We start from the raw sequence: 144,179 nt of genomic DNA, 5'->3' as shown, positions 1-144,179 counted from the left end.
GAGTAGGCTGGCCATTCAGCACATCCTGCGTCATTCATTGGAATCGATACACGATGAGCCTCTGATGAGCAGCCCTTGCAGCTGCAACAGTGTTGGACTGCCTCCTCCTTGGCTGCAGCTCCTCGTCTTCCTCCTCATCGTCCTCCTGAGGTGCAGCTGCCATCCCTGCTGGTAATGGCTGGCCCCTCATGATGGCCATGTTGTGCTGCATGCAGCACACAATGGTGAAGATGGACACTCTATCAGGTGAGTACTGAAATACCCGTCCAGAGCGGTCAAGGCAGCGGAAACGCTGCTTCAGAAACCCGGTAGTTTGTTCTATAATGGTCCTGATTGTGATATGGCTGCTGTTCTAGCGCTGCTCGGCAGGGGTGGTAGGATTGCAGAGGGGTATCAGCTCGGTGACGAGATCATATCCTTTGTCACCGATGAGCCAGCCATGTTTCATGCAGTGGTTAGAACAGCCATGGCACACTGCTCTCCCGCAGGATGAAGGCATCGTGTCAGCTGCCAGGATAGCGTGCATTGACAGCGAGAATCATCTGCCTGTGATCGCAGACCAGCTGACTGTTGAGGGAGTGGTAGCCCTTTTGATTGTGGAACACCTCTCCATTGTGAGGTGGGGCCCGCAATGCCACATGCGTACAATCAATGGCCCCCTGAACCATGGGGATGCCTGCTATCCTGGCGAAGCCACGGGAGCACTCATCCTGGTTTTCCCTTGCCATGCTGAACTTTATATAGTCCATGCATCGGCTGCAGAGAGCGTCGGTTACCTGGCGATGCAGCAAACTGCAAGATATTGCATATATTGTCTACAGGAAGGAGCCAATAGCATAGAAGTTGAGGGCAATTGTGGCTTTCATTGCCACTGATAGCGAAGTCCTGGTGCCACTGTCAGCTGGTCTGTCTGCAGGCGGTCGCAGAGCTTGGTGACCACCTCCTTGCGGAACCGCAGTCTTCATATGCACTGTTTCTTGGACATATCAAGGTAAGAATAAAGCGAATGGCAAACCCTCCATCTGTATGGCCTCCTGCCCCAAGGTCTGGGGCCTCTCCTCTGGTGTGCACCCACATTGACCTGAAGCCGTCTCTGTAGCCATTGCCTTTCAAGTCTTCATCGCAGGATAACATGGTGTGCCATCACTGCCCCCATTAAGTTGCAGAAGGTAGCCGCGATATGCTAGTCGCCAATGTATCTGATCTGAAAGCCACCAATGTTTGCGAAATACTAGTTGTGAAGCTAAGTAGTCGCAGCACGCCGATAGCTATGCACTCTGCGAGGAGAGAATGCAGCACTGACTGCGACCTCTGTGGCCCGGCTGCAACTGCCTTTAATTCTTTACTATGACTTGTGAACGGCAACTTTTTGTGGTGGGTTCCCTGCCAGCCAGTAAGTGAGGTATCAAAAGTGAATTTGGCAAGACCGGCATCAATGAGGCGTTGCACGTGTACTGACGTCAGGATTTCCATGGAGTAGTTGGCAGGGTGGCAAATCTTTACGCCCTTAAAAAAGGACAATTGAATTTCCCATCAGGCGACACCCCCGCCTAACGCCGCCGGCCAGCCCTTCTTGCCCCGTTGCCGCCTCACTCAGGTGGTATCAGCTGCCGATAGCAATCAAATTTCGGCCCCTCAATGCTTACAACCTGTGGCTTTCTTTTAAAACTTATGTGAATTCACTTTGTTTTAACATACACTGGTGAAGAAATTTGGTCCCGCCTCTCTTGCGGCGTTAATCCCGGTGGAACGGTACTTTTAGCGCCTTGAAAAGGTTTGCGTTTCCCGCTCAAAAATTCATCAGAATCGGTCGAAGTTGTGATGGAGATGTGGCATTATCGTGGCAGAATGCACAGTCATTATTAGCTGCATCCCTCAGCTACCTCCATTTAAGCGAAACGCTCCCTTATGAGTCGCTGCCGAATAGCCATCGCGCCGCCAACACTGGCATGCTACCTCTGCTGTGGCTGCTGCTGGTCCTCGTCATGTTGCTGGACATTCGGGGCATCACCAGGCTCCTGTTCCTCTTCCTCCTCCTCCCCCTCCCGAGGTGTGCCTGTGATTTCCACAGGCAAGGCCTGGGCCCTCATGGTGCCCAAGTTGTGCAGCATGCAGCACACCACAATAAATAGTGAGACTTGGTGAGAGGGGTATTGAAGGCTGCCTCCAGAGCAGTCCAGGCATCGGAGTCGCTGCTTCACCAGCCCTGTTGTCTGCTCTATGATGTTGTGGGTGGCAGCATTGTAGCGTTCCTCCGGCTCTGAGGTGGGGTTGTGGAGGGGGGTCAATAGCCAGGTGTCCAGGCCGTGTCCTTTGTCCCCGAGCAGCCAGCCTCGGCCTTGCAGAGTGGTTGAAACAATCGAGGCACAGTGCTCTCCCACACGATAAAGGCATCATGTGCACTTCCAGGATAGTGAGCTTTGACTGCGAGGATGCGCTGCATGTAGTCGCACACCAGCTGCACATTTAGGCAGTGGTATCCCTTTCTGTTTCTGAAAACCTCTGCATTCTGGAATGGTGCTCGCAAGACCACGTGTGTGCAGTCAATTGCTCCTTGCACCTTAGCGAAGCCCGCTATACTAGCAAACCCACATGCACACTCATCCTCTTTCTCCCTGGTCATCAGGAAGGAAATGAAAGCCATTCTGCGTGTATAGAGTGCCTATGTAACGTCGCAGATGGAGCGATGTGCTGCGAATTGTCAGGCACTGCATATGTCCCCTGATGCAGCCTGGAAGGAGCCGGTTTTGATGTGAAGCTGCAGATCTGCCTGCAGGAGATGGCATATTTCTGTAACTACCTCCTTTCAGAAGCGCAGCATTCGGACACACTGCTCTTCGGACAGGTCTAGGTATGAGCGTTGCCACCGGTGAAGCCGTGAGTGATATGGCCTCCTGCACCAACTTCTAAGGGCTGTCCTCCTTCAGCTGCCAACATGGCCAACAGCCCTTCTCTGTTGATGCCAGCTTGCTAAAGCATGTACAATGCGACATTGGCGGCATGGTAATGCACCCATCAAATTTTAGCAAATTACTTTTTCCAACGCTGAACTGTTTCGTGTGTCTGCCGTTGCAAACTCGGAGGCTCACGCACCGTGCTCTGTGTAAACGTTGCACTGACTGTGGCCTCTGAGGGAAGCGCTTCCTCATCCCTTTAAGTAGCCACCAGTTAATGACTCTGCAAGCCAGACATTGTTATTGTCGGGTGCTCAATGAGGCGCATGCACCGAATTTAGCGATCGGGCGCAAGCGTGCGTGTTGATCGGAGTGATTGTCAGCAGCCAGACGCTAATGGTTTGCGCCCCTGGTGAATCAGAAATGAAGTTTCCATCAGGGGCTAAAAGCTAAGCTCCAATGCTCGCATTAACGTCCCCGATGGCTGCTAACTGAGGCTATAGATAACAGAAAATTCAGCCCAAAGAAACTAAAATCAACATGAAGTTCAATAATTTCAGAGCATTACCTCTGGCCACCTTTGGCTCCCTTTCCCTCCCTCCCTCCCCCCACACCCCCCGACCCCCCGCCACCCCCCATCTTATGTTTTTTTTCTTCTTACTGCTCTCTCTTTTTTTCTCTTTGTCTATAATGGCAGCTGGTCATTGCTACGCCATTCACACCCTATCCAGATTAACCTTTTTCTGACTTCTGTCATTACCATTTCAATTCGGCCATCATCCCTTTTGTCTCTCTAATCTCTTCTGCCTTCCACCCTATCACTTTTGTTCCTTCTTCCCCTCCCCCTTTCAGTGCTTAAGAATGTGCTCTTTTCGAACATTCAGCAGTTCTGACGAAGAGTCGCCGACCCGAAACGTTAACTCTGTTTTTCTTTTCACAGATGCTGCCTGACCCGCTGAGATTTCCAGCTTTCTCTGTTTTTATTTCAGATTCCACCATCTGCAGTATTTTACTTTTGTTTAAACTAAAATCCTCTCTGGGAAGAAAAAAATGATCAAAAATCCTGAAACTTAACAGTTCCATAAGCAGACTATGTGGAACTAAATATATTGCAATAGATATTTCTCTAGGTAGCCTCATTTCTGAAAAATAGCTTTCACGACTGAGGTCCATTAAAGTTCATATAAAAAAATTGGAAAGATTTCCCAACATGTAAAAAATGGAAAGTAAAGGAAAATCTTAAAGTTGCCAAAAACTTTACAATCATAAATAATGTTCGTGCAACGATATACTAATTATTTTTATGGAAGATGGGAAGAAATGTATAACACTGAAAAATATCTTCATTTTATGTACATAGCAATAAATTCAATTAGTAAATCTATAAGAACATAAGAAATAGGAGCAGGAGTAGGCCACACAGCCCCTCGGGCCTGCTCCACCATTCAATAAGATCATGGTTGATCATTGACCTCAACTCCATTTTCCCGCCCTATCGCTATATCCCTTGATTCCCCTAGAGTCCAAAAATCTATCTATCTCAGCCTTGAATATACTCAATGACTGAGCATCCACAGCCCTCTGGGGCAGAGAATTCCAAAGATTCACAACCCTCTGTGAAGAAATTCCTCCTCATCTTGGTCTTAAATGGCCTATCCCTTATTCTGAGACTATGCCACCTAGTTCTAGATACTCCAGCCAGAGAAAACAACCTCTCAGCATCTATCCTGTCAATCCTCTTCAAAATCTTGTATGTTTCAATGAAATCATCTCACATTCTTCTAAACTCCAGAGAGTATAGGCCCATTCTACACAATCCCTCATCATAGGACAGCCCTCTCATCCCAGGAATCAATCTAGTGAACCTTGGTTGCACCATCTCCAAGGCAAGTATATCCTTCCTTAGATAAGAAGCCCAAAACTGTGCATAGTACTCCAGGTATGGTCTCACCAAGGCCCTGTACAATTGTAGCAAGACTTCCTTACTCTTACACTCCATCCCATTTCAATAATGGCCAACATGCCATTTGCCTTCCTTATTGCTTGCTGAACCTGCATGCTAATTTTTTGTGTTAATTGCATGAGAACACCCAAATCTCTCTGAACACCAGCATTTAAAAGTTTTTCATAACTTTAAAAATATTCTGTTTTTCTATTCTTCTTACCAAAGTGAATAACCTCACATTTCCCTACATTATACACCATCTGCCACCTTACTGCCCATTCACTTAATCTGTCCATATCCCTTTGCAGACTCTTTGTGTTCTCCTCACAGCTTACTGTCCCACCTAACTTTGTATTATCAGCCTTGGAAACATTACATTCAGTCCCTTCATCTAGGTCATTTATATAGATTGTAAATAGCTGAGGCCCTGGCACTGATCCTTGAGGCACCATACTAGTTACAGCCAGCCAACCGTTTATTCCAACTCTCTGTTTTCTGTCCATTAAGCAATCCTCTATCCATGCTACTATATTACCTCCAACCCCATGAGCCCTTATCTTGTGGCACCTTGTATATGGCACCTTATTGAATGCCTTTTGGAAATCCAAATATATTACATCCACTGGTTCCCCTTTACCTACCCTGCTAGTTACATCCTCAAAAAACTCTAATAAATTTGTCAAACATGATTTCCCTTTCATAAAACTATGTTGACTCCCAATCATGTTATGATTTTCTAAGCGCCTTGATACCACTTCCTTAACAATGAATTCCAACTGACAACTGACGTCAGGCTAAATGCTCTGTAGTTCCCCGTTTTCTCTCTCCCTCCTTTCTTGAATAGTGGTGTTACATCTGCTACCTTCCAATCTGCTGGGACCAATGCCAATGCCTCCACTATCTCTGCAGCCATCTCTTTTAAAACCCTAGGATGTAGGCCGTCAGGTCCAGGGGATTTGTTGACTTTTAGTCCGATTGGTTTCTCTAGTACTTTTTCTCTACTTATATTAATTACGTTAAGTTTCTCACTGCCATTAGACCCTTGATTCCCCACCATTTTTGGTACACTTTTTGTGTCTTTTAGTGTGAAGACAGATATAAAATATTTGTTTAACGTTTCTGCCATTTCCTTATTCACCCTATTAATTTCTCCTGTCTTAGCCTCTAAGGAACCGATGTTTAGTTTTGCTACGCTCTTCCTTTTTCCATACTTGTAGAATTCTGCTCTTACAATCTGTTTTTATGTTTCTTGCTAGTTTTCTCTCATATTCTATTTTTTTCTTTTTTTATCAATTTTTTTGGTCATCCTTTGCTGGTTTCTGAAACTCTCCCAATCCTCAGGCTTACTACTATTCTTCGCAACATTATAAACTTCTTTGATCAATCTAATGCTATCCTTAACTTCTTGAGTTAGCTACAGATCACTTTTCCCGTGGAGTTTTTGAGAGCAAAATTGCCTATTGCCCCATTTGGGGGCAGTAACCTTGGCAAGGTGGGACTTTCTGCGAGGAAGTCCCACCCTGTGACCTAAATTTGGCTTACTGTCCCCAGGAGCAAGTGCAACGCAATGTTGGGTGCGGGTCTGGGGCGCTAACCTCGGGTGTGTTGGAGCGCTACGCGGCCTTTCCGCATAACGCTGATGCGATCGCAGGTCCCTCCCCCTTCGTTAAAGGGGAGGGCACGCTGCGAGTTCTGCAGTGGTTTTGAGGGACCTCCACTTAACCACCGGGGATGCGGAGTGCCGTGGCCACAAATATTACGGAAGACCGGACCAGTAAGTCAGCTGAAAAATCAAAATGGTGAGTTTCACCCATTAGAGGAGTGTGGCCCGGTTCGTGACCCGCAAGGCTGGTGCTGACATCGCCTGTGGTGGCCTCATGGGGCGCTGGCCAATTTTTGCCACAGGGCTCTAACGGAAGTTGGAAACCATGCAAATTTCTGCCCCTTTGGTTAGAATGTATTTTTGTTGAGAATTATAAAATATTTCTTTAAATTCTAGCCACTGCTTATCTACTGCCATGCCTTTTAATATATTTTTCCAATCTACTCTAGCCAACTCACCTCTCATATCTATATCAGGCAGTGGGTCAGCTCTGTTAATAAGGGATGAGATCAGTGCAGTAGTGAGAAATAGTGAGAAGTAGTGAGAAGTCAAGATGTAGAATCAGTTTTGGTGGAGATAAAAAATAATAAGGGAAAGAAGTCACTGGTGGGAGTGGTTTACAGACCCCTAAACAGTAGCCACACTGTAGGATGGAGTATAAATCAAGAAATAATGGAGGCTTGTAAGAAAGGTACGGCAATAACCATGGGCGATTTTAATCTTCATATTGATTGGACAAATCAAATTGGCAAAGGTAGCCTTGAGGAAGAGTTCATAGAGTATATGCAGGATGGTTTCTTTGAACAATATGTTGTGGAAACAACCAGGGGGCAGACTATTTTAGATCTATGTGTAATCAGTCTAGATTAATTAGTGATCTTGAAGTGAAGGATCCTCTTGGGAAGAGTGATCATAGCATGGTAGAATTTCAAATTTAGTTTGAGGGTGGGAAAGCTAGGTCTCAAACTAGTGTCCCGGGATGGCAGGACTGACATATGAGGAGAGACTGGATCGACTGGGCCTGTATTCACTGGAGTTTAGAAGGATGAAAGGGGATCTCATAGAAACATATAAAATTCTGACAGGACTGGACAGGTTAGATGCAAGAAGAATGTTCCCAATGTAGGGGAAGTCCAGAACTAGGGGACACAGTCTAAGGATAAGGGGTAAGCCATTTAGGACTGAGATGAGGAGAAACTTCTTCACTCAGAGAGTTGTTATCCTGTGGAATTCTCTACCACAGAGAGTTGTTGATGCCAGCTCATTGGATACATTCAAGACGGAGTTAGATATGGCCATTACGGCTAAAGGGATCAAGAGGTATGGAGAGAAAGCAGGAAAGGGGTATTGAGGTGAATGATCAGCCATGATCTTATTGAATGGTGGTGCAGGCTCGAAGGGCCGAATGGCCTACTCCTGCACCTATTTTCTATGTTCCTATGTCCTGAACTTAAATAAAGGTAATTACAATGGTATGAAGGCAAAGTTGGTTAAAGTGGACTGGGAAAATATATTAATGGATAAGACTGTAGAAAAGCATTGGCAAATATTTAAGGAGATATTTCATAACACCCAGCAAATATATATTCCAGTGAGAAAGAAAGAAAGAAAGACTCTATGAGAAGGATGAACCATGCATAGCTAACTAAGGAAGTAAAGGATGGTATCAAATTGAAAAAAAAGGCATATAATGTTGTGAAGTGCAGTGGAAGGCCAAAGGATTGGGAATTTTTTAGAAACCAGCAAAGAACGACTAAAAAATGATAAAGGGAGAGAAGGTAGCTTATGAGAATAGACTAGCAAGAAATATAAAAACAGACAGTAAGAGCTTCTACAGGTATATAAAAAGGAAGAGAGTAGCTAAAGTAAACATTGGTCCCTTAGAGGAAGAGATTGGGGAAATAATAATGGGAAACGGAAATGGCGGAGACTTTGAACAAATATTTTGTATCAGTCTTCACGGTAGAAGACACTAAAAGCTTCCCAATAATTGGTAATCAAGGGGCTATTACCAATTAATGATTTAGACGAGGGGATTAAATGTAGTATATCCAAATTTGTGGATGACACTAAGTTGGGTGGCAGTGTGAGCTGCGAGGAGGATGCTATGAGGCTGCAGAGTGACTTGGATAGATTAGGTGAGTGGGCAAATGCATGGCAGATGAAGTATAATGTGGATAAATGTGAGGTTATCCACTTTGGTGGTAAAAACAGAGAGACAGACTATTATCTGAATGGTGACAGATTAGGAAAAGGGGAGGTGCAACGAGACCTGGTTGTCATGGTACATCAGTCATTGAAGGTTGGCATGCAGGTACAGCAGGCGGTTAAGAAAGCAAATGGCATGTTGGCCTTCATATCGAGGAGATTTGAGTACAGGGGCAGAGAGGTGTTACTACAGTTGTACAAGGCCTTGGTGAGGCCACACCTGGAGTATTGTGTACAGTTTTGGTCTCCTAACTTGAGGAAGGACATTCTTGCTATTGAGGGAGTGCAGCGAAGGTTCACCAGACTGATTCCCGGGATGGCAGGACTGACATATCAAGAAAGACTGGATCAACTGGGCTTGTATTCACTGGAGTTCAGAAGAATGAGAGGGGATCTCATAGAAACGTTTAAAATTCTGACGGGCTTAGACAGGTTAGATGCAGGAAGAATGTTCCCAATGTTGGGGAAGTCCAGAACCAGGGGGTCACAGTCTAAGGATAAGAGGTAAGCCATTTAGGACCGAGATGAGGAGAAACTTCTTCACCCAGAGAGTGGTGAATCTGTGGAATTCTCTCCCACAGAAAGTTGTTGAGGCCAATTCACTAAATATATTCAAAAAGGAGTTAGATGTAGTCCTTACTACTAGAGGGATCAAGGGGTATGGCGAGAAAGCAGGAATGGGGTACTGAAGTTGCATGTTCAGCCATGAACTCATTGAATGGCGGTGCAGGCTCGAAGGGCTGAATGGCCTACTCTTGCACCTATTTTCTATGTTTCTATGTTTCTATTGGTGGGGGGAGGGAGGAATTAAAACAATCACTATCTCTAGAGAAAAAGTACTTGGCAAACAAATGGACCTGATGGCCTGCACCCTTGGGTCTTAAAAGAGGTGGCTGCAGAGATAGGGATGCATTGTTTGTAATCTACCAAAATTCCCTGGATTCTGGAGAGTTCCCAGCGGACTGGAAAACCGCAAAAATAATGGCCCTATTTAACATAAGAACATAAGAAATAGGAGCAGGAGTCGGCCATACAGCCCCTCGAGCCTGCTCCACCATTTAATGCGAACATGGCTGATCCGATCATGGACTCAGGTCCACTTCCCTGCCTGATCCCCATAACCCCTTATTCCCATTATTTAAGAAAGGAGGGAGAGAGAAAGCAGAAAACTATAGAGCAGTTAGCCTAACACCTGTCATTGGGAAAATGCTGGAGACCATCATTAAGGAAGTAGTAGCAGGACATTTAGAAAATCATAATGCAGTCAAGCAGAGTCAGCATGGTTTTATGAAAGGGAAATCATGTTTGACAAATTTACTGGAGTTCTTTGATGATATAACAAGCAGGGTGGATAAAGGGGAGCTAGTAGATGTCGTGTATTTGGATTTTCAGAAGGCATTCGATAAGGTGCCACATAAAATGTTACTGCACAAGATAAGAGCTCACGGGGTTGGGGGTAATACATTAGAGTGGATAGAGGATTGGCTAACTAACAGAAAACAGAGAGTCGGGATAAATGGGTTATTTTCAGGTTGGCAAACTGTAACTAGTGGGGTGCCACAGGGATCAGTGCTGGGGCCTCAACTATTTACAATCTATATTAATGACTTGGATGAAGGGACTAAGTGTAATGTAACTAAATTTGCTGATGATACAAAGATAGGTGGGAAAGCAAGTTGTGAGCAGGACGCAAGGAATCTAGAAAGGGATATAGATAGGCTAAGTGAGTCGGCAAAAATTTGGTAGATGGAGTATAATGTGTTATGGGGAGCAGGTGGGGTAGTGGAGTGGAGGTCAGGATCAGATCAGCTGTGATCGTATTGAATGGCGGAGCAGGCTCAAGGGGTTTATTGGCCTACTTCTGCTCCTATTTCTTATGTTATGTTCATTGGCTTTATTTAAGTTTAAGACTCTTGATTTGGACTTATTAAGTTTGAGAGTGACATGCCTGTGAAATTCTATTATGATCACTCTGACCCAGAGGATCCTTTACTATGATATTGCTAATTAACCCTGTCGCATTACACAATACTAGATCTAAAATAGCCTGTGTCCTGGTTGGTTCCATGACATACTGTTCTCGGAAACTGTCCCAAATGCATTCCATGAACTTGTCCTCCAGACGACCTTTGCTAATTTGATTTGTCCAGTCTATATGAAGATTAAAGTCCCCCATGATTATTGCATTACCTTTGTTACAAGCTCCTACTATTTCTTGGTTAATATTCTGTCCAACAGTATAGCTACTGTTAGGGGGCCTATATACTATTCCCTCTAGTGTTTTCTGCCCCAACTATTTACAATCTATATTAATGACTTGGAAGAGGGGACTGAGTGCAATGTAGCCAAGTTTGCTGACGATACAAAGATGAGAGGAAAGATAACGTGTGAAGACGACATAAAAAGGCTGCTGGAGGACATAAACAGTCTAAGTGTGTGGGCATGAATTTGGTAGATGGAGTATAATGTTGGAAAATGTGAGGTCATGCACTTTGGCAGAAAAAAAAATCCAAGAGCAAATTATTATTTAAATGGAGAAAGACTGCAAAATTCTGCAGTACAGTGGGACCTGGGGATACTGGTGCATGAAACATAAGAGGATAGTATGCAGGTACAGCAAGTGATCAGGAAGGCCAATGGTATCTTGGCCTTTATTGCAAAGGGGATGGAGTATAAAAGCAGGGAAGTTTTGCTACAGCTATTCAGGGTATTGGTGAAGCCACACACCTGGAATACTGCGTGCAATTTTGGTTTCCATATTTATGAAAGGATATACTTGGCTTTGGAGGCAGTTCAGAGAAGGTTCACTAAGTTGATTCCGGGGATGAGGGGGTTGACTTACGAGGAAAGGTCGAGTAGGTTGGGCCTCTACTCGTTGGAATTCAGAAGAATGAGAGGTGATCTTATCGAAACGTATAAGATTATGAGGGGGCTTGACAAGTGGATGCAGAGAGGATTTTTCCACTGATGGGTGAGACTAGAACTAGGGGGCATGATCTTAGAATAAGGGGCCGCCCATTTAGAACTGAGATGAGGAGAAATCTCTTCTCTCATAGGGTTGTGAATCTGTGGAATTAGCTGCCTCAGAGAGCTGTGGAAGCTGGGACATTAAATACATTGGAAGACAGAAACAGACAGTTTCTTAAATGATAAGGGGAACAGGGATTATGGGGAGCGGGCAGGGAAGTGGACCTGAGTCCATGATCTTATTGAATGGCAGATCAGGCTCAAGGGGCCTTATGGCCTACTCCTGTCCCTATTTCTTATGTTCTTCTGTTATTCCTTATCTCCATCCCTACTGATTCAACTTCCTGATCTTCCGAGCTGAGATCCTTTCTCTCTACTATTCTTATGTAATCTTTTATTATCAGGGCTACCCCGCCCTTCTTCCTTTTCCATTCGGCCAGTCGTTTCGAAACATCAAGTACCCTGGAACATTTAGTTCCCAACCTTTGTCACCTTGCAATGGCTATTAGATCAAACCTACTTATCTCTATTTGTGCCACTACTTCGTCTATCTTGTTATGAATGCTTCGTGCATTCTGATGAGCCTTTAATTTAAAATTTTTACCATTATTTTCTGCTTTGACCTTATTCTCAGCTGCACTGCTACTGTTAAACTCTCTGTCCCTTCCTGTCACACTCTGCTTATTTTCACCCAAATCGCTACACTGCTCTATTGCCTTGACCTTTCTCTTTAGATATCTAAATTTCCCCTCAGCTGACCCTTTCCCCCCCTTTTTAGTTTAAAGCCCCATCGACAGCCCTAGTTATTCGATTTGCCAGGATGATGGTCGCAGCCGGTTTAAGTGGAGCTGTCGCAATGGTACAGCTCCCTCTTTCCCCAGTACTTGTGCCAGTGCCCCATGAATTGAAACGCCTTCTTCCCACACCACTCTTTGAGCCACACATTTAACTCTCTGATCTGCTTGACTCTGCCAATTTGCGTGTGGCTCAGTAGTAATCCAGAGATTATTACCCTTGAGGATCTGCTTATTAATTTACATCACAGCTCCTCAAACTCCCTCAACAGAACCTCATTCTTAATTCTTCCTATATGGCCCACGACAACTGGATCCTCCCCCTCCCACTCCAAATTCTTCTCCAGACGTGAGGAGATATCCTTAACCCTGGCAGGCAACACAGCCTTCGGGTATCTCTTTCGCGGCTGCAGGGAACAGTATCTATCTCCCCGACTATACTGTCCCCTACACTACCACATTCCTTACTTCTCTCCCCACTTGGATGGCCCCCTATACCAGGGTGCCGTGGTCAGTTTGCCTATCCTCCCTCCTTTTCCTCATACAGATAGCAAGTATCTCGTACCTGTTGCACAAGGTCAAGGGCTGAGGCTCCTCCATCACTATATCCTGAGACCCCATACCTTCCTGACTCGCAGTCATACCCTCCTGACCCTGACCATTGACTAACTCTAAAATACTACCTAACCTAAAGGATGTGACTGCTTTCTGGAACAAAGTATCCAGGTAACTCTTCCCCTCCTTGATGCATCGCATTGTCCAGAGCTCGTACTCCAGCTCAACAACTCTGAACCGAAGTTTCTCGGGTTGCAGGTACTTACTGCAGATGTGGTTGCTCGGGATCGCGATGCTCTCCACAAACTCCCACATGCTACAGTTACGACACACTACCTGCCCTGCCATCTCTAACCTGGTTTTATTTATTAATTACTTTGTTAAAGCTTTTATTCAATCGATATTCTGATTTTGTTTGATTATTTTATCTAGTTTAAGTTATTTAATAAGAACTAGCAAGTTAATTTCTCAGCTCTTTAACACCCTTCCGTAACTTAGCGAGCACAAAAAAGCTGTAATACTCACCAACCAATCATCTACCTGCTCTCCTGTGACATCACTTAGATTTTTTGTTGTGATTTTTGAATTGGAGCCTCGCAGCTGCCGCTGCTTTCATTCAGGTACACTCTCGGGCCGCTCTTTATCCTCTCCCTGCTGCCGCTGCTTCTGCTGGTGTGTGACATAAGTTCTTGTTTTTTGGAAATTATCGAAGATTCCGTCACCGCTGATAGCGCCTCCAATTAGGTCCTTCCCGCTCTTCTCCAAATTCCCACTTGTTCCAAATCCCTAGGTAAAACACTCTGTTCAAGTGTTTAATCATGCTCTGTGCAGATCGCTCTATCTAAAATATCATGAAAACTTTGCAGGGATGCAGACATTTTGGGGGCGAAATTCGGTACCGCCCCAACAGCTGCGAGGCAGGGGCCCCCGGGGGTGTTAACGGGAGACACAAACACCCCAAATTTTTCCCCCTTTCTGTACATCACACTTCAAGCATCACATACTGTCTAATGCAAATGTCTTGTCACTTTTTGTTTTAAGTATAGAGAAGTAAAGGCAATCATTTGTAATGTACTAAAAATTTTCTCCAAGAACATAAAATTGTGAAGCCACAATGTCCGCAGGCTTTTAATTGATTGTCCCGCAAACAAAGCTAGGGTCCTGATCTCCAGCCTGAATAGTAATTTAATTATCATCACTTAGACTTTGTAACTTCACAGGAATATAAGAACACAGGAACAGGAGTAGGCCATTGAGCCCCTCATGCCTGTTCTGCCATTCAATGAGACCATGGCTGACCTGCGACATAACTCGAAATACCCACTTTTGCTCCATATATCTTATATCTTAGGTTAACAACAATCTATCAATCACAAATTTAAAATTAACAATTAATCTAGCATCAATTGCCATTTGCAGAAGAGAGTTCCAAACTTCTACCAGCCTTTGTGCGTAGAAATATTTCCTAATTTCACTCCTGAAAGGTCTGGCTCTAGTTTTTAGACTATGCCTTCTAGTCCTAGACTCACCAACCAGTGGAAATAGTTTTTCTGTATCTACCCTATCTGTTTCCCTTAATATCTTGAAACTTTGATCAAATCACCCTTTAGCCTTCAAAATTCCATGGACTACAACCCTAGTTTGCGTAATCTCTCCTCGTAATTTAACCCTTGGAGTCCAGGTATCATTCTGGAAAACCTACGCTGCACTCCCTCCAAGGTCAATTTATCCTTCCGAAGGTGTGGTGCCCAGAATTGCTCAAAGTGCTACAGGTGTGATCTAACTAGGGCTTTGTATAGCTGAAGAATGAATTCTACCCCTTTGTATTCTAGTCCTCTAGATATAAAGGCCAGCATTCCATTAGCCTTTTTGATTATATTCTGTACCTGCTCATAATCTATAAACCTGGATTCCCAAGTCTCTTTAGACCTCCACTGTTTTTAGGTTTTCACCATTGAGAAAGTACCCTATTATATCTTTTTTAGGTCCAAAGTGGATGCGACAATTTGCCAAACGACAAATATAGGCAACTCTCGATTATCCGGGTCCCTCGGGGATTGGGCTCTTCTGGGTAAACGATTTTTCCAGGGTGAGTTTAAATTTTAAAGTTAAAACTTGAATGAATAAATACAATCGTTAGGGCGAGTTTACAATTTATAAGTTAAAACTTTAATGAATCAATACAATCAGCTACAAACAGGAACAAAAGATGGACATTACCAGCATGCATGTACAGGTTCTGTGCCTGGAACCCGGTGCCGGCACTGCCCCCGTTCCCAACGTCAGCGGCAGCCGCAAGAGACAGCAGCTGCAGCAGCGCGCACACACATACCAGCAAAGCAAGGGCAGAGGAGGGTGATTTTTACGGTGAGTGAGAGAGTGTGTGAGAGAGAGAATGTGAGAGAGAGAAAATGAGCACAGTGTTTGGAAGGCGATTTTTCTAAATTATTTGGAGCTGTCTTTTCACTTGTTAGCAACAGAATTTTAAATCCCGTTACAGCGGTTTCCCGTTGGATCCGTGTGCGGATCATCGAGAGTTGGCTGTACCTACAATTTAGCAGCAGAATAATGCACTGGCATCTAATTTCCTGGGTTGGGGGGAGGGAGTCAGTAATTACACCTTTGAGGGGGTCAATGTACATCTGGGTTCTGCTTTAAAATGCAAAATCTGACTGAGATTTGCAAAAGTAGGCTGGGAGAGTAGGAAGTAAGAAGGAAAATGTTTGGGTTGACTCTCCGGTAACTGCATTGGATGGTTCATCTGTGATTTTGTTTTGCTTTTTGGATATGTCTTCCACTGGAGGAACTAGCACAGACTGCTAAAGAATGGACAAATATTATACAAGGACGAACAGAAGGAGAGCTCACAATTCCAGTGAGACCAATCTCCAAACCCTCCTTGGGGAAATCGAGATTGCGGAGTATCCATGTGAGGAAATAAATTGCATTTATATTGCACTTTTCACATCCTCAGACCATCCCAAGCACTCACAGTCAATTAAGTACTTTTGAAGTGTAATCATCACTGTTGTAATGTAGCAACATGTGCCAGCCAAATATTATGTAGGAAGGTCTCACAAACAGAAATGAGATAAATGACCAGGCCAGGTAATCTGGTTTTGTGGTGTTGGTTCAAGGATAAATGTTGACCAGGACACCAGGAGGACTGCTCAAAGATGGGATGGAAACCTAGCAGAAACAAGTTCCACAATTTACAACCCTACATTTGGTCCACTGCCACAATTGCAATTTTGTGATAAAAAATGAGGACGTTCGGAACCATGGTCTTCAAAGTTCTATAGACTGATGCGAAATAGGATGTTGATGGGTGTAATCTTCGACTGTATAATTTCACTGAACTCTTTCTCTAATGGTTAGATTTGAAGACTCCCTCCTAATTTCAAATAGGTAAGAGAAATATCAGGGCTCAGCCGCATTGTTATGTTTTTTGAATTTTTATACTTGTATTCTCTGCTACTGGCCATTCCTATAAGTGGATGCAGCATCCCCTACAAACCTGTGTCTTCCTTTATTTATCAATTTTTAAGAAAATATACTGAAAGGTAGGAGTCGAACCAGGATTCTTTGTTATTGTGGGAATATATCACATAGTATCACACGATGTTGTCATTTTACAGGAGAACAAAAATAATTGAAAACCACATTTCTCTTTGGTCAGCGAGATTGGCTTGACCCCTCCCTGGGGAATACACCAAACACTTTGAAGGATCTGTGACCTGTGTCCCCCACCAAAGGACCATGGCAGCAAACAACTTGCATCAGTGCCTTTGGCATACCAGGTCATAATTTATATTCGCTAAGGCTTGCAGAAAGTTAGTAGTGTGTTGTGACCAGCAAGAAAGAATCAAAAAATAATCCAACATAGACAAAAATGCTTTATTTTGTAACAAACACACTACAACTTCAAAGGGACTCACTTTCATGAGAGAAACACACAAGAAGGTACTTCATTCCTCTCTAATACCTCTGTGTTTATTCATGAATAATACGACAGGATATCAACTAAATTATTTTTTTAAATTGCCTCCGAGGAAGAATCAGGGCATGTTAAAATTAATAAAAAGAAAACTACAATTTGTTATTTAAGGGACTAAACAGAAGGTCTGCAAGTTGGATTTATTTATTTTGTAATTAAAACAATAGACTTATTGGGGTTCATACTGACAGGAAAATTCCTTTACGAATTCTGAATTACGAATACACACAACTATTTGGATGACAGCTGCAACAATAATAAATTTTCAAGTACAAGTATCTTTAAACATTAATATAAAATTTTAATAAGTCAACAGACAGAATTTGAGCATAGGTGCTCATTTATTTGAATTGAAATGTATATTTACCGTGCTATTTTTTTCTATGAATTATATTAGAGTGGGAATGTGTGCAGGAACAGTTCCTAATAACTGAAAGAAAATACCTATTTACATTTTTGAAGGTCTAAATTATAAAGAAAGGAATTATAATTAAAACATTCAATCCTCTCCAACCTGTACTTCACAGCTCTAGAAACTAGATTTAACATTACCATCTTAACTTGGCATAAGTATTTAATTAAATATAATTCAATAGTCCTGTCCTTACATATATCTATCAAGGTGAAACAAATTGGATGGGAAACAAAACCCTGTCACCCAATGTCAGCATCGAACATTATCAGGCCATGTGTAGCAGAGTTAAATGCAGAGTGAAGGTATCTCTGTTCTATCTCAACATCAGGAGAGCAATCCTATATACCAATGTATATTTTCTGATTTCTGACATCAGCCTCTCTTGAGTGACATTGTCAACTTATGTTGAATAAAAAGCATTTTTCTCCATGGAGCTCATGTCTCACTAAGAACTAGAGTGGGACCGCCCAAGTAATTTTTACAAACCAGTGAAATATAAAAACATGTTTTATAAACTTCATTTTATTTTTATGTTAAGGTCAATGCATGTCCCATTCAGCATTAAAAAAATAACATCTCTTTAGTATCTTTATATCATGATATTTTAAATTTTACTAGACCATAGCTTTCATTGATCGGTTCAAGTTACAGTGGTCAACCTTTGTTAATAACCAATAGTGTGAGAAAACTATATAAAATATGCATACTGCATTGATAAACAAATTAGATGTTACTTGAGTACAATGTACACAATTTGAAATAACCTCCCAAACGCACGACCCTTGCCACCTAGAAGGACAAGGGCAGCTGACGCACAGGTGCACCATGGCTGCAGTGTGTACCATCTACAAGATGCACTGCAGCAACTCGCTAAGGCTTCTTCGGCGGCACCTCCCAAACCTGCGACCTCTACCACCACGAAGGACAAGGTCAGCAGGTGCATGGGAGCACCATCACCTGCAAGTTCCCCTCCAAGTTACACACCATCCTGACTTGGAAATATATCGCCGTTGCTTCATCGTTGCTGGGTCAAAATCCTGGAACTCCCTCCCTCACTGCACTGTGAGAGTTCCTTCACCACAAGTTCTTCGGCGGTCCAAGCAGGCGGCTCACCACCACCTTCTCGAGGGCATTTAGGGGTGGGCAATAAATGTTGGCCTTGCCCACATCCAGGAACGAATAAAAAAAACATATTTCCAAGTCAGAATGATGTGTGACTTGGAGGGGAGTATGGAGGTGATGGTGTTGAAAGTGATGGAAGGGGTGCCAATCAAACGGACTTCTTTGTCCTGGATGGTGTTGAGCTTCATGAGTGTTGTTAGAGCTGCACTCATCCAGGAAAGTGGAGAGTATTCCATCACACTCCTGACTTGTGCCTTGTTGATGGTGGAAAGGCTATAGGGAGTCTGAAGGCATGACACTCAGCGCAGAATACACAGTCTCTGACCTGCTCTTGTTGCCACATTGTTTATGTGGATGGTCCAGTTAAGTTTCTGATCAATGGAAACCTGCAGGATGTTAATGGTGGGGCATTCGGCGATAATGCCATTGAATATCAAGGGGAGATGGTCATTTCCTGGCACTTATGGCGCGAATGTTATTTGCCACTTATCAGCCCAAGCTTGAATATTGTGGTGCAGAAGGGAAGGATTCAAATTCCTGGGACATTGGAACCGGTTCTGGGGGAGGTGGGACCAGTACAAACTGGATGGTCTGCACCTGGGCAGGACCGGAACCAATGTCCTAGGGGGAGTGTTTGCTAGTGCTGTTGGGGAGGGGTTAAACTAGTATGGCAGGGGGATGGGAACCTATGCAGGGAGACAGAGGGAAGTAGAATGGAGGCAGAAGCAAAAGATAGAAAGAAGAAAAGTAAAAGTGAAGGGCAGAGAAACCCAAGGCAAAAAGTAAAAGGGGCCACATTACAGCAAAATTCTAAAGGGGCAAAGTGTGTTAAAAAGACAAGCCTGAAGGCGCTGTGCCTCAATGCGAGGAGTATTCGGAATACGGTGGACAAATTAACTGGGCAGATAGCAGTTAACGGATATGATGTAATTGGCATCACGGAGACATGGCTCCAGGGTGACCAAGGCTGGGAGCTCAACATCCAGGGGTATTCAACATTCAGGAAGGATAGACAGAAAGGAAAAGGAGGTGGGATAGCGTTGCTGGTTAAAGAGGAAATTAATGCAATAGTAAGGAAGGACATTAGCTTGAATGATGTGGAATCATTATGGGTGGAGCTATGGAATACCAAAGGGCAGAAAATGCTAATGGGAGTTGTGTACAGACCACCAAACAGTAGTAGTGAGATTGGGGGTTGGGGACAGCATCAAACTAGAAATTAGGGATGCGTGCAATAAAGGTACAGCAGTTATCATGGGCGACTTTAATCTACATTTTGATTGGGCTAACCAAACTGGTAGCAATGTGGTAGCGGAGGATTTCCTGGAGTGTAGTAGGAATGGTTTTCTAGACCAATATTTTGAGGAACCAACTAGAGGGCTGGCCAGCCTAGACTGGGTGATGTGTAATGAGAAAGGACTAATTAGCAATCTTGTTGTGCGAAGCCCCCTTGGGGAAGAGTGATCATAATATGGTAGAATTCTTTATTAAGATGGAGAGTGACACAGTTAATTCAGAGTCCTGAATGTAAGGAAAGGTAACTTCGATGGTATGAGATGCGAATTGGCTGGAATAGACTGGCGAGTGATACTTAATGGGTTGACAGTGGATAGGTAATGGCAAACATTTGAAGATCACATGGATGAACTTCAGCAATTGTACATCCCTGTCTGGCGTAAAAATAAAATGGGGAAGGTGGCTCAACCGTGGCTAACAAGGGAAATTAAGGATAGTGTTAAATCCAAGGAAGAGGCATATAAATTGGCCAGAAAAAGCAGCAAACCTGAGGACTGGGAGAATTTTATAATACAGCAGAGGAGGACAAAGGGTTTAATGAGGAGGGGGAAATAGAGTATGAGAGGAAGCTTGTGGGAACATAAAATCTGACTGCAAAAGCTTCTATAGATATGTGAAGAGAAAAAGATTAGTGAAGACAAATGTAGGTCCCTTGCAGTCAGATTCAGGTGAATTTATAATGGGGAACAAAGAAATGGTGGACCAGTTAAACAAATACTTTGGTTCTGTCTTCATGAAAGAAGACACAAATAACCTTCCAGAAATACTAGGGGACCGAGGATCTAGTGAGAAGGAGGAACTGAAGGAAATCCTTATTAGGCGGGAAATTGTGTTAGAGAAATTGATGGGATTGAAGGCCGATAAATCCCCGGGGCCTGATAGTCTGCATCCTAGAGTAGTTAAGAAAGTAGCCCTAGAGATAGTGGATGCATTGGTGATCATTTTCCAACAATTCTGGATCAATTCCAATGGACTGGAGGGTAGCTAATGTAACACCACTTTTTAAAAAAGGAGGGAGAGAGAAAACGAATAATTATAGACCAGTCAGCCTGACATCAGTAGTGGGGAAAATGTTGGAATCAATTATTAAAGATGAAATAGCAGCGCATTTGGAAAGCAGTGACAGGATCGGTCCAAGTCGGATTTATGAAAGGGAAATCATGCTTGACAAATCTTCTAGAATTTTTTGAGGATGTAACTGGTAGAGTGGACAAGGGAGAACCAGTGGATGTGGACTTTCATAAGGCTTCTGACAAGGTCCCACACAAGAGATTGGTGTGCAAAATTAAAGCACATGGTATTGGGGGTAATGTACTGACGTGTATAGAGAACTGGTTGGCAGGCAGGAAGCAGTGAGTCGGGATAAATGGGTCCTTTTCAGAATGGCAGGCAGTGACTAGTGTGGTACCACAGGGCTCATTGCTGGGACCCCAGCTATTTACAATATACATTAATGATTTAGATGAAGGAATTGAGTGTAATATCTCCAAGTTTGCAGTTGACACTAAGCTGGGTGGTGGTGTGAGCTGTGAGGAGGATGCAGGGTGACTTGGACAGGTTAGGTGAGTGGGCAAACACATGGCAGATGCGATGACACATACAAAAAATGTGGATAAATGTGAGGTTATCCACTTTGGTGGCAAAAACACGAAGGCAGAATATTATCTGAATGGCGCAGATTAGGAGAAGGGGAGGTGCAACGAGACCTGGGTGTCATGGTACATCAGTCATTGAAAGTTGGCATGCAGGTACAGCAGGCGGTGAAGGCAGCAAATGGTATGTTGGCCTTCATAGCTAGGGGATTTGAGTACAGGAGCAGGGAGGTCTTACTGCAGTTGTACAGGGCCTTAATGAGATCTCACCTGGATTATTGTGTTCAGTTTTGGTCTCCTAATCTGAGGAAGGGCGATCTTGCTATTGAGGGAGTGCAGCGAAGATTCACCAGATTGATTCCCGGGATGACAGGACTGACATATGAGGAGAGGCTGGATCGACTGGGCCTGTATTCGCTGGCGTTTAGAACGATGAGAGGGGATCTCATAGAAACATATAAAATTCTGACGGGACTGGACAGGTTAGATGCAGAAGAATGTTCCCGATGTTGGGGAAGTCCAGAACCAGGGGACATAGTCTAAGAATAAGGGGTAAGCCATTTAGGACTGAGACGAGGAGAAACTTCTTCACTCAGAACCTGTGGAGTTCCCTACCACAAAGAGTTGTTGATGCCAGTTCATTGGAGATATTCAAGAGGGAGTTAGATATGGCCTTTACGGCTAAAGGGATCAAGGGGTATGGAGAGAAAGTAAGAAAGGGGTACTGAGGTGAATGATCAGCCATGATCTTATTGAATGGTGGTGCAGGCTCGAGGGGCCGAATAGCCTACTCCTGCACCTATTTTCTATGTTTTCTATATCCAGGTCTTGTTGCATGCTGGCATGGACTGCTTCATTTTCTGCGAAGTTGCAAATGAAAGTGAACACTGTGCAGTCATCTGTGAACATCGCCACTTCGGACCTGATGATGGAGGGAAGATCATTGATGAAGCAGCTGAAGATGGTTGGGCCTAGGACACTGCCCTGAGAAACTTCTGCAGTGATGTCCTGGGGCTGGGTTGATTGACCTCCAACAACCACAGCCGTCTTCCTTTGTGTTAGGTATGACCCCAGCCAGTGGAGAGTTTACCCCCTAATTCACATTGACTTCAATTTTACTAGGGCTCCTGCATGCCACACCTCGTCAAATGCTGCTTGATGTCAAGGCAGTCACTCTCACCTCACCTCTGGAATTCAGCTCTTTTGTCCATGTTTGGACCAAGGCTATAATGAGGTCTGGAGCCATGTGGTTCTGGCAGAACCCAAACTGAGCATCGGTGAGCAGGTTATTGGCAAGTGCCGCTTGATAGCACTGTTGATGATACGTTCCATTACTTTGCTGATGATGAAGAGTAGACTGATGGGGCGATAATTGACCAGATTGAAATTGTCCTGCTATTTGAGGACAGGACATACCTGAGCAGTTTTCCAGATTGTCACGTACAGCATTGTAGCTGTATTGGAATAGCTTGCCTAGAGGCGCGCCAGTTCTGGAGCACAAGTCTTCAACACGACAGCCGGGTTGTTGTCAGGGCCCATAGCCTTTGCTGTATCCAGTCCACTCAGCCGCTTCTTGGTATCATGTGGAGTGAATTGAATTGGCTGAAGACTGGCTTCAGTAATGGTGGGGACCTCAGGAGGAGGCCAATATGTATCATCCACTTCTGGCTGAAGATGGTTGCAAACGCTTCAGCCTTGTCTTTTGCACATGCGTGCTGGGCTCCGCCATCACTGAGGATGGGGATATTCATGGTGCCTCCTCCTCCTGTTAGTTATTTAATTGTCCACCACCATTCACGACTGGATGTGGCTAGACTGCAGAGCTTTGATCTGATCCGTTAATTGTGGGATCGTCTAGCTCTGTTCATGGCATGCTGATTCCGCTGTTTAGTATGCATGTAGTAATGTATTGCAGTTTCCCCAGGTTGGTACCTCATTCTTAGGTATGCCCGATTCTGCTCCTGGCATGCTCTCCTCATTGAACGAGGGTTAATCCCCTGGCTTGATGGTAATTCTGAAGTGAGGAATGTGCTGGGCCATGAGGGTACAGATTGTGGTGGAATACAATTCTGCTGCTGCAGATGGCCCACGGAGCCTCATGGATGCCCAGTTTTGAGTTGCTAGATCGGTTCTAAATCGATCCCATTTAGCATGATGGTAGTGCCACAGAATACAATGAAGATTCAGTGTGAAGATGGGACTTCGTCTCCACAATGACTGTGTGGTGATCACTGCTACCAATGCTAGCATGGATAGGTGCATCATCGACAGATTAGTGAGGACGAGGTCAAGTAGGTTTTTCCCTCGTATTGGTTCTCTCACCACCTGCTGCTAGCTCAGTCTGGCAGATATGTCCTTCAGGACTCGGCCAGATCGGTCAGTAGTGGTACTACCGAGCCACTCTTGGTGATGGACATTGAAGTCCCCACCCAGAGTCCATTCTGTGCCCTTGCTACCCTCAGTGCTTCTTCCAAGTGGTGTGCAACATGGAAGAGTACTGATTCATCAGCTGAGCGAGGGCGATAGGTGGTAATCAGCAGTAGGTTTCCTTCCACATGCTTGACCTGAAGCCATGAGACTTTATGAGGTCCGGAGTCAATGTTGAGGACTCCCAGGGCCACTCCCTCCCGACAGTATACCACTGTGCCGCCACCTCGGGTGGGTCTGTCCTGCCGGTGGGACAGGACATATCCAGGCATGATGATGGAGTAGTATTGCCATTCCTTCATCATTGCTGGAAATCCTGGAACTCCCTCCCTAACAGCACAACAACAACTTGTATTTATATAGCGTCTTCAACGTGGTAAAACGTCCCAAGGTGCTTCACAGGAGTGTTTTAAGACAAAACAAATAAATTTCATACCGTACCACATTACAGCAGACATGGTCAACGAGGCAGGTTTTAAGGAGCGTCTTAAAGGAGGAAGAGAGGTACAGAGATTTAGGGAAGGAGCTATAGAGCTTGGGGCCTAGGCAGCTGAAGGCACAGCCAGCAATGGTTGAGCAGTTATAATCAGGGATTATCAAGAGGGCAGAATTTGAGGAGTGCAGACATCTCTGGTGGGGCGGGGCAGCGGGGGGGGGGGTTGTGAGGCTGAAGGAGATTACAGAGATAGGGAGCGGTGATGGAGGAATTTGGAAACAAGGATGAGAAATTGAGACGTTGCTTAACCAGGAGCCAATGTAGCACAGGGGTGATGGGTGAGCGGGACTTGGTGCGAGTTAGGACACGCACAACTTTGGCACATTTACAAAATAAATATTGTGCAATTTTTGAAACTTTTAAATACAATACCCCGAAACGATGCACTTAATGCACGTAACATGGGCCTTAAAAAAAAAAACATGCTTTTTTTTGGTGTACAATGTCATCAATCATTTAAAATTCTGTAAAAATAAAATCCCTCTTACTTTGAGCAATACAATACAAAACAAGCTTTTTTTGATCACAAATAGACAAGCACCATGTCTGGCTTTGTGTTTAGAATGGCCAGGCCACAGCCGAGTTTTAGATGGCCTCAAGTATACATAGGGTTGAATGTGGGAGGCCAGCCAGGAGAGCATTGGAATAGTCAAGTCTAGAGGTAACAAAGACATGGATGAGGGTTTCAACAGCAGATGAGCTGAGGCAGGGGGGGGTGGAGGGGGAGACGGGCAATGTTACAGGAGCTGGAAATAGGCGGTTTTAGTTATGCCGTGGTTAAGTGGCTGGAAGCAAATTTCAGGGTCAAATATGACACCTCGGTGGCTAGGGAATGCAGTCCGTGGTGGGGACCAAAGACAATGGCTTCAGTCTTCCCAATATTTAATTGGTCAAAATTTCTACTCATCCAGTATAGAAAGTCGGACAAGTAGTTTGACAATTTAGAGACTGGAGGTGTCGAGAGAAATGTTGGTGAGGTAGAGCTGGGTGTCATCAGTGTATATGTGGAAACTGACGCCGTGTTTTCGGATGATGTCGCCAAGGGGCAGCATATAGATAATAGGAGGGGGCCAAGGATAGGTCCATGGGGGACACCAGAGGTACCGATGTAGGAGTAGGAATAGAGGCCATTGCAGGTGATTTTCTGACTACGATTAGATAGATAAGAATGTAACCACTGAGTGCAGTCCCACCCAGCTGGATGACAGTGGAGTGGCATTGGAGGAGGATGGAGTGGTCAACCATGTCAAAGGCTGCAGACAGGTCGAGAAGGACGAGAAGAGATAGTTTACCTGTATCACAGTCGCAAAGGATGTCATTGGAGACTGATGAGAGCCGTTTTGCTACTGTGGCAGGGGTGGAAACCAGATTGAAGGGATTCAAACATGGAGTTCCTGGAAAGATGGGCACGGATTTGGGAGGTGACAACACGTTCAAGAACTTTGGAGAGGAAAGGGAGGTTGGAGATGGGAGATGGGACAGTAGCTTGCAAGCACAGTGGGGTCAAGGGTTGTTTTTTTGAGATGGGTGATGATGGCAGATTTGAAGGAGAGGGGGACAGTGCCCGAGGAGAGAAGACCATTAACAATACCAGCTAACATGGGAGCCAGAAAAGGAAGTTGAGTGGTCAGCAGTTTAGTGGGAATAGGGTCAAGGGAGCAGGAAATGGGTCTCATGGACAAGATGAGCATGGAGAAGTGAAGAGGGGACATCAGAGAGAAACTGGAGAGAGGTCTGAGTTCAGGGCTAGGGCAGGGAGGAATCTCAGAGGAAGTTTGGCCTGGTGGGCTAGGGGAAGGAAGGGAACTCGCAGAGGCAGCTGACTGGATGGTCTCAATCTTTGAGAGAAGGAAGTCCATGAGCTCCTCGTACTTGTTGTTGGAGGTGTGTGGTGGAGACAGGGGAGAGGGGTTTAAGAAGACGGTTAAGAGTAGAGAATAGTCGCCGGGGGTTATTTTTGCATTCCAGAACAATCCTGGAATAGTGAGTAGTTTTGGCGGACAAGAGTAGGACCTAATAATGCTTTATGTTGTCCAGCCAGATCTGGCGGTGAATGGCTAAACCATTCCAAGTCTGCGTTCCTTGCACTTGAGGGAGCGATGATGAGGACCGTACCAGGGGGAACGGCCTGGGTGAGAGAGAGTAATGGTTTTAATAGGGACTAGGGCATCAAAGATGGTGCTGAGGGTGTGGTTGAGCAGATCGGTGGCTGCAGAAACGTCATGGTGAATGGAGGGCCGAAGATTGGACAGATTGGAGTTGATAAGTGCCGTTGTAGGAGAGTCGGGAGAGAGTTTTTTCCAGGGGTGGACACCGAAGGAATTAGGGTTGGGTGGGGGAATGGGGATGTGGGTGGAGAGTGCTACAAGGAAATGGTCAGAAATGGCCATACCTGCAATTGACACTGTAGGAATAGCGAGGCCACGAGAGATGGCAAGGTCAAGGGGGTGGCCATGAATTTGGGTTGGAGAGTTCACATGGAGGGAGAGATTAAGGGAGGATAATAGGGTAGTGAACTCAGGAGAGAGAACATGATGAATTGAGATGAAGGTTGAAATCACTGAGGATGAGAAGTCACTTGGTGCAGAGGCTGAGGGAGGAAAACAGTGAAAATATCTCGGTGATAAAAATGTTGTGGTATTTGGGTGGGCGGTAGAGAACAAGAATTTTAAATGAGAGGTGAGAGGGGTGGAATAAGGTGAGATGTTCGAAGGAGAAGAAAGTGCCGGAGGATTAGGGGGACAGACCAAGGTATGATTTGGTGATGAGAGCCACACCGCCACCATGGCTGTCTGGGAGGGGCAAGTGATGGAAGGTATAGCTAGGCGGGGAGGCTTCATTTAAAATTAAGGTGTCATCACCCCTTGGCCAAGTTTCCATCAGGGCCATGATGTCAATGCAATCACCCACGATAAGCCCATGGATGGCAAAGGCCTTGTTTGCAAGTGAACAGATGCAAGCACTATGGGAGTACCTTCACTTCGCAGACTGCAGCAGATCAAGAAGGCAGCTCACCACCACCTTCTCAAGAACAATTAAGGATGGGCAATAAATGCTGGCCGATGCCCACATCCCATGAACGAATTAAAAAAAATATGAAAACTATCTTAAAAGTAAACTACATTCTACTGAATTGCTGCATAATCCCAAACTTAATAACATGAAAAACCTGCACACTTATCAGCTTCTATTAATCACCTCTTGTTGCCCTATACATTGATTCACAAATGCAATTTTGATACCAGCTGAAACAAATGTTCTCTGCAGCTTTAAGTTTATTTCATAGTCAAATAGTCAAATAGTTCATAGTCAAATAAATAGAGGCATGGCAGGGCAGCTCAGTCCCATGGAGTGCCGTTTGGGAAGTCCTGGATGCTTTGCGTAGCCTGGATGACCCCATATGTGCAGGAAGTGTTACCAGCTATAGCAACTCGAGCTCCCGGTTTCGGAGCTTGAGCAGCGGCCGGAGTAACTACGGTGCATCCGTGAGGCTGAGAACTTCGTGGATAGCACATTTCTGGAGGTGGCCACAATGCAACTTAAGAGTGTGCAGGCAGAGAGGAAGTGGGTGACCACCAGACAGAAGAGGAGGACCAGGCATGTAGTGCAGGAGTCCCCTGAGTGCATCTTGCTCCCCAACCAGTATTCTGTTCTGAGTATTTGGTGGGGGCGATGGTTCCTCTGGGGAGTGCAGCCAGAGTCAAATCCACGGCACCACGGGTGGCTAAGCTGCAGGGGGGTGGGGGGTGAGGGGTGGGGGGTGGGGAGGGCAGGAAGAAAAGTGGAAGAGAAATAGTGGTAGGGGATTTGATAGTTAGGGGAGCAGAAGGGCGTTTCTGTGGCTGCAGACATGACTCCAGGATGGTATGTTGCCTCCCTGATGCCAGGATCAAGGATGTCACCGAGCGGCTGCAGGACATTCAGCAGGGGGGTGGTGGGGGAAGAGGGTGAACAGCCAGAGGTTGTGGTCCATATCGTTATCAATGACATAGGTAGAAAGATGGATCAGGTCCTGCAGACAGATTTTAGGGAGCTAGGAGAGAGACTAAAATGCAGGATCTCAAAGATCTTACTCCCGCTGCCACATGCTAGTGAATACAGCAATAGGACGATAAGACAGATGAATGCGTGGCTGGAAGGATGGTGCAGAAGGGAGGGCTTTAGATTCCTGAGGCATTGGGACATTTTCTGGGGGGAGGTGGGAACTGTACAAGCCGGATGGGTTGCATCTCAACAGAGCTGGGACCAATATCGTTTGTAGGGGGGGGGTGTGGGGGGTTGCTGGTGCTGTTGGGGAGGGGTTTATATTAGCTTGGCAAGGAGAGAGGCAAAGCTGGAATTGGATAGCAAAAAAGTAGAAAGTGAATTTGGAAAAGAGGAAAGGAGGGCTAGAAAATAGACAGTGCTAAATGGTATATACTTCAATGCAAGGAGTATAGGGAATAAGGCAGATGAGCTGAGAGCATAGATAGATACGTGGGAGTATGATATTATAGCTATTACTGAGACATAGCTGAAAGAAGGGCAGGTATGGCAGCTCAACATTCCTGGTTACAGGGTTTTCAGACGGGATAGAGAAGGGGGTAAAAAAGGAGTGGGGGGAGGGTGTCAGTATTGATTAAAGAAACAATTACAGCTGAGAGGAGGGATGATATGTTGGAAGGATCATCAAATGAGGCCATATGGATTGAATTGAAGATCAAAAAAGGGGTGATCACACTACTGGGAGTGTACTACAGACCCCCAAACAGAAGAGCAAATATGCAGGCAAATTTCTGAGAACTCCAAAAACTATAGGGCAGTAATAGTAGGGGATTTCAATTTCCCTAGTATTAACTGGGATAAAATTAGGCTGAAAGGTATAGAGGGTGCGGAATTCCTAAAATGCATTCAGAACATTTTTAGCCAGTATATAGCAAGTCAAACAGGGGAGGGTGCGGTTCTGGACTTAGTTTTAGGGAATGAAGTTGGGCAGGTGGAAAGGGTATCAGTGGGAGAGCATTTTGGTGCTACAGATCATAATTCAATTAGATTTACAGTAGTTATGGAAAAGGACAAAGATAGCCAATTGTGATAAGCTGAGAGGTGATTTAGCCAAAGCGGACTGGAAACAGCTACTTGAAGGTAAATCAGTGTCAGAGCAGTGGGAGGCATTCAAGGAGGAGATCCGAAGGGTTCAGAGCAAGTATGTTCCCTTAAAGAAAAAGGGTGGGACTGAAAAATCTAGAGCACACTGGGGCTCAAGGGACATACAAGGTATGATAAAGAAAAAAAAGGCTTATGACAGATACCAAGGACTCAATACTGCAGAAACTCTAGAGAAGTATAGAAAGCGCAGGGGTGAAATTAAAAAGGAAATTAGGAAAGCAAAGAGAAAGCATGAAAAAATGTTGGCAAATAAAATCAGGGAAAGCCCAAAGATGTTTTATAAATACATTAAGAGCAAGAAAGAATATGGCCTACTAGAGACCATAAAGGTATTGTGTGTGTAGAGGCGCAAGATATGGGTATAAATTCTTAATGAATACTTTACGTCTGTTTTCACAAAAGAAAGGAGTGATGCAGATACTGCAATCGGGGAGGAGGAGTGTGAAATATTAGATGAAATAAACATAGAAACATAGAAAATAGGTGGAGTAGGCTAATCGGCCTTTCGAGCCTGCACCACCATTCAATATGATCATGGCTGATCATGCAACTTTAGTACCCCACTCCTGCTTTCTCTCCATACCCCTTGATCCCTTTAGCCGTAAGGGCCACATCTAACTCCCTTTTGAATATATCTAACTGGCCCCAACAACTTTCTGTAGTTGGGAATTCCACAGGTTCACAATTCTCTGAGTGAAGAAGTTTCTCCTCATCTCGGTCCTAAATGGCTTACCATTTACCCTTAGATTGTGATCCCTGGTTCTGGACTTCCCCAACATCGGGAACATTCTTCCTGCATCGGACCTGTCCAATCCCGTCAGAATTTTATATGTTTCTATGAGATCCCCTCTCATTCTTCTAAATTCCAGTGAATATAAGCCTAGTCGATCCAGTCTTTCTTCATATGTCAGTCCTGCCATCCCAGGAATCAGTCTGGTGAACCTTCGCTGCACTCCCTCAATAGCAAGAATGTCCTTCCTCAGATTAGGAGACCAAAACTGTACACAATATTCAAGGTGTGGCCTTACCAAGCCCCTGTACAACTGCAGTAAGACCTCCCTGCTCCTATACTCAACTCCTCTCGCTATGAAGGCCAACATGCCATTTGCCTTCTTCACCGCCTGCTAAACCTGCATGCCAACTTTCAATGACTGATGTACCATGACATCCAGGTCTCGTTGCACCTCCCCTTTTCCTAATCTGTCACCATTCAGGTAATATTCTGCCTTTATGTTTTTGCCACCAAAGTGGATAAACTCACATTTATCTATGTTATTCTTCATCTGCCATGCATTTGCCCACTCACCTAACCTGTCCACGTCACCCTGCAGCCTCCTCACAGCTCACACTGCCACCCAGGTTAGTGTCATCTGCAAACTTTGAGATATTACATTCAATTCTATTGTCTAAATCATTAATGTATGTTGTAAATAGCTGGGGTCCCAGCACCGAACCTTGTGGTACCCCGCTAGTCACTGCCTGCCATTCTGAAAAGGACACGTTTATTACTACTCTTTGCTTCCTGTCTGCCAACCAGTTCTCTATCCTTGTCAATACATTATCCCCAATACCATGTGCTTTAATTTTGCACACTAATCTCTTGTGTGGGACCTTGTCAAAAGCCTTTTGAAAGTCCAAATACACCACATCCACTGGTTCTCCCTTGTCCACTCTACTAGTTACATCCTCAAAAAATTCTAGAAGATTTGTCAAGCATGATTTCCCTTTCATAAATCCATGCTGACTTGGACTGATCCTGTCACTGCTTTCCAAATATGCTGCTATTACATCTTTACTAATTAATTCTGGCATTTTCCCCACTGTCGATGTCAGGCTAACCGTTCTATAATTCCTGTTTTCTCTCTCCCTCCTTTTTTAAAAAGTGGGGTTACATTAGCTACCCTCCAGTCCATAGGAACTGATCCAGAGTCCATGGAATATTGGAAAATGATCGATAATGCATCTACTATTTCTAGGGCCACTTCCTTAAGTACTCTGAGATGCAGTCTATCAGGTCCATGGGATTTATCGGCCTTCAATCCCATCAATTTCCCTAACACAATTTCCTGACGAATAAGGATTTCCTTCAGTTCCTCCTTCTCGCTAGACCCTCGGTCCCCTAGCATTTTCTGGAGGTTATTTGTGTCTTCCTTAGTGAAGACAGAACCAAAGTATTTTGTTCAATTGGTCTACCATTCCTTCTGTCACTTCTGTCCAAATTACATCTTTACATCTTTAATAATGGATTCTGGCATTTTCCCCACTGTTGATGTCAGGCTAACCGTTCTATAATTCCTGTTTTCTCTCTCGCTCCTTTTTTAAAAAGTGGGGTTACATTAGCTACCCTCCAATCCATAGGAACTGATCCAGAGTCTATAGAATGTTGGAAAATGACCACCAATTAATGCATTCACGATTTCTAGGGCCACTTACTTAAGTACTCTGGGATGCAGACTCTCAGGCCCTGAGATTTATCAGCCTTCAGGCGCTGGGATTTATCAGCCTTCAGTCCCATCAATTTCCCGAGCACAATTTCCTGACCAATAAGGATTTCCTTTATTTCCTCCTTCTCGCTAGACCATCGATCACCTAGTATTTCCGGAGGATTATTTGTGTCTTCCTTAGTGAAGACAGAACCGAAATATTTGTTAAATTGGTCTGCCGTTTCTTTGTTCCCCATTATAAATTCACATGATTCTGACTGCAAGGGACCGACATTTGTCTTCATTAATCTTTTTCTCTTCACATATCTATAGAAGCTTTTGCAGTCAGTTTTAATGATGCAGCAAGCTTCCTCTCATACTCTATTTTTCCCCTCCTAATTAAACCCTTTGTCCTCCTCTGCTGAATTCTAAATTTCTCCCAGTCCTCAGGTTTGCTGCTTTTTCTGGCCAATTTATATGCCTCTTCCATGGTTTTAAAACTGTCCCTAATTTCCCTTGTTAGCCACGGTTGAACCACCTTCCCGTTTTATTTTTACGCCAGACAGGAATGTACAATTGTTGAAGTTCAGCCATGTGATCTTTAAATGTCTGCCATTGTCTATCCACCGTCAATCCTTTAAGTATCATTCGCCAGTCTATCCTAGCGAATTCACGTCTCATACCATCGAAGTTACCTTTCTTTAAGTTCAGGACCCTAATCTCTGAATTAATATGTCACTCTCCATCTTAATGAAGAATTCTACCGTATTATGGTCACTCTTCCCCAAGGGGCCTCGCACAACAAGATTGCTAATTAGTCCTTTCTCATTACACATCACCCAGTCTAGGATGGCCAGCTCCCTAGTTGGTTCCTCGACATATTGGTCTGGAAACTATCCCTTATACACTCCAGGAAATCCTCCTCCACCATATTGCTACCAGTTTTGTTAGCCCAATCTATGTGTAGATTAAAGTCACCTATGATAACTGCTGTACCGTTATTGCACGCTTCCCTAATTTCCTGTTGGATGCTGTCCCCAATCTCACTACTACTGTTTGGTGGTCTGTACACAACTCCCACTAGCATTTTCTGCCCTTTGGTATTCCGTAGCTCCACCCACAACGATTCCACATCATCCAAGCTAATGTCCTTCCTTACTATTGCGTTAATTTCCTCTTTAACCAGCAACGCCATCCCACCTCCTTTTCCTTTCTGTCTATCCTTCCTGAATGTTGAATACCCCTGGATGTTGAGCTCCCAGCCTTGGTCACCCTGGAGCCATGTCTCCGTGATGCCAATTACATCATATCCGTTAACTGCTATCTGCCCAGTTAATTCGTCCACCTTATTCCGAATACTCCTCGCATTGAGGCACAGAGTCTTCAGGCTTGTCTTTTTAACACACTTTGCCCCTTTAGAATTTTGCTGTAATGTAGCCCTTTTTACTTTTTGCCTTGGGTTTCTCTGTCCTCCACTTTTACTTTTCTTCTATCTTTTGCTTCTGCCTCCATTCTACTTCCCTCTGTCTCCCTACATAGGTTCCCATCCTCCTGCTATATTAGTTTAACCCCTCCCCAACAGCACTAGCAAACACTCCCCCTAGGACATTGATTCCGGTCCTGCCCAGGTGCAGACCGTCCGGTTTGTACTAGTCCCACTTCCGCCAGAACCGGTTCCAATGTCCCAGGAATTTGAATCCTTCCCTTCTGCACCACGATATTCAAGCTTGGGCTGATAAGTGACAAATAACATTCGCGCCACAAGTGCCAGGAAATTACCATCTCCAACAAGTGAGAGTCTAACCACCTCCCCTTGATATTCAATGACATTATCGCCGAATGCCCCACCATCAACATCCTGCAGGTTTCCATTGATCAGAAACTTAGCTGGACCTGCCACATAAATAGTGTGGCAACAAGAGCAGGTCAGAGGCTGTGTATTCTGCGCTGAGTGTCATACCTTCAGACTCCCTAAAGCCTTTCCACCATCTACAAGGCACAAGTCAGGAGTGTGATGGAATACTCTCCACTTGTCTGGATGAGTGTAGCTCCAACAACACTCGTGAAGCTCGACACCATCCAGGACAAAGAAGTCCGCTTGATTGGCACCCCTTCCACCACTTTCAACATTCACTCCCTCCACCACAGGTGCACCATGGCTGCAGTGTACCATCTACAAGATGCACTGCAGCAACTCGCTAAGGCTTCTTCGGCAGCACCTCCCAAACCCGTGACCTCTACCACCTAGAAGGACAAGGTCAACAGGTGCATGGGAGCACCATCACCTGCAATTCTCCAAGTTACACACCATCCTGACTTGGAAATATATCGCCGTTGCTTCATCGTTGCTGGGTCAAAATTCTGGAACTCCCTCCCTCACTGCACTGTGAGAGTTCCTTCACCACAAGTTCTTCGGCGGTTCAAGAAGGTGACTCACCACCACCTTCTCAAGGGCATTTAGGGGTGGGCAATAAATGTTGGCCTTGCCCACATCCAGGAACGAATAAAAAAAACATATTTCCAAGTCAGAATGGTGTGTGACTTGGAAGGGAGTATGGAGGTGATGGTGTTCCTGTGCATCAGCTGCCCTTGTCCTTCTAGGTGGCAAGGGTCGTGCGTTTGGGAGGTTATTTCAAATTGTGTACATTGTATTCAAGTAACATCTAATTTGTTTATCAATGCAGTATGAATATTTTATATATTATTCTCACACTATTGGTTATTAACAAAGGTTGATCACTGTAACTTGAACCGATCAATGAAAGCTATGGTCTAGTAAAATTAAAAATATCATGATATAAAGATACTAAAGAGATGTTATTTTTTTTAATGCTGAATGGGAAATGCATTGACCTTAACATAAAAATAAAATGAAGTTTATAAAACATGTTTTTATATTTCACTGGTTTGTAAAAATTACTTGGGCGGTCCCACTCTAGTTCTTAGTGAGACATGAGCTCCATGGAGAAAAATGCTTTTTATTCAACATAAGTTGACAATGTCACTCAAGAGAGGCTGATGTCAGAAATCAGAAAATATACATTGGTATATAGGATTGCTCTCCTGATGTTGAGATAGAACAGAGATACCTTCACTCTGCATTTAACTCTGCTACACATGGCCTGATAATGTTCGATGCTGACATTGGATGACAGGGTTTTGTTTCCCATCCAATTTGTTTCACCTTGATAGATATATGTAAGGACAGGACTATTGAATTATATTTAATTAAATACTTATGCCAAGTTAAGATGGTAATGTTAAATCTAGTTTCTAGAGCTGTGAAGTACAGGTTGGAGAGGATTGAATTTTTTAATTATAATTCCTTTCTTTATAGTTTAGACCTTCCAAAATGTAAATAGGTATTTTCTTTCATTTATTAGGAACTGTTCCTGCACACATTCCCACTCTAATATAATTCATAGAAAAAAATAGCACGGTAAATATACATTTCAATTCAAATAAATGAGCACCTATGCTCAAGTTCTGTCTGTTGACTTATTAAAATTTTATATTAATGATTAAAGATACTTGTACTTGAAAATTTATTATTGTTGCAGCTGTCATCCAAATAGTTGTGTGTACACAGAATTCGTAAAGGAATTTTCCTGTCAGTATGAGCCCCAATAAGTCTTTTGTTTTAATTACAAAATAAATAAATCCAACTTGCAGACCTTCTGTTTAGTCCCTTAAATAGCAAATTGTAGTTTTTCTTTTTATTAATTTTAACATGCCCTGATTCTTCCTATAGGGTAATTAAAAAAAATAATTTAGTTGATATCCTGTTGTATTATTCATGGATAAACACAGAGGTATTAGAGAGGAATGAAGTACCTTCTTGTGTGTTTCTCTCATGAAAGTGAGTCTCTTCGAAGTTGTAGTGTTACAAAATAAAGCATTTTTGTCTATGTTGGATTATTTTTTGATTCTTTCTTGCTGGTCACAAACACTACTAACTTTCTGCAAGCCTTAGCGAATATAAATTATGACCTGGTATGCCAAAGGCACTGATGCAAGTTGTTTGCTACCATGGTTCTTTGGTGGGGGACACAGGTCACAGATCCTTCAAAGTGTTTGGTGTATTTCCCAGGGAGGGGTCAAGCCAATCTCGCCGACCAAAGAGAAATGTAGTTTTCAATTATTTTTGTTCTCCTGTAAAATAACATCATCGTGTGATAGAAACATAGAAACCATGTGATATATTCCCACAATAACAAAGAATCCCGGTTCGACTCCTACCTTTCAGTATATTTTCTTAAATATTGATAAATAAAGGAAGACACAGGTTTGTAGGGGATGCTGCATCCACTTATAGGAATGGCCAGTAGCAGAGAATACAAGTATAAAAATTCAAAAAACATAACAATGCGGCTGAGCCCTGATATTTCTCTTACCTATTTGAAATTAGGAGGAGTCTTAAAATCTAACCATTAGAGAAAGAGTTCAGTGAAATTATACAGTCGAAGATTACACCCATCAACATCCTATTTTGCATAAGTCTATAGAACTTTGAAGACCATGGTTCCGAATGTCCTCATTTTTTAAACACAAAATTGCAATTGTGGCAGTGGACCAAATGTAGGGTTGTAAATTGTGGAACTTGTTTCTGCTAGGTTTCCATCCCATCTTTGAGCAGTCCTCCTGGTGTCCTGGTCAACATTTATCCTTGAACCAACACCACAAAACCAGATTATCTGGCCTGGTCATTTATCTCATTTCTGTTTGTGAGACCTTCCTACATAATATTTGGCTGGCACATGTTGCTACATTACAACAGTGATTACACTTCAAATGTACTTAATTGACTGTGAGTGCTTGGGATGGCCTGAGGATGTGAAAAGTGCAATATAAATGCAATTTCTTTCCTCACATGGATACTCCGCAATCTCTCTACTTCTCAATTTCCCCAAGGAGGGTTTGGAGATTGGTCTCACTGGAATTGTGAGCTCTTCTTCTGTTCGTCCTTCTATAGTATTTGTCCATTCTTTAGCGGTCTGTGCTAGTTCCTCCAGTGGAAGACGTATCCAAAAAGCAAAACAAAATCACAGATGAACCATCCAATGCAGTTACCGGAGTCAATCCAAACATTTTCCTTCTTACTTCCTACTCTCCCAGCCTACTTTTGTAAATCTCAGTCAGATTTTGCATTTTAAAGCAGAACCCATTTGTACATTGACCCCTCAAAGGTGTAATTACTGACTCCCTCCCCCCAACCCAGGAAATTAGATGCCAGTGCATTATTCTGCTGCTAAATTGTAGGTACAGGCAACTCTCGACTATCTGTACATGGGTCCAATGGGAAACCGCTGTAACGGGATTTAAAATTCTGTTGCTAACATGTGAAAAGACAGCTCCAAATAATTTGGAAAAATCGCCTTCCAAACACTGTGCTTATTTGTATTTTGCTCATTCTCTCTCTCACACATTCTCTCTCTCTCACTCACCATAAAAATCACCCTCCTCTGCCCTTGCTTTGCTGGTGTGTGTGCGCGCTGCTGCAGCCGCTGGCTCTCACGGCCGCTGCTGACGTTGGGAACGGGGGCAGTGCCGGCACCGGGTTCCAGGCACAGAACCTGTACATGCATGCTGGTAATGTCCATCTTTTGTTACTGTTTGTAGCTGATTGTATTGATTCATTAAAGTTTTAACTTATAAATGTAAACTCACCCTAACGGAAAAATCGTTTACCCGGAATAGCCCAATCCCCAAGGGACCCGGATAATCGAGAGTTGCCTGTATTTGTCTATGGCAAATTGCCTTATCCACTTTGGACCTAAAAAAAATATAACAGGGTACTTTCTCAATGGTGCAAACCTAAAAACAGTGGAGGTCTAAAGAGGCTTGGGCGTACAGGTATATAGATTATAGATTATGAGCAGGTACAGAAAATAATCAAAAAGGCTAATGGAATGCTGGCCTTTATATCTAGAGGACTAGAATACAAGGAGATAGAAGTCATTCTTCAGCTATACAAAGCCCTGGTTAGATCACACCTGGAGTACTTTGAGCAGTTCTGGGCACCACACCTTAGGAAGGATATATTGACCTTGGAGGGAGTGCAGCGTAGGTTTTCCAGAATGATACCTGGACTCCAAGGGTTAAATTACGAGGAGAGATTACACAAACTAGAGTTGTAGTTCTTGGAATTTACTATTAAGGTAAACAGATAGGGTAGATACATAAAAACTATTTCCACTGGTTGGTGAGTCTAGGACTAGAAGGCATAGTCTAAAAATTAGAGCCAGACCTTTCAGGAGTGAAATTAGGAAATATTTCTACGCACAAAGGCTGGTAGAAGTTTGGAACTCTCTTCCGCAAATGGCAATTGATGCTAGATTAATTGTTAAATTTAAATTTGTGATTGATAGATTGTTGTTAACCAAAGGTATGAGAGATATGGAGCAAAAGTGGGTATATAGAGTTACGTCGCAGATTAGCCATGATCTCATTGAATGGCAGAACAAGCTTGAGGGGCTCAATGGTCTACTCCTGTTTCTGTGTTCTTATATTCCTGTAAAGTTACAAAGTCTAAATGATGATAATTAAATTACTATTCAGGCTGGAAATCAGGACCCTAGCTTTGTTTGTGGGACAATCAATTAAAAGCCTGCAGATATTGTGGCTTCATAATTTTATGTTCTTGGAGAAAATGTTTAGTACATTGCAAATAATTGCCTTTACTTCTCTATACTTAAAACAAAAAGTGACAAGACATTTGAATTAGACAGTATGTGATGCTTGAAGTGTGATGTACAGAAAGGGGGAAAAATTTTGGGTGTTTCCGTCTCCCATTAACAACCCCGGGGGCCCCTGCCTCGCAGCTGTTGGGGCGGTACCGAATTTCGCCCCCAAAATGTCTGCATTCCTGCAAAGTTTTCGTGATATTTTAGATAGAGCGATCTGCACAGAGCATGATTAAACACTTGAACAAAGTGTTTTACTTAGGGATTTGGAACAAGTGGGAATTTGGAGAAGAGCGGGAAGGACCTAATTGGAGGCGCTATCAGCGGTGGCGGAATCTTCGATAATTTCCAAAAAACAAGAACTTATGTCACACACCAGCTAGAAGCAGCGGCAGCAGGGAGAGGATAAAGAGCGGCCCGAGAGTGTACCTGAATGAAAGCAGCGGCAGCTGCGAGGCTCCAATTCAAAAATCACAACAAAAAAAATCTAAGTGATGTCACAGGAGAGCAGGTAGATGATTGGTTGGTGAGTATTACAGCTTTTTTGTGCTCGCTAAGTTACGGAAGGGTGTTAAAGAGCTGAGAAATTAACTTGCTAGTACTTATTAAATAACTTAAAACTCGATAAAATAATCAAACAAAATCAGAATATCGATTAACCAGCAACGCTACCCCACCTTCTTTTCCTTTTTGTCTATCCTTCCTGAATATTGACTACCCCTGGATGTTGAGTTCCCAGCCTTGGTCACCCTGGAGCCATGTCTCCGTAATCCCAATTACATCATATCTGTTAACAGCTATCTGCGCAGTTAATTCATCCACTTTATTCTGAATGCTCACATTGAGAAACAGAGCCTTCAGGCTTGTTTTTTTTAAACACTATTTGTCCTTTTAGAATTATGTTGTAAAGTGGCCCTTTTTGATTTTTGCCTTTGATTTCTCTGCCCTCCACTTTTCCTTATCTCCTTTCTACCTTTTGCTTCTGTCTCCCTGCATAGATTCCCATCCCCCTGCCATATTAAACCCTCCCCAACAGCAGTAGCAAACACTCCCCCGAGGACATTGGTTCCGGTCCTGCCCAAGTGCAGACCGTCTGATTTGTACTGGTCCCACCTCCCCAAGAATCGGTTCCAATGTCCCAGGAATTTGAATCCGTCCCTCTTGCACCATTCCTCAAGTCACATATTCATCTTAACTATCCTGCTATTTCTACTCTGACTAGCACGTGGCACTGGTAGCAATTCTGAAATTACTACCTTTGAGGTCCTACTTTTTAATTTAATTCCTAGCTCCCTAAATTCAGCTTGTAGGACCTCATCCCATTTTTTTTAACCTATATTGTTGGTACCTATATGCACCACAACAACTGGCAGTTCACCCTCCCCCTCCAGCCGCTCCGAGACATCCTTGACCCTTGTATCAGGGAGACAACATATCATCCTGGAGTCTCAATTGTGGCCGCAGAAACGCCTATCTATTCCCCTTACAATAGAATCCCTTACCACTATAGCTCTCCCACTCTTTTTCCTGCCCTCCTGTGCAGTGGAGCCACCCATGGTGCCATGAACTTGGCTGCTGCTGCCTTCCCCTGCTGAGTCATCTCCCCCAACAGTACCCAAAATGGTATATCTGTTTTGGAGGGAGATGACCGCAGGGGACCCCTGCATTACCTTCCTTCTACTGCTCTGCCTGATGGTCACCCATTCCCTATCTGCCTGTGTAACCTTTACCTGCGATGTGACCAACTCACTAAACGTGCTATTCACGACATCCTCAGCATCTTGGATGGTCCAGAGTGAATCCATGCGCAGTTCCAGTGCCGCAATGTGGTCTGTGAGGAGCTGCAGCTGGACCTACTTCCTGCACACATAGTAGTCAGGGACACTGGAAGCGTTCCTGACTTCCCACATAGCACAGGAGGAGCATGACACGGGTTTGGGCTCTCCTGCCATGACTTAACCCTTAAATTAACTTAATTTGGCAACAATGCCAAAGGTTACCTACTGATAAGAAAAGAAAAAGAAAACGAAAAAGATTAAATACTCACCCATCCACTTACCCGCTGTGATGTCACACTTCGATTTCTTATTACTTCTTTGTTTACTTTTGTCCCTCCACTGACTGCCACTGCTCCTGGCCTTTTATAGGTCTCGATCCTTGATCTCCCACTCCCGATTGCTGCTGCTCCTGGCCTTTTATAGGCCTCGATCCTCCACCTCCCGCTCCCGACTGCAGCTGCTCCTGGCCTTTTATAGACCTCGATCCTCGACCTCCCGCTCCCGACTGCCGCTCCTGACTGCCGCTGCTCCTGGCCTTTTATAGACCTTGATTCTCGACCTCCCGCTCCTGACTGCCGAGTGAGAGGGAGGGGAAGTATTAAGGTGTTTAGCAGCTTTGAAAGTTGATAAATCCCCAGGTCCAGATGAAATATATCCCAGGCTGTTAAGAGAAACAAAAGAAGAAATAGCAGAGGCTCTAACCATCATTTTCCAATCCTCTCTGGCTACAGGTGTGGTGCCGGAGGACTGCTAACTTGGTACCTTTGTTTAAAAAGGGAGAATGGGATAGACTGAATAATTACAGGCCAGTCAGCCTAATCTCAGTGGTGGGAAAATTATTGGAAAAAATTCTGAGGGACAGGATAATCTTCATTTAGAAAGACACAGATTAATCAAGTACAGTCAGCATGGATTTGTTAAGGGAAGGTCGTGTCTGACAAACTTGATAGAATTTTTTGAGGAGTAAACAAGAAGGGTCGATGAGGATAGTGCATTTGATGTAGCGTGTTTGATGTAGTGTATATGGACTTTAGCAAGGCTTTTGATAACGTCCCACATGATAGATTGGTCACGAAAATAAAAGCCCATAGGATCCAAGGCAAAGTGGTAAGTTGGATCCAAAATTGGCTCAGTGGCAGGAAGCAAAAGATAATGGTTGATGGGTGTTTTTATCACCGGAAGGATGTTTCCGCAGGGCTCAGTACTAGGTCCCTTACTTTTTGTGGTTATATCAATGATTAAGACTTGAATGTAGGGGGTATGATTAAGAAGTTTGCAAAGGATACTAAAATCGGCTGTGTGGTTGATAATGAAGAAGAAAGCTGTAGACTGCAGGAAGATATCAACGAACTGGTCAGGTGGGCAGAACAGTGGCAAATGGAAGTCAATCCGGAGAAGTGTGAGGTAATGCATTTAGGGAGGGCTAACAAGGCAAGTTAATACATATTAAATGGTAGGACACTGAGAAGTGTAGAGGAACAAAGGGACCTTGGAGTGCATGTCCACAGATCCCTGAAGGTAGCAGGCGAGGTAGATAAGGTGGTTAAGAAGATATATGGAATACTTGCCTTTATTAGCCGAAGCATAGAATACAAGAGCAGGGAGGTTATGCTTGAACTGTATAAAACACTAGTTAGGGCACAGCTAGAGTACTACGTGCAGTTCTGGTCACCACATTACAGGAAAGATGTGATTGCACGAGAGAGGGTACAGAGGAGATTTATGAGGATGTTGCCTGGACTGGAGGATTTTAGCTATGAGGAAAGATTGGATAGGCCAACTTTGTTTTCTTTGGAACAGAGGAGACTGAGGGGAGATCTTTTGAGGTGTATAAAATTATGAGGGGCCTAGATAGAGTAGATAGGACGGACCTATTTCCCTTAGCAGAGGGGTCAACAATCAGGGGCCATAGATTTAAAGTAATTGGTAGAAGGTTTAGAGGGGATTTGAGGGGAAGTTTCTTCACCCAGAGGGTGGTGAGGGTCTGGAACGCACTGCCTGAAAGGGTGGTAGAGATAGAAACGCCCACAACATTTAAATAGTATTTGGATGTACACTTGAAGTGCCGTAATCTACAGAGCTACGGACCAAGAGCTGGAAAGTGGGATTAGGCTGGATAGCTCTTTGTTGGCCAGCGTGGACACGATGGGCCGAAATGGCCTCCTTCCATGCTTTAAATTTCTATAATTTTATGAACTACCCGTCCTGCGACATAATCAGTTTCTACCATCTGATATCATGAATGGGGAAAATCTCCCCACACTCCACTGCCTTATAGAATCATAGACTAGTACAGCACAGAAGGAGGCCATTTGGCCCATCTAGTCTGCACGGGCTCTTTCGAAGAGCAATCCAGTGCAATCCTCATGTCACCTCTGGCTCTTTTGCCAATCGTCTTTATTCTGTGCCCTCTGATTATCAACCGTTCAGCTGTTGGAAACAGTTTTTCTTTATTTTCTTTATCTGAACCTTTATGATTTTAAACACCTCGAACAAATCTCCTCTTAGGCTTCTCTGATCTAAGGAGAATAACCCCAGCTTCTCTAGTCTATCCATATAACTGTAATCCCTCATCCCTGGAACCATTCTAGTAAATTTTTTCTGTACCCTCTCCAAAGCCTTCACGTCCTTCCTAATGTGTGGTGCCCAGAATTGGACACAATACTCCAGCTGAGGTCAAACTAATGTTTATGTTGTCAAAGAAGAGGTCTACACAGCATTTACTCCCAAGATGCCTTAAACGAGCAGTTATGAAGCAAAAAACAGAGCAGAGAAAAGGACTAAGGGGTGCCAATTATTGTACGAATATCTCCCTTCACTGAATTTAGGAATATGGGGCACTTCAATAGAATGCACTCCCTTTTCAAGGAACAAGAATACAAAAACTGGATCAATCGTGATTATTTTTTAAATATTAGCTCTTCTTTGCATTGTATCTACATTCAAATACTTGTTTGACTTACTTTACTATAAAGTATTTGAAGTTAGATCTAATTGGTATACCAATATACTGCATCACAGAGTAGGACACTCAGGTTTGCATCTGAGGCGTAATATGCAAGCTCCTGATTTCAGAACGGCTACATGGAACATGGTTAGAGACAGTGAATAACTCTCACACTCCTCTTCGCAGCTGATTATAGAGAAACAGTCGTGGCAAAGTTCAAGAAAAAAAAAAACTCCCTTTTCCTACAGTTAGAGAACTGTGCAAGACTCCGGAAGATGTGAGAGGTACTTTTTGTGATGCAGCAGTTGGAGACAATACCTAAAGCAAAACAACTGGATTGATACTCATTTACACAAGCACAAAGTTATGTATACTATCTTAACAACTGTTGTAGAATATATACTAGATCTTAGAAATGCTGCACTAAATATTGCACAGTGCAGAGGAAGCATAGATTTTTTTTCAGGAAAAATGCCCCAAAAGCTTCTGATGAAAACTTTGTTAAAGTCAATAACCAACTCAGTGACAGGAACAGGTTAAGATCACAAGGATGTAGAATTCTGTTATGATCCATGACTGTTAGATGTGTAATCACAGTGAATTACAAGCATGACAAATTAACACCATCATCAAAAGCTGTTTCTGGATCTTTACTTAACGCAGATCCATTCTGAGCATCTTCAAGTTCACAGTACTCCTTAACATCAACAGTATTAAGAGACACTGCAAGATTATCAATCTCTGTCAGTTCTGCTGTACCATCAAAATCAGTACCATAGTCTGTGGAATGGCCTGAATGGTCCACAGCCTGTAAACTTCCATGGTTTTCCTCACCGTTTGCAAACAGACGATGATCTTGTTCCAAGTCCTGAACCTCCTGGATTTGTTCTCCACAAATGTCATGAGGACATTTGTTTCCGGTAACATTCTGGTTGTCACAGATATCTGCACTAAAATTTCCATGTAGTCTATGATCCCATGATTTATCTTTTTCATTGTCAATTGAAATGTTGGCAGTCCTACCGGTATCTTCCCTCCAATCATGTGCAAACCTGGGATTTTCCAAAGAATCATGAGAACATTTGTTTTCGGTAACATTCTGGTTGTAACAGATATCTGTGTTAAAATTTCCATGTAGTCTATGATCCCATGATTTATCTTTTTCATTGTCAATTGAAATGTTGGCAGTCCTACTGGTATCTTCCCTCCAATCATGTGCAAACCTGGGATTTTCCAAAAAATTATTTAATTCTCCCATTTCAGTTCCTTCCAATACAGTTTCACAACCACTGATCCTCCAGTTTTTTTCTGGTTTACAGCCCAAATCTTCTTTTAGCTCATCCAGCATATGACGTAATTTCTGCTGCAAAATTAACACAAGGAGTAGATTATCAGTTTTAGTATTGAAAGAAAAAGCTGATGAGAAACCTTATGATCCCAGAAATTAGTTGGAAATATTAGCAGAGAATACTTAATGACATTCCTTTGTCCATTATGTTAGCAGAAATGTTACCCATGTAAAATAAATACGTTAATGCCTACATTGAAACAGCAGATAAAAGAATGCAAATGAACATAATAAGTGTTCGTCTACTAATGACAGCAACTGTAATTTCTAGGTTGTGGCAACAAGTTAAACTGTAAGGTGCTATTGCTTACAACAAAACATTGTAATAATTTAATTTTGCAATTATGCCTTTAAGATCATTTTAGGTAGTATTAAAAAGTGCTGTAAATAAATATCTCATTAACATCTTTAAGAAAATTCAGGTATGGAAGTTTTTCAATTTTTAGTGCAAACCATTCTGAAGCCATAAAGATTCATTCAAAGATACAGAAAATACATTGTAGGTCTGAACGTGGAAACATAGAAAATAGGTGCAGAAGTAGGCCATTCGTCCCTACGAGCCTGCACCACCATTCAATATGATCATAGCTGATCATGCATCTTCAGTACCCCATTCCTGCTTTCTCTCCATACCCCTTGATCCCTTTAGCCGGAAGGGCCACATCTAACTCCCTTTAGAATATATCGAACGAACTGGCCTCAACAACTTTCTGTGGTAGAGAATTCCACAGGTTCACAATTCTCTGAGTGAAGAAGTTTCTCCTCATTTCGGTCTTAAATAGCTTACCCCTTATCCTTGGGCTGTGTTCCCTGGTTCTGGACTTCCCCAACATCGGGAACATTCTTCCTGCATCTAACCTGAGCAATCCCGTGGAGAATTCAAGAAAATCACCATAAAACATCAGAAATGCGACTTTGAGTCCTGTTGCACCTAAAGTTTTAGGCGTAAGTTTACAGCGCATTCAAAAATGGCATAAATTCAGGAAATTTGTGTAGGCTGCAGTTTTGCATGGGGACAGGGTTACATTAATGAGTGGCAGAGCTTCAGCAGAGGTTTCACGGAATCAATATGAAACATTGAGCAAATTTGGGCATAGGCTAAAAATCTTCAATTTTCTCAATCTTTTCAACCGAAAATCAGCATAATGCCATATTTACACCATTCTTTTAGTGCAAATATTTTGGAAATTACGGGCCAATGCACTATGTGGCCAGGACTGAAGTATATTGTGCATTGTGAAAAAAGCCCTGACCTTCCTTTGTGCAATCATTTGATATAAAACTAGCAGTAGACATTAATCTTTTTCCTTTACTAGTTTTCATTTTTTTACAGAACACTCTTTTGTCTTGCTGTCTTGGCAATGATACATCAATCAATGTAGTTATTACTTCACTCTGATCTAGTGCTACTTTCAATTAGGCATGCTTCAGCCAGTGAAAAGAAAAATCCTATCTCCAAACTGCTGAAGTACAGATGATGAAGTAATGGGATAGAAATTGGTATCCCTTGCACCTATTTTTGAGCATAAAATGGGCGCAAAGCAGACCAATTAAGCAGTGGGGTTGCTTGCCTATTTTTGAGGTGTTCCGTGTGGACTTCTAAAACAGGCATTAAGCCCTCATTAACATATTCAAGGGGCCCAACGCCTTTTGAAGGACCCCCTTTAAAAATTAGCTTCCAATCAGTGGGAGGCGTTTTGGGCCTCAGGATTCTTCAGTGGCCGCCAACAAAAGACAAGTCTGATAATTTCATTGTTTAAAAAAAACCTTCCTGTAGAGCCAAGGGGAGTGGGAATGCTCCCCTGACTCCACAGGTGCCGTGATTGACTACCTCCACCCGCCCCCCCCGATAGTACACTCCAACCCACGCCGTCCCAGGACCTATTTGAGAGACGCTGCTGGTGAGGCAGGCAGCCGAACATTGTTGTTCCCTGTCGGGTGAGTTGCCTATAGTGGTGTGACCACTGCCAGCATCTTACCCTAATTATTCAGATGAGGCCCGAGGATCAATTTCTATCGATATTTGCGCCTCTTGGTTCGGGCGCATGCTGCCTCTGTAGCGCCGAGTCTGGGCCAAAAATGGGCTGAAACAAATTTCTACCCAATGTGTTTTATCTGGGCCACTCCTATTATCTGGCCAGTTTACGGCTGATTCTGCCATGTTGCATATGTGGTGCCTACTCAAATTGGCCTGCAGCCAGTTCTCAGTCACTACATTTCCCACTTACAAAAGTAGGCCATACGAGATTTGGTAATGTGTAACAAACCAGAATTAGTTAATAATCTGATGGTAAGGAAACATCTTAGGAATAGTAACCATGTTATGATTAAATTTGATATTAGGTTTGAGAGGATGAAGGGAGAATCACAAAGCAGGGCTTGAAATTTAAGGAAGGCAAATTTCGAAGGGATGAGAAATGAACTGACCACATTAAATAGGGCTCAACTGTTAATTGGTAAACCTATAGACAAACATTGGGAAGTATTCAAAATAGTTTTAGGTATAATACAAAACAAGTACATACACCTAAAAGGCAAAGGGGTCACTTGTGTAGTTAAGCAACTGTTACACTTATAATAAATGGTCAGACTGAGTACTGTGTGTAATGAGCAAGTGTGACCTTTGCTCCTTTATTAAGGTTCCGAGTTTAGGTGCCTGCTTATATACTGTGCTCCCAAGGGATGTTGGGATCCCTTGGGACTCCAACTGGTAAGCCCTCTGGTGGTCAGGTGTGATGCAGGTTACAAGGGGTTAAATGCATAACATCACTCCCGCGTGAAGTCAACAGTACACTTATTTACAAGGTGAGATGATCTGGGGCCTTGCGCTCCCTTGTCGATCGTCTCGGTACAAATGCTGGTGTGGGTGGGTCGCTTCATTGGGCTGTTGGGCAGCCGACCTTGCCGGGCTGCTGGGGATGATGAGTTCGGTTTTGTGGTCAACTGTGATGTTAGTCACTTGTGTGTGTGTGTGTGTTGGAAGGTCAAAGTTGGTCGTGTCCTCTTCAAGTTGTTCGTAGCTATTGGTGAACCGCAATTTGATTTGGTCCAAGTGTTTTCTGTGTGTTTGTCCATTGATCAGTTTGACCTAAAATACCCTACTCCCCTCTTTGGCTGTGACTGTGCCAGCGAACCTTTTGGGACCATGTCCATAATTGAGAGCACAAACACAGAATCATTGATCTCAATATCGCGTGACAAATTTGCACGGTCATGGTACACACTTTGTTGATGCCACTTGTCCTCCACGTAATCATGTAGATCCGGGTGGACAAGAGAGAGCCTTGTTTAAAGCGCCCTTTTCATGAGCACCTCAGCTGGGGGAATCCGGTGAGTGAGTGGGGTCTGGTGCGGTAGCTGAGCAGTACCCGGGACAACCGGGTCTGCAGGGAGCCTTCTGACACGCGTTTCAAGCTTTGCTTGATGGTCTGAACTGTCCATTCTGTCTGGCCGTTGGATGTGGGCTTGAATGGGGCAGGATGTGACATGTTTGATCCCGTTGCGGGTCATGAATTCTTTGAATTCAGCACTGGTGAAGCAAGGCCAATTGTCTCTGACTAGGACATCAGGCAAGCCGTGCGTAGCAAACAGAGCTCGTAGACTTTCAATGGTGGCCGTGGATGTGCTTACAGACATTATTGCACATTCAATCCACTTTGAATAAGCGTCCACGACAACCAAAAACATTTTGCCTAGAAATGGGCTCGCATAGTCTACATGGATCCTCGACCACGGTTTGGATGGCCAGGACCACAATCTTAGCGGTGCCTCTCTGGGTGCATTGCTCAACTGAGAGCAAGTGTTGCACTGGTGCACACATGACTCTAAATCTGAGTCGATGCCAGGCCACCACACGTGGGATCTGGCTATGGCTTTCATCATTACGATGTCTGGGTGGGTGTTGTGCAGTTTGCAAATGAATGTGTCCCTGCCTTTGGGAAAGACTACGCGATCGCCCCACAAAAGACAGTCCGCCTGCAGGGACAGCTCATCTTTGTGTCTGAGGAACGGCTTCATTGCTTCCTGCATCTCTACTGGGACACTGGACCAGCTCCCATGGAGGACACAGGTTTTTTTTTAAACCAGGGACAGTAAAAGATCCTGGCTGGTCCAGGTCCTGATCTGGCAGGCCGTAACGGGGATTTCTCGTTCTCAAATTGCCTCCATGACCATGAGCAAGTCCGCTGGCTGTGCCATTTCCACCCCGGTGATGGGCAATGGTAGCCGACTGAGAGCATCTGTGCAGTTCTCTGTGCCCAGTCTGTGGCGGATTACATAGATGTATGCCGACAGCGTGAGCACCCATCTTTGGATGAGGGCAGAGGCATTGGTATTAATCCCTTTGCTTTCCGAGAATAGCGATATGGGTGGCTTGTGGTCAGTTTCAAGCTCGAACTTGAGGCCAAATAAGTACTGGTGGATTTTTTTTACCCCGTAAACGCATGCCAGAGCCTCTTTTTCAATCATGCTGTAGACCCTTTCGGCCTTGGACAAACTCCTGGATGCATATGCAACTGGTTGCAAAATTCCCGATTCATTAGCCTTTTGTAACACACACCCGACCCTGTATGACGATGCATCGCAAGCTAACACCAATCGTTTACATGGGTTATACAGGACAAGCAGTTTGTTAGAACACAGTAAGTTTCTGGCTTTCTTAAAGGCAACCTCTTGTGAATTCCCCCATACCCAGTCGTCTCCCGCATATAGGGGTTCTAGCAAGGTGCTTAACCCAGGCAGGTAATTACCGAAGTAGTTAAGGAGTCCCAGGAACGACCGCAGCACCGTCACGTTCTGTGGTCGTGGCACATTCTTGATGGCCTCCGCCTTGGCATCAGTGGGTCTGATGCCGTCTGCTGCAATTCTCCTTCCTAAGAATTCGACGTCCTGTGCCAGGAAAACACACTTGGAGCGTTTCAACCTGAGCCCCATGCGATCCAACCGACTGAGAACCTCCTCCGGGTTCTTTAAGTGCTTCATGGTATCCTGACCTGTAACCAATATGTCGTCCTGGAAGACCACTGTGCAAGGAACCGACTTTAGCCGGCTCTCCATGTTCCGCTGGAAGATTGCTGCGGCCGACCGAATCCCGAACGGGCACCGGTTGTAGATAAACAGACCTTTGTGCGTGTTGGTGCAGGTGAGGCCTTTCGAAGACTCCTCCAGCTCCTGCGTCATGTAGGCCGAGGTCAGGTCCAGCTTGGTGAACGTCTTCCCTCCAGCCAGGGTCACGAATAGGTCGTCTGCCTTGGGTAGCGGGCACTGGTCCTGCAGCGAAAAACGGTTAATCGTTACTTTATAGTCCCCGCAAATTCTAAGCGTACTGTCCTCCTTGAGTACCGGAACAATCAGACTGGCCCAGTCATTGAATTCCACCGGCTCAATGATGCCTTCGCATTGCAGCCTGTCCAGCTCAACTTTTTCACGCATCATGTACGGTACCGCCCGAGCCTTGTGGTGGATGGGTCGCGTACCGGGAACCAACTGGATCTGCACTTTCGCCCCCGAGAAGCTTCCAATGCCTGGCTCAAATAACGATGGGAACTGGTTTAGAACCTAGGTACATGCGGTGTCGTCGACGGACGAAAGCTCTCGGATGTCGTCCCAGTTCCAGCGGATTTTCCCCAGCCAGCTTCCGCCAAACAACGTGGGGCTATCCCCTGGCACAATCCACAGCGGGAGTTTGTGTACTGCTCCATCATAGGCGACTTTGACTTAGCACTGCCAATTACAGGGATTAGTTCCTTTGTATAAGTCCTTAGTTTGGTGTGAATGGGGCTGAGCTTGGGCCTGTGTGCCTTCTTTCCCTACAGCCTGTCGAAGGCCGTTTTACTCATTATAGACTGACTTGCCCTCATGTCCAGCTCCATAGAATGCTGTTCAGTTCAACTTTCAACATTATTGGTGGGCATTTTGTCGTGAATGTGTGTACCCCGTATACCTCTGCCTCCTCCGTACGAGTTTCCAATTCCGTCTGATCCACTGTGGATCGATCTTCCTCTGCAACATGGTGGTATGCATGTTTTGCAGCTCGCCTGCATATTCGTTGGAGGTGTCCCACTGATCTGCAGCCATTGCACGCATAGTGCTTAAAGCGGCATTGATGGGGCCGATGATACCTTCGCAGCGCCAACAGGGTGTTAACTGCCTCACATTAACAGATGATGATGGATTCTGGGTCAATTGAGGTCGGGCCACAGCAGCTGGCGTGTATGTTCTGCCCTGTACATTTCTGCTCAAAACCGACATTATTTTATGCAAAGTACTGGCCAAAACTTCTTTGTTCTGCAAAATCTGCTTGGTGTTGTCGCTGGTGGACATAAATGCCTGGGCTATCATTATGGCTTTACTCAGATTCGGAGTTTCTACAGTCAACAGTTTGCGAAGGATTGTCTTATGTCCGATGCCCAGTACAAAAAAATCTCTGAGCATTTGTTCTAGGAATCGCTCAAACTCACAATGTCCTGCAAGGCGCCTTAGTTCGGCGACGTAGCTCGCCACTTCCTGGCCCTCCATTCGTTGACACGTGTCGAACCGATATCTCGCCATCAAGAGTCTTTCCTTAGGATTTAGGTGCTCCCGGACCAGCGTACACAGTTCTTCGTAAGATTTCTCTGTTGGTTTTGCCAGGGCCAGGAGATTCTTCATGAGGCCATAGGTTGTTGCCCTACAGACAGTTAGGAGGATCTCCCTTCGTTTGGTCGCGTTCTCGTCCCCTTCCAGCTCATTGGCCATGAAGTATTGGTCGAGTCTCTCCACGAAGACCTCCCAATCATCCCCCTCTGAGAACTTCTCCAGGATATCGACTGTTCTTTGCATTTTCACGTGGTTGTTCGTTACCTCGTCGCCAATTGTTACACTTATAATAAATGGTCAGACTGAGTACGGTGTGTAATGAGCAAGTGTGACCTTTGCTCCTTTATTAAGGTTCCAGAGTGCAGGTACCTCGTGGGTGGCCTGCTTATATACTGTGCTCCCAAGGGATGCTGGGATCCCTTGGGACTCCAACTGGTAGGCCCTCTGGTGGTCAGGTGTGATGCAGGTTACAAGGGGTTAAATACATAACAGCAACCATTGTCAATGAATGAGATAAGAGACAGTATCAAGCTTAAAAAGAAAGGCTTGTACAAATGTAAGGAAAAGTGGAAATCCAGCCTACTGGGAGAGCTATAAAAAGCAACAAAGGGATAGAAAGAAAGTAGTAAGAGGTGCAAAAAAATATATGAAAAACCACACTCAGTTAGAACTCCCTATGTTAACCTTTCCAAGCAGAGTTGCCCCCCCCCCCCCCCCACTCTGGTGCTGGGGCTTCGGTTGTGCTCTGTTTCCAGCGCTAGCAATCGCCAAATTATCTTGATTCCCTATATTTCCTGGAAAGTGTCAATACTCTTATTGCCATTTTACCCCAAGAATAATTTAGGCTCCGGACTATCCCATTCCTTCATAGCCTTGCCCAGTCAGAGTCCTAACAATGCCCCGGAGATTTACGGGACTCCATAATTCAGAATGACATTGTTAGTAGCAGGCCACATAACAGAAACCTATTCCTTTCTAAGTAACTTTTTCTGTAAACAGGAAATCACATGTTAATGCACATCTCTGCATAGAAATGTTTCTCTGCAAGTCCCAGTGTTCATTTCTGTTAAACATAGGGAACAAAGCACCAACTTAAAAAAAGGTTGTTGGCCTATGGTGTAGGAAATTATAAAGTAAAGATGCTTTGCAATGTGATTACTTTTAAAAAAGGTTTGAGCAAAAGTTTTTAAAGTAACATACGAGTAAACAATTAGTTATTATGCATCATCAGTTTATTGAAGTTTAAAGAATGAAAAATATGCATCTGTAGCCAGGCCTGTGGAAAATTTATATCTGATTGGAATTTAATGAGCTACATCTGCTCAGCCATCTGACACAATTACTATGGTAACCAGCATTTTCAACAGTCCCAAATTGCCTTTATTGTCTGTTCTAAACATGTTGTGCTAGTTCAGTAGTGATATATTGCTACACCATGAATATACGGCAATACAGAAGCTCACGAGATAAAGGCCAACAGCTGATGTGGCAGCTATGCAGTTAGACAATGGGTCAAAATAAATTACATAATGGCTGATTGCATACCATTGCACTCCCACTAGGGCTCACAGGGACTGAATGGTGGAAATTGATTTTTTAAAGGTTGGAACAAAGTAGTAAAAGTCTATTCCAGAGAAAGGAGAAGCAAAGCCAAGGAGAGATTTCAGTTTGAGGATTTTAATGTTGATGAGCTGAGGAAAGGATAGCTAATGGAGGCCAGCAAGGGGATTATGGAAATGAACAATTTAGTATAAGGTAGGATACAAGCAGTAGAGTCCCGGAGGAGTTTGAGTTTATGTAATATTGAGCTTGGAAGGTCGGCAAAGAAAAAGATGGAAGAAATCAAACCTAAAAATGACAAAGTCTGATAGCTATCCAGCAATCCATGCTGGAGGTGTTTGTGTGTGAGTATCAGTGTGAACAGATGGGCTTTGTTGTGATTCTCACAGCAGTTGAATAGCCTGCTGACACATCGTCAAGGATCACAAGTGATTAATGCCTACTTGGTCGAAATACGGAGGGTGATCAACGCCAGTGGAACTACACCCTTGGAAGGACTCAATCCCTACAGGTATAGTGGAGGAAGAAAAAACCTCCCATTTGAAAACTACAGATTTTTTTCCCATTTGATAAAACATATATGCATTTTTTGAAAATATTGAACCCTGAGATATATACTCACTTCATCTAATCGATGCTTGCTTTCTTCTATTCGACGTTCAAATATTCTTTCCAAAACCCTGAATAAAAGATTAAAATATATTTTTTTATTATTAATGCAGAACTGTATTATCACCTTCATAATTCAGTTTGAACTTCGTTTCCATAATTTTAGGTTAAAAGGTTAGAACGAGTGATTTCACAGTGATATTTTGGATTAAAAATACTAAACCAGTAACTAAGTCAGGGTGGGGAGAAACCCTCGTCATCATCCGAATTATTTTAATATTAATGTTGAATTGAATTATATTTGGAAATCTTACCAAATTTAAACCAGGAAAGAAAAAGTTTAAGGAAAGCTATTGAAACAAAGCTGCCTGTTATCAGAATTATTGTTCATGTATCAAGAGTACAATACTTGGGGCCCAAGTTTCCACATGATTTGCGCCTGATTTTTAGGAGCAACTGGTGGAGAACGGACTATCTTAGAAATTGCAATTCTCTACATTTTTTTTTCTGCAGTTCTAGTCAGGTAGAACAGTTCTACTTTGGAACAGAATTTTTTCTTCAAAAGGGGGCGTGTCCGGCCACTGACGCCTGATTTCAAAGTTTCCACAGTGAAAACGTACTCCAAACTAACTTAGAATGGAGCAAGTGAAGATTTTTGTAGAACTAAAAAAAACCTGTTCTACACATTAAAAAATCAGGCGCAGGTTACAAATTAGGCGTCCAGAAAGAGGTGGGGGGGGGGGGAAGGGAAGTCATTAAATTCTACAATAAATCCTTATTTATACTTATACAAATAAATCCAACCTGAATAAACATTTATAAGCAAAGAAAAGATTAAATAAACCATCTTCCTACCTGTGTGAAAGTGCTTCATGCAGGCCTTTCGGGACCGGGGAGGCGGAGCGGGAGCGGGAGTCGGGTCCAGTCGGGGAGGGGGAGCGGGAGCAGGAGCGCCAGTCAGGTCGGGTCCAGTCTGGGGGGGGGCGGAGCGGGAGCAGGAGCGGGAGCGGGGGTCGGGTCCAGTTGGGGGGGGTCGGGTCGGGGGGCGGGAGTCGGGTCGGGTCTGGTCGGGGGGGGGGGGGGGGGGGGGGGGAAGAAGCAGGAGCTGGCCGTGGGAGGAGCCTTATGCACGTAGCCCCAGTGAGGCCATTTGGCCAGGGCTAGGGGCTGCGTGCTTCGGGCCCCTCCCACAGTTTCGGGCGCCTGGAGCTACTGCACTTGCGTGCCCACTGTAGCGCATGTGCAGAGGTCCCGGCACTGTTTTCAGCGCAGGGACCTGGCTCCACCCCCCCACAGCTCCTACTGCGCTGCGCCGAGGGCCAGAGGACCTGCAGGGAGGTGGAGAATACCGAGGATTTTTTTAGGCGCGCTTTGTGGCGCGAAAAACGGGCGTCCAGGTCGGGACTGCACCGTTCTAGGCGCGTGTGGAAACTTGGGCCCTTGGTAACTTTCACTTGGGATGGTTGCCAGAAACATTGAATCCACCTGTATGTGCCTATCCCTCTGGGATCACCAGGAAATTGGATGACGGATCTGCACAGTATATTGCATTGTGAGACAGCCAGGTCAAAATGGTTGACGATCATGATCAAAGTGATAGTCAATCTAACACAAATTTTAAAATATTTGCAAGATGAGCCAAATTACCTTAAAATCATCTTGTATTTTTTGAAAAATATTACAAAATGCGAAAATTAGGAAGGGATGATCTCCAAATTTACCAGCACTGAGGTAAGCCATTCATCATAATCATAAATGCAAATGTATTACGCTGTATTCATAAATAAACATTCAAAACTTCCCCTAATCTAAAGAGGGGGGCATCGATTTTCACAGCCTTTGCCAGGCGTTAACAGGGCTGTAACGGCCTCAAAATGAGGTTGGTAGCCTTATCGCCCAGTTAACACCAGCGATGCAGCTGGCTCCAATTTAAAAGGGGCCTACCATCGGGTGTCCAAAGCGTCCGCCCGATTCAGGCTATAGGTCCCTTTTGATATGTAAGTCATGGAACCAGTGGATGTGGTGTATTTGGACTTCCAGAAGACATTTAACAAGGTGCCACATAAAAGGTTACTGCACAAGATAAAAGTTCACGGGGTTGGGGGTAATATATTAGCATGGATAGAGGATTGGCTAATGAACAGAAAACAGAGAGTAGGGATAAATGGTTCATTCTCAGGTTGGCAATCAGTAACCAGTGGGGTGCCGCAGGAATCAGTGCTGGGCCCCCAACTATTTGCAATCTATATCAACGACTTGGAAGAAGGGACTGAGTGTAATGTAGCCAAGCTTGCCGACGATACAAAGATGGGAGGGAAAGCAATGTGCGAGGAGGACACACAAAATCTGCAAAAGGACAGAGACAGGCTAAGTGAGTGGGCAAAAATTTGGCAGATGGAGTATAATGTTGGAAAGTGTGAGGTTGTGCACTTTGACAGAAAAAAAATCAAACAGCAAGTTATTATTTAAATGGAGGACGATTGCAAAGTGCTGCAGTACAGCGGGACTTGGGGGTATTTGTGCATGAAACACAAAAGGTACAGCAAGTGATCAGGAAGGCCAATGGAATCTTGGCCTTTATTGCAAAGCGGATGGAATATAAAAGCAGGGAAGTCTTGCTACAATTGTACAGGGTATTGGTGGGGCCACACCTGGAACACTGCGTGCAGTTTTGGTTTCCATATTTACGAAAGGGTATACTTGCTTTGGAGATAGTTCAGAGAAGGATCACAAGGTTGATTCCAGAGATGAGGGGGTTGACTTATGAGGAAATGTTGGGTAGTTTGGGCCTCTACTCATTGGAATTCAGAAGAATGAGAGGTGATCTTATCGAAACGTACAAGATTATTATTGTGTATCTGTAAAGCATGCATTCCCATGTTCCGCCACCAGGGAGCGCATCCCCTGAAGTCCCAAGGGATCCCAGCATTCCTTGGGAGCACTGTATATAAATCACTCTGGAGTGTCTTAATAAAGACTGAGGTCACTGTTACTTTAACCTCCTTGTGTGCAGTCTCATTTGTGTTAGGAACACCAATAACTAGCGACGAGTATACGAATCCAACGCAAAGATGCAGCAAACTGTGGGCATCCTGGAGAAGTTCTCGGAGGGTGAGGACTGGGAAGCCTATGTCGAACGGCTAGACCAGTACTTTGTAGCCAACGAGCTGGACGGAGAAGGAAGCGCTGCAAAAAGGAGAGCGGTCCTCTTCACGGTCTCCGGGGCACCGACCTAGTCTCATGAAGAATCTTCTGGCTCCGGTGAAACCCACAGATAAAGTCGTATGAGGAGCTGTGTACACTGGTTTGGGAGCATCTTAACCTGAGGGAGAGCGTGCTGATGGCGCGGTATCGGTTCTACATGTGCCAGTGATCTGAAGGTCAGGAAGTGGCGAGCTACGTCGTTGAGCTAAGGCGACTTGCAGAACAATGTGAGTTTGATGGCTACCTGGAGCAGACGCTCAGAGACTTTTTTGTACTGGGCATTGGCCACAAAATCATCCTACGAAAACTTTTGACACCGACCCTCAGTAAGGCCATTGCGATAGTACAGGCGTTTATGGCCACCAGTGATAACACCAAACAAATCTCTCAGCACACAAGTGCTAGCAATGTTCATAAATTAACTGGAACTGTGTTTGCGAGCAGAAATGTACAGGGCAGAAACCACGAGTCTGCAACTGCCAGCAGGCCTCAGGTGACCCAGATGACTCAGAGTCCGCAACAAAGGATGAATGCAAGGCAATTCACACCTTGTTGGCATTGTGGAGGCTTCCATTCAGCCTATTCATGCCGCTTCAAAGGGTATGTTTGCAAGAGCTGTGGAACAATGGGGCACCTCCAACGATCTGCAAGCTCTGCAAAACCTGCTAACCACCACGTGGCAGAGGAAGATCAGTCCACGGTGGATCAAAGCAATTTCGATACTCAGAGAGAGGAGGCAGATGCTGAAGTACACGGGGTGCACACATGTTCGACGAAATGTCCACCTATAATGTTAAATGTAAAATTGAATGGCTTACCCGTAGCCATGGAACTGGACACTGGCGCTAGCCAATCCATCATGAGTAAAAAGATGTTTGAGAGACTGTGGTGCAACAAGGCACTCAGACCAGCCCTGAGCCCCATCCACACGAAACTGAGAACGTACACCAAAGAGCTCATTACTGTCCTGGGCAGCGCCATGGTCAAGGCCACCTACGAGGGCACGGTGCACGAACTGCTACTCTGGATTATCCTGGGCGATGGCCCCACATTGCTTGGAAGGAGCTGGCTGGACAAAATCCGCTGGAACTGGGATGACATCCGAGCACTATCACATGTCGATGAGGCCCCATGTACCCAGGTTCTTAACAAATTTCCTTCCCTTTTTGAGCCAGGCATTGGAAACTTTTCCGGGGCGAAGGTGTGGATCCACTTGGTCCCAGAGGCACGACCCATTCACCACAAGGCGCGAGCGGTACCTCACATGATGAGGGAGAGAGTGGAAATCGAGCTGGACAGGCTGCAATGCGAGGGCATCATCTCCCCAGTGGAATTCAGCGAATGGGTCAGCCTGATTGTTCCAGTACTCAAAAGTGATGGCACGGTCAGGATTTGCGGCGATTATAAACTATTAATCGTTTCTCGTTACAGGACCAATACTGCTACCTAAGGCAGACGACCTATTTGCGATGCTGGCAGGAGACAAGACGTGCACCAAGCTTGACCTGACTTCGGCCTATGTGACGCAGGAGCTGGAGGAGTCTTTGAAGGGCCTCACCTGCATCGACCCGCACAAGGGACTGTTCATCTACAACAGATGCCCGTTTGGAATTCGGTCGGCTGCAGCGATCTTCCAGAGAAACAAGGAGAGCCTACTCAAGTCGGTACCACGCACGGTGGTTTCTCAGGACGACATATTGGTCATGGGTCGGGACACCGTCAAGCACCTACAAAATTTGAAGGAGGTCCTCCAGCGACTGGATCGCATAGGGCTGCAGCTGAAGAGGTCGAAATGCGTCTTCATGGCAACAGAAGTGGAGTTTTTGGGGAAAAAGATTGCGGCGGATGGCATTCGGCCCACAGACGCCAAGACAGAGGCTATCAGGAACGTGCCCACTCAGAACGTCATGGAGCTGCAGTCGTTCCTGGGACTCCTCAACTATTTTGGTAACTTCCTACCGGGGTTAAGCACCCTCTTAGAGCCCCTACATGTGTTATTGCGTAAAGGTGAGAACTGGGTATGGGGAAAAAAATCAAGTAATTGCGTTTGAGAAAGCCAGAAACATTTTATGCTCCAACAAGCAGCTTGTATTGTATTACCCGTGTAAAAGACTTGTGCTAGCATGTGATGCTTCGTCGTACGACAAGCTAACGTTGCGGGGAAGTTGCAACCTGTCGCCTATGCCTCCAGGAGCTTGTCTAAGGCCGAGAGGACCTACAGCACGACTGAGAAAAAGGCATTAGCGCGTGTGTTCGGGGTAAAGAAAATGTATCAGTAGCGGTTTAGCCTCAATTTTGAGCTGGAAACCGATCACAAGCCCCTCATATCCCTGTTCGCTGAAAACAAGGGGATAAATACTAATGCCTCAGCCTGCATACAAAGGTGGGCACTCGTGCTATCAGCATATAACTATACCATCCGCCACAGGCCTGGCACCGATAACTGTGCGGATGCTCTCAGTCGGCTACCATTGCTCACCACGGGGGTGGAAATGGCGCACCCTGCAAACTTGTTGATGGTGGCGCAGCCCGCAGACTTGTTGATGGTCATGGAAGCGTTTGAAAATGATAAAACACCTGTCACGGCCCGCCAGATTAGGACTTGGACAAGCCAAGATCCTCTGCTGTTCCTTGTAAAAAACTGTGTACTGCAAGGGAGCTGGGCCAGCATCCCCGTTAAAATGCAAGAACTAATCAAGCCGTTCCAGCGGCGAAAGGACGAGCTGTCCATTCAGGCAGACTGCCTGTTGTGGGGTAACCATGTAGTGCTACCCAAAAAGGGCAGGGAGACGTTCATCTCGGATCTCCACAGCACACACCCGGGTATAGTAATGATGAAGTGATAGCCAGATCCCACTTGTGGTGGCCCGGTATCGACTCTGACTTAAGAGTCCTTTGTACGGCAATGCAGCGTGTGTGCTCAGTTGAGCAACGCGCCCAGAGAGGCACCACTAAGTTTGTGGTCCTGGCCCTCCAGACCATGGTCGAGGATCCGTGTCGACTATGCGGGCCCGTTTCTCGGTAAAATGTTCCTGGTGGCTTTTTCAAAATGGATTGAATGTGAAATAATGTCGGGAAGCACTGCCACCGCCACCAGTGAAAGCCTGAGGGCCATGTTTGCCACACACGGCCTTGCTGACATACTGGTCAGTGACAACGGGCCATGTTTCATCAATGCCAAATTTAAAGAATTCATGACCCGTAATGGGATCAAACATGTCACCTCGGCCCCGTTTAAACCAGCCTCCAATGGGCAGGCAGAGCGGGCAGTACAAACAATCAAACAGAGCCTCAAAGGAGTCACAGAAGGCTCACTCCAAACCCGCCTGTCCCGAGTACTGCTCAGCTACCGCACAAGACCCCACTCGCTCACAGGGGTGCCCCCGGCTGAGCTACTCATGAAAAGGACACTTAAAACCAGACTCTCGCTGGTTCACCCCAACCTGCTTGATCAGGTAGAGAGCAGGCGGCAGCAACAAAATGTAAACGATGGTCGCGCCACTGTGTCACGGGAAATTGATCTGAATGACCCTGTGTATGTGCTAAACTATGGACATGGTCCCAAGTGGATCGCGGGCACGGTGATAGCTAAAGAAGGGAATAGGGTGTTTGTAGTCAAACTAGACAATGGACAAATTTGCAGAAAGCACCTGGACCAAACGAGGCTGTGGTTCACAGACTGCCCTGAACAACCCACAGCAGACACCACCTTTTTCGAGCCCACAACACACACCCAAAGGATCAACGACACCACCCCGGACCAGGAAATTGAACCCATCACGCCAAACAGCCCAGGGAGGTCATGCTCACCCAGCAGCCTTGCAGGGCCAACAACACGCCAGCCCAGCGAGGACACAGCCAACATACCAGAACAGGCATTTGTACTGAGGCAGGGAAAGAAAGGCTCTCGACCGCGTCACCTTGTAAATAGTTTTCACTTTTTTTTTGGGGGGGGGGGGGGGTGGTGGCGAGAGTGATGTTGTGTATCTGTAAAGCATACACTCCCATGTTCCGCCACCAGGGAGCGCATCCCCTGAAGTCCCAAGGGATCCCAGCATCTCTTGGGAGCACTGTATATAAGCCGGCCCCTAAGGCCTGTTCCTCACTCTGGAGTGTCTTAATAAAGACTGAGGTCACTCTTACTTTAACCTCCCTGTGTGCAGTCTCATTTGTGTTGGGAACACAATAATTATGAGGAGGCTTGACAAGGTGGATGCAGAGAGGATGTTTCCACCAATAAGGGAGACTAGAACTAGAGAGCATAATCTTAGAATAAGGGGCCGCCCATTTAAAACTAAGATCAGGAGAAATGTCTTCTCTCAGAGGGTTGTGGATCTGTGGAATTCGCTGCCTCAGAGAGCTGTGGAAGCTGGGACATTGAATAAATTTAAGTCAGAAATGGACAGTTTCTTAAATGTTGAGGGAATAAGGGCTTATGGAGAGCGGACAGGGAAGTGGACCCGAGTCCATGATCGGATCAGCCATGATCGTATTAAATGGCGGAGCAGGCTCGAGGGGCCGTATGGCCTTTCCTGCTCCTATTTCTTATGTTCTTATGATATAAATAGGACCCCGATTGCCATTTTAGGCAAGAAATGGTCGGAGCAGGCTCCTATTAGCTCCAAGAGCAATGGAAGAGAAGGTAAATGTTCAATTATTTTTGTGGACCCAGGAGGACCATAAGTACACCTCCAGCGGCCCACAAAAATAATCTGGACTGCTGCCACTCAGGATACCCACTATGCACGATTGCAAGACTCCCTCCCATTCCTGTCCCCGCAACTTACCTTCCTATTCATGACACATCACTAGACATACTTAAATTAATTGGCCGTGCCTCCATTATCTTCTAATGTACTTAGGAAAAAAGGACTATACAGAACTGGAAATGATAATCGCCATCCATTGCATAAATACCAAAGTTACAAATTTCTTATCCAAATTTACCACAGATACCCTGGTCTGCTAACAGTGTATCCACCACCCATTTAAAGGCTGGAATCTTACCAGCCCTGTGAGTGCAGGTTTGGAGACGGGCCCGCTGTCAAAATGGCCGTGATTGATAGCGGGGCAGGATCCCGCTCTGAACCGCCTCCTTGTAAGTTTCCAAAGTGCTGGGTCTGCCTGCGGTTCACAGACCCGACACCAAATGGCGGGGTAGCCAATTTACATAATTAAGAGGTACTTTAAAGGTATTTAAAAAGAATTTTACCAGGTACTTACCGTTTTTCTAAGTTTTTTTACGAGGTTCACAACCCTCGGGGAACAAATCAGGTAAATGTGTTGGGTTCTCAATGACTCCATTGCTTTGACTAGTTGACAGCTGTAGAAGTGGTATAAAAGCTGCCATTTCACAGCTGTTCGCTTTACAATCTCAGAAGCTAAAGCCTCCAGGATTTGGAAAACAATTTTGAACTGTATGCAGGTTGGAAGTGTTTGCAGTGAACTCTGTATCCACTGTCACCTCCTTGGAGCAACCTCTCTCACCACTGACAGATCGCTTCCGTCATCTCAACTTCAGCTACCATCTATTCCAGCAGCATCGGTGCCCTTGAAAAAAAATCTCACCTTGGTCCTCAGAATCCCAACACGATCAGCCCCAATACCAACATCACTAGGCACACCAGCATCACCACCAACACCAACCTTCTCCGCAATCACCTGACGCTGCACAGGACAACGGGCATCAGCACCCGACCACAATGCTGCCCGGGACGCCAGAGATGGCCTCACCATGGCCACATTTATTTCACTGGACGCTGTACACCCTGGCTGCCACCCCACACTACCACCATAAAACATCCCTGCAATGCCCAAGCCATTCCTTTCACATTCATCATCATTGTGGGGGGTACCCTTATGCCTGACCATTCACTACAACTCACTAAGCCACTTCCAAAGGGGCACACAAATCTGTCCAAGAACGCAAAGCCTCTGGCCGCTAACTGAGGTGTTAGGCAACCGAAAATCCAGCCCTCTTTGTTGAAAAGAAAGACTTCAACAAATTAGCAGAAACTCTACATGAACATTGGGTAAAACTCTTGTGTTTTGTTATTTGGTATGCTTGTACTAGGATGAGGGTGAGTGTGAGGGTGGCTAGTGAGATGGGGATGGAATAATGTAGATAGAGAGGAAAGGGTGGAAGTGCAAGTTAAGTTGGTGTAAGGATGTACAGGAGTAGGGTAGGGAAGGCAAAGTGATGGGGTGTGATGAATGGCACAGCAGGTTGAGTGTGGCTTTGCAATAATGTTTTGTGATCTACTGAAATCATTGAAAGGTTTACACCACTGCAGCCAGCTTCTCCTGACAACATCCCTGTTTATGCCCTCCTGTGCAATGTGCAACCAGGCTGTGTTGATATCCTGTGGAGGTCTCTTCTGCCCATTTGAAGGGAAGAGAAAGTTCCTACGTGCTGTAACTTCCTCTATAAGCATCTGGAGGGAGTCATGAGAGAGTCTGGGTGCAGCCATGCACCTTTGTGCAGTGCTTGTTAGTGTTTGCAGCACCTCAGTGCTGCAGAACACTGACAGCACAACTGTAAAAATCAATGCGGCAATGGTCCATTTAAGGAAACTGGCTGATGACATTTCATTAAATGATGTCATCAGACCCGCTTCCTTTAAATTGGTCGGGAACCTCGCAGGGTGGTCTTAACAAGCCCAAACTAGAGAAGATTCTTTTCATAGTGCGAGCTGGAGTCAGGAACAGGGTTACAACCCACCACCGACTCTAGCTGCCCCGGTTGGCGAAATCGTGGCCAAAGCATGAATTCATATTTGCCCCTTCCACTGTCTTCCTGCGTGGATGATTTCACATGCTTACTGCCCTCTGCATGAAGCAGTTTTATCTTAACTATGTATTCACCTTTTCTCCTGTCCTGGATCTCATGTTAAGTTGTGAGGAGAGATTACACAAATTCGGGTTGTATTCACTAGATTTAGGGGTGATCTGATCGAAGTGTTCAAGATATTAAGGGGAACAGATCAGGTAGAGACAGAGAAACTATTTCCACTGGTTGGGGATTCTAAGATTAGCGGGGGGCATAGTCTAAAAATTAGAGCCAGATCTTTCAGGAGTGAAATTAGGAAGCACTTCTATACACAAAAGGTGGTAGAAGTTTGGAACTCTCTTCCACAAACGTCAATTGATGCTAGATTAATTGTTAATTTTAAATTAGAGATTGATAACTTTCTGTAAACCAAAGGTATTAAGGGATATGGGCCAAAGGCAGGTATATGAAGTTAGGTCGTAGATCAGCCATGATCTCATTGAATGGCGGAGCAGGCTTCAGGGGCTCAATGGCCTACTCATGTTCCTATGTTCCTAATATTGTACACCATTTATCAATTCCCTTGAAGATCGTCAATACTTCAGCAAGGTAATCTCCAGGTTTCCTTTTATCCAGTGTAAAAATTCTGAGAACTGTTAGTGTATTCTCATGGCAGAGGTGGCATTCCTAGTTATCAACTTAATTGTCCTTAGTACTTCCTCCAAGGCCAGGATGTCTCCTGTAGTACAGTGCCCATACAATCTATGCTGAGGGAGTGCTGCATAGTTGGTGTGGATTTGTTCTTGGTTATAGAATGGTCCTGTTCGGCTGGATGTTGAAGATGCCACTGCACTATTTTGTAGAAAGGCAGGTTCTCCTGGTGACCCAAAACTTTTTCCTCCTTCAGCCAATACCACCAAAACAGATAAATGGTCATTCATCTTATTGCAATTTGAGGGATATTGCTGTGTGCAGAATGGCTGTGACATTTGCCTACACAACAGCCACTTCAAAGTAATTCATTGCATATGAAGTGCTTTGTGACATTTCTGAGAGATGAAATTAAGTATTTATGTAATACAAGACTGAAAAAAAATCTTCCGATCTAGTTATACTATCAATTTGAAAAGCGGCATTCAGGTCTTCTGTACACCGTCACGATCCTCTAGTACAGTTTTGCAGCGATGCTGAGCAGCACCGCTGGGAAGAGCTGTGCTGGGTGTGCAACGCCTCTCGTGACACCGGCAGTAGTTTGGACTTATGCCCAATCCGTCCGCCCGGAAGTGCGCCTGCAATGAATCAGTGCGGTGTAGAATAGCCAGATGCGCAGAGGAAGGTAAAGTACTCCAATGGTAAATGCGAGTGTTTGTTCTTCTAAATTTTTTTACGATTTGTGTTGTGATGGCGTGGGCAATGTTTTGGGAATGTTTTTGTGGGTTTTTTTTTAAGGCTCCCCCCCCCCACCAGGCCTCTCTCGGAGCGCACACAGCCTGGCACTTTAGTACGTGAGTTTCCCATTCTTGCGCCACGAAAAGTGTACAACGCTGAGCCCCCTGATGCCAAAACTTCCCACCCCACCTCGATTTTCGCCCCGAAAACAGGAAAGCCTAAATTCCAGCCCTTAAAATTACTTAAAACTATTGTTCTTTTGGTAAAGAGTGCACTTACAGGGTAGCCAAACGATGGAATGTAGAAAGTAAATTGATACCTGTTTGAAAATAATCCTCGATTCAATATTTCACTGGTAACATCACAGATAAACTCAAGATATTTCAATTCCTCCTCTCTGTAGAGAAATGCACATTATCAGTAAGTAATCTGTAAATACAATCTGTTGTAGTATTTGAGACTTGGTAGAAAGTAGGGGTGAGAAATTGAATAGATTAGCGCCATCTGTTAGCGCTGGCGAAGGGTGCTACTGGGGCGCTAAAGGGTTATCACCCGTGCGCAGCGATATTAGCGCCGTTCGCCAACTTGAATAGGGTTTTAGCGTCAGCTCTAATACTTAGCGCCAGGGAATGTCGTGCCAGTGTGCAATGCCCTAGAAGCCAACTTGAATGTTATCACCTGGCTTACCGCCTGGCACTAATCACTCCAGAAAAAGCTCGCCTTCACAGAAAAAGCTTCACAGCTATCCGGGGCGTTAATGAAAGGGAATGAGTATATAAGGTAAGTTTTAGAGATTTTATTTAACTTTATGTGCATTGATCCTACTTTGTTTGGTGTTCCTGATGTGTTAATTATTTGAATTGTTGTGTTTTTTAAATTTTCATTTTCTACGCTTCCCTTAGCGCTCCACTCCACTTAGGGCGCTAAAAATCAATATCGCTACTTCTGGTGCTAAATATTTCCCGCCACTAAAATTAGTGCTTAGGCAATGTTAGTGCTTCAAGTTGGTCGTTAATCAATTTTTCCCCCTTGGAGTCAATCTAAATCTTATCAACCCAGCCTACAAGAATTTGGGTGGCCTGAAGTTTAGGGGTTTTATACTGAGACCAGGATATATTTTTTTTGGTACATATTTCACCTTAACATTACCTGCAAAATTTTAGCTTTGCTAGAAAACTGGCACAGCTTTACTTTTTCAAATTTTTATAAGTTCCAAAAGGTAATGTTAACTACCCAAAGGAAAACAGTGTCAATATTGCAGGATACATGATATTAGTAAAGTCAACAAATATAGAAAAAAAATCTGAACTCTCTGGGGAACCCTAGTTTGAAAAAGCTTTGCCATAAACAAAAGCCATAATCAAATCAAGTACAGTACTTACTCGGCTTTAACTTTTCTCATAGTTGGTGACTTGATTCTATTTGATGAGGATAACCTGAAAACAATTGGTTTGCATAGAAGAAAATAGTGGTTACACTTTAAATATCAGATGACAAGGTGAACCAAGTAACCAGGAAAATTAGATGACTCCTTGTTTGTGATATTTTGAGCTAAAACCACTTGTAATATTTCTTTATTGCATCAACTTCAGTTCTCTTTTAACTCATGGTTATTGTGAAGATCCGCTTTTATAAAGTTTAAAGTTCTAAACATGCTGGGTGTCTACTTTCACCCAAGCAATGATATCCACCATTATATTTTACTGAAATCCTAGTGACAATCCTTCTGACTAAGCATAACTCACACTTTTTTTTCTTTTGTATTGATGTGCATTAAATTGCCATAGCATATAAGCCGCATCCAAATATTGGTGTCCCCTACACTACATTAAAAAAAGTGATTTTTGCTTTTAAAAAGTGCAGCATGTATGTGAATTAATATAGTATAATGGAGGCTAGTACTTGGAAATATTTTAAATTGCGTCAGAAAACTCATTTGTTTTTTGTAATTATTGCTAGAGATTTATTTGCCACTTAATTCAAGATTTAATGGTACTTTCTTGCTACTAAAGCTGTTCAATAAAATATAATTTTAAGTATTGTTCTAAGAGCTATTTTGGATATGAAAATGGAAATAATGGTAGAAGTATTTCATCGGCAGTTGTGCAGTAATGGTCATTTATATGCCTCAATTTTTTACTTCAAAACTTTGGTTTGGCTTTGTGACTAATGTAACTAATGAAACTCTATTTATCAGTTTGTTACAATCACTGCCAAACACCAGTCGATGGGTGTTCAATTTAAATAGCAGTATTTTTTATTCCTAATAGTGCCCATCTTTGGAAGTTAATTACAAGCTTCATCCAACTGTCTTAAAATCTCTGCTTAAAAAGAACTGGAGAATACAACCATTAGGAAAGACTGAGCAGGCTAGGGTTCTTCTCTCTGAAAAAACTCTGGCCGTGGAATTCTGGGTTTAGCGCCGGTCGTTAAGGCTGGTTTTGATTTAGAAATGACTCGCGCTTCTGCCCACTTCCAGGTCCCGTGGTGGCTTCCATTTTGGGAGGTCGATAGCGCTGCTATTGCCAACTCCATATATTTAGATGAAGCAGATCGTGACATCAATGAGTATGCAATGGTGATTTGCCGCATGATCTGACATTTTGGATGTCGCCGATCCTTTTAATGCCCTCTCCTAATCACGACCAGCTGACCAAGCGTTCAGCAGCAGGAAGGAGCCCCCAGCAGTGCTATTTAAAGGGATCATCACAACTTGCAGCTGACTTGCTTTTTCAGTGCTATTTGCCTGTGCTCGTTCTAAGTGGTGCAGGCAGCATGCAAAATTCATGCTGCCTGCTCATTTACACGATTGCAGCGCTGATCTCAACGTTAAACACACTGTTGATAGGCATAACAACAGGGGGCTAATTTTGGGCGCGGTTTCCTGGCCAATAAAGTTTAACCTAGGCAATCTCCACTACTTAAAGGGGAGGTGCTTTGTTGCAGAAGCACCTCATTGTCTGTACCTACCCTTAGGCTCTTTATCCTTGGGGGTACTCCTACAGATGGTCATGGAGTTGCTACTTACACCATGGTTAAAAGTTGCAAAAAATTTCATACCAATTTCACCTCTTCTCTGACTGCCCTCTTGTAGTTGTGGTACTGTATGAAATCATTTTTTTTTACTGTTATGCTTAATCTCAGCTTCTATGTCGTTTTCCAAGTCTCACTGCCCTTCTGATCATGCTTTTAGCATATCTCTGCATTTTCTTATATTACATCCCAGTGAGTCACTTCCCCTTTCTTCTTGCAATATTTGTACAGGCCAATTTTCCTCTATATCTTACTTTTAATTTGTTGTTGATCCATATAGCATTATTATAGCTTAAGTGAGTTTGGGGTATGTATTTATCCTGCGTGCTCAGCATTATACCTGTAAAGGTATTGCAGTTGTATTCTGCTCAAGTTGAACAACGTTCCTCAATTCATTTGCTTTAGTGGTTCCACCCTCATTTCACTGAATTTAGTCCTTTAAGTTATGTGCCTGCTCCAGGGATATTTTTGATTCCTCGATGATCTTAAAACTTAATCATTCCATTGTTGTTCTCCTCGTGGTTGCTATGATTTCCACAACCTGTATATCTTCTGAATCATTAAAAAAAGATGAGCATTGCCTTTTGTGGCTTCCTTAACGCACTGAGTCAAGAAATAGTCATGTATTACATAAGAACATAAGAAATAGGAGCAGGAGCAGGCCATACGGCCTCCCGAGCCTGCTCCGCCATTCAGCATGATCATGGCTGATCCGATCATGGACTCAGGTCCATTTCCCTGCCCGCTCTCCATAAACCTTTATTCCCTTATCGTTTAAGAAACTGTCTACTTATGACTTAAATTTATTTAATGTCTCAGCTTCCACAGCTCTCTGAGGCAGCGAATTCCACAGATCCACAACCCTCTGAGAAAAGAAATTTCTCCTCATCTCAGTTTTAAATGGGCGGCCCCTTATTCTAAGATTATGCCCTCTAGTTCTACTGGTTACTGATTGTCAACCCGAGAATGAACCATTTATTCCGATTCGTTGTTTTCTGTTAGTTAGCCAATCCTCTATCCATGTTAATATATTATCCCCAACCTCGTGAACTTTTATCTTGTCCAGTAACCTTTCATGTGGCACCTTGTCAAATGCCTTCTGGAAGTCCAAATATGTTCTTATGTTCTATAGCATGCCCCCAGTGTTAGCTTGGAATATTTTAACATCAGAGATATTTAACCAGAGTAGTTAATTTTGAAGAAAATAAATAAAGGTTTCACAATTTCTGGTTTGTGCATAACTTTAATCAGTTGTGGTTGTTTTTTTTCTATTCTGATATGGTTGTCTCTGCATTTATGGTGCTGCGGTTATTTATCTATGACAGTGTTATGGTTGCATACTTTTCTGTTTCTTTTTTTGTGGGTGTGTTGTGCTTTGACATTTTGTCTGTGATGTTTTAATTTTTGGAAGATTGTTGGATGTTTTGAATTTTAATTATGTGGTATAAGAGGCTGCCCATTTAAAACTGAGATGAGGAGGAATTTCTTCTCTCAGATGGTTGTAAATCTATGGAATTCTCTGCCTCAGAAAGCTGTGGAGGCTGGGTCATTGAATATATTTAAGGGGGAGATAGACAGAGTTTTGAGCGATAAGGGAATAAAGGATTATGGGGAGTGGGCAGGGAAGTGGAGCTGAGTCCATGATCAGATCAGCCATGATATTAAATGGCAGAACGGGCTCGAGGGGTCAGGTGGCCTACTCCTGCTCCTATTTCTTATGTTCTTATGTTCTTAAGGATTGGCTGAGCTGATTCTTCAGAATAGTGTGTTTAGTGTCAATGTAGTGTTTTAATTTTCTGCTATTTTAAAGTATTTGATAATTGTTGGATCTTTAATGATGTGGCTGAACAACATTACCACTCAATCAACCACCGCTGCTCTCAGTAGCCACAGTTAGCAGCAATAATTCTGGCCACCTTGGACGAGTGAAATTTAAAAAAAAATTAAAAATTAAATAAATTACATTTGGGGAAAAAAAGCAGCACGTAATGGAGAACTTGAAATACTGTGAACATTGGGCACAAGGTCTGATTTAGCAAAGGTTCAGGTGGGTGGCACTTCAGATAATAGTGGCACCTATCTTGAAGATGGAGCTAGGAGATTGCAGAGATCATTTATATGGACAGAAATAGAAATGGAGAAAGAGAGGAAAAGAGAAAGGGAATAGGAAGAAGAGAATGATCGAAAGAAAATGTTAAATGTGACAACCTAGCCATAACAAGCATTAGAGGAAGTACATGCTATATACAAGACTTTAATATGTTAGAGACATATAGATGGATATTTGTGTACATACCTTGGTACAGAGTAATCATAAGGGCATTCAAAACATTCTTGCAGCTCTGCGCAACGCAAATTGTGAGGGAAAACATCCCTGTCCTCTCGTTCTTCATCAGAGCATATCTGCTTATTATAAACAGCCTATCAGAACAAAGTGACACATCTTACAATTCTACTGAATATAACATAATGGGCCCAAATTTGGCCCACCCGTTTTTTTCAGCGCACTCACGTGAGATGCAGCGACTTCCTAGGATCCAAACGGCGCCAAAAAGATGTCCCCCGATTCTGGCCCCTCTGCCGACTCTCCCAGGGCTTGGCGCGGTATGGTGAGTCCATTGGGAGACAGAGCTAGGGCCCTACGGCTAAAAGAGTGCCAGCAGCTCTCCGCATGCGCGGTAGAGCGTTCGTGCATGCGCAGTAGCTCCTCCCATGATTATGATGATGCGTGCCTGCAGCGTGGGACCCAACGCGTCCTGCCCCTGCCCCGGGCTGAGTGGCCTGCTGCACAAGCTGGTCTGTTGCCTTCCCACGATGAGGGCTACAAGAAACAGGTTGGTGCGGGGAGACTTTTGATCGGGGGGGGGGGCGGTGGATGGGAGAGGGAGGAGAGTTTTGATGGTGGGGAGGAAGGAGGAGAGTTTTGATCCGGGGGGGGGGGGGGGGGGGGGAAAGAGAGAAGAGAGTCTTGATTGGGGGGGGGGGGGGGGGGCAGTGTTTTGATCCCGGGGGAAGGAGAGAGGAGAGTTTTGATTGGGGGGGGGGGGGGGCGCGCGCGCGCGGGGGGAAGGAGGAGAGTTTTGATCTGGGGGGGGGAAAGAGAGAAGAGTCTTGATGGGGGGGGGGGGGGGGGGGAAGGGGAAGAGCAGTGTTTTGATCCGGGGGGGGGGGGGGGAGGAGGGAGGGGAGTTTTGATTGGGGGGGGGCTGCGGGGGGAAGGAGGAGAGTTTTGATCTGGGTGGGGAGATGAGAGAGGAGAGTTTTGATCTGGGGGGGGGGGGGATAATGTGTAGCCAGTAATTTTAATGAACTTACTCAAGACTTTCCTTAATCCTGTTGATGAAAATACTTTCCTACGAGCAGGAGGCACTTCTATTTTTTATTTGGAAATTTAGAAAAAATTATGTAAATATGTTTTACTTCTTTTATTTTTGTAGTTTAAGCTTCCATGAATGCTTCTGCTGTATAGTAAATTAACTTTGTGAAGTTTGTTAGTCCTGTATAGCTGTTTGATCCTATTCACATTCTTTAGTCAAGTCATTAAGTACCTATCTGCGCTGATTCCTTAACTCTCCGCAAGGGTTTTCTGTGCGGCCACAAGTGGCCACATATGCTGGCCTAAGTTAGTTTGGAGCAACTATTAGCTGTCCAAACTGGCTTAAATGGCCAAAACGGGCATAGGTGGCTGGTAATGCCCCCTTTTGAACAAAACTAAACTAAAAAAATCCTAACTAACTCACTTACACTGGCGCAAATTGAATGTGCAAAATGGGGATTTTTAAGATACTCCAGAAAAATCAAATTGTTCCAAAAAAAGAGCAACTCCTGGGCAATTTTGGGCCCCATATTTCTAAATGTCATCTTACTGTTCCATCAGCCAGTACTTAGCTTGCAAAATTGATGTATATTAGTAATATATCCATTATGTCTGTAATGATAAAAATCTTTTTTCTTTAATTCGCTCTGCAGATATGAGCATTACTAGCAAGGCCAGCATTTATTAGCTATCCCTAGTTGCCCTTGAAAAGGTAGTGGTGAGTCGCCTTCTTGAATTATTGCAGTCTATGTAGTGAATGTAATCCCACAATGCTGCTAGGTAGAGAGTTCCATGATTTTAACCCAGCGAAAATGAAGGAACAGCGATATATGTCCAACTCAGGATAGTGTGTGACTTGGAGGGGAACTTAGAGCTGACAGTATTTTCATGTAGCTGCTACCCTTGTCCTTCTAGGTGGTGGAGGTTACGGGTTTAGGTGGTGCTGTTGAAGAAGCTTTGAAGATTTGCTGCAGTGCATTCTATAGATACTACACACAGCAGCCACGGTACGCAAGTGGTGGCGGGAGTGGATGGTTGCGATGGTGGATGGGCTGCTGATCAATGGGACTGCTTTGTCTTGGATGGTGTCCAACTACTTGAGTGTTGTTGTAGCTGCACTCATCGAGGCACTTGGATAGTATTTCATCACACTTGTGCCTTATAGGTGAAAATCCCCACTTTTGGCCTTTGACATGGTTGACCACTCTATCCTTCTCCATCATCGTCCAGCTGGGTGGAACTGCACTCACCTGGTTCTATTCTTATCTTTCTAATCACAGACAGAGAATCAGCTGCAACAGCTTCTCTTTCTGCCCCTGCATTGTTACCTCTGGTGTCGCCCAAGGATCTATCCTTGGCCCCCTCCTATTTCACATCTACATGTTGCTCCTTGGCGACATCATCCGAAAACACAGTGTCAGTTTCCACATGTACACCCAGCTCTACCTCATTACCATTTCTCTCAACCTCTCCTCGGTCTCTAAATTGTCAGATCCAGTTCTAGATTAGCAGAAATTTTCTCCAATTGAATATCGGGAAGACCAAAGCCATTGTTTTCAGTTCTCGTCACAAACTTAGTTCCCTCGCTACTGACTCCATCCCTCTCCCCAACCTCGATCTGAGGCTGAACAGACTGTTCGCAAGCTTGGTGTCATACTTGACCCTGAAATGAGCTTTCGACCACATATTCACAGCATAACTAAGGCCAACTATTTCCACCTCCGTAACATCACCTGTCTCTGCCTCAGCTCATCCGCTGCTGAAGCCCTCAACATGCCGTTACCACCACTAGACTTGACTATTCCAACGCACTCCTGGCTGGCCTCCCACATTCTACCCTATGTAAACTAGAGGTGATCCAAAACTTGGCTGCCCATGTCCGAACTCGTACCAAGTCCCATTCACCATCATCCAAGTGCTCGCTGACCGATATTGGCTCTCGGTTAAGCAACGCCTCGATTTCAAAATTCTCATCCTTGTTTTCAAATCCCTCCATGGCCTCGCCCCTCCCTATCTCTGTAATCTCCTTCAGCCTTACAACGCCCCCCCACCCCCCGAGATGTTTGTGTTCCTCGAATTCTGCCCTCTTGAGCATCCCTGATTATAATCGCTCAACCATTGGTGGCCATGCCTTCTGTTGCCTAGGCCCTAAGCTCTGGAATTCCGTGCCTAAACATTTCTGCCTCTCTCTCTTCCTTCAAAACCCTCCTTAAAACCTACCTCTTTGACCAAGTTTTTGGTCACTTGCCCTAATTTCTCCTTATGTCTCATATCATCATCATAGGCAGTCCCTCGAAATGAGGATGACTTACTTCCACTCCAAAAAAGGATAAGTTCACAGGTGTTTCAATGAAGGACCTAATATTCCAGGTCCTGAACTACATCCTGAAGGGTGGAAGATGCCTGTGCGTGGATTTTTTTAATGTGTGGTGGCCGTTGCACAACAGCCACCACACGTGCTTGACAGAGCTAGGTCTTGGTCCAGTGGCAAGGGTTATCCAAGACGACTGGAGACATGCTCTGCTGCATGGACCTAGTGCGCACACATATCGCAGTGTGGGCTGGCTCGTGCTGCCCCTGGGCCACTGGCCCCAAACTCACGCCTCTCCCGGACCCCGATCACATCCCTCCACAGTCTCTCCTGCTGTATCTGCCCACGCTCCAATCACCGACCTGGACCTTGATGACGTCACTCTTCGCTGCCGTCGCCCTCCTGCACCAGCTCGCGGTGCTCCCTGAAATATTATGTCTCATAATACTCCTGTGAAGCGCCTTAGAATACTTCACTATGTTAAAGGTGCTATTTAAATGCAAGTTGTTCTTGTTTATGATGGAGGGAAGGTTATTGGTGAAGCAACTGATCATAGTTGGGCCTAAGATGCTGCCCTGAGGAACTCGTGCCGTGATGTCCTGAGGCTGAGATGATTGGCCTCCAACAACCATAACCATCTTCCTTTATGCTAGGTATGACTCCAGCCACTGATAAGTTTTCCCTCTGATCCCCATTGACTTCAGTTTTACTAGGGCTCCTTCATGCCACATTCGACTGAATGCTGCCTTGATGTCAAGAGCAGTCACTCTCATCTCACCTCTGGAATTCGGCTCTTTTGTCCATGTTAGAACTAAGGCTGTAATAAGTTTGGACTTGAGTGGTCATGGTGGAACCTAAACTGAGCATCAGTGAGCAGCTTAATGGTGAGCCACTTGATAGCACTGTTGACAACTCCTTCCATCACTTCACTGATGATTGAAAGTAGGCTGATAGGACAGTAATTGGCTGGGTTGCATTTGTCCTGCTTTTTGTGGCTAGGAAATACCTGGGCAGTTTTCCACATTGTTGTTAGATGCCAGTGTTGTAGCTGTACTAGAACAGCTTGGCTAAAGATGTGGCTAGTTCTGGAGCACAGGTCTTCAGCACTACAGCTGGGTCGATGGCAGAAAACGTAGCCTTTGCTGTGTCCAGTGCACTCAGCTGTTTCTTGATATCATGCGGTGAATCGAATTGGCTGAAGATTGGCATCTGAGATGGTGGGGGGAAGAGGCCGAGAAGGATCATCTACACAGCACTTCTGGCTGAATGAAGGTGATCGCAAACTCTTCAGCCTTGTCTTTTGCACTCACGCGCTGGGTTCCGCAATCAGAGGATGTTCATAGAACCTTTTTTAATTTATAAACTCATTTACATTTAATTTCTAAAACTTCAATTTTTGAAAGCATAATATTAAGGATAGCAACTTTATCTCTGGCTCTGTGAATGCTTTCTAATCTATACTGTGAATGGAATATTCAGTCTTATTATTATATTTCACTTGAGTAATGTGAAGATTTATCTTTCAGCACAGCATTTAAGATTGCCTACAGCAGAAGAGAACTGTTTATCACCTAACCTGCGATGAAGCCAAGTGTGAACGATCCATCCTGTTCTTCAGTGAAGGTGCATCTTGAGAGCTATAAATTATGAACATAATTTTATAAACTACAGTTTTAATATCAATTTAACTGTTTGAAAACTGAAATAGCATTAAATCCTTAATTCTACTTTACAATATTCTTAATTTCAGGATTATTTTAAGAAGGTTCTATTATATAAAATGTGTGCAACAGGATGAGAGAAGGGACTAGAACTTTCTTCTTTTGATCTCTGAAATTTAGGTTTGAAAATCCCTTTCTGCTAACTGTCAGGTTCCTAAATTAAATCATGTTTAATAGTCTTGACCCAGATCATAGTAAGCATAATTCTACAGCCTAACACTACGCATTATCCAAGACTGTCACCAATTTGGCAATTTCACTGATAAGTGACTCGAACAATTGGGCAGGAAACTGAAGGGGGTTATTTTGGTGTAAACAGGCACTAAATGAGTACTGTGCTATCAAGATATGCCTGTTTGAAAACGTGGATTTAGCGTGCAATTTTCAAGCTAATTGATGATGATCATGTTTTAAACATGCCTGCAGGCGCTGAAATTGACACGTGGCATTAATTAGATATAATTTTTCTGGAGCTGTATATGTAGCCTGCACCTACTCACTTCCATTGACGGTGTGAAGTGCGCTAGTTAGGAAAGAGCCAACGTGGAAGGATGGCTCAGGGACCTAGAGAGGACGCTGAGGTTCTCGGATGCGGCAATGGAGATCCTGGTGGAGGAGGTATAGGGAAGGACGGATATCTTCTACCCGCAGGGGAGGAAAGAAGCCACAGAGGCAACTAATGCAGCGCATGTGAGAGGAGATTGCCTGGGAGGTGACAGCCAGGAGGCCTGGCTCCAGGACATGGTTACAGTGCCCCAAGAAATTTAATGACTTGAACCGAGTGGTCAAGGTAAGATCCCATCTCACAAGCACGCTCCTCAATAACTGCACCACCACTAGCATCACAACCTCAACTTCATCCACCATCTAACTATTCACTGACATCCACACACCCTACACTATTGTATCCTTCACAGGCATTACTCACATCTCACACACACACAAACACACATGTCAATATACTCTTTCACAATCACCACTCTTTCTCTTCCAGGACAAGATAGTGCATAACAGACAACAGCAGGACCTGACTGAGGGAGGCTAAACTCACCTGCATGACACCACTCCCCTCGAGGAGGCAATGCTGGCGGTGATAGGGAGGGGTGTGGGAGAGTAGGGGGCATATCGTCAAGAGGTATGTAGCCATTGAAACTTCTTTACAGATGCACAACTATTCCTGATCCTAAATCCCCCAAAGTGATCCTCACTCCCAAGCTCCATATAGTCTCATCACACATCCTCCTATAGCGGCCATACGCGCTGTACCCCAACTCTTCTAGCTTTATCATTGTAGACTTCTAGGAGCAGGATCCCCTGGCACAATTTCTGATGGTAATGGCTAGTCTTTCAAGATCGCCAGCTTGTGGCGCATGCAGCAAATCACCACGAATCTGGAGACCTTCTCAGACGAGTACTGCGGGACACATCCTGACTGGTCAAGGCATCTAAACCTCTGCTTCAGGACCCCAATGGTCTCCTCAATTATATTCCTGGTGGCTGAGTGGCTCTCCTTGTGTAAATGCTCTGCTCGTGTCAGGGGTTTCCGCAGGGGTGTCATGTGCCATAGCATCAGAGGGTATCCCTTGTCACCTAGTAACCAGTCATGAACATAGCGTTGGGGCTCAAAGATCTGTGGGACGGATGAGTGTCTCATTATAAACACATTGTGGCAGCTCCCTGGATAGCGGGCATTCACCTGCGTGATGTGCTGCCGGTAGTTGCACACGAGCTGCACATTGAGCGAATGGATCCTTTAATGTTCCTGAATACCTCGGAGTTTAAATGAGGGGCTCGCATAGCCACATGCGTGCAGTCAATGGCTCCCTGTATCATGAGGAATCCCACAATCCTGTTGAATCCTAGAGCTCTCTGCCTTTGGTCTTCTTTAGCAATACGGAATGATATATATTCATTACTCAGAGTGTATAGAGCCACAGCGACCTCCTTTTTGCAGAATGTAAAGGATTGTAATGTGTGACTTATATCACCTGTGGCAGCTTGGAAGGTTCCAGTGGCATAAAAATTAAGTGCTACTGTGACCTTGACTGCCACAGGCAACGCAGGACTGGCTGTGCTGCAACGTCTTGAGTTTTCGTTCCACAAGGCCACATATATTTGTGACGGCCTCCTTAGTAAAGCACAGCATCCTCGTGCACTGGTGAATGTCGGAGTAATGCTCTCTGAAGTGGATAGGGCCTCCTGCTGAGAGGCCTTTTTGCTCTCTTGTCTATCTCCCTTGCAACAGCTGGTGCTGCTCTACCTGGCCTTATCTCCTCCTTCAATTCCTCATGCAGAGCAAGGGGGACCCCTAGCAAGATGCCCATGTCCAAGCACTCTCTTTCTCCTGGTGACTCAGCACTCACTCTTTTGAGATGAAGTCCTGAGAGAATTTCCGGGAAAAATGTTGATAAAGTCTTGATAAAGTATCTCAGAAAGTCTCCCGATATGTCGCAAAAGTCCTCTTAAAACGCAGTCTAGTCATTGGATCTCAATCAGCTAGTGAACATTGACAGCTGAGCATAGCTTTAAGTAGCTTTCGATATCCTGAACAACAACTTATTTACTCTTGTTCAGCTGGTTGCTGTTAGGAGAGGTCGGTAATTGAACGCTACCCGCCAAAATGCCATGTGGCCTCTTGAATGAGCGCTAGCAGGAAATGTAATTGTCAATCAGTCCCTTAATATTCTTCGGGACGTCGGTTCCTGGTGCGCACTTCAACTCTTTTACCAAGATGGCGACTTGCGCTAAACGCAAGCTAAACTGATGTTGCAGCTTAAGACCACATCTTAGCCACCTTGGATGCTCTTTAGCGCCTAAACTATCTGGGGAAAATCATCCCTGGTGTCATACAGGTGAGGTCAAGATTTAGTGTATTTTATGGACAGTATAAGGGAGTTTTATTCGGCATTTAATTAATGCAGTCCTTGATTCAAAACGGATAAAGAAGCTACATTATTCAGAGCTAATAGCCTTTCAAAAGAAAGAAAATAAAATAAAAATTTATATAGCACCTTTCATGACCTCAAGACGTCCCAAAGACAATTTTTTGAAGTGTAGTCACTGCTGAAATATAGGAAACACATCAGCCAATTTGTGCACAGCAAGTGCAGAAGAATTTAAGGGGAAGCTCAATAAGCACATGAAGGAGAAAGGAATAGAAGGATGTTGATGGGAATAGATGAAAAGGGGTGAGATGAGGCTCTCGTCGAACATAACCGGAATGGATCTATTGGGCCGAATGGTCTGTCTCTGTGCTGTAAATGCTTTATAATACTTGTAAAATAAGTGATAATTGAAGCTGAAATCTAATTCTAATCAAGCTACTCCATAAGTAATTTCAAGTAATCCAAAAGTAGAGAATTTATTTAGAACTAAAACCTGAGTAACTAGATTTGCACAATATGATTGATGCATTCAGTCAGAGCATCGGTAAATTTTGCACTAATCTGAATATACAGCTATTGAGAGCTGAATTTAAAGATTTCTGTAGTAGGTCGATTAATTTTTATAAGATTGGAGTAAATTTGCCTTTCCGTCAATCCTGCAGATGACATTAGTTAGAGGCAGTAAAATTGTGTTAAAAAGTTTATACTGAGGGACATAACTCTTCATGCAGGAAGGCAACTCTTCACATCTATATCTGATGAGCAACTATATTTAGATCCATTTTATCTTATGCAAATTACATTTATATTGTTAGAGCTGGGACTTTTCCCAGTTGAAACCTCTCCTTGCTCCATTTTTCCACTGCTAGTTCAGGAATGAAAGCTTATTTGATTTGAGTCCTGATTGGAACTTGAATTTTAAGTTGTGTTTAAGCACTAGAATCAAGATTCAGAATTGGGAAGGATACCATTCCCTACTTATCTTAATGGCAGCCGGCAGGAGCATTCACTGGGCATATACTTCAAACAAATCTTTTTCAAAACGAGGTCCTCAAACAGTCAGTGTCTATGAAACTGCGGAGGCAATTTTTCGCGGGGGTCAGTGGGCGCGTTTGGTGGTGGGTGGATGGGAACATTTTTTGGACAGCGGGACCCCACTGTCAATCCGCTGCCATGCGTCTTTCCCAAATGTCGGTTATTTCAGCGCTGAACAGACCTGACACGGAACAGCGGAGGAGGCAATTCAGGTCATTATGACCTTGGTAACAACCTATTAAGAAGTATCTTGAGCTCACCGTTATATTTTACAAGGTCACTCACAGGATCCACATTGCTCGGGGATCACGTCAGGTAAGGAGATCGGAAGTTGTATGACCATGGAATTATATCATGACCCGACAGCTGCAAATATGGTTTAAAAGCTCCCATCTCACAGCTGTTCACGTTCCAAGATCAGAAGTTGTTGCTACTGCATTTGGAAGACATATTGAGCTTTATACAGGTTGCAAGTGTTTGGAGTAAACTCTCCATCCAGTGTCACCTCATTGGAACAATCCCTCTCACCATTGACAGATTGCTTCTGTCATCTCAAGTTCACCTGCCATCTATTCCAGCAGATTGGTGCCCTTGAAACTATCTGACCTTGGTCCTCAGAATCCCACCACGATTAGCCCCAACACCAGCAGCACCAGGCACACCAGCAGCACCAACAACACCAACCTTCTCTGTAATCAACTGATGCTGCACAGGACAGAGGGCATCAGCCTGCAATCACATTGCTGCCTGAGACGTCAGGGATGGCCTCACCATAGCCACATTTTCTTCACTTGATGCTGCACACCCTGGCTGCTACATGATGCGTCAGGTTAGCACCACCCCACACCAACACCATAAAGTATCCCTACAATGCTTAAGTCATTCCTTTCACATATCACCATTGTGGGGAGTACCGTTATGTCTCACCATTCATTGCAACTCACTAAGCAACTTCCAAAGGTGCACACAGTTCTTCCCAAGATCACAAAGTGTTGAAAATAAAGATTTCAATGTTTGACACTACATTAACAGAAACTTTACAAGAAGATTGCATAAAGCACCCAAGTGCCGACCCTTGTGTGTTGTTAGTTGGTATGATTATACTAGGATGAGGATGAGTGTGAGGGGTGGCTAGTTAGATGGTGAATGTAGATAGAGGTATGGGTGGAGGTGCAAAGTAAGCTGGTGTGAATAAGGATGTGCAGGAGTAGGGTAGGGAAGGCAGAGTGATGGGGATGTAATGAGAGGCACAGTAGGATGAGAACATAAGAAATAGGAGCAAGAATAGGCCATACCGCCCCTCGAGCCCGCTCCGCCATTCAATACGATCATGGCTAATCTAATCATGGACTCAGGTCCACTTCCCTGCCCGCTCCCCATAACCCCTTAACCCCTTATTGGTTAAGAAACTGTCTATCTCTGTCTTAAATTTATTCAATGACCAAGCTTCCACAGGTCTCTGAAGCAGCGAATTCCACAGATTTACAACCCTCTGAGAGAAGAAATCCCTCCTCATCTCAGTTTTAAATGGGCGGCCCCTTATTCTAAGGTTATGCCCCCTTTTTCTAGTTTCCCCTATCAGTGGAAACATCCTCTCTGCATCCACCTTGTCAAGTCCCCTCATAATCTTATACGTTTCGATAAGATCACCTCTCATTCTTCTGAATTCCAATGAGTAGAGGCCCAAGCTACTCAACCTTTCCTCATAAGGCAACTCCCTCATCTCCGGAATCAACCTAGTGAACCTTCTCTGAACTGCCTCCAAAGCAAGTATATCCTTCCTTAAATATGGAAACCAAAACTGTATACAGTATTCCAGGTGTGGCCTCACCAATATAACTGTAGCACGACTTCCTTGCTTTTATACTCCATCCCCTTTGAAATAAAAGCTAAGATTCCATTGGCCTTCCTGATCACTTGCTGTACCTGCATACTAACCTTCTGTGTTACTTGCACAAGAACCCCCAGGTCCCGCTGTACTGCAGCACGTTGCAATTTTTCTCCATTTAAATAATTATTTGCTCTTTGATTTTTTTTCTCCCAAAATGCATAACCTCACATTTTCCAAAATTATACTCCATCTGCCAAATTTTTGCCCACTCACTTAGCCTGTCTATGTCCTTTTACAGATTTTTTGTGTCCTCTTCACACACCGCATTTCCTCCCATCTTTGTATCGTCAGCAAACTTGGCTACGTTATACTCGGTCCCTTCTTCCAAGTCATTAATATAGACTGTAAATAATTGGGGTCCCAGCACTGATCCCTGAGGCACTCCACTAGTTACTGATTGCTAACCAGAGAATGAACCATTTATCCGACTCTCTGTTTTCTGTTAGTTAGCCAATTCTCTATCCATGCTAATGTATTACCCCCAACCCTGTGAACTTTTATCTTGTGCAGTAACCTTTTATATGGCACCGTGTCAAATGCCTTCTGGAAGCCCAAATACACCACATCTACTGGTTCCCCTTTATCCACCCTGTTTGTTACATCCTCAAAGAATTCCAGCAAATTTGTCAAACATGACTTCCCCTTCATAAATCCATGTTGACTCTGCCTGACTGAATTATGCTTTTCCAGATGTCCTGCTCCTGCTTCTTTAATAATGGACTCCAACGTTTTCCCAACCACAGATGTTAGGCTAACTGGGATATAGTTTCCTGCTTTTTATCTGCCTCCTTTTTAAAATAGGGGTGTTACATTTTCAGTTTTCCAATCTGCTGGGACCTCCCCAGAATCCAGGGAAGTTTGGTAAATTACAACCAATGCATCCAGTATCCCTGCCGCTATTTCTCTTAAGACCCTAGGATCCAAGCCATCAGGTCCAGGGGATTTATCCGCCTTTAGTCCCATTCATCATCATCATCATCATAGGCAGTCCCTCGGAATCGAGGAAGACTTGCTTCCACTCTTAGCATGAGTTCTTAGGTGGCTGAGCAGTCCAATATGAGAACCACAGTCTCTGTCACAGGTGGGACAGATAAGTCGTTGAGGGAAAGGGTGGGCAGGGAGCCTGGTTTGTTGCACGCACCTTCTGCTGCCTGGGCTTGATTTCTGCATGTTATCGGCAACAATACTCGAGGAACTCAGCGCCCTCCCGAATGCACTTCCTCCACTTAGGGCGGTGGATGGCCAGGGACTCCCAGGTGTCAGTGGGGATGTTGCACTTTATCAGGGAGGCTTTGAGGGTGTCCTTGTAACGTTTCCTCTGCCCGTCGTTGGCTCGTTTGCCGTGGACGAGTTCCGAGTAGAGCGCTCGCTTTGGGAGTCTCGTGTCTGACATGCGAACTATGTGGCCTGCCCAGCGGAGCTCATCAAGTGTGGTCAGTGCTTCAATGCTGGGGATGTTGGCCTGGCCGAGGATGCTAACGTTTGTGCATCTGTCCTCCCAGAGGATTTGTAGGATCTTGCGGAAACATCGTTGGTGCTATTTCTCCAGCGACTTGAGGTGTCTACTGTACATGGTCCACGTCTCTGATCCATACAGGAGGGCGGGTATTACTACGGCCCTGTAGACCATGAGCTTGGTGACAGTTTTGAGGGCCTGATCTTCAAACACTCTTTTCCTCAGACGGCCGAAGACTGCACTGGCGCACTGAAGGCGGTGTTGGATCTCGTCGTCAATGCCTGCTCTTGTTGATAGGAGGCTCCCGAGGTAGGAGAAGTGGTCCACATTGTCCAGGGCCACAACGTGGATCTTGATGTCTGGGGGGCAGTGCTTTGCGGCGAGGACAGGCTGGTGGAGGACCTTTGACTTACTAATGTTTAGCGTAAGGCCCATGCCATTATTTTCTGTGCTGTCGGGGTAGCAGCTCCTTAGGGAGCTCCCTACTAAACAGCTCCTCGGCCCTCAACACCCCCCTCCCCGCTCCCCCCCCCCACACTGTCTAAACCTTCCCAAGCCCTAATAGACTCCAATAGCGGTTCTGAAAGAAGTAAATCCCCACCCTAACCCCAGCCCCGCGAATTCCATTATCTTACTGAGTACCGCCTCCTTAGTGATTGTGATTGTGTTCCTCCCCCTATATAGCCCCTTGACTATCCACTGTTGGGATATTGTTAGTGTCCTCTACCGTAAAGACTAATCCAAAGTATTTGTTCAGAGTTTCTGCCATCGCCATGTTCCCCATTACTAATTCCCTGGTCTCGACCTCTAAGGGACCAACATTTACTTTAGCCACGCTTTTCCTTTTTATATACCTATAGAAACTCTTGCTATCTGTTTTTATATTTAGTCATTCTTTGCTGGCTTTTAAAAGCTTCCCAATCTTCTGTCTTCCCATTAGTTTTGGCCACTTTGTATGCCCTTGTTTTTAATTAGATACCGTCCTTTATTTCTTTAGTTAGCCACGGATGGCTTTCTTTTCTTTTACATCCTTGTATATTTTTCTTTAGATTGTGAAATATCTCCTAAATGTATGCCACTGTTCATCAACCGCCCTACACTTTAATCTATTTTCCCAGTCCAATTTAGCCAACTCCGCCCTCATACCTTTGTAGTCTCCTTTATTTAAGCTTAGTACGCTGGTTTGAGATCCAACTTTCTCACCCTCGATCTGAATTTGAAATTCAATCATGCTAAGATCACTCATTCCAAGGGGGTCCTTTACTAGGAGATTGTTTATTAATCCTGTCTCATTACACAGGACCAGATCTAAGATAGCTTGCCCCGGTTGGTTCCGTTACATACTGCTCAAGGAACCCGTCCCTTATGCACTCTATGAACTCTTCCTCAAGGCTACCCTGAGCAATTTGATTTATCCAATCAATGTGGTGGTTAAAATCACCCATGATTATAGCTGTTCCCTTTTTACAAGCCCCCACTATGAGGTTGAGTGTGGCTTTGCAGTAATGTTTTGTATCTACTGAGATAATTGAAAGATATGTGCCACTGCAGCCCGGTCCTCCTGACGATATCTCTGCTTGTGTCCTCCTGTGCAATGTGCAACCAGGCTGTGTTGGTCTCCTGGGGAGGTCTCTTCCACCCATTGGAAGGGAAGAGAACCTCCCTGCGTGTTGTGACTCCCTCCATAAGCATATAGAGGGAGTTATGGGAGAGCCTGAGTGCAACCACGCACCTTTGTACAGTGCTCGTCAGTGTTTGCAACACCTCAAAGCTGTAGAACACAGACAGCACAATTGTCAAAATTAATTAGCGCGTGGTCTCTTTAAGGAAACCAGCTGATGACGTGTCATCAAATGATGTCATTAGACCCGCTTCCTTCAATTGGCCGGCAAACACGCTGGGCAGACTTAACAAGCCTAATCAACGCAAGTTCATTGTACACAGCAGGCTGGAGCCAGCAGCGGGTCGGGACCTGCCACCGACGTCGCCCGCCCCGGACCCGCCGAGGTAAGGTAAATCGCAGCCTGCATGTTTTCTAGTAAAAGGGAGAGTCGCTCCACTCAGGGTGGAATGATTCTCAACTTTCATTTGTGCGCTCTTTCTAGGAGGTGTACTTTGTTGATATAGGTTTATTATAACTATAACAAAAATTTGAACAACATGAAACCAAACACTTTAACACACAGCAACGCTTGCCAGAGTTGAAGTCATTGACATTCTATGTAGCAATAATTCTGGAAACACAAGGCAAAAATACTATCTGTTAGCAGGAGTACCTGTTGAAATCCGTCTGCGTTTCTTGTGTCACTAGCTTCTTTTTTGGGAGTTTTTTCTTCTTCACAGGAGTATAATACCTGTAATGGGCCAGAGAAGACTGTGCTTCGTTTTTCAGAATGCGTGGAGTGAATCGTTGTCCATTTGTAAAATGGTGAGCATGTTTCTCCAAAAGATCACCGCTATATGTTTTTTGGTGTGCATCCTGAAATGATCTATAACAATGCTGGCTACTTGGAAGGCTAGCTGACAAACTGCTGAAAGTTCTAAAACGTTGCCTGGGAGATGTAGAGATCTTGGAGCTCAGGTCTGAGTAGCACCTATTGAATGTTTTCTGAGTAGTTTCCTTATCAATATTGGCAGTGCAAGGCAACACTGAAAACTTCCCTTGGGAAGAGATAAAGGTTCGGTCAGGAGTCATGCAACCATTTACTAAGTCTCTGGTAGCCTCATCATGTTCTAGTATGGATGGATTCTGTGAACAAAAAATGTAATTGTAATAAGCATGTGAAAATCTTATTTATAAAGTAGTTCCCCACTGGAACAAGTTACAATACAAGAAATTATTTACGTGTCCTCTAGGTAAAGATATTATATAATTAAATCTCCTGATATATGGCACTCCCTTAGATGATGTCTTGTGCACGGCTCCTACGGACAACATCATAGAGGAGGTCTCTCGCATTCAATGCAATGTCTGAAAGTCATCTAACCAAAATAGCAACACAAGAATATGAATTTATTAAGGGGATATTGTTCCAGGATAATGTTTGAGGATGTCTTCACCTAAAGGGTCCTCAAACACTAATTGAGAATTGAGGGTTCCAACAGTGACAATGAAAGTCAACATTCAGCTATACTTAGGCAGTAGTCACTGATGCTACTGGTTCATTAGATATTGACGCTAACATAAGACACTCGACAGACTCAACCAGCAGAGCACCTAGGATGTATGATCCTTTATAACCACTAACTTTGACAAAACCGTACCAAAGAAAAGTTTCAATTGTAAAGGAGTCATTAGCTGAGGCTAGATGATTTAAACCTTGTCATTGACACTATAAGCTATCTAGTGATGAGAGGAAGAGATAATACTGTCATCTTAAATATTCAGGAAAATTCAAGTCAGTGCGAAAGTGTTCATCACTGTTTTGCAGCTGGTATAAGGAACATCCATAAGGACCATTGTTAACTCTGGGAGAGAAAGGACTGTGGCACACATTGTTCTGGGGAGATTAAGCTAGCACTGACACCGATAACCTCAAGGACTTCGGAAGAGTTGTATGTGTAAAGGTTGCTTATGCACCAGCCAACATCAAAAGCAATGACATTAGCCGGTCAACTGATATCCAGTCACAAATGCTCTGGACAAAATGGAATCCCATTCAATGTAAGAGGATTGAACAATGTTATCCCTTGATTGAGGATCTCCTTCCAGTATTTTTGGCATTTATTATAACCTTTTCAACACTTGTGAGCAGGTTGTTCATTTTTTGAAGTTGTGAGCAAGGAAGAAATAAATACTTTTAACAATCATATGTTACTGAAAATGCTTAACAGGATGGATAAAATTTGAATCTGCAACTTGGATCAACTGAAGCAAGCTCGAAGGCAACTGAGACACTGCTCCATGCAGAAAAGGGTGTTAACTGATGCAAGTCCAACTGAAGAATTTTTCATTCAAGAAAATAAATGGTGGTTCAAGACTTTTTTTTGCATTCAAAATGGCTATTAGTTCACTATGAATACTTTTTCAAAGATGGAGAGCAGGAGTGGGTCCCCTTATGTGAATCAACATTCTCAGCAATCACTCTGATGAAATCAAAGTACTACTCCCAACTGCTGGACAAAAACTTAGAAACTGCAAACTTTGGCAAAAGACATAAGCCCCGAAGTTGCTCTTCACCCCGATTGGGCGGTAACCTTCCAGGCCCGGAACTTCCTGCGTTCGGCCTGGAAGTCGCAACCCCTTCGCAGAATTGGGCGCTTGCCCCTCAAAGGAAGCAGAGCACTGTCTCCGGCGCTCCACTTCCTTGGACGGGCGCTCCCAAGGCACCGCGCTGAGGAGGCCAGTGCTACGCAAATGCTCCGGATACCCGCTACATCACCCCTCCCTTTTAATTAAAGGGGAGGGCCGCTGCGCACGCTGCAGGCCCTTTGGTGGCCACCACTGGGCCACCAGGGACGCGATCGACTGGGCCAATGGCCCGGCACTCAAAACGGAGTGCTGGGCTGCATGATGGCAGCCCAGGTGACGCGAGGTCCGTCACTGTTGGGCCGACGCAAAAGTCAGCCGACAAATAATAATGCTGGCCTGGGGCACTAAAGACCTCTCCTTTAAGGGGTGCCCTTGACATCCGCCTGCGCCAACCTCACGGTCCACGGGGCACAAAGGGGTCGGCATGGATTTGGCGCGCACGGCGATGACATCATTGCCGTTTGCATGCCGGCCTGGGCACAAACCTCTGGAGCAATTTCCCCAGAGGCACCCTCCCCAGGCGAAAATGCCATTGTGCCCAGTTAGCCCCCCCCCACGGGGACGCTAACAGGGCAATAAAAAGGGGCAATTTCAGCCCCAGACTGCAAACTTTTGCACTGAATGGTGGTAGATGTTTGTTATGTAAATATGCACATCAAGTATATTTACCCATATTATGTATAAAGAATTTTCTACTAAATTATATATAGCTAAAATGTTGTCGTCATAGTCACACCTGCAGCTAACTGCCGATTTCTATTGGATAACACTGATATAGTGTCTTTAATATAGTAAAATGTCACAAGGCACTTCAACGATGATTGGAGAGGAAGAAAAAATAAAGGTTCCCAAAGTTCTATAGAAACTCTAATATGCGTAAGAAGCCACTGTAACTGTGGAGCTGCTAGATTCAGATTGTCCCAAACAATTTTTGTGGCTATTCACATTGGATAAAGGAAAATCAAAACCATGGGAATCTCTGGCTTGCAGATACATCTACTGAATCAATGCTGTTCAGAATGTTCTGAAACCTGAACTTACTAGCTAAGGCATATACTCAACGGGATGTGGGTAGAGCCAGGAATGTCCTTTACTCCTTGCACCACCTTCCACCTCATCTTCAAAGATGGAATTATTCACCTGTGGTTCAAAATAGATTCCACTGTTTTAGCCAACACTGTGCTGAGCTGAGCCATTGCTGTATGGATCAATATCACATAAGTTGGGGCTGCTGTCAGCAACAGAGCAGTAAAAGTAAATGGGGCATTAGTTGAGTTTGGGATTTGAATCTAGTGTCTATAAAGTACCACAAAACACTCTACTAACAAATATACCAGTCAGCGAAGTCACTTTTATTCATTGTATTCTCAAAAGAAGGCAATTTCCATGTAGCTGCTGATGCATGAAAGCAATTTCTGTGAGTATTACTGCAATGACATGTCACATAGCACACAGCAGTGTTCGCCTTAAGGAACACATTTCAGTCAACTAAGCTAGAAATCATTTAAAATGCTTGTGCTGTGTCTAAGTGGAATTGAAACAGAGGCTGTGACACAATGGGAGTTGTTTTACAGTATCAACCTATAACATATGATAGCAAATTAATTTTTTCCTTATCAAAAGCAAATTAAGTTTGTAATATACACTGGCTACAATCTGATAATCAACAGAGGATTTCAGTAAAGCATATCTGATATCCTATGAAATTGCTCATTGGTAATCTGGGGTCCAGCGCAGTTATGATGCTTAGATGCCAAGGTGGAATTGTGTTTAACTTAGCCTATCCCTTTCGTACACTGCTCTGATACTCCCTGTGGAAAATGGACTGTATAGGTGAACCTTGAAGTCAATTGCCGAGATCATTTTTTGTAAATGGGGAGAAATCAGGTGATCAAAATCAGAAAAAAAACAACAGGAAATTACTGGCCTTGTGCAATGTGGTGAAGTATGACATTTGAAGTACGATGGATACATGCTGGATTTAAGACCTTTTATTTTTACTAGTTAGCAGGTCTCCCATGGCATTACTCGTGGTAAGTCAGAGGATTCCCTGTCTTATAACAACAGGAGTATTATGCCATATGTTGTGTTTTTGGGTCTTTTCTGCTCTTCATGCTTTAGTGGCTAAAAATTCATTTGCCCTCAAAAACGGGTGCAGGCATCACAATGTTGGATCAACTTGTGCCTGTTCAAAGTAATGCAGGCAGCACGCAAACTTCGTGCTGCCTGCTAATTAGAATGATTGTGGCGTGCAGTCCAGCGCTAAACGTGTTGCTGTCTGGCTGCACATTCAGCAGTGGGTCCAAGTTCGTGCAAGGCTAGCACCAATTAAAGCTAGCCTGCACTTCTTGAAGCCAGCCTGCACCTCTTAAAGGGGAGGTGCATTCTGGCTGCAGCACGTGATTCAACTGGCTGGGGAAAAAAAAGAGTGTGAGCAGGAAGAGGTACAATGGCACAACAGGGGAGAGAGCGTGCTCCAAGGTTCTCAGATGCAGCACTGGAAGTGTAGGTCCTATGACCACAGGGGACCAGGATGCCCTCCAGGCAAATGTGGAAAAGGCAATGGGAGCAGATAGGAACAGGAGTAGGCCATTTAGCCCCTCGAGCCTATTCCACCATTCGATGAGATCATGGCAGATCTGCGACCTAACTCCATATATCCGCATTTGCCCCATATCCCTTAATACCTTTCAAAAATCTATCAATCTCAGATTTAAAGTTAACAATTGATCTAGCATCAACTGCAGTTTGCAGAAGTGTGTGGAAGTGGTGGGCAAATCCATTAGTGCACTTGTGGACCGATGTCTCAGCTTCCATTGCAGTACAAGCAGAAGCCACCCAACGTCTGAGTGCTGCAGTGGAAGCTCAGACTGAAGATATGCAAGCTCAACTTGTTGCCATGCAAGCACAGGTTGCTGCCATCATGGCTGCGGTTACCAATGGTGAAAGGGGCTTGCAGGGTGTCACAGCAGTTCAGCAATCTGTCCTCCAGCAGAATTCTAGGATTGCTGGGCCACCATCATCATAGGCAGTCCCTCGGAATAGAGGAAGACTTGCTTCCACTCCTGAAATGAGTTCTTTGGTAGCTGAACAGTCCAATACGAGAGCCACAGACTCTGTCACAGGTGGGACAGACATTCGCCGAGGGAAGGGTTGGGTGGGACTGGTTTGTCACACGCTCCTTCCACTGCCTGCGCTTGACCTCTTCACGCTCTTGGTGTTGAGATTCGAAGAGCTCAAAGCCCTCCCGGATGCACTTTCTCCAGCTAGGGCGGTCTTCGGCCAGGGACTCCCAGGTGTTAGTGGTGATATTGTATTTTACCAGGGAGGCTTTGAGGATGTCCTTGTAACATTTCCGCTGCCGACCTTTGGCTCGTTTGCCGTGAAGGAGCTCCGCATAAAGCATTTGCTTAAGGAGTCTCGTGTCTGACATGCAAACCCATATCGCCTGCCCAGCGAAGCTGATCGAATGTGGTCAGTGCTTCAATGCTGGGGATGGTAGCCTGGACGAGGACACTGATGTTGGTGCGCCTGTCCTCCCAGGGGAGTTGCAGGATCTTGCGAAGACATAGTTGGTGATATATCTCTAGCGACTTGAGGTGTCTTCTGTACATCGTCCATGCCTCTGATCCATACAGGAGGGCGGGTATTACTACAGCCCTGTAGACCATGAGCTTGGTGGTAGATTTGAGGGCCTGGTCTTCGAACACTCTTTTCCTCAGGCGGCCGAAGGCTGCACTGGAGGCAGTGTTGAATCTCCGCATCAATGTTTGCTTTTGTTGACAAGAGGCTCCTGAGGTATGGGAAATGGTCCATGTTGTCGAGGGTCGCGCCGTGAATCTTGATGACGGTGGGGCAGTGCTGTGCGGCGGGGACAGGCTGGTGGAGGACCTTTGTCTTACGGATGTTAAGCGTAAGGCCCATGCTTTCATATGCCTCGGTGAATACATCGACTATATCCTGGAATTCAGCCTCAGAACATGCGCAGATGCAGGCATCGTCCGCGGACTGTAGCTCAACGACAGAGGTTGGGGTGATCTTGGACCTGGCCTAGAGGCAGCGTAGGTTAAACAGCTTCCCACTGGTTCTGTAGTTTCGTTCCACTCCAGCGGGGAGCTTGTTGACTGTGAGGTGGAGCATGGCAGCGAGGAAGATTGAGAAGAGGGTTGGAGCGATGACACAGCCCTGTTTGATCCCGGTCCGGATGTGGATTGGGTCTGTAATGGATCCGTTGGTAAGGATCACGGTCTGCCTGTCGTCGTGGAGCAGCGAAGGATGTTGACAAACTTTTGAGGGCATCCGAAACGGAGGAGGACGCTCCATAGACCCTCATGGTTGACAGTGTCAAAGGCCTTTGTAAGATCGAAAAAGGCCATGTATAAGGGCTGGCGCTGCTCCCTGCATTTTTCCTGCAGCTGTCGCGCTGCAAAGATCATGTCCGTGGTGCCCCATAGGGGACGAAATCCGCACTGTGATTCCGGGAGGAGCTCCTCAGCCACAGGGAGAAGACGGTTGAGAACTCTAGCGACAACTTTCCCAGTCGCAGATAGCAGGAAAATCCCCTTGTAGTTGCTGCAGTCGGACTTGTCCCCTTTTTTAAAGATGGTCACGATCACTGCATCTCTGAGATCTCCCGGCATGCTCTCCTCCCTCGATGAGAGAGAGGAGGTCATGCATCCGCGTCAACAGCGCCTCTCCGCCATACTTTAGTGCCTCAGCAGGGATTCCATCCGCACCTGTAGCCTTGTTATTCTTCAGCTGTTTCATGGCTTTGCCTACCTTGTGCAACGTTGGGGTTTCACCAAAGTGGTGACGGGTCGCATGCTGCGGGATGGAGTCGAGAACACTCGAGTCAAAGGCAGAGTCTCGATTGAGGAGATCTTCAAAGGGCTCCTTCCAGCGGGCCAATAGCCTCGGTGTCCTTGATGAGCGTTTCCCTGTTCTTGGCCAGGAGTGGGGTGAGGCCTTGGGAGTTTGGACCGTAGGTGGCCTTGACTGCAATTAAGAATCCTCGCATATCGTGGCTGTCGGCCAGTTGTTGTATCTCCTGTGCTTCCTCCATCCACCACCTGTTCTTTAGGTCCCGGGTTTTTTATTGGACTTCAGCCTTGAGCCGTCTGTAACATTGCTTTGCTGCTCCAGAGTTGGGTTGTTGCTTGAAGCTCATAAATGCTCTGCGCTTGCGATCTATTAGTTCTTGGATCTCCTGATCATTTTCATCAAACCAGTCCTGGTGTTTTCTGGTTGAGTGATCAAGTGTCTCTTCACAGGCCCTGGTTATAGAGCCTTGGAGGGCAGACCAAACGCTGTGGGCATTCAGCATCTCAAGGCACGCCAGATTAGCTGCGAGGCGCTGGCTGTATAGGGCTCTCTTAGCTAGGTCTTTAAATGAGCCGGCATTGACATTTTTGCGGCACTGCTTCTGCTGTCCCCTCTGCTTTGGGGCTATGTTAATGTCGATGATGGACCAGATTAGGCGGTGGTCCATCCAGCAGTCGTCAGCTCCTGTTATGGCGCGGGTGATGCGCACATTCTTGCGATCCCTGGCTCGGACGATGACATAATCGAGCAGGTGCCAGTGTTTGGAGCGCGGGTGTTGCCACGATGCCTTGTATTTGTCCCTCTGGCAAAACAGGGTGTTGGTGATGAGGAGTTCATGTTCTAGACATTTTGTCAGGAGTAGGGTACCGCTGGAGTTGGTTTTCCCTACCCCCTCTCTGCCAATCACGCCTGCCCAGAGGGCTGTGTCTTTGCTGATCCTGGCATTAAAGTCACCTAGGAGGATCAATTTGTCGCCTGTGGGGATGTGGGACAGGGATGTCTCGAGGTTGGAATAAAAACCTTCTTTAGCCTCATCCGTTGCACCAACTGTGGTGCATTGGTTCCAGGATAGGGTAAGACAAAGAGTCATGAGGCATTCGTTAACCCCGCAGGGGGACTCTTTGAGGCGGTCAACCAGGTAATTTTTGATGGCAAAGCCGACTTCATGAAAAAGGCAACCGCCACCTTGTTCCTTGAGCTGGCCTTCCCCTGCCCGCCGGGTCTCGCTTAAGGCGGCGATGTCGATGTCAAAACGTCTAAGTTCCCGGGCAACTATGGCAGTGCGGCATTCCGGCCTGTTGCTGTTGGAGTTGTCCATGAGGGTCCTGACATTCCAGGTCCAGAACTTTATATTAACGAAGTGGAAGATGCCTGTGCATGAGTTCTTTTAACGCTGGGTGCCCGCTGCACACTGGCAACTACACGGGCTTAGCTGAGCAAGGTCTTGGTCCAGTGGTAAGGAGGTCCAAGATGACTGGAGACTGCTGTATAAGCCTAAATGCTTATGGCGAGGTGTTGGCCGCAGGCCAAGTAGCGCCATTGATGGTAGTTGGCCCGAGGCTTGGTTGGAGGGCAGGCATTAGGAAGGTCAGCTGTCCGCTGGAGTTCTGAGGGATGTTTTAAAAAGTTTTTCCAAAGTTTCCAAAGCTATTAACAGTTTCTCCAAGGTTTCCAAGTTGCTTAAAAGTTTAAAAGATTTTCCCAAATTGTTTAAAAAGTTACTCAGGTTGATTAAAAGTTTCAAAAAAAGATTAAAAGTTGATTAAAAATCTGAGGTGTAAATCAGGTTACTCCCCTGGCACTGCTCCATGGGCGCCGCCAGCCCTCTGTTGTCCTGGACTGGCCCCGGAGTCTCTTTGACCAGTTAGACACTGGTCCCGGAGTCCCTTCGGCCGGTTAAACGGCGGCCACGGAGTCCCTTCGGCCAGCTCAGAGCCGGCCTCAACAGCAACTCTGGAGTCCCGGTGGCCCAATCGTCGTGTTACTTCTGAGTCTGTTGTAGAGTAAGGATGTGGTCTCCTGTATTGTCCTGGGGAGTCGGCAAGGCCCTGAGGTTGGCAAATTGGCAAGGTCCCAAGGTCAGCGAGGCTCTGAGGTCGGTGCAGGGTCCTTTCGGCCTGGGGTAGGTGCGAGCCACCTCAGGGAGAGAGGCAGTGGCTCCATGGAGCATGAACCTACTGTTTTCTCTCTGAGTGAAGACATTTCTCCTCATCTCAGTCCTAAATGGCCAACCCCTTATTCTGAGACTGTGACCCTTAGATCTAGACTCCCCAGCCAAGGTGAACATCCTCCCTGCATCTACCCTGTCAAGCCCTGTAAGAACTTTGTATGTTTCAATGAGATCACCTCTCATTCTTCTAAACTCTGTAGAATATAGGCCTAGTTTACTCAATCTCTCATATGATAATTCCCCCCATCCCAAGGATCAGTCTGCCGGGTGGATCCTCAACGGTAGATGGGCGGTTCTGGAGGAATCGTCCAGAAAACGGCCATTTCTGACAGAACCTCGGTGGCTGCGGGCGGAACATCGATGAATTTCGGGCTCCAGATGTGGTCTCACCAGGGCCCTATATAATTACAGTAAGACGTCTTTACTCATACTCAAATCCTCTTGTAATAAAGGCCAACATTCCATTTACTTTGCTAAATGCTTGCTGTACCGCACGTTAACCTTCAGTGATTAGTGTACAAGGACACCCATGTCCCTCTGAACACCAACATTTCCCAATCTCTCACCATTTAAAAAATACTCTGCTTTTCTATTCATCCAACAAAGTGAATAACTTCACATTTCTCCACATTATATCCCTTTTGCCTCATTCTGTGCCGTAACCATTCTATTATTCTATGTCTTACCTTTTTTAAAGCTCAGTATACACACGAAGATGATGGACAACATGTGCTGCATTGGAGATAGATATGTGCGGTTTAGGAGTAGTGGCGAAGGAGTTATGAGGTTTAGCAGCACTCATAAGCATTCTGGGCTTTGGTAGCACTATAAAGGTTTCTGGAGCATGACGATACTTCAGAGGTGGAAATTGGGGGTTGGTTACTGGAGGATTCTCAGATCATGTAGTAGTGGAAAGAAAGGTGTCAGAACTTGAGGCAGGGATTCCTTGTTTGTGTGAGCACGGATGGAGTGTCAGGTCTGGTCAGTGGAGAGGGGCCCTGCACCCTGGAAGGATCTTAGGATGTACCAGTGATTCCACAATCGAGTAGCACTGAGTTATCTGGATGGATTAGGAGGGGTAAGCTGGGACTCGAAGCACTGGGGAGTGAGAACTTGAAGACTGGTAGAAATAGGTAGGTTCCTGGGATATGGCAGAACTCTGGCAGTGATCCCAAGCCTAAATTAATAGGCCCGAGAGTGGACCTGCGGGAAAACGAGAGAAATGGCGAAGCTAAAGGTAGGCCCGAGAGCCTGGAGGAAGTTCAAGCATCAGGGAGCGAGGTAAGAAAACCTAAAGTGACATCAACACAAGGGAAGAAGCTGATTTATGAGTTGCTGGTGATTTTTTTTTTGTCTTGAGTTTATTTCTGTTAAGTTAATTAATAGTCATTAAATAGACCCCAGGGCATCTCAGTCCCGTTGAATGCACATCTTGTGCCACGTGGGAAATCCAAGACACTAGAAGTGTTCTGAGCAACCTCACGTGCAGGAAGTGTCATCAGCTGGAGGAGTTCGGAGACAGGTGACAGACAAGGAAGACCAGGCAGGTAGTGCAGGAGTCCCTTGTTGCATCTCACTCTCTAACCAGTATTCCGTTCTAAATAGTGATGAGGGCGATGGTTCCTCTGCGGAGTACAGCCAGAACCATGTCCATGGTACCACGGGTGGCTCAGCTGTATGGGGGGAGGGGGAGAAAGAAGAGTGGGAAAGCAATAGCAATAGCGGATTCAATAATTAGGGGAACAGGCAGGCGTTTCTGTGGTTGCAGACATGACTCCAGGATGGTATGTTTGCCAGGGTCAAAGATGTAACTGAGCAGTTGCAGGACATTCTGAGGGGGGAGGGTGAACAACCAAAGGTTGTGGTCCATATTGGTATCAATGACATAGGTAAAAAGAGGGACAAGGTCCTGCAAGCAGATTTTAGGGAGCGAGGAAAGAGACGAATAAGCAGGACCTTAAAGGTTGTAATCTCTGGATTGCTCCCAGTGCCACAAGCTAATAAATACAGAAATAGGAGGATAGAGCAGATGAATGCATGGCTGGAGAGATGGTGCAGGAGGGAGGGCTTTAGATTCCTGGGACACTGGGACCGGTTTTGGGGGAGGTGGGACCTGTACAGGCCGGACGGGTTGCACTTCAACAGAGCCGGGACGAATATCCTTGCCGGGGGGAGGGGGGTTTGCTAGTGGTGTTGGGAGGGTTTAAACTAGGAAGTAACATTAGCAAGGAGAAACAAGATGCACAAAGGATTGGGAGACAGCTAGCACGAGATTAAAAATAGTACGGTATGAGGAGGGGTCAGACTAAGAGAGATTACAAAAATGTCTAAGATAGGTTTACAGAGCATGTGTGTAAACACATGAAGTGTGGTAAATAATGTTGTTGAGCTGCAGGCGCAAATAGCCAGATGGGAATATGATGTTGCGGTGATAACGGAGACCTGGCTCAAAAAAGAGCAGGATTGGGTACTAAATATTCCTGGATATAAGGTGTTCAGAAAAGATAGGGAAGGAAAGAAAGGAGGTGGGGTGGCAGTATTGATTAAGGAGAATATTTTACAGTGCTGGAAACAGAGGATGTCCTGGAGGGGTCAAGGTCAGAATCTATTTGGTTACAAAAAAATAGATGTGCCATTACACTACTAGGTGACCAGCTCCGTTGAGCGGGCCACATTGTCCGCATGCTGGACACAAGACTCCTAAAGCAAGCGTTCTACTCGGAACTCCTACATGGCAAGCGAGCCCCAGGTGGGCAGTGGAAACATTTCAAGGACACCCTCAAAGCCTCCTTGATGAAGTGCAACATCTCCACCGACACCTGGGAGTCACTGGCCAATGACCACCCTAAATGGAGGAAGAGCATCCGGGAGGGCGCTGAGCACCTCGAGTCTCATTGCTGAGAGCAGAAAACAAGTGCAGGCAGCGGAAGGAGCATGCGGCAAACCAGACTCCCCACCACCCTTTCCTCCAACAACTGTCTGTCCCACCTGCGACAGAGACTGTAATTCCCGTATTGGACTGTTCAGTCACCGGAGAACTCACTTTTGGAATGGAAGCAAGTCTTCCTCGATTTCGAGGGACTGCCTATGATGATGATGAGGTGTATTCTATAGGCCACCAACTAGTAGGAAGGATATAGAGGAGCAAATTTGCAGGGAAATTACAGAGAGGTGCAAGAACTATAGGGTATTGATAATGGTGGACTTCAATTATCCTAATATAGACTGGGATAGTAATAGGGTAAAGGGCAGAGAGGGGGAAGAATTTCTGAAGTGCGTTCAGGAGAACTTTCTTGATCAACGAGGTAGGAGACAATGCTTGATCTGGTTCTGGGGAATAAGGTGGGTCAAGTGGAGCAAGTGTCTGTTGGGAACATTTAGGGAACAGTGATCATAGTATCATAAGGTTTAGGTTAGCTATGAAAAAAGACAAGGAGCAATCTAAAGTAAAAATACTTATTTGGAGGAAGGCCAATTCCAGTGGGTTGAGGAGGATCTGGTCCGGGTAAATTAGAATCAAAGATTGGCAGGCAAAACTAATCGAACAATGGGCCGCCTTTAAAGAGATGGCTTGAATATAGTCGAGGTACATTCCCATGAGGGGGAAAGGTAGGGCAACCAAAGCTAGAGCTCCCTGGATGATGGAAGAGATAGAGAGTAAGATGAAGCAGAAAAGGGGGGCATATGACAGATGTCAGTTGAGAATATAAGTGAGAACCAGGCTTAATACAGAAAGTTCAAAGGGGAAGTGAAAAAGGATATAAGAGGGGAAAAGAAAGAGGGCCCGAAATTGCCCCTTCCGATAAGGCCTCTCGCCGCCTGAAAGCGGTGGCCCTTTCCTCGGTCTCTGCGGAGGGGCCGCCATTTTTTAAGTTGCCCTTCCTCAGGCTCAGAGTGGTGTAGGGGACCGCTCCGCCCGTTTTCCCGCCAACCCCTTACCGACTGGCAGCGACTCCTTCACGGAATTGCACCATGGGAAATATTCCTTTTGCGGAATTGCCCCGTGGGACCACTGCCGCAGGTCAGTGCCCCCGACAGCTTTTTCTGTCGGTGCACTTCTTGTTGGTCGGTAGCGTGGTCGCCCTTAAAGGAAAGGTGGCACTGCTGGCGACGACATTTTATTTTTTGTCGGCCGACTGCCAGGTTGGGCCGACAATTATGCCTCCCGGGTTCGGCCTGGTTGCCAACAGGCAGCCTTGCACCCCTTCTTGGGCTGAAACCCACCCTGGTGGCCCAGTGAACCTATGTGAGAATGATGCAGAGTTTGCAGCGCACCTCCGCTTTAACTGAAGAGGAGGGACCTTGTTACGAGTCAGCGCGAAGCAGCACGCCCGCATTGTGCTGACGTCATCAGCGACTGGACTAACGTTACTGGAGTCCAGGCAGCCCATTGGAGCGGCGTCCGAGCCCAGCAGGAGTGGGGGGGGGAGCTGAGAGCCAGGCCCAGCAGGAGTGGCGGTCGAGACCAGCAAGGGGCTGAGAGCCAGGCCCAGCAGGAGCAGAGGTCGAGCCCAGCGGGAGGCTGACAGTCAGGCCCAGCAGTAGTGGAGGTCGATCCCAGCGAGGGGCTTTGAGCTCAGCAGGTGCAGAGGTCGAGCCGAGCAGGGACCAAGATCCAGGATCATTGGAGTGGAATCCGGGCCCAGCGTGGGACCGTGATCCGGGCACAGTAGGTACGGAGGTCGAGCGCAGCTACGGGCTGAGATCCAGGCCCAGCATTTGCGAAGGTCGAGCCCAGTGGCGGGGGTACGAGCCCAGTAGAGGGGGTGGGGGGGGGGTGCAGCGTTCGAGCCCAGTGCGGGGGGGGGCGTACGAGCCAGTGGGGGGGGGGGGGTGGGGGCGCGTACGAGCCCAGTGGGGGGGAGGGGGGGTGTGTGACAGTGTTTGAGCCCAGCCGGCGGGGGCTGGGGGGTCGAGCCCAGTGGGTGCGGGGCGGCGGTGTTCGAGCCCAGCGGAAGGGGTGGGGGGGGCGGTGGCGTTCGAGCCCGGCGGGGGGGGTGGAGGGGGGGTGGCATTCGAGCCTGACGGGTGAGGGGGGGGGGGGGGGGGGGGGGCGGCGGCGCAGCATTTAATATAGGCAGGGCCGTGGCCCGGGAGCGGTGCAGCATGTAACAACGGCGGTACCGTGGCCCAGGAGCAGCGCACCATATAACAGTGGGGTCGTGGCCCAGGAGCGGTGCAGCATTTAACAGCAGCGGGGTTGGGGCCCAAGGGAGGCACAACAGAGCTTGGTCTCCAGTCATCTTGGTCAATCCCCTTCATTGGACCAAGACCTAGCTCTGTCAAGCCCGTGTGGTGGCTGGTGTGCAACGGTCACCACACGTTAAAAAAAAATCCACACACAAGCATTTTCCACCCCTTTAAGATGTAACTCACTGCAACACCTGTGAGCCCATCTTTTTTGGCGTGAAGAGTGTCATCCTCGTCACAAGGGACTGCCTAGTAGTAGTAGTAGGTGCTAATGACTGGTCGGGTGGCCGAGCTGCTGCAAAGGCACTTCCGCCCCTCAAATGTCACAACATCCGCCCCGACCAAAAAAAACCTTCAAAGTGCGGAATATCCATGGCATCTCCGCCGCAACTTTAAAAAACAGAGGGTGGGCCCCTTTCAGGTGGTGGGCAATTTCAGAGAAACATAGAAAATAGGTGCAGGAGTAGGCCATTCGGACCTTCGAGCCTGCACTAACATTCAATAAGATCATGGCTGATCATTCCCTCAGTACCCCTTTCCTGCTTTCTCTCCATACCTCTTGATCCCCTTAGCTGTAAGGGCCATATCTAACTCCCTCTTGAATATATCCAATGAACTGGCATCAACAACTCTCTGCGGCAGGGAATTCTACAGGTTAACAACTCTCTGAGTGAAGAAGTTTCTCCTCATCTCAGTCCTAAATGGCCTACCCCTTATCCTAAGACTATGTCCCCTGGTTCTGGACTTCCCCAACATCAGGAACATTCTTCCTTCATCTAACGTGTCCAGTCCCATCAGAATCTTATACGTTTCTATGAGATCCCCTCTCATCCTTCTAAACTCCAGTGAATAAAGGCCCAGTTGATCTAGTCTCTCCTCATATGACAGTCCAGCCATCCCTGGAATCAGTCTGGTGAACCTTCGCTGCACTCCCTCAATAGCAAGAACATCCTTCCTCAGATTAGGAGAACAAAACTGAACACAATATTCCAGGTGAGGCCTCACCAAGGCCCTGTACAACTGCACTAAGATCTCCCTGCTCCTATACTCAAATCCCCTAGCTATGAAGGCCAACATACCATTTGCCTTCTTCACCGCCTGCTGTACCTGCATGCCAAACTTCAATGACTGATTATGAGAATAGAGGATGAGAATAGACCGGCAGCTAACATAAAAGGGAATCCAAAAGTCTTCTATAGTTATATTGGGCTCAAGTTTCGGCCTGAGTTGCTCCTATTTTTTTTGCAGCAACTAGTTTAGAATGGAGCATCTTAGAAATTGCAATTCTTGGCATTTAGTTTGCTCCAGTTCTAGTGAGTTAGAATAGTTTCATTTTAGAACAGATTTTTTTTTCAAAAGGGGGCGTGTCCAGCCACTTAACGCCTGTTTTGCAAGTTTAGGCAATGAAAACTTACTCCAAACTAACTTAGAATGGAGTAAGTGTAGATTTTTGTACGCTCAGAAAAACCTTGCCTAAACTTATAAATCAGGCGCAGGGAATGAGAGATTGGGGGAGGGGGGGGGGGCAGAGGGAAGGGAAGTTTACAAACATTAAACACTTCACTTTTACAAATAAAGATCCATCATCAATAATAAATGATAAATAAATCAATAAATCAACCAATAAATCAATCCAAAAAAATTAAAAAGTAAAAAATAAAAAAAACAATCAATAATTAAAAAATTATTTCTACTCACCTACTGCAGCACCGGGAGACCTCCAACAGCGTGCTGGGACAGGCCCCCCCCCCCGTGTCTCTGTCTCTCTCTCTGTCAGTGTCTCTCTGTGTTTCTGACAGCGAGGAGGGTGGGGGGGGGGGAAGGGTGTGGAAGGGGGAGGGCAAGGGTGGAGGCAGGTGCGGAAGAAGAGAGGGGGGGATGGAAAGGGGGGGAGGGAAAGGGGGGGAGGGAAAGGGGGGGAGGGAAAGAGGGGGGGAGGGAAAGAGGGGGGGAGGGAAAGGGGGGAGAAAGAGAGGGGGGGAGGGAAAGAAGGGGGGGAGGGAAAGAGGGGGTGGGGGAAGGGAAAGACGCAGAAGACGCCGACGACACTTCGGGCAGGGCCCCCTCCCAGCGAGATGCCGGGCGGATGGGACCCGCCGACGAGGTAAGATGTGTCAGGCCACTCGGCCCGGGATAGGGGAGACATCCCTTCGGCCAGCGATAAGGTCGTCGCCTGGAGACAAGACGCGGGCCAGGAGCTACTGCGCACGCGTGCAGCTGCCGGTGCTGTTATTGCCGCAGGGCTGCAGCTCCACCCCCAGCAGCTCCTGCTGCGCCGTGCCGAGCTGGAAACGGGCCTACAGCTATCTGAGAATCGCGAGGTGCAATTTTTGTTCTACAAATTAGGCAGGCCTCTCCGATGTGCACCGTTCTAGCGGAGGTCCGAAACTTGAGTCCATAAATAGTAAACAGGTAGTAAAAGGGGTGGGGCCGATTATCAACCAAAAAGGAGACCTACACATGGATGCAGAGCGCATGGCTGAGGTTCTAAATAAGTACTTTGCATCTGTCTTTACCAAGGAAAAAGATGCTGCCGATGTCTTAGTGAAAGAGGAGGTAGTTGAGATGTTGGATGGGATAAAAATTGATAAAGAGGTGGTACTAGAAAGGCTGACTGTACTTAAAGTAGCTAAATCACCAAGACCAGATGGGATGCATCCTCGGATCTTGAGGGAAGTAAAGATGAAAATTGCAGAGATATTGGCCATAATCTTCCAATCCTCCTTAGATACGGAGGTCGTGCCAGAGGACTGGAGAATTGCAAATGTTACATCCTTGTTCAAAAAAGGGTGCAAGGATAAACCCAGCAACTATAGGCCAGTCAGTTTAACCTTGGTGATGGGGAAGCTTTTAGAAAAGATAATCCGGGACAAAATTAACAGTTACTTGGACAAGTGTAGATTAATTAAGAAAAACCAACACGGATTTGCTAAAGGCAAATCATGTTTAACTAACTTGATTGAATTTTTTGATGAGGTAACAGAGAGGGTTCAAGAGGGCAATGCGATTGATGTGGTGTACATAGGCGTTGATAAAGTGCCACATAATAGGCTTGCCAGCAAAGTTGAAAACAATGGAATAAAAGGGACAGTGGCAGCATAGATACGAAATTGGCTAAGTGACAGGAAACAGAGAGTAGTGGTGAACGGTTGTTTTTCGGACTGGAGGAAGGTACACAGTGGCGTTCCCTAGGGGTCGGTACTAGGACTACTGCTTTTCTTGATATATATTAACGACTTGGACTTAGGTGCACAGGGCACAATTTTAAAATTTTCAAGTGACACAAAACTTGGAAGTGTAGTGGACACTAAGGAGGATAGTGACAGACTTTAAGAGGACATAGACAGACTGGTGGAATGGGCGGACTCGTGGCAGATTAAATTTAACGCAGAAAAGTGTGAAGTGATACATTTTAGGAGGAAGAATGAGGAGAGACAATATAAACTAAAGGGTACAATTCTAAACGGGGTGCAGGAACAGAAAGACCTGGGGGTATATGTGCACAAATTGTTGCGGGTGGCAGGGCAGGTTGAGAAAGCAGTTAAAAAAGCATACGGGATCCTGGGCTTTATAAATAGAGGTAAAGTGTAGAAAAGCAAGGCAGTTATGATGAAACTTTATAAAACACTGGTTCGGCCTCAATTGGAGTATTGTGTCCAATTCTGGGCACGGCACTTTAGGAAGGATGTAAAGGCTGTTGAGAGGGTGCAGAAAACATTTACAAGAATGGTTCCAGGGATGAGGGACTTCAGTTATGTGGATAGACTGCAGAAGCTGGGGTTGTTCTCCTTAGAGCAGAGAAGGTTTAGAGGAGATTTGATAGAAGTGTTCAAAATCATGAGGGGTCTAGACAGAGAGAAACTGTTCCCTTTGGCAGAAGGATTGAGAACTAGAGGACACAGATTTAAGGTGGTTGGCAGAAGAACCAAAGGCGATGTGAGGAAAAACATTTTTACGCAGCAAGTGGTTATGATCGGGAATGCACTGCCTGAAAGGGTAGTGGAGGTAGATTCAATTGTAGCTTTCAAAGGGGAATTGGTTAAGTACCTGAAGGAAAAAAATTTCGCAGGGCTACGGGGAAAGAGCAGGGGAGTGGGACTAGCTGAAATGCTCTTCCAGAGAGCTGGCACGGGCTCAACAGGTGAGGGAAATTGCCCCGCGGCAGCAGAGCTGCCATTGGTCAGTGTCCCGACAGCTTCTCCTGGCGGGAAGCTGCTAGTGGCTGGGTGGAGTGCCCGTCCTTAAAGGGGAGGGCGCACCACTGCGGCTGCCATTTTATTTTAATTGTCGGCCTACTCTACAGTCGGCCCAACAATGGTGGCCACGGGTTTGGCTGGGCCGCCAACAACCAAACTGGCATCTCCTCTTGGGTACCGGGCTGCTGGCCCAGCCGAAACCCTCCCTAGTGAGCCCAATGTAGGCCTCGCAGCATCCCTCCCTTTAAGTGAAGGGTAGGGATGTTGATACGTGTCAGGGGGTCCAGGGTTATGGGGAGCGGGCAGAGAAGTGGAGTTGAGGTTAAGATCAGATCAGACATCATCTTATTGAATGGCGGAGCAAGCTCAAGGCCTACTCCTGCTCCTATTTCTTATGTTCTTATATCATCAGTGTCGCGCTGACATGCTCAGCATGGCGCTGATGACACCACCCGCCTTCCGCCCCATTCCTGACTCGCTTCCGCCCTCTGCCGCCCCAAAATGATTTTTTTTAAAGAAAAGAGGGCAAATTCCCTCCATTCTCCGCCCCATCAATTCAGGCGGTAATTAATCACATAATTCGAATTACCCATCCTGCCAATTTCTGCCCCTAAGTCTTGTAGAATGAGGGCAGACGGGTGGATACTGAGATCGGCCAGTAATGGAGACAAAGGCCCCTATTTTCCACTTGCTGGATTTTTGGCGCCTGCACATGTTAACATCTGATTTTTTTGTGTATGTGCCAGAAAAAAAAAGAATTGGGGCTTTCACCAAAGAAATATTTGAATTTGGTGCAGCGTCTCAACATTAGTTGGGGGGCGGAGCTTCAAGTCTGCGCTAAAAACTCTCTGGGCATGCGCGAAAAGCTGAAGTTACTAGGGCAACCAGAAATGCTGAAGCCCGCTCCCCAAAAGGACTACTACCCCACCGCTGCCGAAAGGGCCACAAAGGACCTCAAACCCAACTGGACCCGCTGCCCCCTCACGCCCCGCTGCTGGCACCGCACCCCGCACCCCCCCCCCCCCCCCCACCCCATGGACTGGACCCACTGCAATCCCGGGCCAAAAGGACTGCGCCCCACCGGCTGGACTCGCTGCAATCCCAGGCCGAAAGGACTGCTCCCCACCAGCTGGACCCACTGCAATCCCGGGTCGAAAGGACTGCTCCCCTCTGGATGGACCTACTGCAATCCCAGGCTGAAAGAACTGCTCCCCATCAGCTGGACCCACTGCAATCCCGGGCCGCAAGGACTGTTCCCCCTCCCCACCAGCTGGACCCACTGCAATCCCGGGCCGCAAGGACTGTTCCCCCTCCCCACTGGCTGGACCCACTGCAATCCTGGGCCGAATGGTCCCCCGCCCTCCCTGCGAGTTGAAGTTCGGGAGTGGGAGGGCCATTCGGCCAGGGATAGTAGTGGATACAGTCAGTGGGGAACAGTCCTTTCAGCTCGGGATTGCTGCGGTTCCAGCCAGTGGGGAGCAGTCCTTTTGGCCTGGGATTGCAGCAGGGGGAGCAGTCTTTTCGGCCTGGAAATCTTCTTCCCTTGCTCCAAAAAGAGTTCCCTATGGGGGAAAAAAAGGTATTTTATTGTGTATTCTTATTGCCTCGCTTCTGTCCTCTAGTGCGCTGCGCTGATTCCTTAAGTTAACGTAGGTTTTTTTTGTGGGGCTTTTGGTCAGTGCGCGCCACAATGAAAAAATCGTGGTTGGCCAAAATCGATTAAGTCCACAAAAACGACACCGGATCCCGTTTTGACTTGGGTCGGCGCCAACATATTTTAAACTGGCCCACGTGGTCGACACTGGCTTCCAAATGTTGACGAAAGTTGGAAAGTGAGTATTTCATGTCAAAAAATGTTTGGATGTCAAAAAATGATGCACAATCGTGGCGAAAATAGAGGTCAATGACTCTGGACAGTATTGGAGAAGGATGTTCGATGTAGAGCACAGGGGGTTTTGCAGGCCTGAATACTTTACAAATGAAGGACAATGTTGCAGCGTAAGCACCCTTAGTATTTTTTAGGAGGCGTTACAGAACAAGGCAGGTTGTCAACCTTCATCCTACATTGTGAGAAATATTATAATAAATAAGAGGAAATTATTACATAAGTTAATTAGGCTAAAGGAGGACAAAGTGCTGGGACCTGATGGGATATATACAAGGATCCTGAGGGAACTGCGGGAAGAATGGAGACCCTGTTCTATTGAAAGTAGCTGAGTACCAGAAGACTAGAGATTGACCAATGTAATATCAATTTTCAAAATGAGAGACACAGCTAACCTAAGTAATTGCAAGCCTAGTCAGTTTCACATCAGTTTCGTCAGTAGGGAAAATTCTGGAATCTTTAATTAATAAGAAAATTATTGAATACCTCGATGAAAAGAAAATAATTGGAAGCAGCCAACTTCCTTTCAGAAAAGAAACGGAGTTATTTGAGGAAGTGACAGATATGCTTTGGATGTGGTGTACATGAACTTTCAGACAGCCTTTGACAAGGTACCACACAGGAAACCATTAAGGGGAATGGAATTAAGGGGAGGGTAGCAAATTGATTAAAAACTGGTTACAAGAGAAGAAATAGAAAGTCCGAGTTAAGGGTAGTTTCTCAGGGGTCAAGTTTCGGGCTGCGCCGATGCCCGTTTTTCGCGCCCAAAATCGCGTCAAAAACTTACGGAGGAATTCTCGGCCTCCCAGCAGGTTCCCTGGAGCTCAGCGCGACGCGCAGAGATCAGCGGGGGGGGGGGCGGAGCCACAGCGTTGTGCCGATTTTGAAAGTGCGGGGGGGCGGGGCTAACTCTGATCCGAGGACGTCATGCCAGCAGCCCTGCGCGTGCGCGTTCGAGCGCGCACGCATGTGCAGTAGGTTACAAACATTGGCACTCGGCCATTTTTAAAAGAACTTGAAGAAAAGTGCTGATTTGTTTCGTGGAGCTGTGGCAAGGCTTGGGATTAAATCTTGGTGAACTTTTGTGCCTGAAGGAGTGCTTTTAGCAGCACTTGTTGAAGAAATCACCTGCTGAAATCAGTGCTGCTAAACTTCCAGAACAAGTGCTGCACAGGTGCATGCAAAATAAGGACTGTGTGTTTTGAAAAATAAGAGTGTCCACCAAGGATAAAGAATTTCTTGCACAAGGAAGTGGAGATATTGAGCAGAGATGGTAGGAGCTGGATACCAGCAACAGAGGTCGCATAAAAGTGCCACCTAAAGAAATGAAGAAACGCTGGAACCAAGTTGCAGAAAATTACTGCGCAGTGGTGCATACCATGAGATCTGGAAGCCAGTGTGAAACGAAATGGCACGACCTTGGTCAAGTAGTTAGTGTAAGTAATATTTTCATTTTTTAATGTAATCGTAATGTGACTATCTGTATGTCCCACCCTGCAGAAAGACGCAATCTGTAAAAAGTTATATTTTACTCTATGCAGAAGAAATTGGCCCACAACAAAAGGGAAGCAACTCGAACAAGAGGAGGCACGCCCAATCTGCATCCACTGACACCCTTGGAACAGAGGGTAGCTGCTATGATGAGTCGTACATGGAGAAAAGCAATCAGTACAGCACAAGCTGGGCCCGCACGCAAGGAAGAGGGTAAGTCCTGAAAATGCATTGTGCTCCTTCAAATCAATCTGCTGCCTGGCCTGCTATGTGTGAGAGTACTCATGCCACCCATCCTGCCACATCCTTTGCTGTTAAACATTTGACTGTTCTGATATATTTTGCAGAAGATGATGATGATGATGATGCTGATTCTGAAGATCCAGAACAAGAATCAGTAGAACCAGATGCGGACGATCCAGACTGGCTGCAGGTGGCGATGACTGAAATGTCTACAGGGGAGACCTTCCAAATTAATGTTTATGAGCCCATATTAAGGGACATCAGAGTTTCAACCCCTTGTATAGGTTCTGGTTCCACCTTCCATGGTTTTGATTCCGATGTTGCGGATCCCAGTGGTGCTGCTGGTGTAATCCAGCAGTTTACAGCCAGTGCCCCACCATCCGAGCCTGCGCCTCCCACTCGCATAGGTTCTGGTTCCACCTTCCATGGTTTTGATTCCGACGTTGCGGATCCCAGTGGTGCTGGTGATATAATGGAGCAGTATACACCCATTCACCCACCATCCCAGCCCACGGCTCGCACTCGAGGGGTGCCGGATGCAAGACACAGGGCCGCACCGTCCCAGCCCACGCCTCCCACTCTAGTGCTGCCGTCTGGAGTACCATTCTAGCCCGCGCCTCCCACTCTAGTGCTGCCGTCTGGAACACCGAGCGTCCCACCATTCCAGCCCGCGCCTCCCAGTGTAGTGGTGCCGCGAGGCAGACCCAGGATGAGGAGAAGGAGATTGGAGACATGCTCTCCTGAGATGCAGCGTGCAACAGATGCGGCTCAGGTTGTGGCATTGGGTATGGAGACTAATGAGCTTACCCGATCACTCATCGGCAGCGTCTGTGCAGTGGGTGAAGAGGTGACGGTACTGACGGGAAAAATAGCAGTAATGACACGGGAAATTAGGGAGGGAACGTCCGAGGGAGTGCAATCGACGGCCAGGCCGTCAGGTAGGGCATGCAAGTGACGGCACAGGCCGTCAGGGAGGGCATGCAAGCGACGGCACAGGCCCGCATGGAGATAGCTGCTGCAATAAGGGCACACAGCCCCGCCAATCAAATGACACCCCCATGAAGAAATGAACATTCACCGAGATGTGGATGAGAGATGGTTGCAGCCTTTCTTTGCTACTTTTGTTCTTGTTCTTGATGTAACTGTAGTAGCGTTTTTCAAATTGAAATTGTTTTGTAAGTTTTGTAACTTTACAACTTATAAGTGATCTTCGGGTTTTTAAGTGATCTTATAGTGTAAATGCTCTCTCATTTTGTATCTTTTATTTAATTTTGCACCTAAAAAGTGATCCTAAAGTTTAAGTGATCTTAAGAGTGTAAGATTTTTCACATTGAAATTGTTTTGTAACTTTTGTAACTTTACAAGTTTATAAGTGATCTTAAAATTTTTAAAAGATCTTCAAGAGTCAAATTAAAAAGTAAAAGTTTGATGCAACAAATATTTTATTACAGTGACGTTAACTTTTCAATAAAATATTTTTTCATTAGAACTGAATCATGTTCCATTAACACAACACAACATAGGAACAACTCCAAAAAATAAACATGTCCATGCGCAACAGTTGTCGCAGAGCCCTCAGGCATCAGTAATTGAAGCCTGAGGGCATGGATGAGCTGCTGGCACAGGGCTCGAGCAATTGTTAAAGGAGCACGATGGACGGCCCTCCTCTGACCTCATGCTCCGGCATCAGGCACTTGCATGCTTTCCTAATCGTCGTCATCATCCTCATCCTGCTCTTCCAAATTACTATCATCAGGCACTGGCCCCTCATGTGGGTCTTCTGGTTCCACTACCAGCTCCTGCTGCCTCATGGTGGCTAAGTTATGCAGCATGCAGCACACAACAGTGAAGTGACCGACAATCTGAGGAGAGTATTGCAAGTAGCCTCCGGAATGGTCCAGGCATCGGAAACGTTGTTTCAAGATGCTAATGTTCCTCTCTATGATGCTGCGCGTCGCAATGTGCGCCATGTTGTATTGACGATCAGCTTCCGTCCGTGTCACACGTAGGGGCGTCATGAGCCAGGTGGCCAGGCCGTACCCTTTGTCTCCCAGTAGCCAGCTCTGCCCTTCTGGCTGTTGCTCAAACATGTCAGATATAATGCTGTCGAGTAGGATGTACATATCATGAATGCTGCCAGGGTATCTCGCATTGACTGACATGATGCGCTGCACATTGATGGAGCGGAAATCTTTTCTAATCCTGTACTGCTCGGAATCCTTCACAGGTGCACGCAAGGCGATGTGGGTACAATCAATGCAGCCCTGTACCTTTGGGAAGCCGGCAATCCCGAAGAAGCCCACAGCCCTGTCATGGATTGCTTGTGCGGTCATTGGGAACTTGATGAAGTCATTCCTCCGCGCATACAGTGCAGCCGTGACCTGGTAAACGCAGACATGTATTGCACGTTGAGAGATGGCGCACACATCTCCAGTTGTAGCCTGAAACAATCCCGAGGCATAGAAGGCAAGTGCAGCTGTTACCTTCACTTCAACAGACAAGGCAGTCGGCGTTCTGCTTCTGGGCTGCAAATCTGCTCTCAGCATATCACAGATCTCAACGACAACTTCTCTGCGGAAACGCAGCCTTTTGACACCATCAGCCTCGCTCATGTCCAGGTACGAACGCCTGGCTCGATATTGCCGACGTGGGTAAGATCTCCTGCCCATCAGCCTACGGGCTATGACGTTCCTGGTGCGGTGAGCTCTAACCAATTCTCTCCTTTGCAGTGAATTGCTGCTGAACCATTGCATAATCCGTGGTGTTGATAATGCAGAACCCATACTTGAATTACAAATTTAACTTTTAAACTGGCTGGCTGTCTGGCTCTCCCTCCCGGTGCTTTGCTCGCCAGTCTTAGAATAAGGGGTAGGCCATTTAGGACTAAGATGAGGAGAAACTTCTTCACTCAGAGTTGTTAACCTGTGGAATTCCCTGCCGCAGAGAGTTGTTGATGCCAGTTAATTGGATGTATTCAAGAGCGAGTTAGATATGGCCCTTATGGCTAAAGGGATCAAGGGGTATGGAGAGAAAGCAGGAAAGGGGTACTGAGGTGAAGGATTAGCCATGATCTTATTGAATGGTGGTGCAGGCTCGAAGGGCCGAATGGCCTACTCCTGCACATATTTTCTATGTTTCTATGTTACCCTGTCTCCTGGCCGAACGGCCTACAGCCTATAAAAATAAATTCACAGCTGTGGAGGCTGCTGCGTTGCCTGTGTGTGTGGCCCCAACCGTGTTCCTCCCCTTTCTCCTGGCTAAATGGCCTCAAGCTCCTCCGCAGCTTGAAGGCTGCTTGCTGCCTCTTCGGCTGCCGTCGTGCCACTGACGCCGCCCCTATCTCCTGGTCGAATGGCCTCAGGCTCCTCCGCAGCTCGAAGGCTGCTTGCTGCCTCTTCGTCTGCCGCATTGCCACTGACGCCGCCCGTCTCCTGCATGAAAGGCCTGCCTGAAGCACCGCAACTCGAAGGCTGCTTGCTGCCGTTGTTGGGCTGACGTCGGTGGACTGACGTCACCCCTGTCTCCTGCATGAAAGGCCCGAAGCTCCGTAGCTCGAAGGCTGCTGCTGCTTCACACAGGTAGGAATATTCAATATTTTTTTATTTGCTTTATTTATAATTTTTTATTCAGGATGGCTCTTTATTTGTATAAGTGAGACTGTTGAATGCTTGTAAAATGTAATTACTTCTCATCCCCCCCCCCCGTTCCTTACGCCTAATTTGTAACCTACGCCTGATTTCTAAAGAGGCAAGGTTTTTCTGAGCGTACAAAAATCTACACTTACTCCATTCTAAGTTAGTTTGGAGTAAGTTTTTACTGCCTAAACTTTCAAAACAGGCGTAAGTGGCCGGACATGCCCCCTTTTGGAAAAAAAATCTGTTCTAAAATGAAACTGTTCTAATTGACTAGAACTGGAGCAAACTAAATGCCGAGAATTGCAATTTCTAAGATACTCCATTCTAAACTAGTTGCTCCAAAAAAATAGGAGCAACTCAGGCCGAAACTTGACCCATCAGAGTGATTGAAAGTGGCTAGCGGTGTGCCACAGGGTTCTGTTCTGGGATTGCTTTTATTCACTGTGTACATCAATAATCTGGATGTCGGGCTAGAGGGAGTAGTATCCAAATTTTAAAACAATTTGAAATAGGAGACAGTAAATAATTCTGAGGCCCAAAGGAAGCTGCAAGTAGATATTGATAAGATCGTGGATGGGCAAAAAAGCAGATGGAATACAATGTCAGTAAATGAGAGATGGTACATTTTGGCAATAAATGTAATAATTATTCTATTAATGGGGGAAGGCTGGATGATGTGGAAGAGCAGAGAGATTTGGAGTTTAGATTCGTAAGATATTAAGAGTAACACATCACGTGGATAAGGTCATTAAAAAAAGTGGAATACCGAGCTGTCAAGATGCAATATTGCATGCGGTTTTGGACTCCAAGGTATAGGAAGGATGTTGAGGCAATAGAGAGGTTACAACAAAGATTCACTAGGTATGACAAAATACAAATACAAAGGAAGACATGAAAAAATGTGGCTGTTTCCATTAGAGCAGAGGAAATTATGAGATGATTTCATTGAGATATTTAAAATTATGAAGGGGTGGGATAATGTAGATAGAAACAGGTTTAAAATGAAGGGATAATAGATACAATTAAATCCAAGAAATTTAGGACAATTCAGGAAAAAACGTTTTTATAGACAGGCTAAATGAGTGGCTAAGTGAGTGGGCAAGAACATGGCAGATAGAATATAATATGGAAAAATAGAAAAGCAGAGTATTTTTTAAAATGGTGAGAGATTGGGAAATGTTGGTGTTCAGAGGGATCTAAGTGTCCTTCTACACGAATCACTGAAAGTTAACATGCAGGTACAGCAAACAATTAAGAAAGCAAATCATATGTTGGCCTTTATTAGAAGAGGATTTGGGTATAAGAGTAAAGACATCTTACTGCAATTATATAGGGCCCTGGTGAGACCGCACCTGGGAGTACTGTATACAGTTTTGGTCTCCTTACCTCATCATCATAGGCAGTCCCTCGAAATAGAGGAAGACTTGCTTCCACTCTAAAAGTGAGTTCTTAGGTGATTGAACAGTCCAATTTGGGAATTACAGTCTCTGTCACAGGTGGGACAGACAGTTGTTGAAGGAAAGGGTGGGTGGGACTGGTTTGCCGCACGCTCCTTCCGCTGCCTGCGCTCGTTTTCTGCATGCTCTCAGCGATAAGACTCGAGGTGCTCAGCGCCCTCCCAGATGTTCTCCCTCCACTTAGGGCGGTCTTTGGCCAGGGACTCCCAGGTGTCAGTGGGGATGTTGCACTTTATCAAGGAAGCTTTGAGGGTGTCCTTGTAACGTTTCCTCTGCCCACCTTTGGTTCGTTTGTCGTGAAGGAGTTCCGAGTAGAGTGCTTGCTTTGGGAATCTTGTGTCTGGCATGCGAACAATGTGGCCTGCCCAGCGGAGCTGATCAAGTGTGGCCATAAACCAATGGATCCATTACAGATCCAATCCACGTCCGGACCGGGGTCAAGCAGGGCTGTGTCATCGCCCCAACCCTCGTCTCAATCTTCCTCGCTGCCATACTCCACCTCACAGTCAACAAGCTCCCCACTGGAGTAGAACTAAACTACAGAGCCAGTGGGAACGTATTCAACCGTCGTTGTTTCCAGGCCAGTTCCAAGACCACTCCAACGTCTGTCATCAAGCTACAGTACGTGGACGACACCTGCGTCTGCGCACACACAGAGGCTGAACTCCAAGTCATAGTCAACGTATTCACTGAGGCGTATGAAAGCATGGGCTTTACGCTAAACATCCGTAAGACAAAGGTCCTCCATCAACCTGTCCCCGCCGCACAGCACTGCCCCCCAGTCATTAAGATCCACGGCGTGGCCCTGGACAAAGTGGATCATTTCCCATACCTCGGGAGCCTCTTATCAACAAGAGCAGTGGGATGAGACTGTTGGATAGCAGCACCACAGCAAAGCTGGGCGAAATTGGACTAAAACTCTGCAGAGTCCTTTCCAGGTTTTTTCTGTTCTACTAAATCTACCTGTCTTCCAACTTTCAACTACTGAATTATTATGCAAACAGATTTAGGCAAACTCAACGAGGGTCAGTGTTGAAAAAAAATAAAGAAAAACAGGAATGGTATTATGGATCCCCTAAACAATGTTTCATTACTCTGCAGGATTAATTCACATTCATCATCAGTAAACATACCTGGATGGGTTCTGTAAAATTTAATCTTCCACTGCTACCAGAGCTAGACCAAGATTCTGACCTGGCAGTGATGAATCCCTTTTGGTACTTAGTTTGTCGATTTTGCCTCTGCAGCTGGTCTTTGTCTTAAGAACAAAAGAACCAATTTAAGATCAGTTTGATGCTTTGCTATTTTTACATTTTCACTACAAATATGCCTGAAAAAAATGTGAATTTAGAGTAAAATCCAAAGTACTGAGCCAGGCAAATTACAATCGGACAGGAAACCACCCGTGTTTTGCAGGCTCCTGTGTAACAGTTGCAGCTGTCATAGTAAAAGTGCCAATTAATGTTATGACATCACATAGAAACATAGAAAATAGATGCAGGAGTAGGCCATTCGGCCCTTCGAGCCTGCACAACCATTCAATAAGATCATGGCTGATCATTCACCTCAGTACCCCTTTCTTGCTTTCTCTCAATACCCCTTGATCCATTTAGCCGTAAGGGCCATATCTAACTCCCTCTTGAATAAATCTAACAAACTGGCATCAACAACTCTCTGCGGCAAGGAATTCCACAGGTTAACAACTCTCTGGGTGAAGAAGTTTCTCCTCATCTCGGTCCTAAATGGCTTACCCCTTATCCTTAGACTGTGACCCCTGGTTCTGGATTCCCCCAACATCGGGAACATTCTTCCTGCATTAACCTGTCCAATCCCGTCAGAATTTTATATGTTTCTATGAGATCCCCTCTCATTCTTCTAAACTCCAGTAAATACAGGCCCAGTCGATCCAGTCTCTCCTCATATGTCAGTCCTGCCATCCCGGGAATCAGTCTGGTGAACCTTCGCTGCACTCCCTCAATAGCAAGAACGTCCTTCCTCAGATTAGGAGACCAAAACTGAACACAGTATTCCAGCTGAGGCCTCACCAAGGCCCTGTACAGCTGCAGCAAGACCTCCCTGCTCCTATGCTCAAATCCCCTAACAAAGGCCAACATGCCATTTGCCTTCTTCACCGCCTGATGCACCTGCATGCCAACCTTCAATGACTGATGAACCATGACACCCAGGTCTCGTTGCACCTCCCCTTTTCCTAATCTGCCGCCTTTCAGATAATATTCTGCCTTCATGCTTTTGCCACCAAAGTGGATAACCTCACATTTATCCACATTATACTACATCTGCCGTGCATTTGCCCACTCACCTAACCTGTCCAAGTCACCCTGCAGCCTCTTAGCATCCTCCTCATAGCTTACACCGCCACCCAGCTTAGTGTCATCTGCAAACTTGGAGATATTACTCACAATTCCTTCATCTAAATCATTGATGTATATTGTAAATAGCTGGGGTCCCAGCACTGAGCCCTGCGGCACCCCACTAGTCACTGCCTGCCATTCTGAAAAGGACCCGTTTATCCCTACCAACCAGTTCTTCTCTATCCACATCAATGCATTACCCCCAATACCGTGTGCTTTAATTTTGCATACCAATCTCTTGTGTGGGACCTTGTCAAAAGCCTTTTGAAAGTCCAAATACACCACACCCACTGGTTCTCCCTTGTCCACTCTACTAGTTACATCCTCAAAAAATTCTAGAAGATTTGTCAAGCATGATTTCCCTTTCATAAATCCATGCTGACTTGGACCGATCCCGTCACTGCTTTCCAAATGTACTGTTATTTCACCTTTAATAATTGATTCCAACATTTTCCCCACTACTGATGTCAGGCTAACCGGTCTATAATTCCCCGTTTTCTCTCTCCCTCCTTTTTTTAAAAAGTGGTGTTACATTAGCTACTCTCCAGTCCATAGGAACTGATCCAGAGTCGATAGACTATTGGAAAATGATCACCAATGCATCCACTATTTCTAGGGCCACTTCCTTACGTACTCTGAGATGCAGACTATCAGGCCCTGGGGATTTATTGGCCTTTAATCCCATCAATTTCCCTAACACAATTTCCTGACTAATAAGGATTTCCTTCTGTTCCTCCTTCTCACTAGACCCTCGGTCCCCGAGTATTTCCGGAAGGTTATTTGTGTCTTCCTTCGTGAAGGCAGAACCAAAGTATTTGTTCAATTGGTCTGCCATTTCTTTGTTCCCCATTATACATTTGTACCAACAAAGTTAAACGTGTGCAGCAAGGGAAAACGAACCACAATAGTGGGTACTCTGATTTCCTCCAAAACTCAACAGTACCACTGTATATGTGAAAGCCTGCACAGTTGGTGATTACTGCAAAAGTGAATTTCAGAAGAAATGCAAGCAGGTGAAGTAACACTTTGTCACGATGACATAACTTACTTCTGCACATTCCAATTTCTAAGAAAAGAAAAGCCCTACATCCCTATTTTCCTCAAAATATTTAAACATTTCAGATCAGCTGCTATAAAACTACGATCCCATGGCACTATTTCAGAGAAGAGCAGGGGAGTTAGCCCTGCTGTCCTGGCGCATATTTATCCCTCAATCAACATAACAAAAGCAGATTATCCGGACATTATTACATTGCTGTTTGTGGTAGTTTGCTGTGCGCAAATTGGCTGCCGCTTTTCCTACATTACAACAATGACTACACTTCAAAAGTACCTCCTTGGTTGTAAAGCGTTTTGGGGCCTCCGGTGGTCATGAAAGGCGCTATATGAATTGAAGTCTTTCTTTCTTTTTTTCTCTCTCATGTCACCTCTGGTTCTCTTACCAATCACCTTAAATATGTGCTCTCTAGTTATAGAAACATAGAAAATATGTGCAGGAGTAGGCCATTCAGCCCTGCGAGCCTGCACCATCATTCAATATGATCATGGCTGATCATACAACTTCAGTACCTCATTCCTGCTTTCTCTCCATACCCCTTGATCCCTTTAGCCGTATGGGTCACATCTAACTCCCTTTTGAATATATCTAACGAACTGGCCTCAACAACTTTCTGAGGTAGAGAATTCCACAGGTTCACAATTCTCTGAGTGAAGAAGTTTCTCCTCATCTCGGTCCTAAGTGGCTTACCCCTTATCCTTAGACTGTGACCTCTGGTTCTGGACTTCCCCAACATCAGGAACATTCTTCCTGCTTCTAACCTGTCCAATCCCGTTAGAATTTTGTATGTTTCTATGAGATCCCCTCTCATTCTTCTAAATGCCAGTGAATATAAGCCTAGTCGATCCAGTCTATCTTCATATGTCAGTCCTGCCATCCCGGGTATCAGTCTGGTGAACCTTCGCTGCACTCCCTCAATAGCAAGAATGTCCTTCCTCAGATTGGGAGACCAAAACTGTACACAATACTCCAGGTGTGGCCTCACCAAGCCCTGTACAACTGCAGTAAGACCTCCCTGCTCCTATACTCAAATCTCCTAGCTATGAAGGCCAACATACTATTTGCCTTCTTCACCGCCTGCTGTATCTGCATGCCAACTTTCAATAACTGATGTACCATGACACCCAGGTCTCATTGCACCTCCCCTTTTCCTAATCTGTCACCATTCAGATAATATTCTGCCTTTGTGTTTTTGCCCCCAAAGTGGATAACCTCACATTTATCAACATTATACTGCATTTGCCATGCATTTGCCCACTCACCTAACCTGTCCAAGTCACCCTGCAGCCTCTTAGCATCCTCCTCACAGCTCACACTGCCACCCAGCTTAGTGTCATCTGCAAATTTGGAGATATTACATTCAATTCCTTGGTCTAAATCATTAATGTATATTGTAAATAGTTGGGGTCCCAGCACTGAACCTTGCTGTACCCCACTAGTCACTGCCTGCCATTCTGAAAAGGACCTGTTTATTCCTACTCTTTGCTTCCTGTCTGCCAACCAGTTCTCTATCCACGTCAATACATTACCCCAATACCATGTGCTTTAATTTTGCACACCAATCTCTTGTGTGGTACCTTGTCAAAAGCCTTTTGAAAGTCCAAATACACCACATCCACTGGTTCTCCCTTGTCCACTCTACTAGTTACATCCTCAAAAAATTCTAGAAGATTTGTCAAGCATGATTTCCCTTTCATAAATCCATGCTGACTTGGACCGATCATGTCACTGCTTTCCAAATGCGCTGCTATTACATCTTTAATAATTGATTCAAACATTTTCCCCACTACCGATGTCAGGCTAACCGGTCTATAATTCCCTGCTTTCTCTCTCCCCCTTCAGTTTATTGGAAACAGTTTTTTTTTATTTTCTGTATCTAAATGACTTTAAATACCTCTATCAAATCTCCTCCTAGCCTTCTCTGTTCGAAGGAGAACAACCCCAGCTTCTCCAGTCTATCCACGTAACTGTAATCTCTCATCCCTGGAACCATTCTAGTAAATCTCTTCTGTATCCTCTCTCGAGCCTTCACATCCTTCCTAAAGTGTGGTGCCCAGACTTGGACATAATACAGGTACAAGTTGAACCTCCCTTATCCGGGACTTCCTTATCCGTCACTACCTCTCGCCTGGCACCATTCCTGGCCACCAGATGGCGCATGCGCAGAACTCCGATGTGAACAAATTGAAATCCTTCCTTGCTGCCGACATCCGCAATCACTGGCCTGATCCCGCGATCCACCGCCACCGCTGCGATCTCTCTGCCACACTCCCAGCCCCAGGCCAGCCAGCCCCGATATCCCCTTGCTCAGTACCTGTACCATCCAATTTAATATGACCTCCCCTCATCCGGCAAAATCCCTTATCCATCATAGGCCAGGTCCCGAGGGTGCCGGATAAGAGAGGTTCAACTTGTACAACATCTGAAATCCGGCAACCTCGAGACCGAGACTGTGCCGGTTTTCAGAATTTGCCAGATTTCAGACATATTGATTATCTTGAGCGAAATCCGGCAACCTCGAGACTGAGACCATGCCGGTTTTCGGATTTTATTGGATTTCGGACCTCACTGATGGCACTCCTCCCTGCCTGTCAATCTTCCGCTTCTCGCCGCCCGCCGATCCACGCCGCCCGCTGATTCCCGCCGCTCCTCGCTGCCCGCCAATTCTCGCTGCCCACAGCCACCCAGCGCTGCGTATTTAACCGTTTTTTTACCGGTTTCCTCGTCCCTCGCTGCCCGATGTCACCATCTTGGCCGCCTCAAAAATGTCCGGTTTTCAGACATTTCCGGTTTTCGGACAGCTGGATTCGGGACATTGTACAGGTACTTCAGCTAGAGCCGAACTAGTGTTTTATATAGGTTTAGCTTAACTTCTTGGCTTTTGTACTCTATGCTTCTGCTTATAAAACCCAGGATCCCATATGCTTTATTAACTGCTTTGTTAATCTGTCCTGCCACCATCAAAAATTTATGCACAAACACCACCAGGTCTCTTTCTTCTTGCACCCTCTTTAAAATTGTGCCATTTAGTATTGTTTTTCCTCATTCTTCTAACCAAAATGTATTACTTCACACTTTTCTGCATTGAATTTCATCTGCCATGTGTTTATGTCCTCTTGAAGTCTATTATTATCTTCCTCACTGTTTACTATACTTCCAAGCTTTGTGTCATTTGCAAATTTCTAAATAGTTCCCTGTACCCCCAAGTCCAAAAACTGAATTCAAATTCTCAACTGCCATGGTGCGATTTGAACTCCCATTCTCTGATTAGTTCAGGCCTCTGGATTTCCAATACAGTAACATAGCCACTACACTACCATACCCTAATTACATAGAATCTACAGAACAGAACAGGACATTCGGCCCAACTCGTCAAGTCCGGTGTTTATATGCCACATAAGTCCAGCCGAAATGGCCTCCTTCAGTGCTGTAAATTTCTATGATATGAAAGGTTCCTCCTACTCCAGTTACCTCTTCCCACACTACCTGCATATTCCTCTATTCCCTTCTTAAGAACATAAGAAATAGGAGCAGGAGTAGGCCATACGGCCCCTCGAGCCTGCTCCGCCATTTAATACAATCATGGCTGATCCAATCATGGACTCAGGTCCACTTTCCTGCCTGCTCCTCATAACCCCTTATTCCCTTATCGGTTAGGAAACTGTCTATCGCTGTCTTAAATTTATTCAATGTCCCAGCTTCCACAGCTCTCTGCGGCAGCGAATTCCACAGATTTACAACTCTCAGAGGAGAAATTCCTCCTCATCTCAGTTTTAAATGGGCGGCCCCTTATTCTAAGATTATGCCCCCTAGTTCTAGTCTCCCCTATTAATGGAAACATCCTCTCTGCATCCATTCTTCCTTATGTTACATCAAACCTCCCCTTAAATGTGTCAATACTATATGTTTCAACCACTCACCACATTCTCTCTATGTAAAGAAATGCCTCCAAGTTCTTTATTTTTTCTGTTATTAGCTATCTTATATTTACGTCCCCTTTTTCTGGACTCACCCACAAGTGGAAACATGTTCTCCAGGTCCACCCCATCAAACCCCTTCATAATTCTAAATACCTCCATCAGGTCTTCTCTTAGTATCTTTTCAGAGACAAGAGCCCTACCTTGCTCAGTCTGTCCTAATAGTATCCTCCAGTTTTTTTATTCAGCGGAGATTTTAAGACAATTCAATTAATCTTTTAATTAATTTCCAAAGATATGCACTATTTTATTGGGAATAAAAAATATTGCTACAAGCAGTAACTGTATTTAAATTGAACACCCATCGACTGGAGTTTGGCAGTGATTGTAACAAATTGATAAGCCAAACCAAAGTCTTGGAAGTAAAAAAATGGAGGCATATTAATGACCATTCATGCAGTTCTGCCAATTAAGTTCTGCTAGCATTATTTCCCTTACCATATCCGAAATAGCTCATGAATCTTACATTTATTTAATTGTTTAAAACGATATTTTATTGAACAGCTTTAGTAGCAAGAATGTACCATCAAATCCTGAATTAAGTGGCAAATAGATCTCTAGCAATAATTATATCGGAGTTTTCTGTAGCAACTTGAAATATTTCCAATAGTCTCCATTATACTGTGTTAATTCACATACATGCTGCACTTTTTAAAAAGCAAAAATCGCAGATTAATATTTTTTCTGTAATGTAGTGATGAGGCCTGAAATTTGTAGCCCAATGTTAAACATCAACAACTTTCATTTATATAGCACCATCAACATAGGAAAACGTTCCAAGGCACGTCACAGAAGTATAATCAGACGAGAAGTGAAACTGAGCCAAAGAAAGAGATATTAGGAAACGCGACTAAATGCTTGCTCAAAGAGGTAGGGTTTAAAAAGGGTCTTAACGGAGGAGAGATGAGGAGGGAGAGGAGGATGCGTACCAGGCCAGAGTTGAAGGAATGCTCAGTTCTCAGAGGGCTGTAGGGCTGAAGGATGTTATTGGGATGGGTGAGGACGTGAGGGGATCTGAACACAAGGATGAGAAATTTAAATTTGGGGTGCTGATAGACTGGAAGCCTATTCAACTGAACAATGGAGGAGAGGCATTGGAGGAGGATGGTATGTTCGACTGTTTCAAAGGCTGCAGGGAGGTAGAAAATTATGAGGAGTGATAGTGCACCATGGCTACAGTCACAGAGGTTGTTATTTGTGACTGTGATTTGCATTGTTTCAGTGCTGCAGCAGTGGCGAAAGCTGATTGGGGAGGTTCAAACTTGGAGTTGCAGGAAAGATGGACACGGATTTGGGTGGCAACAACACGTTCAAGGACTTTGGAGGGGAAAGGGAAGTTGAAGATGAGGCAATAGATTGCAAGAACAGAGGGACCAAGTATATGTTTTTTGAGGAGCGGGTGATGATGGCAGTTTTGAAAGTGAGCAGGATTCAATCCTCAAGTGAGTCTCTACTTTAAGTACAGCCAGCCTTTCTAGTACCTCTTCTTTATCAATTTTTATTCCAACCAGTATCTCAACTATCTCCTCTTTCACTATGACTTTGGCAGCATCTTCTTCCTTGGCAGATGCAAAGTACTCATTTAGTACCTCAGCCATGCCCTCTGCGTCCATGCGTAGGCCTCCTTTTTGGTCCCTAATCGGGCCCACCCCTCCTCTTACTACAGTTTATTATTTATATGCCTACAAAAGACTTTTGGATTCCCTTTTATGTTAGCTGCCAGTCTATCATATTATGATTTTCTAAGTGCTCTGTTACCACATCCCTAATAATAGAAGTCAGGCTAGAGAAACTGGGACTCTCTTCATTACACCAGAGGAAGTTGAGAGTATATCTGATAGAGATGTTCAAAATTATCAGGGGTTTTGAAAAAGGTAAATCGAGAAAATCTATTTCCACTGATTGGTGAATCAGTAACTAGACAGCAAAATTGAAGATCGGCACTAAAAGAACAAAGGGAGAGGTTAATATAAAGCTTTTTTTATGCAGAGGGTCACTAGGACAGGAATGCCCTACCAGAAATAGTGATAAAAAAATACACATAAAGCTTTTAAAATGGAAGTGGATATTTGAAAAATAAATTTTTTAAGTATATGGGGAAAAATAGGACTGGTGGACTGCTCTTTGAGTGAGTTGGCATAGGCATGATGCACCAAATGGCCTTCTTCCGTGCTGTGAAATTCTATGGGCTCAAGTTTCGGATTCCCGCTAGAACGGCGCACATCGGAGAGGCCTGCCTAATTTGTAGAATAAAATTTGCGCTGAATACTTACCTCGCGATTCTCTGATATCTGTAGGCCTGTTTCTAGCTCAGCGCGGTGCAGCAGGTGCTGCTGGGGGTGGAGCTACAGCCCTGCGGCAAAAACAGCGCCGGCAGCTGCGCGCGTGCGCAGTAGCTCCCGGCCCTCCCAGCACGTCCCGTCTCCCGGGCGACGACCCTATCCCAGGCCGAAGGGACGTCGCCCCTATACCGGGCCGAGTGGCCTGACACATCTTACCTCGTCGGTGGGGCACGCCCGCCGGCATCTCGCTGGGGGCGGGCCCCGCCCGAAGAGTCGGTGGCATCTTCTGCGTGCGGGCCCCGTCCGAAGTCCTCAGCGGGGCCCGGCTTCGTCTTCGGCGGCGGGGCCCGCCCGCCCCGCATCTTGCTGGGGCGGGCCCCACCTGAAGAGATGTCGGCGTCGGCAGCCCGGTATCGGCTGCGTGCGGGGCCCGGCTTCTTCGTCTTCTGACCCCCCCCCCGCCCCACCGTTCTTCTTCCCCGCCTTCCCCCCCCCCGTTCTTCTCCCCCCCCTTCCCCCGTTCCCCTTCTTCCCCCTCCCCGTTCTTCTCCCCCCTTCCCCCGTTCTTCCCCCCCCGTTCTTCTCCCCCCCTTCCCCCGTTCTTCTCCCCCGTTCCCCTTCTTCCCCCTCCCCGTTCTTCTCCCCCCTTCCCTCCCCCTGCCCGTTCTTCTCCCCCCTCCCCCTCCCCCCGTTCCTCTTCTCCCCCTGCCCCCTCTTCTCCCCCCGCCCTCTCTTTCTCCCCCCCCCGCCCTCTCTTCTCCCCCCACCCTCTCTTCCTCCCCCCCCCCGCCCTCTCTTCTCCCCCCATTCTCTCTTCTCCCCGGTGCTGCAGTAGGTGAGTAGAAACTATTTTTTATTTATTGAGTGATTTTTTTATTTTTTTTTAATTTTTAATTTTTAAATTTTTTTTGGATTGATTTATTGGTTTATTTATTGATTTATTTATCATTTATTATTTATTATTGATAATGGCTCTTTATTTGTAAAAGTGAAGTGTTTAATGTTTGTAAACTTCCCTCCCCCCCCGCCCCTCCTTCTCTTGTTCCCTACGCCTGATTTGCAACCTATGCCTGATTTCTCAGTGTAGGCAAGGTTTTTCTGAGCGTACAAAAATCTACACACTCCATTCTAAGTTAGTCTGGAGTAAGTTTTTACTGCCCAAACTTGCAAAACAGGTGTAAGTGGCTGGACAGGCCCGCTTTTGAAAAAAAAAATCTGTTCTAAAATGAAACTGTTCTAACTGACTAGAACTGGAGCAAACTAAATGCTGAGAATTGCAATTTCTAAGATACTACATTCTAAACAAGTTGCTCCAAAAAAATAGGAGCAACTCAGGCCGAAACTTGACCCCACTGATTCTACAATCTTTAGTGTAAATATTTGTGGGTTTATTCTGTTTCATATTTTTGCCTTAGTTAAACCTTCACTTACAATAAATGAATTACTTACATTTTACACTTAACAGCATGCTTTTTGGAACGGAACAATCCACTGAAGCTGAAAGAACGAAAAATACAAAATTATCTTTTAAAAAAGACTGGGTAAGTATCCAGTAGCAAAAACTTAGAATTACACAGTATACAGCACATCGACCCAAAACGTTAACTCTGCTTTCTCTCCACAGTTGCTGCCTGACCCGCTGAGATTTCCAGCATTTCCTGTTTTTATTCCAGATTCCAGCATCCGCAGTATTTTGCTTTATGTTGTTGTAGAAGGTTACCTAGTTCATTTTGCTCATACTATAAAGCTCTAGTGTGCTTAACTACACAACAGTACTCACAATGGACACAATATCTATCTAGCGGTAGAAAATTATTAGCGAAATCAATCTAAGTTGCCTATCTATAGCTAAATATCAGCAAATGTTGCTAAAAAAGCAATTATATTGTAGCCATTCTGAGGGCTTGAGACTCCTAATGGTCATCTAGACATACAATAAAGTATAATACCACACAATACTGTAGAGTGAAGCATATCACGCTGACTAGCTTTTATATAATAATCTTATGAGACATTACCTTTGGCAGAGAGGATTCTTTTGTAGTGGGATGCCATATGAGCCTGGGTTAGGTACTGGTCAATTGGATTACTGGAGAAATCTGCAATGTAAGCTATAGGGACAAAGAGGGAGTGCATTACACACTAAAACAAATCTGAAATGCTTTTAAAATCAGAAAAAATTATTACAAGTAAATATGAGGCATTGACCAATGACATGTACCTAAAACTTAATACCTAAGACTTCAGCAGGTTTTCCCTTCTAATCACTTTCTCAACAATAACTTGCATTTATGTAGCGCCTTTAATGTAGTAAAACGTCCCAAGGAGCTTCACAAGAGCGTTATCAAACAACATTTGGCACCAAGCCATATAAGGAAATATTAGGATAGGTGGCCAAAAGCTTGATCAAAGCAGTAGGTTTTAAGAAGCGTCTTAAAAAGAGAGAGAAGTACAGGGCGGAAGTTTAAGGAAGGAATTCCCAAGCTTAGGGCTGAGGCAGCTGAAGGCACAGCCACCAATGATGGAGCGATTAAAATCGGGAATGTGCAAGAGGCCAGAAATGGAGGAGCGCAGAGATCTGAGGGTTGTAGGGCTGAAGGATGTTACAGAGGTAGGGAGGGGTGAAGTCTGGAGAGATGTGAAAACAAGGATGAGAATTTTATGCAAATTTTAAAATCGAGGCGTTGCTGGACAGGGAGCCAATGTAGGTCAGCAAGCACAGGGGTGATGGGTAAACAGGACTTGGTGCAAGTTAGGATATGGTCAGTAAAGTTTAGGATGAACTCAAGTTTAAGGAGGGTGGAAAATGGGAGGCCGGCCAGGAGTCTAGTCAAGTCTGGTGATAACAAAGGCATGGATGTGGATTTCAGCAGCTGAGGCAGGGTCCAGGTGGGTGATGTTACGGAGGTGGAAGTAGGCAGTTTGGGTGATGGAACGGATATGTGGTCGGAAACTCATCTCAGGGTCAAATATGACACCAAGGTTGGGAACAGACTGGTGGCTAGGGAGAGGGATTGAGTCAGTGGCTAGGGAACGGAGTTTGTGGCGAGGACTGAAGGCAATGGCTTTGGTGTTCCCAATATTTATTTGGAGGAAATTTCTGTTCATCCACTACTGGATGTCGGACAAGTAGCATGACAAATCAGAGACAATGGAGGGGTGAAGAGAGGTGATGGTGAGGTTGAGCTGGGTGTCGTCAGCGTACATGTGGAACCCAACATTGTGCTTTTGGATGATGTTGCTGAGGGGCAACATGTAGATCAGAAATAGGAGGGGGCCAAGGAGAGATCCTTCGGGGACTCCAGAGATAACGGTGCAAGAGCGGGAAGAGAAGCTATTGCAGGTGATTCTCTAGCTACAACTGGACAGATATGAATGGAAACAGTAAAGGGCAGTCCCACCCAGCTGGACGATGGAGGAGGATGGTGTAGTCAACCGCGTCAAAGGCTGCAGACAGGTCGAGAAGGATGAGGAGATATAATTTACCACAGTCACAGTTACATTGGATGTCATTTGTGACTTTGATAAGATATGTTTCAGTGCTGTGGCTGCCGTGGAAACCTGGAGTTGAGAGAAAGATAGGCACAGATTTAGGAGGAGACAACACATTCAAGGACATTGAAGAGGAAAGGGAGATTGGAGATGGAGCAGTAGTTTGCAAAGACAGAGGGATCATGGGTGGTTTTTTTTGAGGAGTGGGAGGATGACGATAGATTTGAAGGGGAGGGAAACAGTTATTGAGGAGAGGGAACCACTAACAATATTAGCTAACATGGGGGCCAGGAAGAGAAGCTGGGTAGTCAGCAGTTTAGGGGAACAGTTTGAGGGAGCAGGAGGTGGGTCACATGGACAAGAGAAGCTCGGAGACAACATGAGGAGAGATAGGAAAGCAACTACAGAAAGATGCGAGTTCAGGTTTAGGGTATGGGGGAACCTTAGGGGTGCTTTGGCTTGGTGGGCTAGGGAATGGAGGGAAGCTGCAGAAGCAGCTGAACGGATGGTTTCAATCTTAGTGACAAAGAAGTCCTTAAGCATCTCGCACTTGTTGTTGGAGGTGAGGGTCGAGGAGGCAAGGAAAAGGGGTTTTAGAAGATGGTTTATAGTGAAGATAAACCGGGGGTTAGCTTCTCATTCCATGATGATCCTGGAATAGTGAGCAATTATGGCAGTGGAAAGCAGGACCCAATAGTGCTTTATGTGGTCCAGTCAGATCTGGCGATGTATGGCTAAACCAGTTGTCTGCCATAAATGTTCAAGTCCCTTGGACTTAGCTATTTCTTTCCGCCCTCGAGCATCAATTCTGGGGTTCTGTTTCACAAGTGTTAGCGGCTCACCAACACTTCACCCATGTGGTCATTCTTCATGCCTATTCAACAATTGGGGGGCATCAGAGCCCAACTTAATCCTGTTCTCATCCAACATCCATGAACATGCATTTATGATCAGCAGAAACCCTCTTTATCTGGGTACACTGAGGCCGAATATGATTCCCCACCAGTGTTCCAGCCAAGACTGACCAACTCAGCACAGACCAGAATCAAACCTGGAACCGTCATCATCTGGACACCTCTAGCAGATCCACTGACCCATGCAACTACATCCCTACACCAAAAGTTAAATGTATTGAGAAATTGTTCTAAATTACATTTTCTATTATTTAGCAGCTGAAATTTGCAACATTTTTATAGTAGCTTTGTTAAGGAATAGAAAACTTGTACAAGTAATAAAAGCAAAAGAATAAAGTACAATAAATCATTGGTCAATAAAATACAGACCACCTGTGGTTACACAATACGTCCCGCAATTATTCTTATAGAATGGTTGCTTATGTAACACTTGTATCCTGTAATTCCTATGGAAAGGTGCAGCGTCCAAAATCCGGAGTTCCGGAATCCAGAATATTCTGGAATTCGGACCCCGGGATGATTCGTGTAAGGGTTGTCCGGAATCCGTAAAATGTTCTGGAATCCGACGCTGCCTGACCTCGGGGCCTTGCCTCGCCGCCCTTACCTCGGGGCCTCCTTGCCAGCCTGTGCGAACTCCTCCTTGGCGGGGCCCCGTCCGACGACGACATCCTTGGCGGGGCCCACTGGCCCGACAACCTCCTTGGTGGGGCCCCGCCTGAACACCACCTCTGCGGTGCCGGCCCACCCGACAGCCTCCTCGGGCCCCGCCCAACAGTCTCCTCAGCGGGACCCCGCCCGACAGCCTCCTCAGCACGGCTCCGCCCGAAGCAAACACCTCCTTGAAGGGCCCCAGGCGGCCCGCCCGACAGCCACCTCGGGCCCGACAGCCACCTCAGCAGAGCCCCGCCCGACACAAACACCTCCTCGACAGGCCCCAGAAGGCCTGAACAGATCCTCGGCAGGTTACAACCCCCCCTTTCCGACGTTCCGAAATCCAAAAATACCCGAACCTGGGCTCGGGTGTATCCAGATTTGTTACATCAGAAAGACGTTCCAAAATCCGGAAAAACACGAAAACCGGCTCGGCCTCAGTCCCAAAGTTGCCGGATTCGGGATGCTCAACCTGTAATGGTTATATACATTGGGCTCAATTTTCCCCAAAGCTTTTTTTTTTTGCGTATTTGAAGAGTTACGCCATTTTTTTGGGGTCCAAGAACGCCAAAAAAAATGTTCCATGTTTCCCCGTGTGATCTCTTCATTTTGGCGCAGCCTAGCCTGTCCTTTAGTCTTGGGTGTGGAGCCTTGATCTGCACCAAGAGCCTTGAACTGCACCAAAAAGATTGGGTTGCCATGGTAACCAGGGACACAATGCAGGCTGAGGCTGCAAAGTGAAACATACAGCCAGCTCCCAACCTGCACAAGCACATTAAAATACATTGCAACAACTTCACAAGCACCTTAAAATACATTGCAGTAACTTATCTCCAATAAATTATTAAAGTCCCCCCCCACCCCCACCTCTCCCGATGCCGATCACATCCCTGGCCTAAGGGCCTCCGGTCCACTCCTCCGCACCTAGCCCTGGCCGAGTGGCCTCCTCCCTCCCAGTCCTGCATCTCGCCCTGGCCGAGTGGCTTCCTCCCACCCGGTCCCACACCTAACCCTAGCCGAGTGGCCTCCCGGTCCGCTCCCCCGCAGCAAGCCCTGGCCGACTGGCCTCCCAGTCCGTTCCCCCGCACCTATCCCAGGCTGAATGGTCTCCTCCTTCCCAGTCCCCGTACCTAACTATACCCGAAAGGCTTCTCCCCCACTCTCGTACCTCTCCTGATGTCCGGGCATCTGCTGCACTTACCTGTTCGATTACCTTAACTCACCAGAAGGTTTTTCTACAGAGGCCACATATGCTGGCCTAAGAAGAACTGGTGTAACTCTCAGCTGGCCAAACTTGCCTATCTGGCCAGAATTGGCACGGGTGGCAGGTTACGCCCCCTTTAGCTGAAAAAAAAACGTACCTAAAAAAATTGTAACTAACTGAGTTACGTTGGTGCAAATTGATCAGGGAAACTTGTTTTTTTTTTAAAACTTAAGCCAAAAAAAGTGCAAATCACTGGGGAAAATTGAGCCCATTTTTATTCCTTTACAAAATTTGACGTCCCAGACTCAAAATGACATCAAAATCTCCTATGTTCACATCAACAATCAGCTTGTGGTTCTGGGTCATGTGGACAAGTAGTTTTCTTTTATTATCTGCAGTTACAGGGCAATGAAACCAGAGGGGTTGGGGTGGGGGGAAAGAGGGCAGCAGCAAGAGTACCATACTTTCCCTCCAACTATATATGTACTGTCAAAATAAATATCTGCAATTTTCAAGGTTATTTTTACCTTTACTGCGACCAACTTTTCACTTCCCTCTCAGAAACTCTGATGTTGTATATTTTGGGGATGGCACTTTTGAATCCTGGAGTGGCTCCATTCACTTTAAAGGGAAACTGATGCTTTGCCCAGAATTGGAGACTGGTCCAAAATTGTTTAATCTCTGGACAAAAAATACTCATAGTTGTGTGCTTCTGCAAATCAGCCTATAGAGCTCCTTGAAGGTTGGGCAGCTCCAGATCATCTGAGGAGAAAAGTATGGACATAATGATAAAAGTAACTAGACGATCAAGGTCCATTTCGCTACAAGATTTAGTGGAGTCTTGATACAATGAACTTTGCTGCTCCGGTGCTGAGAGCAGACTATGCCGCTGGGCCCATGAATTTCAAACAGATTAATCCAGCAGCACAGAGCGACAACAATCACTGTTCAAGCACACTGACCAGGATTTGGAGAGGAGCGCCCACAGCTGAAGAATTCTACTGGAGGCTTTTGGATCAGGTCAAGTTGGGCTAGGTTTAAAACCCAGTGCAAGTATATGAAACAGCCTGGGAGAGTACAAGACTGGCACTTGAGAGTCCATGAGAATAAGACTGGGCCAGAAGCAGAAACCTTGGCTTATAAAAATCCCTTGGACATCAATATATTGAAACTCCACTGTACACAGGAGGTTTGTTTTGTAACAATTCTTGGGTGTCTACTTTAGTTATTTTTCAGTTAGACTTTCCATTTTTTCTTTAGAAAAAGGGGATGTAGCAAGGGCAGGGGAGTTATCACTGTTAAAACATCTGAGCCACCAGCTTCTCGCTGGCTACAGCTATCATGCCTTCCTTCCTCTGGGAGGCTAGAACCCATGGGCCCGGGGGCATGCACATCAGGATCCTCCAGTTCCACGGACTACTCGTAAGCCCTTCTTGCAGTACGCAGCTGACCACATTACAATCAGTCATGGTGCCTCATGTGATGCACCTGCTCCCTCTGTTCCTTCTCCATCTTGTCCATGATAATCCAGAACAGGGGAATGTCCAGTGGATAAACTACTGCATAGCTTTCACCTTCTTATAAATGCAGAAAGAGATTTGGGTCCTGAAAATAGTTGCCCTCCAACACTAACAGGATTCTGGATGTCAAAATTGACAAAAAAGACTGCCAAAACTCAGAAGCAAACAATTCCAAGAGTAATTTACAGACTGCCTTGGGTGAGGCACAGCTGTTGGCCTCCCAGACTGAGAATCATGAGAAGGTCATAATTCATGTCAATACCAGATCACCCACGCCATTATATTTCAGTCTAAGAGACAGTGGTGCGAATAATGGCATAAATCCAACAAATTCGCAATTGCTTTTGACTGTATGGAGGACTAAGTGATGGTAACTTTTCTCAGCTTCGGCATGCCTGTTGGCAGAGCGGTGCAATTGTTCCAGCAAATATCGGCACAATGTAACTCACGGCATTTCTCACATACTTCATTATTTGCTGTAACTTTTACGTTTAAATAATGCCAACCGGCAGACCATTTGTACAACAGAGAGAGCTCATCCCAAGAGGGTTAAGGTCATTAGTGCAGGAATCTTTTACACCATTAGTTCTCCACAGATACATCAAACAAGAAAATAATTTGGGAGGGAGCAGGGGAAGGGAGTACTTTTGTTCAGAAAACACTCTTTGTTCTCCCACCCTCCAAACAGTTTTTCTTGTCCTTCAATTAAGTGTGATGAAATCTGTCCTTTTATCTGCTCCATCCAAATCAATGGGCCCAAAATTCCACATGGCTGATTTTTGGTGCAGTTGTCGAGATATGGCCGTTTTTTTTTAAGTGGCCGACTGCGCCAAAAAAAAGTTCCAAGTTTCGCCGAAATAAACTTTGAATTTGGAGCGGCGCAGATTGCCCTTAAATTCTGTGGGTGGAGCTTTAAGGTCTGTGTCGAAAACTAAGGTTGCCAGGGTAACGAGGGACGCACTGAAGGGCTGAGGCTGGAAAGTGAAACATACAAGATGCAGCAAGACATAAGCAATTGTAGAGTCCCGGTGCCACTCCTATTCCGGACCGAAAGGCCCCCCCGCCCCCGGTGCTGATTAATTTATCCTCCGGTGTCATTGCTGATTTTTTTCTCCCCAAGAACTTCTATTTTCATAACAGGTGTAAACATTCCAAGAGCCTAAATTTTTTTTTTTTTACTGATTTGTCTCTTTGTAAACTCAACCATGACCCTGTGATGTGAGTATAATATGGAGGATGTAACGGGCCAGAAAGATAAGGCAGAAAGACTGATTGTGACATCTCAAAAGCATCCCAGAGGTTCTCTTAATTAAACCTGTAGTGCACCAATGTACCTAATAAGTTTTCCTCAGTGGCTTATATGAATTTACAGTCAGAGCCATCGGTGCTGCTGCTATCCCGGGTCGAATGCCCACCCTCCACCCCGCCCCCGGTGCCGCTGCTATCCCAAGCCGAAAGGCCCCCTGGTACCGGTGCTATCCTGGGCCGAAAGGCCCCTCGCCCCCGGGTGCTGTGTCTTCAGCTCCGCTAAAACAATGGCGTCTTCTCTGCGCCGATTTCCTCTTCTCTGTGCTGATTTTCTTAAGTGTAGGTAAGGTTTTACAGAACGGTGCAGTGCGCCGCTTTTGAAAAAATCCTACTTGGCCAAACTCGCTTAAATGGCCAGAAACGGCACACCCAGCAGGTTCCACCCCCCGGTGATGTAAAAAAACCGGGAACTAAAAAAATCGGACGCAAGTAGTTTAGGATGGCGCAGAAACTTTGGTGTAACTTGCAGATTTTAGTCTGCTCCAAAAAAAAACAGCATAGGCCAACAAAACGCCGCAGAATGGTGGCGAAAATTCAGCCCATTAAGAGCCATAACCTATGGACTATGGACCTAGTGGTGGAAGGTGGGATTAGGCTGGATAACTGTTTTTCGACTGGCATGGACACGATGGGCCGAATGGTCTCCTTCTGTGTCGTAATTTTTCTATGATTCTAGGTATCGCCTAAAGAAGATGGGACTGCTTGGTTTCTCAACGGCAGATGCTAAATGAGGCGGAGACACCTAATTTTGCGAGCGGAGCGCAGGCGGGTTGTTGCACACATACTAATGTAATGATCTGAATGAAGTTCGACGGCGAGGCGGTAGCATTTTGCGCCGCCAGTAAACCTGAACCAAATTTCCCGGCAGGGGGCTACATCCTGTACGGCCGGCGGTAAGCCATTCGAAACACATTAACGTCCCTCTGGGGTGCTAAATGAGGCACTACACTACCAAATTTGTCACCCCCAGTTTTTAAAAAAAAGTTCCCTTGTGACCAATACTGATTTTGTTAAACTACTTGGTACAGGAATGTAGTTATGCTGTATTCTTACCTAAAGGAATGCCACCAAAAGGTGCGGTTACTGCATATTTCAGATACATTTTTACCAGGTCACATCTGATAACTAGTCTAGTAAAAACAAATATTGCCCCATTGCAACATCTCCATCTCTATCTTTGATTCTAACTCTAATCGCCAAGATCAAATTGATCAGATATCTATTCTCAATTACATCTGGCATATATTATGCCAAACATAGAATATATTTTTCTAAACCACTATTACAAGGGACATGGCCACCAGATGTTCAAATCAACAAGTTTTCCCCATTTTCAAAGTGTTTTTCTTATTTTGCACGATGGATAGAAACTAAAATAAGCGGTGTATATCTCTGTAATTGACTAGTTAAATTGGAGAAGGAGCATTGCCTAAACAAAACAGCAGCTGCAGCATTCAAACAGTGATGACAGTCATTCCAAAATTAATTTCTTGCAAATTATTACTCTTTTTGAGAAGTGTCAACATAATTTTAATCCATCACTGCTAAATGAAATAATTCAAGAGTTTGTAATTCAAAATGACTTTGTCTAAAATAAATTGAAATATGCTTTGCTAAATTAAAGTGATGTTTCTTGTGATCCCTCAGAAAACATCTCAGAAATGTGAATATATATTTTTACATTGGTTAAATTCCCCTTGTTTTAAAGGGGAAATGGATGTTACAAAATGGATGGGCAGGACCGGGACCAATGTCCTAGGGGGAATGTTTGCTAGTGCTGTTGGGGAAGAGTTAAACTAATATGGCAGGGGGATGGGAACCTATGCAGGGAGACAGAGGGAAGTAGAATGGGGGCAGAAGCAAAAGATAGAAAGAAGAAAAGTAAAAGTGCAGGGCAGAGAAACCAAAGGCAAAAAGCAAAAAGGGCTACATTAAACCAAAATTCTAAAGGGGCAAAGTGTGTTAGTAAGACAAGCCTGAAGGTTCTGTGCCTCAATGCGAGCAGTATTCAGAATAAGGTGGACGAATTAACTGCGCAGATAGCAGTTAACGGGTATGATGTAATTGGCATCATGGAGACATGGTTCCAGGGTAACCAAGGCTGGGAACTCAACATCCAGGGGTATTTAACATTTAGGAAGGATAGACAGAAAGGAAAAGGAGGCGGGGTGGCATTGCTGGTTAAAGAGGAAATTAATGCAACAATAAAGAAGGACATTAGCTTGGATGATGTGGAATCGGTATAGGTGGAGCTACGGAATACCAAGGGGCAGAAAACGCTAGTGGGAGTTGTGTACAGACCACCAAACAATAGTAGTGAGATTGGGGACAGCATCAAACAAGAAATTAGGGATGCATGCAATAAAGGTACAGCAGTTATCATGGGTGACTTTAATCTACATATTGATTGGGCTAACCAAACTGGTAGCAATGCGGTGGAGGAGGATTTCCTGGAGTGTATTAGGGATAGCTTCCAGACCAATATATCGAGGAACCAACTAGGGAGCTGGCCATCCTAGACTGGGTGATGTGTAATGAGAAAGGACTAATTAGCAATCTTGTTGTGCGAGGTCCCTTGGGGAAGAGTGACCATAACATGGTAGAATTCTTTATTAAGATGGACAGTTAATTCAGAAACTAGGGTCCTGAACTTAAGGAAAGGTAACTTCGATGGTTTGAGGCATGAATTGGCTAGAATAGACTGGCAAATGATACTTAAAGGGTTGACAGTGGATAGGCAATGGCAAACATTTAAAGATCACATGGATGAATTTCAGCAGTTGTACATCCCCGTCTGGAGTAAAAATACAACGGAGAAGGTGGCTCAACCGTTGCTAACAAGGGAAATTAAGGATAGTGTTAAATCCAAGGAAGAGGCATAGAAATTGGCCAGAAAAAGCAACAAACCTGAGGACTGGGAGAAATTTAGAATTCAGCAGAGGAGGACAAAGGGTTTAATTAAGAGGGGGAAAATAAGAGTACGAGAAGAAGCTTGCCGAAAACATAAAAACTGACTGCAAAAGCTTCTATAGATATGTGAAGAGAAAAAGATTAGTGAAGACAAACGTAGATCCCTTGCAGTCGGATTCAGGTGAATTTATAATGGGGAACAAAGAAATGGCAGACCAATTGAACAGATACTTTGGTTCTGTCTTCACGAAGGAAGACACAAATAACCTTCCGGAAGAACTAGGGGTCCGAGGGTCTAGTGAGCAGGAGGAACTGAAGGATATCCTTATTAGGCGGGAAATTGTGTTAGGGAAATTGATGGGATTGAAGGCCGATAAATCCCCGGGGCCTGATAGTCTGCATCCCAGAGTGCTTAAGGAAGTGGCTCTAGAAATAGTGGATGCATTGGTGATCATTTTCCAACAGTCTATCGACTCTGGATCAGTTCCTATGGACTGGAATCTAACACCACTTTTTAAAAAGGGAGAGAGAAAACGGGTAATTATAGACCGGTTAGCCTGACATCAGTAGTGGGGAAAATGTTGGAATCAATTATTAAGGATAAAATAGCAGCGCATTTGGAAAGCAGTGACAGGATCGGTCCAAGTCAGCATGGATTTATGAAGGGGAAATCATGCTTGACAAATCTTCTGGAATGTTTTGAGGATGTAACTGGTAGAGTAGACAAGGGAGAACCAGTGGATGTGGTATATTTGGACTTTCTAAAGGCTTTCGACAAGGTCCCACACAACAGATCGGTGTGCAAAATCAAAGCACATGGTATTGGGGGTAATATACTGACGTGGTGAGAGAACTGGTTGGCAGACAGGAAGCAGAGAGTCGGGATAAACGGGTCCTTTTCAGAATGGCAGGCAGTGACTAGTGGAGTGCTGCAGGGCTCAGTGCTGGGACCCCAGCTCTTTACAATATACATCAATGATTTGGATGAAGGAATTGAGTGTAATATTTCCAAGTTTGCAGATGACATTAAACCGGATGGTGGTGTGAGCTGTGAGGGGGACGCTCGGAGGCTGCAGGGTGACTTGGACAGGTTAGGTGAGTGGGCAAATGCATGGCAGATGTAGTATAATGTGGGTAAATGTGAGGTTATCCACTTTGGTGGCAAAAAACGCGGACAGAATATTATTTGAATGGCGCTGATTAGGAAAAGGGAAGGTGCAACAAGACCTGGGTGTCATGGTTCATCAGTCATTGAAAGCTGGCATACAGGTACAGCAGGCGGTGAAGAAGGCAAATGGTATGTTGGCTAGGGGATTTGAGTATAGGAGCAGGGAGGTTTTACTGCAGTTGTACAGGGCCTTGATGAGGCCTCACCTGGAATATTGTGTTCAGTTTTGGTCTCCTAATCTGAGGAAGGACGTTCTTGCTATTGAGGGAGTGCAGCGAAGGTTCACCAGACTGATTCCCGGGATGACAGGACTGACATATGAGGAGAGGCTGGATCAACTGGCCCTTTATACATTGGAGATTAAAAGGATGAGAGGGGATCACATAGAAACATATAAGATTCTGACGGGATGGGACAGGTTAGATGTGGGTAGAATGTTCCCGATGTTGGGGGATGTCCAGAACCAGGGGACACAGTCTTAGGATAAGGGGTAGGCCATTTAGGACTGAGATGAGGAGAAACTACTTCACTCAGAGAGTTGTTAACCTGTGGAATTCTCTACCGCAGAGAGTTGTTGATGCCAGTTCATTGGATATATACAAGAGGGAGTTAGATATGGCCCTGACGGCTAAGGGGATCAAGGGGTATGGAGAGAAAGCAGGAAAGGGGTACTGAAGGAATGATCAGCCATGATCTTATTGAATGTTAGTGCAGGCTCGAAGGGCCGAATGACCTACTCCTGCACTTATTTTCTATGTTTATATGATACTGTAAGTCAGCAAATTTTCTTGGAGAAAAGGGCCCCAGAGTTCCTTTGGGGGTTCTGCCAAATTCCTGCAGTAACTATGCGGGAGTCCGGCAGAACCAACCAGAAAGTGGCGCAAATACATTTGTACAGGATCTCTACCAATTCTCCACCAATCTAGGGTAAGTTAGATAAACACATGAGGGAGAAAGGAATAGAAGGATATATTGATGGGGTTAAATGAAGAATGGTGGGAGAAAGCTCATGTGGAGTATAAACACCAGCATGGACCTGTTGGGATGAATGGCCTGTTTCTGTGCTGTAAATTATGTGCAATACTATGTAATTCAGAGATTTACCTGCCTCTTACAAGGCAAATAATGTCAGGGGCAACCTCAGGAGCCTGGACTTACTACACAAGCTAAGTAGGGATCCAGCAAATTACTGCAGGTCAGTGCATCAAATGGAACCTCCAGGGTGGTGAGGGGAGTGGTCTGCACCCCTCTATCTGTGGTTACATTATGTATGATATACAGGTTGCACCACAGCAACTCACGAGGATTACTTCAACAGCACCTCCCTCCCCTGTAACCTCTACCATCAAGAAGAGCAAGAGCAGCAATGTTGTGGAATCACCATCCCCTCCAAATTCTGCTCCAAGTCACACACCATTTTGACATGGACATATATGGGGTACAGTAGCATAGTGGTTATATTACTGGTCTAGTAATCCAGAAGCCTGGATTAATGATCGGGAGACGCGAGTTCAAATCCCACCACTGGCAGCTGGGGAATTTGAATTCAGTTAAATAAATCTGGAATAAAAAGCTAGTGTCAGTAATGGTGAAAATACCGGATTGTCATAAAACCCATCTGGTTCACTAAGGCCCCTTTAGGGAAGGAAATCTGCCATCCTTACCTGGTCTGGCTTACATGTGACTCCAGACCCTCTTAACTGCCCTCTATGCCTCAAGAAGGAGGCTCACCACCACCTTCTCAAGGGCAATGATGGATGGGCAATAAATGCCGGTGTTGCACCTCATCCCATGAACAAATAAAATATATTGCTGTTCCTTCATTGTGAAGGTACTATCCATACAAGCAGTTCAAGGAGAGGGCCCACCACCACCATCTTTTCAGGGCAACTATGGATGGTCAATAAATCCAGCCTTGCCAACATCACCCACATCGAGAGAACAAGTTAAAAAAAAGATGGCAGATGGACACCAGAGATGTGGCACGAGTACTGGCATAGTGGCACGAGTACTGCCAGACCTATTAGGTGCCATCCTGCTGACCCTACAAACTGCCGCAGGATCAGCATTAGAGGATGCCAGCACATGTGGAATTGCTGGGATTGTAGCCATGGATTTTTGGGGCCAAGGTGTCTGGTTCTGCCACAGTAACTCCTTGAAGAAGACAAAGTATTTTGACATGCTAATGTCTTGAATGGAAAGGGATGATGTACCACAAGGACACTGCCAGTCTGTGGGGAAAAAAATGCTTACTATTTTTTTTAAATCATTAAAATGAGTAAGTTAAAAGTATTTTGAATCAGCTGTGAAATCAATGTGTCTTTTAAAAAAAAAATTGATCTAGGAATGTGGGAGGTTCTGGCAAGGCGACATTTACTGCCGATCTCTAGTTGTCCTGAGAAAGTGATGGTGGATCTTCTCCTTGAAATGATGCAATCATTGTGATAATGGTGCTCTCGTCATTGTGTTAGATAGGGAATTCCATGATTTTGACCCAGTAACAATATAGTATGTGGTGTATGTTCAAATCAGGATGGAGTATGACTTGGAAGAGAACTTCCAGGTGATGGTGTTCCAATGATGTTGGTGGTAGAGGTCACGGGGCAGGTAGGTGCTGCAAAAGTAAGCTTGGTGACGTGCTGCAGCTCACCTTGTAGATTGTGGCTCCAGTACACACTCTGCACTGATGCTGGAGAGTATGGATACCGAGTTCAGTAGCAGATGTGCCAATCAAGTGGACTAATTCGATCTTGCTTCTTGAGTGTTTTGTGGCTGCACGCAGCCAGACAAGAGTTGAGTATTCCATCACACTCCTGACTTGAGCCTTGCAGATGGTGGAGGTCAGGAGGTGAGCCATCAGTCACAAATTACCCAGCCTCTGCCCTGCGCTACAGGAGACAATGTGCACACTACATCAGGTGAACCAAAACTTACTTATGTGAGATTTTCAGTGAGCCTGGTGATAGGTTTCTGCATGTATCAGACACTCAGCTATTTTTTTTTTTAAATTGTTGTTTAAATGTGGTACAGGTACTGCACTGTGACCCACTTGGCATCCACTATTTATGCAACCAATGTTGGTATATTTTGAGTATAATAAACTAATACTATCACATTGAAGTGAAGCACCGCAAAATATCTTATTCCACATTGATTTTGATGCCCTAATTCTCTTAGGATTTCCACACAATTGCAACACTGTGCATAAATAGTGATTGAGGCCAACAATCTCAGACTGGATCTCACTTGGACTGCTGATGTGAAACCCCCCCAGGAGCTGCCTGTTTGTTTGACATTCAAACTGCAGACTTCAGACTGCAGTATAAATGCAGTCTTCTGCAATTAAGGTTCAAAAGTGCACAGGAAAAGCACAGCTGTAACTTTGCAAACAAGGCAGATAAATCTTCTATACGATTGGTCAAGCTTTCTCGTAATAATGTAGGGAATATTTTTCATTGCTGGTAAATTTAATTCAGTGCAATTTGCACATGCATTGTGACATCATCACACACATCATGGTGCAGTCGTGTGTCAACAGTCTTCACAGTGGTTTAAATCCAAAAAAGCTTCGATTTTGGAAGTTTGCTTGGTGCAGTATAAATGAACACTTGGAAGTTTATTATTTACTTCTTCTGATTTTGCATAAGAATACATTCATCCAATCACAATGTTGTATATATAATACTACGTTCTATGGCTCTATGTTCATGCTAATTTGTTACAATGCTACATCATCCAAATTCTAAATGATGTCTGGGGACCCAGAAAGCTTATGAATTAAATATCTATGGAGCTATGTTCATTTGTAAGAGTGCCATACATCAAAACGGCTTTCAAAAGTATGAGAGTGCCTCAGGTATTGGTATTGGGAGGGACCCTTACGACTTCTAAATTACATCGATGACTTGGCTTCAAAAACCCAATGCAAATTAGTTAAATTCACAAGACACTGAAGTTTGTGCATGTTGTGAGTATGTGGGGAAAGCTACCTGAAAGGAACTGTGATACAAAGTATATGACAGTAGACCAGAGTTACAAAAAACTCAAATCAGAAGCAGCACTCCATAGCAGTAATACAAGTAGGAAGAGGGTAACTAAAAAAAAGAGTAAGGCCTATTAGAGACCAAAAAGGTAACCTGTGTGTGGAGGCGGAATGGTTCTTAGTGAATACTTTGCGCCTGCCTTCACAAAAGAGAGGGACGATTGTAGTTAAGAGAAGGAGTGTGAAATATTAGATGAGATAAACATAGTGAGAGAGGAAGTATTAAGGGGTTTAGCATCTTTGAAAGTAGATAAATCGCCAGGCCCGGATGAAATGTATCCCAGGATAAGAGAAGCAAGGGATGAAATAGCAGAGGCTCTGACTATCATTTTCCAATCCTCTCAGGCTACAGGTGTGGTGCCGGAGGACTGCTAACATTATACCGTTGTTCAAAAAGGGAGAAAGGGATAGACTGAGTAGGTACAGGCCAGTCAGCCTAACCTCGATGGTGGACAAATTATTTTTAAAAATTCTGAGGGACAGTATTAATCATAATTTAGAAAGGCATGGATTGATTAAGGACAATCAGCATGGATTTGTTAAGGGAAGGTGGTGTCTGAGTAACTTGATTGCATTTTTTTAGGAGGGTCTTTTAGGGTAGCGCACTTGAGGTATGGATTTTAGCAAGGCTTTTGACAAGGTCTCACGTGGCAGATTGGTCAGAAAAGTGGGATCCATGGGAAAGTGGCAAGTTGGAACCAAAAATTGGCTCAGTGGCCGGAAGCAAAGGGTAATGGTTGACTGATGTTTTTGTGACTGGAAAGTTATTTCCAGTGGGGTTCTGCAGGGCTCAGTACTAGGTCCCTTGCTTTTTGTAATATATATCAATGATTTAGTCTTCATGATTAAGAAGTTTCATGATACAGAAATTGACCGTGTAGTTGATAGTGAGGAAGAAAGCTGTAGACTGCAGGAAGATATCAATGGTCTGGTCAGGTGGGCAGTCCGAAGAAGTGTGAGGCAATGCAGTTGGGGAGGGCCAGCCAGGCAAGGGAATACACAATAAATGGTAAGATACTGAGAAGTGTAGATGAACAGAGGGGTCTTGGAGTACATGTCTACAGATCCCTGAAGGTAGCAGGACAGATAGCTAAGATGGTTAAGAAGGGATACTTTCCTTTATTAGCCGAGGCACAGAATATAAGAGCACAGAGGTTATGCTTGAACTGTATTAAACACTAGTTAGGCCACAGCTAGAGTAATGCATACTGTTCTGGTCACCACATTACAGGAAGGATGTGATTGCATTGGAGAGAGCACAGAGGAGATTTATGAGGATGTTGACAGGATTGAAAAATTTTAGCGATGAGGGAAGATTGGATAGGCTGTGGTTGTTTTCTTTGGAACAGGAGGCTGAGGGGCAATTTAATTGAGGTGTATAAAATTACAAGGGGCCTAGATACAAGAAGGACCTATTTCCCTTCGCAGAGAGGTCAGTAACCGGGGGCATAGATTTAAAGTCATTGGTAGAAGGATTAAAGGGGAGTTGAGGAGTACTGGGTGTCTGGAATGCACTGTCTGAGAGGGTTGTTGAGGCAGAATCCCTCATCACATTTTTAAAGTACTTGCACAAAATGCCATAGCCTGCAAGGCTACAGACCAAGAGTTGGAAAGTGGGATTAGGCTGGATAGCGGTTTTCAGATGGCGCAAACACGACGTGTCGAATGGCCTCCGCCTGTGCCGTAAATATCTATGATTTCAACTTCAAACTGGTAAATTTAGGTCTGATGTTAGGGAGTCTTCACGCAAAGAATAAGCAGTTGGAACATTTATTGGAAACAAAAAGTTTGGTATCATTGAAGATACAATTAGATGCTGCGATTGGGATAGACTTTTCTGCCTAGATGATCTTCCTCTTTCTAGTGATCCAGTGAAGTACAAGCTCTGATGCTGCATTTCAATCAGGTACAGTAGCATAGTGATTATTTTACTGGACTAGTAATCCAGAGGCCTAGTCTAATGATCTGGCAACATGAGTTCAAATCTCACCACGGTAATTGGAGAAGTGTGAGGTAATGCATTTGGGGAGGGCTAGCCCAGGCAAGGAAATACACAATTAAATGGTAGGATATTGAGAAGCGTAGAGGAACAGAGGGATCTGGAATAAAAAGTGAATCTACTGGATTGTCATAAATACCCATCTGGTTCACTAGTCTCCTTTAGGGAAAGAAATCTGCTATCCTTACCTGGTCTGGTCTGGTCTATATGTAACTCCACACCCACAGCAAGGTAGTTAAGAACTTAAGAATGAGGAGCAGGCCATTCGGCCCCTCAAGCCTGCTTCACCATTCAATAAGATCGGGGCTGATCTTGTACCTCAACTCCACTTTCCTGCACTATCCCCATATCCCTTGATTCCCTTAATATTCAAAAATCTATCGATCTCTGCCTTGAATATACTCAATAACTGGAATTCTCTACCCCAGAGGGCTGTGGAGACTCAAAGATTCATCACCCTCTGAGTCAAGAAATCTTTTCTCATCTCAGTCCTCTTAACTGCCCCCTGAAATGGCCTAGCAAGCCATTCAGTTGTATTCAATACTACGGCTCACCATCACCTTCTCCAGGGCAATTAGGAAATGAGCAATAAATCCTGCCCTTACCAGCGACAGCCCACATCCATTGAATTTTAAAAATCACCTCACTGAGCTCACGCGCCTTCCCGTTTTCCGCGCGCGCCGGACAACAAGCACGCGTCACTTCAGTTAAACTGACTCAGCACCGGGCGCTGTCACAACACTGACGCTCAGCAGGCAGGACAACGCGTACCTTTCTTATTCGCCATGTTGATGCTGATCTTTCCCATACTCTCGGATGGCACAAAGGGTCGAGTTTATTTTATCCCCGTTATGGCGCTAACTGCCGACATTCTCTGGGCCCGGAGCCCGACAAAGACATCGACAGTCGCCATGCCGGTTGCTAGCTACGCCGCGTCTTCGGAGCCGGGGGACAGGCAACCAATCGCGGCGCACCATCCCTGCGTCCTGGCTCGTCATCGTTGCCTTGGTGATAGAGCGTTATGCCGGGATATATGATTTTACACGGGATGTGGAAGAGGGGAAGGGAGAGGGGAGAAGAGAAAAGAAATGAAGGGTGGAGGGGGAGAAATGAAGGGGGGAGGGGGGAATGAAGGGGTGTGGGGGAAATGTAGGGGGAGGGGGCTAAATGAAGAGGAGGGGGCAGGATAAATGAAGTGGGGGGGGGTGGAGAAAGGAAGGGGAAGGGGAGAAATGTGGGGGGGAGAAATGAAAGGGGGAGAGAAATGAAGGGGGAGGGGGAGAAATGAAGGGGGAGGAGGGAGATGAAGGGGAGTGGGGGAGAAATGAATGGGGAGGGGGGAAATAAATCGAGGGGGAGAAATAAATGGGGGGAGAAATGAACGGGAATGTAGAGGGGAGCAGGAGAGAAATGGAGGAGAGAAAAATGGAGGGGGAAGAATTGGAGAGGAAAGGAATGGGGGGAGAAATGGGTGGGGAGTGGGAGAAAAATGGAAAGGGAGATGGGGAAATGAAGGGGGAGGGGTGGAAATTCTGACGGGTTTAGACAGGTTAGATGCAGGAAGAATGTTCCCAATGTTGGGGAAGTCCAGAACCAGGGGTCACAGTCTAAGGATAAGGGGTAAGCCATTTAGGACCGAGATGAGGAGAAACTTCTTCACCCAGAGAGTGGTGAACCTGTGGAATTCTCTACCACAGAAAGTTGTTGAGGCCAATTCACTAAATATATTCAAAAAGGAGTTAGATGTAGTCCTTACTACTAGGGAGATCAAGGGGTATGGCGAGAAAGCAGGAATGGGGTACTGAAGTTGCATGTTCAGCCATGAACTCATTGAATGGCGGTGCAGGCTCGAAGGGCCGAATTTTGCCTCGGCCCTTCCATTTCTCTCCCCTCCAATTCTTCCACCTTCAATTTCTCTCCCCCTCCATTTCCCTCCCATCCAGTTCCCCCCTCTCCCTCCATTTCTCACTCCTCCATTTCACCCCTCCCCTCCATTTCTCTCCCCTTGCCTTCTCTCCCCTCCATTTCCACCCCTCCCCTCCATTTCTCTCTCCTCGTCTTCTCTCCCTTCCATTTCCACCCCTCTCCTTCATTTCCCCTCCCTTTTCCATTTCTCTCCCCTCCCCTTTCCATTTCTCTCCCCTCCCCACCCATTTCTCCCTTGATCCCCTCCATTTCTCTCCCGATCCCCTCCATTTCTCTCCCCTCCCTCCATTTCTTCCCCCTTCATTTTCTATGTTTCTAAATGGAGGGGGAATGAAGGGGAGAGAGAAATGGAGAGGGAGAAGAGGGGCGAGAAATGGATGGGGGAGAGGAGAAATGGAGGGGGAGAAGAGGGGAGAGAAATGGAGGGGGGGAGAAGAGGGGAGAGAAATGGAGGGGGGAGAAGAGGGGAGAGAAATGGAGGGGGGAGAGGGAGAGAAATGGAGGCGGAAGAGTTGGGGGGAGAGAAATGGATGGGATGGGGGAAGAAATGGGTGGGGACTGGGAGAGAAATGGAGGGGAAGGGGTAGAAATGGATAGAGAAATGGATGGGGAGAAATGAAGGGGGAAGAAATGGAGGGAGGGGAGAGAAATGGAGGGGATCGGGGGAGAAATGGGTGGGGAGGGGAGAAAAATGGAAAAGGGAGGGGAAATGAAGGAGAGGGGTGGAAATGGAGGGGAGAGAAGGGGAGGGGTGGAAATGGAGGGGAGGGGTGAAATGGAGGAGTGAGAAATGGAGGGAGAGGGGGGAACTGGATGGGAGGGAAATGGAGGGGGAGAGAAATTGAAGGTGGAAGAATTGGAGGGGAGAGAAATGGAAGGGCTGGGGCAAAATGGGTGGGAAGGGGAGGAGGAAATGAAGGGGGGAAATGAAAGGGAGGGGTAATAGAGGGGGAGGGGAATGGAGGGGACAGAAATAGAGGGGAAGGGTAGAGAAATGGATGGAAGGGAGAAAAAATGGAAGTGGTGGGGGAAATGGAGGGGACGGTGGAAATGGAGGGGGAAAATGAAGGGGAGAGAAATGGAGGGGGAGAAATGGCAGGGATAGAAATGGAGGGGAGGGAAGGGGAAGAAATGGAGGAGGGGTGGTGGAGCGGGGGGGAGGGGGGAAATGAAGTGGGGGAGAGAAATTGGGGGAAATGAAGGGGGGAATGGAGGGGGAGTGGGGAAATGATGTGGGGAGGGGAAAGTGAAGGGAAAGGGGGTAAATGGAGGGGGAATGAAGGGGGAGATAAATGGTGGGGGGAAGAAATGGAGGGGGAGGGGAGAGAAATGGAGGGACGGAGGGAAGAGAAATGGGAGGGGGTAATGAAGAGGGTGGGGAGAAATGGAGGGGGGAGAGAAGGGGAGCGGGAGAGAAATGGAGGAGATAGAAAAGGAGGGGTAGAGAATTGGAGGAGGAGGGGGGGAAATGGTGGTGAAATGGAGAGGGAGGGGGTTGAATGAAGGGGGCTGAGAAATGGAGGGGAAAGAGGAAATGAAGGGCAGAGAAGGAGAAGTAGAGAGAAATAGAGGGGAGGGGAGAGAAATGGAAGGGGTGGGAGGAAATGAAGGAGGGAGGGAGGGA

The 144,179-nt window shown here is 45.5% G+C and overlaps 1 protein-coding gene and 1 long non-coding RNA gene across 5 annotated transcripts; one reads left to right on the top strand and one right to left on the bottom strand.

The window, feature by feature from the left end:
- Positions 1-43,229: 43,229 nt before the first annotated feature.
- LOC139263400 (spermatogenesis-associated protein 7 homolog) lies at positions 43,230-141,568 on the bottom strand. 4 transcript variants are annotated; one of them, XM_070879440.1, is made up of 12 exons: positions 141,401-141,568; positions 128,210-128,444; positions 123,440-123,532; positions 122,871-122,918; positions 112,867-112,991; positions 84,670-85,142; positions 74,982-75,042; positions 70,075-70,199; positions 66,128-66,181; positions 65,065-65,142; positions 53,397-53,454; positions 43,230-44,653 (listed from the first exon to the last, which is right to left on the bottom strand). In XM_070879440.1, exons 3-12 carry the CDS (start codon positions 123,474-123,476, stop codon positions 43,892-43,894), a joined length of 1,821 nt encoding a protein of 606 aa, XP_070735541.1. In that variant the 5' UTR covers positions 123,477-123,532; positions 128,210-128,444; positions 141,401-141,568; the 3' UTR covers positions 43,230-43,891. The 4 variants fall into 4 exon arrangements, with proteins under 4 accessions (XP_070735541.1, XP_070735538.1, XP_070735539.1 ...); XM_070879437.1 differs by lacking the exon at positions 128,210-128,444; XM_070879438.1 differs by lacking the exon at positions 128,210-128,444 and having other exon boundaries at positions 43,230-44,650.
- On the top strand, positions 119,912-123,124 carry LOC139263401 (uncharacterized). The gene is made up of 3 exons (XR_011593138.1): positions 119,912-120,009; positions 122,887-122,962; positions 123,046-123,124. It is a non-coding gene; the product is annotated as an uncharacterized lncRNA (long non-coding RNA).
- Positions 141,569-144,179: the final 2,611 nt, after the last annotated feature.

The sequence above is a fragment of the Pristiophorus japonicus genome, chromosome 4 (assembly GCF_044704955.1).
Source record: "Pristiophorus japonicus isolate sPriJap1 chromosome 4, sPriJap1.hap1, whole genome shotgun sequence".
Classification (NCBI taxonomy): Eukaryota; Metazoa; Chordata; class Chondrichthyes; family Pristiophoridae; genus Pristiophorus; species Pristiophorus japonicus.
The sequence above is the reverse complement of the archived record's forward strand: the minus strand, read 5'-3'. Positions and strand labels throughout refer to the sequence as shown.

What these genes read in the sequence shown, in the direction of transcription:
- LOC139263400 (XM_070879437.1), bottom strand. Translation starts at nt 141,437, where the DNA reads ATGGGAAAGATCAGCATCAACATGGCGAATAAGAAAG. An exon ending in TATGATTACTCTGTACCAAG is followed by an intron (nt 66,182 to 70,074) that starts GTATGTACACAA and finishes AATTGTTTTCAG; the next exon opens with GTTATCCTCATCAAATAGAA. An exon ending in GCAAGCATCGATTAGATGAA is followed by an intron (nt 44,654 to 53,396) that starts GTGAGTATATAT and finishes TTAATTTTGCAG; the next exon opens with CAGAAATTACGTCATATGCT.